Genomic DNA, 112,053 nt, shown 5'->3' on the forward strand with positions numbered 1-112,053 from the left:
GTGAAAACAACTTTATCGTCAGTGCGTAGGCAGGGTTGTTGTTGTTGTTCCTGCAGCTGCCTTTAACTTTCTGGGCTGCATCTAAGTCATATTGCGTAGAAGGCAGGAAGGTGGAAATGCTTGTTGAACCTCAACCGCCCTGCAGGATTATGTGTGAATTCAGAAACGGGGCTCAAAAACATGGAAGACTTCTTCTCGGTGCTTATGGGTCAGAAAATGCTTGAATTTTTAACTACCTTATATATATAGTCTTATATATCTAAAGTGGTGGCATGGCTAAGGTGGGTAAAAACAAAACAACCATGATCGCGTGCGAATTGCGAAAACAACGTATTGTCAATGCATAGGCATCGATCGCTGTGGCTTTGAGCCTAGAGTAGCATTCCTGGGGGTTTGGGAGTCGAGCCTGGGAAGAGCGAGGTTTTAAAGTTGTTTTGACTGCATGGCAAAACAGTCAGTGTGGGACAGTAGCTAGAAAGTCAGGCTATATGAGTAAGAGACCCAGCTTCAAGTTCTGGTTGACAAACTGACCACGTGTTTGTCATTCTTTTTCCAGCCTACCCTGCTTCATGGGATTCTTCACAGGATAGATGGGGGGAGGGGGCACGGGACAGGGCTATGCATGCTGCTCTGAGTTCCTTGCAGAAAGGGTGGGAAAAATGTAATTAAAAAGGAATAAAGATGTGGCAATCACACAGCAGAAATGTAATTAGAAAGGAATAAAGATGTAGTAATCCCACAGCAGAAGTGTTAACACTGCATTGCATGTCCGCCCTACAAGCTTAAACAGACTTCATGATCAGTCTCTGTTCCCAGTATTCTTTGCAGGAAGCCGTGACAGAGGGATGTGCAACCTATAGAACCCTGCATTGAAGAAGGGGTTGAAGATACAAACTGTGTTTTAACTGCACTATGAAATGGTTGTCTGGAGAGGCTGAGGGAATGACATTTTTATCCCAGATAGCTTGAACATTGCTTTGTGGAATGTGCTTCTGTGAAAGTCATGGAGAATGTTACTTTAATGTTAGTTACTGCTTGTGTTGTGAACAGTGAAGGACAATTAAAGGGCCTATGGAAGGAAGAACAAACAGCATTCTTTTTGTCAATATTATTCAGGCCTAACTATTGTGCATCAGAGAGAGGGAGTTTTTTGTTCTTTTATTGGCTTTCCTATGTAATTAATTTTTGGGTGGAGTCTGCTAGAGCCAAAGGAAATTTGCAAATAGTAGAATGGGAAATACAGTTATAGTAGACCGTAAAATAGAAACCTACCTTTTTGCTGCAGATTATGAATATGGAAAACCAAGTGACTGATACTTCTGAAGAGCGTACATTTCAGTATCAGAGAACTCTTCCTTCACTTCCAGTGCCTTCTCTTGATGAATCTTTAAAGAAATACCTTGATTCAGGTATGTTGATTTTTAAAAATTGCATAACAAGCTGCTGTTCTGGGTGGAAGCTATTAGAAAAATACTTGGTGGTTTGTTGGTTGTCTTAATCTGATAGCCTTCTATAAATCTGAAGGCGTTAGGAACTTTGAAGTATGCTAATACATAATTTGTGAAGAGAGCTAGTAAGAAACGCTCATTGACCTTCCCTCTGTATTTAAGCCAAATAAAGTTGCAGTAAAATATGTGCTTTTGGACTGCAGATAGTCTTACCCAAGACAATGGGAGTAGCTTGAAACCATGAAATATCTGTGCTAAAACAACTAACATTGACTTCCAGATGATCCCCTCTCTTGTTTCAACTTCAATTCTAGTTAGAGTTGCCAGCAGGCCTGTACACATGAATGCATGAAATTGCCTCATACTGAATCATACTGTAGAAAAATTTCCCTTTAATAGAGGCTTGATATGTGAGAATGAGCAGCTGAAGTTTTCGTGTTTGGGAGTTAGATAACATCCCATTAAGCCCTTGTTCACAAGAAAGACTTTTTCCTCCCTTTCAGGTAGTTGGCAACTGTAGTTCCAGGCCTGACATTGCTTTGGAAACATCAAGGCATGTGACAGGATGACAAAGCATATCTCTGCTTTCTGAAGTGGTTAATGAAAGCATTCTTGCAACTCAGCGATCACCTTTCAGATATTTGTGAAGCAGCAGTGATACAGAGCCATTTTTTTCTCCATTAGAGCAGGCAGAATTTTTAGTTGCTTAATAATCTGCATTTGACAGATGTATTTTGGTAGTCATTTCAAAGAAAAAGGTGCTGAGCTCCCTAGCACAACTCTTTTGCATGTGCCACACAACCCTGACATCACCGGAAGGTGAACTAAATTATATCATCTCAGCATCTACCTTAAAATACTTCTTGAATTATAATTGTCATAATAAAACCTTTCTCCCACCATACTTTTAAAATTACTTTCTCCTGTGTGGCCACAGTAAAGATTTCTGCCTGTCTGCTTTATATATTGTAATTATTTTCCCCTTTTTTGTGGGGGAAAGTATTAGAAAGTTTGTCAAATCTTAGCATTCAGCAAAATTCTCACAGGGGGGTTGAACAATGGAGCCCAGAAGCAAGTATTGGGGAGGGGGTGAGTTAAGAAAAAAATAGCACAATACCATTTAGAGGTTCTGGAGCTCTTCTCCTGTGAGCTCCTGTCCAAAATGAGGCCTGGAAGTACAACTGCTGGCAACATACTGGCATATGTACAAGGTTAATGGCTTATTTATTTATTTATATTTGAACTTATATCCCGCCCTTCTCACCGAAGTGTCTCACCGAAGTGGCTTAACTGCAAAACACACTGTGGCTGTGAGTGCATGAAGTGATGCACAGTAGCATACGACTATGCAGCAACCAATAAATATTGGTGGGTTAGGATGGCACGAGGGAAAGCTCCCTCTGCTCTTGCTAAGAAAGGTATTGTGCAATATAAGGGCTTCCCTCATTCCTTGGCACTACAGCTGAGTCATCAGTCTCTGGCTAGTAAGTGTCATCTGATAACTACTGCTATTTTTAGCCATCCTGAATCAAAATGCTTCTAATTTAATATGTATTGCTTAACTTTGTGTTAAGTTACAGTCCTTTCAGTTTAACATGGAACCCTAAATCAGTCCATGCTGGGATTTCTCTAGGGATGCACTGAAGAGCTATAATAGGATAATTCACAGGTTACCCAGTCTATGCTCCTGTGTAAACTGTTTGCAGAGCATGACCTAAGGTTGTAACCCTCTACATAATAACACTTGAAAGAAATTCTGTGAAAAATAAAAAGCCACTTTACTGCCAGAAAAGCTGTATGTAGAATTGGCAACATTTTATTTATTTATTTATTGCAAAAGTGGATGGAAATTAAAATCACAGCATGTTCATTGGCTCAGTCAAGCTCATCCCCCCCCTTCCAAATGAGATAGTCTAAAACTATGCCAGGAAAATAAGCTGTTCATGATGTTTGGCTTGCTTTGGACTTAGCAAAAGGGTAGGTGAATTGTTTGGAATAATTTATAAATGTTACAACCTGGGTTTTTTTGTAGAAAAAGATCCAGGAGGAACTCGTTTGTATATTAGACCACGCCCCCTGATATCACCATCGTTTCACACAGGGGGTTTTATAGGAAAAGCCCAGCAAGAACTAATTTGCATATTAGGCCATACCCCCTAATGCCAAGCCAGCTGGAACTGCGTTCCTGTTCAAAAAAAGCCCAGGTTACAACACAGAAAAATCCTGCTGGGGAATTATAATAAATAAATAATAAATAGATAAATAATAAGTAGATAATAAATAGTCTTGACAAAATCATTGCCAAAAACCCATAGAAGAACATGACCAGGGCTGGCGCGTGGGAGTACCTCACCTGGGGGTGTCACCAGGCGCCCCCTTGCCCCTTCCCCGGCTGGAAGGTGCCACTTGGCCGCTGTGCTCTTTGGAGGCTTCCTTAGAAGCGCTGCCTGGTCGCTTTGAAGCCGAAAGTGGCCATTGCCCATTTTGGAGGCTTCCAAGGAAGTTTCTGAAGAGTGCAGTGTTTTAGCGGCACCCGGCCACTTTTGGGTTGAAAGCAGCGGAGCAGCCATTCTAGCAGGTGCAAGTGGAGGAGTGGGGAATCAAACCCAGTTCTCCCAGATAAGAGTCCGAACACTTAACCACTACACGAAACTTCTTCTCCTCCTCCTCATGAAGGCACCGCTCAACCGCTTTCAACCCGAAAGCAGCTGGGTGCCACTAAAACACAGCACTATTTGAAGGCTTCCAAGGAAGCCTTCAAAGAGCGCACTGGCCACTTTCAGCTTGAAAAGCAGCAGTGCAACAGCACTCTTGTGCGCCATCTGTTGCTCTCTCCTCCCACACTGCCCTGCATGATGACATCACTAGTGATGTTATTGCACTGTGGGCTATGTGCCTGCAAAAAAAATGAAAGGGAGGTGGGAGGGGCACGCCACAGGGGTCTGGCGGGAGCGGCAGAACCCCTAGCGCCGAGCCTAGACATGACCCCAAGGTATTTACTGGGCAGTGAAAATAAACATCTTGATTTTAGTTGCATCTGACAGCAGTTGTAAAACTATTTTTTTTCTGTTTTGGGTTCTTTTTCAGATAAGAAAGTTAAATTTACTTTTTTCATCTGTATAAAGCAAAAAAAAAATAAATTACATAGGAGTAGTGTGATTGTACTAACAGTTCCTAGTTAGGATCCTTTGTACCAGGATCTGAAGCCATAGTTTGAAGTTGGTTTACTAACCACAGTTAATCTTAACTAGATTTCAGATGCTGTATGAATCTGAATATCTGACCTTATTCCTTGATGCTGCCTTGATATTTTCTGGGTACAGAATGAAAAGTGATGTTACCAGTATTTCTTGAAGCAAAGCAAGATTTGAGTGATTATTTGCAAGCCAAAGCCTGGGTTCACAGTGCAAAAAAAGTTTAAAAACTGTTGTTTTGCATTGTATCTGAAATGAACCTACACTGTACTTGTTCAGATGTTTTCAGATGGTCTTTTAAGAATTAGTTCTCTGAAGGGAGTTGTAGCAGTTTAATTTTTTAATACATTGTTGGAGCATAAATGCAACTTGAAGTAAATACATTCAGATTCTTTTAAAAATATTTCCCCCCTGTTTTGCAGTAAAGTCCTTCCTAAACCAAGAAGAATATCAGCGAACTGAGAGCATAGTAAAAGCTTTTGAAAATGGGATTGGAAAGGAGCTGCAGCAAAAATTACTTGAAAGAGCTAAAGTAAAGCGAAATTGGGTACGTTTTCAGGAATCTGTGGACTTTTCCATGTCTTCGAACGTGTGCAGTTTTTCCGAACTTTAATGCTAGGGAAGAACATTATAATGCAAGGATTAAATGTCAGTAACCATCAAGCAGTATACTCAAGGCTTCGTCTTTTACTTGAGTTATTTCCTTTTTGGATTATATAATGCCTAGCATGGCATTTCAGAAGGTAGGTAGAATTTCAGGCAGGGCTGTTTCCATAGCATTTTGTCATCACAAGCATATAATCTGGCCTTCTAACTGTGCTGTTTTGGGGAGCTGAAATAGCTGTGGGAGTGGGGTAGAGCTTATTTGCCTCATTGGGAAGCTGCATGTGAGCTCCTCAGAACATGGGCAGATTGCCTTTATTGATCACTGATTTTTCAGACAGCAGAGGGAAAGGTTGTTTTTCAGACAGCAGAAGGAAATGGCAGAGTGGCCTCAGCTCCTTGCCAGTTGGAGGCAGTCCCACTGAGGTGCAATGCCAAGTATGTGTTCAGAAGTGATATAAACATGAGTTACTACCATTCCAAGGGGCCTGCAAGACAGAGCTATTCCACCAGGCTTTTGGTTGAGGCAGCGGGTATCCTATTTCAGCTATTATTCCATCAATTGGCCTTCCTTGTGGTGGCATCATGTTTTACTATGGTGTTATCTTATTTGTTACTATCATTTTATTTTGGGCTGATAATTGTTTATCCTGTGCAGTGTGCCGTTCTCATCTGTGATGCAATTAACTTGTTTTATTGTTCCTGCCTTGTTTAATTTTAATGTATTGTTTTAATTCTGAATTGTAGGTTTTTATTGTTATTAGTCTATGTTGTGATCCACCCTGAGCCCATTTATGGGAAATGGTGGAATATAAACCTACTAAATAAATAATTGATTGATGGATTGGAAGAGGGCATATATTTTTCATACTATGTATGTGTATGTATATACCCACAAATCATTTCACCTCCTTTTCTTTTATTTTTTTGACTGATATTCTGTGACAAGTATTAACCTCTGTCATCCTGATGTATTCCTCATGTATCCAGGGGTTAGAAAGAGAATTTTGTGGTCATTCCATTAGTGATACTGGAGTGGGAGAAAGTTGAGGGATGGAGAATTCTGCCCCCAGAGCAAACTGGAAAATAAATGATTGCAGTTTTATTGGCATTTGGGGAACAGAATGGAAGGGAGGATGGATGTTCAGGGTTTTGGGAGAAAATCTGTAGAGATATCCTGCCTGCACACTAGGGAAAAGTGTGAAGATGAACTTAGCTTTCCACATTGTCCAGAACATTCTCAACCTTGGTGACTGGTAAGTTCACTTATTGAATTTGGGGCACTCTACCTTGCCAAGTTGTTGTGAAGTTAAATGGAGAGGATGAGAGAACCATGTACACCCACCCTGAGCTTCTTGGAGGAAGGGTCAGACAAGGATGTTAAGATAGAGAAGGCAACTTGAGAGACTGCTTCTGCTGACCTCTTGTCTTTAAGTCATCTTCTTACCAGGGCCGGCAGTTACTTAGGGCACCACCTGGCCTAGGAGTGCCAGGAGGCGCCCCCTCTCCTCCCACACTGCTCCCCGAAGTTGCCCTGCTGCCTTCCGGACATTGCCAAGGCTTCCCGAGGCTCAGGAAGTCTCAGTGAAGTTGGGGGCGTGACAGTGAGTGCGTTCTGCCTTGGGTGGCCGAAACCCTAGCCCTGGGCCTGCTTCTCACTGATTCTTAAAGTAGTCAGCAGCCTGCATGTAATAGTTAAGATGCTGCTCAGGCTGTCAAAAGTAAATGATGCACAGGAAGGAAGGCCAATACTGAGGATTTTTCAGGGACATTTGCAGTGCACTCTGGTGAAATCATCATGCTTAAACTGGAGTAACTGCAGAGGATTGTGCTGTTAATCACACAGGAAGGTCCAGGAACAAAAGCCATGTCATCCTCTTGATTAATACAGTATGCAAGCTTTTGAGTTTTGCAGAACTGTTTGCCAGGATTGAATATAAAGCATTATTTGGACTACTTGAGATCTTCCAAGAGTTGAGACTGCTAGTATTCATAGTCTATACCTGAAAATAGATAACACATTTTCCTCCTGGTATTGGTAGAAGGATAGATAAATTACAGCAAAACCAAAAGCCGCATTGCTAATGATTGAGATGGAGAGCAATGCCTGCTTTTTTATTCTAAATTTATATATATAAAAGACCAATTTACATTAACATGATGGTCACAACAGTGCAAATGCTGGACTTTGTATACATTCACAGTGCAGTTTTGCTGGGTGGTTTTGTTGAACTCTCAATGTCAAGTAGCAGTTAAAGTGTATGTTGCCAAGAGCCCATACTATAAAATGCAAGGATGCTATTATAATGGATGTTATTTTTATTATTTTATTATAATGGGTATTATTATTATGGAGGATGGGAAGATGTTATAAAATGGGAAGGTTAAATAGACCACAGCATTTCAAGATTCTAGATTACACAGTTTTGCTGGGTGGTTTGTTAAACTCCCAACATCAAGTATCAATTAAACTGTATGTTGCTAAGAGCATGTACTATGAAATGCAAGGATGTTATTATAGTGGATGTTAGTTTTATTATTTTAATGGCTATTATATTAATATGGAGGATGGGAAGATGTTAAATAGATCACAGTATTTCAAGGTTCTAGATTACACAGAAATGGCTAAAGTTCACATACTCAATGTTGACTAGTGTTATCCTGTAATCTGTAAACATTAACAAAGGGGTACAGCCAGACCTGAATGTGTTGCCATCTAGTTGACCCAGAACTTTGTGCTTACTACACTGTTTTGGAGCAGATAGTGAACCTCTTATATGAGTAAATAAAGTGAAGCATAATAGGAGAGTGTAGGGCCTGTTATGGGCAGGGATCCAATTATTTACTCCAGCATGCCCAGAAATATTTTTGACTGCTCCCTCCCCTAAACTGACAGACCTCCATGCTTGCAATTGTTTTTAAAAATCTCTTTAGCTTCAGTTGTGCTTTTGCATGGAGCATGAAGCAATGCACGTTGAGTTCTGTTATTCCCAGTCAGGATTCAGTGCTGTTTCTTTTGAGGTTATGGGCAAATGTAAATAAATAACAGTTGTGCTAAAATCTTCTAATCCTAATTTCTTGGGTTTTTTCCCCCCAGCTGGAGGAATGGTGGCTGAATGTGGCCTATCTTGAGGCCCGTATACCAACACAAATTTTTCATAATTTTGGAGGTCCAGGCCCTTACCTTGAACACTACTGGCCAGTGAAGGAAGGGACTCAGATTGAAAGAGGAAGCATAAGTACATGGCATACTTTGAAATTCTGGGAACTATTGAGAACGTAAGACATTTAAAATCATACTGTACAGCTTCTCTGGCTCCTGTATTTTGCCTTTACTTTGGGGGAAATGTCAACTCCAGCTTTTCTTTTTTCTTTTTTTTCGATTTTAATTTTTTTATTAAAAACATGCATAGCACACAGCAAACAAAAAAGCTTTTCTGAAGTAGATAAGAAACTGTGTGGTGGCTGCAGCTGGCTTGTCCCTCTGGATTCTCCCCCTATCACAACTGAGGGGTAGGAGAAGTAAGATCCACATTCTCCCCCTTTTCCAACCCTGTATAAGTCCTTTTGACCATTCCCTGCAGAGGCACGTTGTAACATTACAGCATGGTTCAGTAGGGGAAGGGTGAGTTCTGGGTTGTGGGAGGTCCTGGATAAATTACCATAGTGTTTGTCTTTGCAGAGGAACAACATGAAAAGGGGGAGGGATGGGGAGGAGTGAGCAGCTTGGGAACGGGGGCTGTTGGTGCCTGTTCCTGCACTGTTTGCTGCTGTCATCATGGCAGGGGCACTTTTGGTGTCCTCATGTAGATGCAGCCCCAAACAAAGGACACCTCACCATCATTTTCTGAAAAAAGATAGCTTTAGGTGACTGCAGCAAATAATTCATGTTACAAGTAACAGAGTCAAGCAATAAATCTCCAGAAACACTCTCCAGTTTCATCTGGGAGAAAAAATCTTTCCTAATACCAAAAGTGGCTTTCAGTGAACACTTAGTGTCTCCTATATTTTTGTTTGCTGCAGGGAAAAATTGCGTGTACATAGATCTGGTAATATGCCTCTGGACATGAATCAGTTCCGAATGTTGTTTTGCACGTGCAAGGTTCCAGGAATTACTCAAGACTCCGTTGTCAATTATTTCAGGACAGGTAAACAAGGACATATTCTCTCGATTAACAGAGAACCTTTAAAATATTGTTTCTCTGATGGCAGAATAAATAGTACTTGGACTTTTTCTTTTGATTTAATTGATAGCATTTCTGTAAGGATAATTTGCAGTGTGGGAATCCAGAGAGGTAAATAGAGTGATCTGATGCCTTGTATTGAGACAGCTACTGTGAAAGAAATCATGCCAGGAGTTGAATTTTTAACTTTGATCAGTTTAAGATATGCCTTAAAGAGAACAGAGTACTTCCTCCTGGAGTCCTGGTACATTATCACAGAAATGCACTGTATTTTCAAAAATACTTAAAGATTTTTTATATGATGAACAGTTGGACTTTTGTAGATGAAATTTATTACCATACTATTTAGGTTAAAATCTTTTTTGATATCTATTTATGTTATTGCTAGTATTAGATATTTTGGGTATCTTAAAATAAAAAGCAATTTAAGATTGCGATAAATAGAAAACACCCTGGCAGCTGCTTTTCCCATGGCTGAAATGAACATATTTGTGCTAGAATCATACCCTGCAAATGTCATCTTTAACACTGGCCGTATTAAAGCAAAAATGACACATTAGCAGTTGCAGTAGCCCTTTAAAGGCTCAAAGGAGCTAGTGGGCAGGGCTGCTGGGTCCTCCCCTCAACTTGCTACTCTTGTCCTTGCATTCTGTTTCCTCAGGTACTTGTTGTCTAGTTGGCTTCTAACACCAAAAGTCAGGCAGTTATAAAAAGAATGCGTGAAGGTGGGAGGGAAGGAACAGCTAGCAAGGAAAAGCTTTGCTGGCCATGACACAACTGGAATCTGTGTATCTTTGGGACTGCCTCTTCCCTTGCATCCCTGGATGAGCATTATGCTCTGCTGAGAACAATCTACTGGTGGTCCCTGACCCTAAAGATACCTGGCTGTCCTCAGCTAGAGCCAGTGGAACTCACTGCCAAATAGCACCAGGGCCCTGTGGGATATGATGCAATTCCATAGGGCCATAAGGCAGAGATGTTCCGCCAGGCCTTTGGCTGAGGACAGAGATGGTTTCATCATAGCCAGCACCCTCCTCTTTCCTTCTTTTCTTCCTCCATCTTTGTTTTGGCCCACCTGTCTGAGTTTACGGTGCAGTTCAGAATGGGGTAGTAAATATTTGACGCCATCTTAAAAAATGTAGTTGCTCTCTTGGTTTTGTTTTTAACTGTTTTTATTGATTGTAAATCACCTAGAACAGGGGTGTCAAACATGCATTTCGGGGGCCGAATCAGGCCCCTGGAGAGCTCCTATCAGGCCCCCGAGCAACTGGCTGTCATCTGCTTCCTTCTCCCTCTCTCTCTTGCTACCTTCTGCATCACAGCTTGCTTTGCAAGGCTTGCTTAATCGCTCAGGAGCTACAGAGCAAAACCACTCTTTTCTCCATTGGCTGAGGGTCCTCCCCCCCAGTCCCTTGGGGAAGGAAGCAAAGAGCCAGAGCTTCCTTTGTCCAGTTCTCTGGCTCCTATGGGAGAAATACAAAAAAAGTGCTATACAAATGAGTGCTAAAGCTTTAAGCATGTTTTCAGTTTTTTAAAAATATATATATTTGTGTTTGTCTGTGTTCTTTATAAAATTTATATCTCTGCTACTTAATCTTAAATAGGTACACACATGGCCCAACCCGACATGACTCGGCCCCTCAAGGTCTCATTTATGTCAGATCCAGCCCTCATAACAAATGAGTTCGACACCCTTGGCCTAGAGCCTTGTATCAGTAGGGAATAGGCAATTCATAAACTGAATATATAAAATAAAAATTAATGTTTTAAACATTAAGGTGAAGAGACCTTTGATGTTGTGGTCTATTGTATAGTTGTTTGTAGTAGTTGCATACCAAACTATAATTGTCAGCTTCTTTATTTTGGGACATAAGAGCCCCGTGGCGCAGAGTGGTAAAGCTGCAGTACTGCAGTCGAAGCCCTCTGCTCACGACCTGAGTTCGATCCCAGCGGAACCTGGTTCAGGTAGCTGGCTCAAGGTTGACTCAGCCTTCCATCCTTCTGAGGTCAGTCAAATGATGACCCAGCTTGCTGGGGGGAAGTGTAGATGACTGGGGAAGGCAAGGGCAAACCACCCCATAAAAAGTCTGCCGTGAAAATGTTGTGAAAGCAACGTCACCCCAGAGTCAAAAATGACTGGTGCTTGCACAAGGGACTGCCTTTACCTTTTTTGCTCAAGAAATACAGCCTTACCTTGCATATCCTAAATTTCTCACTATGTATGTATCCAAAGTTCACAAGGCATAATATGGATGCACAGCACTGAATGGTCAATATTTGTGCAATGTTAAAGAAATCCTTCAGATCCTTATGAAAACACTAGTGTGCTGATAAACCTCCATACAAATGCCTTGTTGCCTCTGTATGCACATTCAGAACTTTTGTATAGCTTTGTAATCTTTACAAATGTTGTTTATAGGTGCAAGAAGCTCTTGGCAGGAGAGTTGAATTTGTCTGCACATCTGGGCATTTTGCTTTTCTTTGGAACTTGGTCTGTTGCTTTCTGTATTCCATTGGAATCCATGTGCAAGTGGTTGTGCCTTATGAGAATACCTCCTCTTCCTAAAATTCTTAAAGAGTTATGAACCATCTGCTTTTTCTCTAACCTGTTATTCTCAGCAGTCTGGGGAAGGGAGATCATTGACAGAAATAAAACTTACCTGCAAGGATACAGAACACTCAAGGCTTTTCCATATTCCCTGACAGTCCTCTCAGGAGCCAATTAGGGTAGTCCATATAAACAATTTATTTATTTTAGTATATTTCTATCCCGCCTATTCCCGCAGGGCTCAGGGTGGAGTACAACATATGATAAAACAATAAAATACAATAAAAACATTCTATAAATAGACAACTCAACAGCACTCAGATTACCATGTCATCACATATTGCCCAGACAATGATAAATAATCCATAATTTACAATTCAGCAGCTTGTGAAGATTTCCCTAAGAGAACCTTCTTTAACCTGTGGCAGAAGGTCAGTAATGACCTCAGAGAGTGTTCTAAAGCCAAAATGCTGTTATAGAGAAAGCTCTCGCTCACACAGCCATCCACAGGTTGTGGACATGCAGGAAGGGACCAGCAGTGCCTGAACAAGTGCATATGAAAGGAAGCAGTTCTTGAGGTGTTGTAGCTGCCATGTATCATTTAAACTTTACAGTCAGTTGTTTTGGGTTGGGCTCTGAAACTGACACCCAGGATAGATGGAATAAAATAGGACTTGTGTATTCTCAGTGGCTTGCCTGACCCAACAGTCCGGCAGGCACATTTTTAGCAATCTTTGAAGGCAGCCCATATAAAGGATATTCTAGTACAGGTGCCACAATGGCATAAGTAACTGTAGACATATTCCACCTTACTATAAAGAGATACAGATGGCAGTCCAGTTGGAGTTTGTTAAAGGCATCTCCAGAGTCAGTTGCTTTTTACCATGCAGAAACCACCCAAACTGCTGGCCTGCATCTTCCCAGGAGAATGCAGTCATCATCCAGTGAAGGCACAGTACCCCCTCCCATCAATAACGATCACACTTCCAGCCAAGGGTACTGTTCCATCATGTGTTGAGTGGAGCCATGAGAGGCATTTTCCTGTAGCCCTTGTTGTGTTTGATGGCTGAAATGTGTTTTAGCTGGCATTCCATAACAACTACATGGCCAGCTGTACAAAGGGATCATGTCCCTATGCTTTTTCTTGTCCTTCCAGAGACTGAAGGAGAATGCCCATCTCATCTGGCAGTGCTATGTCGAGGTCGGATTTTTACATTTGATGCTGTGCATGATGGTCACATATTGAGCCCGCCAGAGATTTCCAGGTATATGTGTGTAAATGCTATTAAAATCTGTAACCAAGTTTCATTAGTTTATTTATATGTAAATTACAGCAGGAATTACCCAACTTGTTAGCTCTCTGGTATTCTGAATACATCCTTTAGAGTACAACCCTAAGAACATTTTCCTGGAAGTAAGCCACAATTAATAGGCCTGACTAGGATTCTGCACTCTCAGAAGGTCTTTGTGTCCATTGAAGGAACCTTTGCAAGACAAATGGTAGAGTTGAAACCCACTGAAGTGAATGAAGTCTATACAGCAGCAGTGTTTGAAAGAGGAATGGGATAAAAATATGATTATTGTCATTGTACAAGATATTAAGTCCTTCCGCCTGTGGTCGGAACGTACCTCGTTGCCACACATCTTTGGGAATGGGTTGTCTTTCCAGTATAGTAAATTGAAACCAGCATAGTCTGGATGTAAGGAAGCAAAACTTTCCTTTCACTCTGAATAGTAGTTGACTTAGGTTCTGCACTCAGTTTGCAGAATTATAAGAGCAAAACTAGTGGCAGTCAACGGATCTTTGACACAGCGACAAGGTGCCTTGCACAGATTTGGAAGAATTACTTTCAATATGGTGAAATCAGAGTTTTATTGAGGGGAATAATTAGCCTGCTAAAGCAAGCATGACGATATCTGGCATACAGCAACAGTACTAAATACTAAAATGCCCACATTAAGAGGCATATATCCCAAATGCACATGTGTACACACAAACACACTGTAATATGTATTAAGGAAAAGACAAGAGGCTATAAGTGGTGGCGCAAGAGGGTGAAATATCCCTGTACATTCCAGACAGTTTCAGGCAGGGGTCTCAAATGTGTGGACAGCCTTGCATCCAGAAGGAAGAACAGTGGACAGGCAGAGGCATGTAATGTGCCAAAAATGGGAACATTTTGTCAGCTATGCTCAGGGTGAAACTAGCATAAATGTACATGTTGGGGTTGGTTCTGACTTCAGTTATAGGGCTGTGACTTGAACAAGAGCCAATGATTATTTTTTCCTGAGCTAGAGAAAGGGAAGGAGGATCCAGGTGAGACGCTTTCCTGATTAGCCAAAGGTGACAAGGAGGGAGTTCCTGCATGCTGGGAGGAGTGTGAAATAAGGAAGGGAGAGGAAGTCTTGTAGTGGAAATATAGATGTGCTGAAGGCACTTTTAGTTATATCATCAAGCTGAGATTGTCAGAGGAAATTCCAGCTGGCCCAAACTGAGTCAGTGTGAATGGAGAACCTCAAGAATGCTACTGTGAATCCTAGGCCTTGATTAATTACTGACAGGTCCTGATTAAAGGTCTGGGACCAGGGAAAGGGAGAGGCTTATTTTACTCTGTGTCTGCCTTTGTTTTCATTGAGCGTGATGAGATCAAGGTATATGTTCACCAGACCTGTGTCCCTCTCTGCTGGCTTTTGTACTTTGTCTGGGTCTTGTCTGGCTGGCGGAGAATTGCTGGTCTCAGTTGCTTGAGGGGTGGGGGGAGCCAACTAAATGGTAACAGCAGTCCTGTAGTCAAGCCATCAAGCTATCATATATTCCTGACAGGATTAGCACCTCTGTTCCTGGGGGTTGTATGTGGTAGTAGGATCTGCTTGTTACCTTCAATTTACTGTTTTTTAATCCTTCTTCAAGGCAACTGACTTACATCCAAGAGAGGTGCCAGAATGAACCAGAGGGGCCAGGATTAGCTGCCTTAACCTCTGAGAAGAGAACCCGGTGGGCACAGGTTAGCAGACTTCATGGGGGATAACCTTCATGGGAGATAAAGGTGCATGAGTTTTATAATTTAATTATCCATTGACTTGTCTTCTAGATACGTGATAATCTTATTAGCCTGGATCCAAGAAACCTGTCCCTTTTGGAAAAAATACAGACAAGCTTGTTTACTGTCTGTCTGGATGAAGCAAGTCCTCAGGCTACACCTGAAGATTATTCACAGGTAGTAGAGAAAAGTAGTTACCTTTCTGTTGCCAGTGAGATATCAAATTCAGTGGTATTCTTTGCACCTATTTTAGGTTAAAAAGGTATTTACATTTGGTTGATTTTATTGATACATGCAACTTCAGGCAACTGTACAGGTGGTATAAAGCTATTTAATTGCTTTCACACCATCTATCACTGTGCATTGTATAAGTCTGGTAAAGATCAAACGCTATCAAGCCCAACTCTTAGCTGTAATGCTGGCTCAATACAACATCCTCTTCCCAGTCCTGGGAATGCAAACAGTGTTCAACAAATAGCACGTGAGAAGGAAGGAAGGATTTGGTATCCAGGTGAAAAATACCATTTGTATTTACAGCTATTGCACTTTCCATGTAAAATGTACATCATAGTCGAGGAAGTGTGTTCTGTGTGTCCTCTGATTTTTCAGCTAATGTTTTCCTGAACTTTTTCCTTGCTGTGTGGTGGATTTGTCTTTCATAATTTATAAAGCCATTTCTTCGTTTAGGTCACCAAGTTAGCACTGGGAGGAGATCCAACGAATCGCTGGGGAGACAAATCTTACAACTGCATTGTGTTCTCAAATGGGGTATTGGGCTCTCTCTGTGATGTAAGTGTTTTTGTTATTGTTCTTCTGTAATGCCAGGAAACTTATTTCTATTTCTTAAAAATATTTGCCTAGAGATTTTCAAAATTTGTGGGAAGAGGTGATGAATAGCAATTTCATTTCATAATTCAGATCATTATATAAGTGAACAGTTTTATGCGCTGTTTTATACATCACAGTTTATAAGGCATGTTCTTTAATAGCAAGCTGCAGTTTGAGAACTCATGCTATTTAGGAAGGTAGGGAGAGACAGTTTAATTAAAGAAACTGGCAATGTGGCATCTTCCCAAATAAGATAGTACTGTAACCTAATTATTTCTGTATTGCTTATGTTCCAGCATGCTCCTTTTGATGCCATGGTTGTGGTAGTGCTCTGTTCGTACATTGATCAAAAGGTCATTGAATCAGAAGGAAGATGGAAGGTATGTAAAAATTACACTCCAGTTCTCTTTCAGATAATGCTCCCTGTTCTGTGGAAATAAGTACAGGTGTTTTTTTTCTCTCCTATTTTTAAAAAATGAAAAACAGGGATCAGACAAAGTGCGGAATATTCCTTGGCCAGAGGAACTTGTTTTCAGCTTGGACCAGAAAATACTCAATGACATTGCTTATGCTAAAGGACAGTATTACAAGCAGGTATGCTGTTTGTGTATCTTCCCCATAAACACTGCTAGCTTCTTCATACCTGGCATGTCTGTATTGCCTGTTCTCTGTTATTGTTGTTTCAGTTTAATTGCCCCATCCTGGCCAAGGCTGAGCTCTTGGTGATGTACATCAAGTATATGATGTTTGGGGAGTTGTGTACATTTCATATTTCAGTTGTGCAGAACTCTCTGCCTCTTGTAGCCATTTTAATAAGCTCCTTCCCCCCCTAATTTTATCATGCTGTAAATCAAGCTGAGGAAAAGGTCATGGGGGAAATTACATTAATCATGAAAAATCGAGCACCGACATGTCTCTTCTTTGATTTGTGAGGCAAACAGAATGTCAGGAGGGGCACTCCCCTTTGACCCCGTTGTAGCTGTTGGTGACCAGTTCCAGAGAAAGAAAGTGAGCAGCTGTCTTCCCACACTTATCCCAGCCCTGAAAGAGAGAATACTAAATACCTTTAAAGACACAGTGAAATGCTTTTACCAGACAGTATAGCACAAAGATTTTTGCAAGCAGTGCTATGTTATTTCTAAAGCAGTCTGAAAACTTTCTGAAAGCATGAGTGAATAAGTTGTTAACTGCCTTGCAATCTTTATTTGATTCACCCTTGTCAAATCCAATTATTTTACATAAACTAAAAAAGTAGACTAGCTCCTTGGATGTACTGCTTTGCGTGGAGGTTGTTATAGCCTTTCCCCCTTTTCCTGTGGTAATACCATTTTTTGTTTTTCTCAGATATCTGACATGCAGCTCGTGAATTATGCCTTCACATCCTTTGGCAAATCACTAATCAAAAAGCAGAAGCTTCATCCTGATACATTTGTTCAGCTTGCTCTCCAGCTGGCCTATTATAAACTTCATGGACAGTAAGAAAAAGTTTATTACCTGGGTAAACTGTGAGCAGTACAGTATCAGATACATATGGTCTCAACCAGAACTGCACCCTTCTAAGTCCACTGAGCTCTGACCTAGATAGCTCAGAATAACCCAATCTGGCCAGATCTCAGGAGTTAAGCAGAGTTGGCCCTGGCTGGTATTTGGATGGGAGACTTACAAGGAATACCAGGGTTATGACAAAGAGGCAAGCTAGCCACCTCTGAACATCTTTTGCCTTGAAAACCCTATGGGGTCGCCAGAAGTCAGGTGTGACTTGACAGCAACAAGTCTACCGAAGTCAGTGGGCTTAAAAGGGTCTAACTTTTTAGGACTGCGCTGATAATGGAATAATAGGGTCTTCGTTTCAGATTCCTTCCATCTTTAGGAAGCCTTGTAAGCCAGCCTGAGCCTGCCTCAGCAGGGAGGGCAGGGTATAAATTGTTTTTTTTTCCCACTTAAAATATGCTTTTATTGTGTAACACATATATACAAACAAAAAAGAAAATATAAACTGTCAACAATCGTTACAATCAAGATCTTTCACCCACCCCCCTGAGCTGGAGGGGTAAATTTACAACTCCATTTCAGATTACTCGTGTCAATTCCCAAACTATTAATCCATGAATACAGTGGATCCCAGATCTTTTGACGATCTTGAAGGTTTCCCCCCCTTAATCTCATGGTTAACATATCTAACTCTGCAGCTTCTAAAACCTTAAGTAGAAATTCATTTTTGTCAGGTATTTTGGGGACCTTCCAATATTGAGCATATAATCTAGCTGCTGTGATTATATGTAACAACAATTGTCTTAGACATTTTCCCTTTAACAATGCTCAGTAGATATAATTCGGGGGTATGAGGGAGGCCAGATTTGAAGGTTTTCTGACACCAATCATATATTTGGGCCCAACATTTTTTTGCGTAGCTACACTGCCACCATATGTGGTAAAGGGTGCCTTTAATTCTGCCACATTTCCAGCAGGGCAGGATATAAATTGCAGGGCAGGGTATAAATTGAACAAATAAATAAATATAAAGCCTTACCATATCTTCATAGCTTTGCTGTCCCTCTTTTCATCAGTGGATTCCAACTATAAAATCCTCCAGTGCTAAATACCCCTGTTCATGCATCATGTAATAGTTTCTAGTAGATGGTGACTGTAGTGACCCCTCAAATTGTAAGAACTTTTACCCCTCCCCTGCTTGTGCAACTGTGATTAAATGCTCCTGACCACATGGTGGAGGGTTACATTTGTGACCAGCTTCCCAGGAGTTTATGCACACCTGAGAAGCTGGATTCAGATTCTTTGCTACTGACCTTTCCAGGATTCGCTTAGGCTGTTCCTGTCTCTGAGCCTCAGCTACCTCAAAGGATTGCAGTGAGGTTAAAACAGGCAGTGATAGTGCAACTATGTATACGAAAAGGTGGGGAAGAGCATGGCAAGAGCGTAATGTTCACCCTGTGCTAAGTAGCTGTTTTGTATATATCCAGTCTTCCTGCCCTTGAAAATGAATGGAAAATGCTTACTTTACAATATTAACAAAAACTAAATAGGATTCTTTATTTTGCTGGAAGATTTTACTTTTTTCCTGATGTCTGTGAACAAGGGCCTTCTCAGTAACGGCACCTTATTGGTGGAACCAGCTGCCGGAGGAGGTGCGGGCCCTGCGGGACCTAGGGCAGTTCCGCAGGGCCTGTAAGACAGCCCTCTTCCGGCAGGCCTATAATACTGACTGACAAGGAAATCTTTTGGATGGAACAAAATGCATCTGTAGACCGCCGGTTTTTATCTATCTTGCTTTTATTAATTTATGGTTTTAATTTTACTTGTAAGTGTTTTAAATTGTAGTATTTGAATTATCATGTTGTAAGCCGCCCTGAGACACTTCGGTGCGAAGGGCGGGGTATAAATCCCAATATAAATAAATAAATAATAAATAAGAGTTCTCTACACAGTGATTAAACATAATGCCTTCAAGAGTAGAGCACTGACCTCCTTTTCAGGGGCAAAGAGAGACCTTTCTTTTTATACTTCATTTGTAGCCCAGCATCCTGCTATGAAACTGCTATGACTAGACGCTTCTACCATGGCCGTACAGAGACTATGAGGCCATGCACCATGGAAGCAGTTGAGTGGTGTAAATCCATGCTAGATCCTGACTGTACTGTGAGTATCACTAATGTGTTTGTAGCTAAACAGATTTTAAGACCCCAAATACCTTGCTTTCCTTGGTCATTAATATTGAAGTGCAGGTATCATGCAGGAAACAGAGCTGCCTTCATGTATGGATGTGAGTGACAGGTGTTACATTTTAGTGGAAGATGCAATTACCAAAGGAGTATGGTTTATATCTTCCTTTTTGTATATGCCATCGACTGGCTTTGTAGCAAAGCAGAGAGTACAAGTTCTAAAGCATTACTTCAGTAACATGCACAGCTTGCCAGAATTATCTTTTTAGACAAGAGACAAAGCTTCTTCCTCATAGGATATCTAAAACCCTTTTCTAATAGCACAAATATTTTGTTTCATGTTATCTGAATTCTTCCTTGTTTTTAAGAAAGGCAGTGATAGACATTTGTGTTTTAGTGTCTTGCAGCAGAGATTAGGAATCGGGCTGAAGCAGAGCACTGTATTGTTTCTTCTTTATATTTCCTCACCTGTTCTGTCTTGTAGGCATTTGATCTCTGTATCCACTCACCGTTAATTGAACGGTTAAGGCGGAGATGATGTTATGGGAATCGTATAGCACCCTGCTTGCAATTTCCACACTGCAGCATTGTTGCTGAACAAACTGAGATGGCTAATTAAGTGATGAGCTGCTTGGCCCTTTCAGAGCTAACTTGCAACCTGTAGAGTTCAGCATCTTCAGTTTTGCTGCCTTGTCATTTTTGTAGGTTATCCCCACAGTATCTGTTTTAGTGCATCAAATGTACTGCTGTTGCTGTTACCTAATAACTGCAGATAGTCAGAAGTCTTCTCTTGAGAGAGAAGTTGGTTTTGATTGTTTTAAGAAAGGGGGAAGAATATTTTTTTTCATGCTGTATGAATTGAATTTTGAAGCTGGGGGAAATGGGGTATTTTCATAAGCAATCATTTTGTCCATTGCTGTTGCCCATGTAAAATGCAGTGATGCAAGTGTAATAGGGCCCTTTTAGTTACAGTTAGGCTTTTAAGACCTAAAAGGAGGTACTTTTAACATCTATGGGGATGTACCATCTGCCCCATAGTATCATGACAAATTAATTTGACATAGACAGAACGCCATCTGAGTTGAAATTGAGCTGTATTTTAAATTATTTTAATGTTTTTACAGTGTTTTATTGTCACAATGTGAGTTTATCATTGAATTGTGACTGTTTTTAGCTTCCCTGAGCCCGTTTGAGGAGGTCAGGATATAAGTGCAATAAATAAATAAAAATTAGCATGTTGTGTGAAACAAATTCTCCCATTCATGTACTGTTCTGAACTATTATTTAGGGCATGATCCCAGCAGCATTAAGCCCTTGTAGGTTTTGCTGATTCTGCAGGAAGCATGTGCCCACTTTGGGATGAATCATGCCTTTAATGTTTGAGAGGCTGACTGGCTTCTTCCTGGTATTCTAACAGAGGTTCAGCCTGTTTGTGCTCTGAAAGAAAAGCTGCAAACTTCAGAAAGATACTCTAACTTGCCTTAATGCCAGGGCTCTGACACCTTGTGGCTTTTTATTCTTGCAGGGCTTTATACTTCATTTTACCCACACTGCTATGTGTTTACCTTGAGTTAATTTAATTTAAAATCAACAATAGATGGAGAGCAGTCACAGTGCACATGTCGGATATCAGTCTGTTGTCTTTGATGGGGCCTTGCGGGGCTGTCGTGCAGATATCATTTAGATGTTTTTGGCGACATGACTAAACTCACATAACCACAAAGTGAGAAAAAAATGGAAAGAAACAGCTCTGCTGTTTCCTGTGGATTTTCTTTTCATCTTTGCAGGCCAGGACATGACTATGAAAAACAGTAGTGCAGTTTTTCAGGCTAGAATATTTCTGGCAATGCTATTGTTGTGAATTGTGTTTACTATGAAGTTTTTATTTTGCCTTGATGTGGGAGATCTGAAAATGTCTTTTAAGGAAAGGATAGGGATATATTACGTTAGTTTGGAGGAAAGAATATACAGGTCTGTTCTCCTGGCTATCCTCCGTTGGAATGGTTTTGCTTTTTCTTAATTTATACAGCTTGGTCAGCGACACCAGCTCCTGCTGAAAGCCGTTTCAAAGCACAACAAACTGATGAAAGAGTGTGAGAATGGAAAAGGTACTTTTTTTTATTGCCTGCCAAAGGGTATCTGCTTTGTGTCAAGTCTGTTTTTTTCCTGCGGCCCTTTTTCCTATTGCTAAGCTGAGCTTCAAAGCTTGTGTGATCGCTAAAGGTTTGTGCAGGTGTATGCCATTTTAATGGTGGGCCTGCTGCACTAGCACAGTCGCACAGAATTCATTACCATGTCAAGAACAGAGGAAACCCATTTGTTCTGTTTGAAGCAAAAGTCAGATTTGCCCACTGCTAATAGGCTGACTCTTCTGTCAGTCAGCAGGACATCCCTCCCCATTCTTGGAGAAATTTTTTCAAGAGTAAAAATTGCTTCATGAAAAGAGTTTTAAAAAACACCAAGCATCAAACATTGGTTCAGATAAACATTTAAGGCACTTGAGGGGAGGGGGGGGAGAGAAGAGCTTTCCTCAAGCATGGAGGAAAGGATGAAGAGCAGTTATCAGTGCCAATACTGCATGCGTATCACTTTGAGAAGTGAAGGTGGGGGAAACCAGAATTCTGCCTGCAGCAATGGAAGCTTTGCCATTGCTGTTTGCAGGTAAGATCAGTGTACCTTCCAAGCCAGGGAAGCAGCAGGCCACACCACTTGAGAGTGCGTTTCTACTGTCACTTCTCTTCCAGGCTTCTGACAATCTGGAGCTGACCATTGAGACTAGCCACAAGGCAGAGAACTGGACACCACTTTTAGGCTGCTTTCATGTGGCAGGGACTTTCCTTGCCTCTGCAAACACACACTGGGGATGAAGCTTCTGCACAGGGGAAACTCTACACTTTCTGTCTCTTTTTTCTGAATTGTTCCTTTCACTTGTGCTCCTCAGTGATTTGAAGTTGGCTCCCAGGGTATGGATGTCATAGCTGTTGTGATGCCCAATTTTTTTCTTTCATGCATGCACTATAAGAAATTTAATAATATGTGAAGTAATATTTATAAAGCTACATCAATTACCAGTCTTTTAAAAAGCATTTTAAAAAACCTCTCCAGTGTTGTGGGTGGGAAAAAAAGCCATAAAGAGGTATTCACAATGGGCTGACCATGGGAAGATTTGTGGGTGAGGCCTTTGCAGTGGAAAAAAATGAGCACCAATCTATGCAGACACCATGTACTTGGACTGCATTTTTTCCAGGGTGATGAGAATGTAAGGCAGGTTTGTGAAGGAGTGTTTTGAGGCTGGGGAAGACCTGAAACAAGACTACTACAGCATGGCATTGGATGGAAACTCAAAACAAAAACAAAGACCCTGCAGCCTGAAAGCCAAGGAGGAAAAGGAATGTATGGAGCAGCCTTTAAAACATTGGGGATTTCTATTCTGACAGGATTTGACCGCCATCTCTTGGGCCTCCTACTTGTGGCCAAAGATCAGTGCCTTCCTGTGCCAGAAATTTTCTTGGATCCTGCTTTCAGCAGAAGGTATTTATAGTTTTGTAATATCAAATATATCTTTATGCATTCTGCTGGCTAAAATACATTTATCTCTGGGGGAAAACATGTTTTGTGCTTTATTCTGCTGTAGGACTGAAACAGTTGATTTGTGGTAATGTTTGTGTTTTTTGTTTACACTTGCAGTGGGGGAGGTGGAAACTTCGTGCTCTCCACTAGCCTGGTCGGCTACACAAGAGTGATAGGAGCAGTGGTTCCTATGGTGCACCATGGCTATGGGTGTTTCTATAGAATTAGAGATGACAGGTAAGGCTCAGCATTCTTCCACAGGAAATCTGCTATCAGAGTTTTCTTTGTGGTTGTCAGCATCATGGGGCAGAGGTAAGCCCCTGTAGCATTTCAATGTAAAAACTGGAGATCATAGTTCTTGCAGTCAGCACCTGGCTGACTGCTGTGTAAAACATTCAGAGAGGGTGGCTGCACTGCTGAGAGAGAGAAAATGCTAAAGCGTGAAAATGGCATTCATTGATTAGAAAGATACAGTGCAGTAGGAAAGGGGGAAGGAATTAAAAGAAAACCAATGATTGTCAATCAGCATGCTTGATTAAGGGTGGGAAGGGAGTGCCAAAAACTTTACTAAATTTGGCTGGCAAATGAGGAATGAAAAAAAGGAGAATTAAATGCTACTATACATGTGTGGAAGCAGTTGAGATGGTTTTGTCATCTGAGAGGAGCAAGGAGTCTCTCATTTACAACACAAGGCAGCTGTGTCCGTTCCTGCCCTGGTAAAACAAGCCCACTGTAATGAAATATTACTTTCCTGCTGTGACTTGAGAGCCAGGGTGGTGTAGTGGTCAGAATGTCGGTCTAGGATCGGAGAGTCCCAGGTAAGAGTCCCTACTCATGCCATGGAATCTTGCTGATTGATCTTGGGCCAGTCACATACACTCAACCTGAACGACCTCACAGAGGATAAAATGGAGGAGAGCAGGATGATGTCAGCCGCTTTTGGTCCCCGTTGTGGAGAAAGGTGGGGTATAAATGAAAAGCAAACTTGAAGCCTTTAACAATCCCTGGTATCCCCACGGGGATTTTTCAATGTGGCTATAGCACTGTGTCCTTGGACATGGCTGTGTGATTTGACAGTTGGCTTTCAAATGTGTGCCAGCAGTTAGTGTATTTCACTGAGTTTGAATGTGGAGTATTTGGGTCCGGTTGTGCTTCACAGATTTGCTTGTTTTCAACTGTAATCAACCAGTTCACAGGCATGCCGGTTGCAAAATTAAATTTCTTTTCACTTTAAAGTTATTTTATTGTGTACTTCATATGTTATCTATAAAACCGTGTTACTGAGGAATTCTGTAACACCATTATTCTTACTGACTGGTTTCATTGTCTGAAAAGTTGTGTTCTACCTTTGCACTCACAGGATTGTTGTGGCTTGCAGTTCCTGGATTTCATGCTTGGATACAGATGCAGAAAAACTGTGTAAGAACCTGTTCCAGTCTTTTCAAGACATTATCCAATTAATGGCCACCGCCCAACTGTAGAAAAGATACTGAAATACGTGCCTTTATTCCATACCAAGCACTTGCAAATAGAAAGCCTTGCCAAGAAGAGTGCTTTAACTGAGCACAGTGATAGTTTAGCATAGACTGTAGGCAACAATGTAAAGCCTTTTATGAGATTTACTGCAATAACAATGCAACTTCTTTTGAATAAGTTTGCAACAACAATGCAAAAACTTCACATTAGAAACTATGCAACATTGAGTCTCAGCAATGCAAACATGATTGAATCTGTGGCAGTTTAGAAAACAGTTTAGGCTAACTTGTTTTTATATTCCTAGTGATAAGGGAGTTCCGGAAGGTAATACTGAAAATTACAATAGTTTATATCAGTGCGTGAACGCTGAACCCTTACATACTCATTCCAGAGAGAGTAGGTTGTGGTGCCTTTCTAAATGGTATATCGATCATGGCTTTTATAACTTTTAGCTTCTGAAGTAATCAAGAAAGATATTGGAATCCTTGGGATTTTTGTTTTATGTATAATGTAGCTGCTGTCTTCCACTTTACACAGAAATTGTTTTCCTTCAAGGGCTTCTCTACAGATAGAGGCTTTTGTATAGAAAAGGAGAAAATTCTGTGACTTGAAAAACATTCTTTAAATTTTATTTTTCCAAACAAATAACAGAAAGTGAAATAATACTTGAAAGTTTACAAAGCATAAATGTGGTGATTAAGAACTGCATATGCCACTGCTGCTCTCTATATAGCTTGATAAGATTCTCAGGATTTAAGTCTTCCTTGGTATCTCAAGGGGAAGTGGGATTCTGTTGTATCAACTATGTCATTTCCTCTTTGAAATAAAGCCAGCTCAGACCTGTGAGTGTGACTTGATTAATATAAAGGTACTTTCATTCATTTGCATTTTTAAAAAGTGGGTACATGCTTCGTTAGGCCAGAAGCCACCATCTTCCACCCCTGTGATAACCTTCTATGATACTTTTCATAAAGCAGTTCTTCTACATGTTCAGATTGACCAAGGTAGCTCACTAGCAGCTTGAAACAAAACAGACCCCAGCAAAACAATAACATTCCATTTGAAGTGAAAAAAATCAGTAAAATTAACTCAAAGTTAATGTAATATACCCATAGACAGTTGTGTGAGAATAGTATCTCTGGAATTGCCTTTTTGTTGCATGCAGTAGTGTTTCTCTGAATATTCTTGTGTTCCTTAATCTGAACAATACCAAGTGTATCCCTTGCAGAGTTACTAGTTCCAGAGAGGTAATTGTTGGCTGCAACCAAAACAACAGTCTTGTGACAACTAAAAGATTAACAAATGGATTTTTATGAGTTAGTGCTCACTTTGACAGATATACCTAAAGGTGGGGAGGGGCTTTTTAAAAAAACAGATCATTCCGTGCTGTTAAAAGCGGAAAAATTCAAACTACAAATGGCTGTTTCAACATCTCCAGTAAGAAGCTGCTAAATTGTAAGTTATATGCAAACTTGCTACTCTTAGATTTGGTCCTGGACTCAGGAGAGGCCTGGGGTAGTTAGCTGGCTACCAAAGTAGTTTCTCTACACGAGTACACTCTATAGATTCATCCTACTTCCACAGTTGCATGAAGCATTTAATCTTCTAACCAGATCTTGCTTTCATATGTGTTCTGCAATATAACTTCACACCTTTATCCTGGCAAACTGGGCCTTCTGGTATCTCTTAACTCCCCCCCCCCCTTGCTACTATGCCTTTGGGTATAAATGTATGCCAATTAAAGTGCGAGTTCAGGCATCTGATAAAACCACCTCTGTGTAATGAAAGCGTATGCTGCAATAAATATGTAGAGTTATACATAGTTAATATCAGCAACTATAGTGGATATTTTCTCATCTTCCACCAGTGGCAGAATATTTAACCGTATAAAATAGTCTGAAGGAGGGGTGGGGCATTCGGTATAATCCTTGAACCAAATCTCAAAATTAATAGTGGTTAGTGTAGGAGCCATGTGTGAGTTTGCCAGTATGTAGAGGCTGACCTATATACCCCCATAGTTCTAGATTGGGGAGGATCAAGATCATTTTGTAAGCAAAGTATAATTTCATAAAGCATAAGAAACGCTGTTAGCACCAAGCTTGATGGATTCTCTTTCCCATGATCTTGTCTTACGTTACTATTGAATGTTATTGAAATTGCAGTCTTTTTTCTTCTGACATCACAGCTGACTTATGGCATCCCCCCTGGCGGGGTTTTTATAGGTAAGAGGCACGGAGAGCTGATTTGCCATTCACTGCCTACCTCTGCATTGCAACCCCTAGTACTCCTTGGTGATATCCCATCCAAATACTGACAAAGGCGGAACCTGCTTAGCTTCTGAGATCTGATTGGTTCACGCTAGGCTCAGTTTAGAAAAACATTTAACATTTGGAATGCGCTATTGTGCAACAGGCTTAGGAAACAAAAATAAAAATCATTTATTTACAAGTACATACATGTCTTTGGTTTGTACATAAAAACAAAGGAAAGCTAGTTAGGTCTGTCATCCTAAATACACTTCCACATAAGAAAGTTTCTGCTTTTAAATTAAAATTAGTGGAAATGATCACTAAATTCTGAGATTTTTTCAGGAAATTTGATGATGGACACTGATAAGCAAAACTTTCAAAAGCATCTTTACTGGGAATCCATAATACTGTAACACATAGATATCTATTTGTGAGTCCCATATACATATAAAGTCTCATTCAGTCAGAAGTGCAAGTCATTCAAAGATTGCCAAACTCTAAGCATGGTAATCTTATCTGCATTGGCTTTTGAGTCTCAAAGTTCAGTGTATTTAAGATAGTTGAGAGCAACTAACATTGTGGAGTATGGCTCAGTTCACAGTGTAACAACTGCTTATTTTAACTATGGATTAGTTTATGAAACCAGAATTTGGCTTTCAGACAATCATAAAAATTCTTACTTGCCTTGAAAAATGCTAGTTTCATTGCCTTCACTCTCGCCAGGCACTGCTGGAAACCAAGCCAGTATGTTCGTATTCCTACCTCTCACAAAATTGTAGTTAGGATTAATTGTAGTTCATAAACTAGCTTGAAGTCATGGGTTCCTGTACTGGTTTGATATCCCATAGTTAGAAGTGTTCTCTTAAATCATGGTTTTGTATCACATTTGACTGATAATTTTCATTTTTGAGAATCTTTAGTGGAATTCAGCCCATTATTAGTGCAAGTCCTTAATGGAGGGTGGAGCATAAGCAGTACCTTGTTATGTTCAGAGTCAGCAGTTACAAATTCATCTCTAGCAATATATATTTTTGTCATTTAATTTATGCATTGACTGTCCCTGCTTGAACAGTGACTAGTGAGTAATAGACTCCTTTCTCAGCCAGTAGTTTCTGATGTGTTCCTTGTTCTATGACTTTCCCATTTTGGATCACGGCTATACTGTCAGCATTCTGAACTGTAGATAACCGATGAGCTATAATAATGCAGGTACGACCTTGTCTGGCTTTATCCAGGGCCTCTTGGACTACCTATTGCAAACAAGACAATTAACATTAATGAAAAACTTTGTTCCACAGGACCTTTATTTGTCATTCTGAGGTTCCCCCCCCTCCACTACAGAGTGAGAAATCTCTATGTTCTATGGCTGCTTATTCTTACAAGTGTTCCGCAGTATTATTACATCCCTTTATAGTAGATACAAGCATTCAGAAACCAAATGATGAAACCAAGTCCTTCTTAGAAGCCGTTTTTACATGTATTGATATGATGTGATCATGCTAGATGCATAAAATGGAACCTAAGGAATCTGTCTATTGAGACACACCTCAAATTTCTCACTGCTATAAATGATTTCACAGACATAACAGAACCCTGAAAATGGGCATCCTATGCTTTTGATACTCCTTTAATGTAAACCCTGAAGAATTACCTTTTCACTTTCCGTATCAAGTGCAGAAGTTGCTTCATCTAGTAGAAGAATTTTTGGATAGCGGACTAGGGCTCGAGCAATAGCAATACGTTGTTTCTGGCCCCCAGAGAGTTGAGTCCCTTTGTCACCCACAGGAGTGTTATATTTCTGTGTGCAATAAATATTACTTTAATCAAACCTGAGATGTAACCATTTCATTTGATATATTTGACACATATGAAAAAAATCTAATTATATTAAAGAGTCTTTGATCAGTAACTCTGAAGTATGAACATTTTTTTTAAAAACAGACTTTTTAGTTCCTGATGCATTAACTGTTCAGGGAAAGATGTCATGTGAACTATAACTGCTATAGCAGCTATCTGTATTCTGCCAGCCACTTGGCAAAATGATAGCTTGCCAGTTAAAGGTGCCATGTCCAGTGAACTAGCTCCAAAATCAATACAACTCCCTCTGTGGTTCACAAAAAAAGAGACACCTGTCTAGCACAAAGTAAGGGATTTTTTTGCAAGAAAGTGTGGAAATTAAACACAAAACTTGATAACAGAGAGGCAAAATGTCACTAGCTGATGGAATGCATCCAAAGGAAGGAGCAAATCACATTTGCTTAGCATAGTTTGATTAAAAGCCGAAAGGAACAGTTTAATAGAGGAAAAACAATTCCTGGATGATGATTCCTCAGCACTGGTATAAAAATGGTGGTCAGTGAATATTATGGCTAAAATAACTAGCATTCTTTCAGATGATGGCATTCAACAAGAATCTTTACAGCTACTTGGTATTCAATTTTGGAGTTCTTAGCACAAGAAGAAACACCGAAAGAAATAGATGAACTTTGTTATGGTGCATGAACACTATATGGCATTTATGTTCATCTTTTTATGTGATTTATTTTTCTATTGCAATCTTTATATGCTTATTGTGCATTGTATAACTTCACTATTAAAATAAAAAAATGTTTCTGTGAGATGACTACTAAAAACTGCAGCATTATCTGGTATTCTGAAGTAATGACAAGTTTAGGCAAGTCCCATTGAACCCCTTATAGGCAGCAGCACTATGTGCTAACAGACTAGGTTTGTGCAGAATGTCAATACAAACTGCAAAACAACATCCTTTGAAATGATTTTGGTAATCCATGTCATTTCTTAATGAACTTGCCCAAGGAAAATAAAGGAATAAGATGCATCACTGTCCTGGAGTTATGTCTGAGGTAGCAAATGCTTCTCCAATGGCAGGGAAAATCAGACCAGCAAGTTAATTTAGGGTTTGTTTTTTAAAACCTTTCTCTTCAGCATTTCATACTGCTAAATTCCTCCATGCAATCAAGTACAGAGATACACAACTCTGTATACCAATCTGCATAAATAGCCAGCAGAACAAAATGGAAAAAACACCAGGTGATAATGACTGTTTATTGCACAAAGTCCCTATGTGTTTCAATGTGCAGGCTTTGTCAGGGGGAATCAAAACAGTTACCTAGTGCTGGAACTGTCTACAGCAATTAAATTCAATCATGAGGAGGAATTTAGCGGCACAAGCCAGCCGCTACAAGCTTCTTCTAACATTATGAAGCAGAAATGTGAATTATAATTGCAGCAATTAACAATTCCCATTGCTATAATGATTAAGTTGTTATCAGAAGCATACATTGTGAAGTACTTTTCTTTTGCAGCATTCATGGTATTTAGGTTTTTTTTTAAAAAAAAATAGTTCACCATTACTGTGATGCTCTGTTAGCAATCCTTTTGAATAACATTTTGTTTCATTTTTCACACCACACATACACTGCCTTTTTAGGAAAGGAGAGATCCCCTGTGCAAGCACCAGTCATTTCAGACTCTGAGGTGACATTGCCTTTTTAACACACACCTAATTAGACAATTGATTTTGTTTAAATTTACTTCCAAGGAATAGAACACAAAATCTTAAAGGCTAGATGACACAAAAAAGCAGTAACCTCTGGGTAGAGCATCTTTTCCTAATTTCCTTATTAGGATATCTTATTGTAAACCTGCAAAAATTAATAGCGAGTGTGCAGTTCATTGTAATGAAGGAATCAACGATGTAGTCACAAACAGACATAGGTACGAAGTTTGAAATTTAAGATGTTAAATATAAATATACCCCAACAGAGGTAAGGACTATTATACAGTATGTAACAGATGATACCTTCATGACTATAATGAAAGGGATGCTGGAGATAAATATTTTCTGTTTCATACATTCTGCTAAATATTGTTCTTGCTAATTATACTGTCTAAGTTTGGTGTAGTGGTTAAGTGTGCGGACTCTTATCTGGGAGAACCGGGTTTGATTCCCCACTCCTCCACTTGCACCTGCTAGCATGGCCTTGGGTCAGCCATAGCTCTGGCAGAGGTTGTCCTTGAAAGGGCAGCTCCTGGGAGAGCCCTCTCCAGCCCCACCCACCTCACAGGGTGTCTGTTGTGGGGGAGGAAGGTAAAGGAGATTGTGAGCCTCTCTGAGACTTCGGAGTGGAAGGCGGGATATAAATCCAATATCATCATCATCATCATCTCTATTATTCTGTTGGGGAGGGGGAGTTGGCATATTTTGTATTTGCATGTGCATGCGTGTGTGCATGCCTGGAAGTTATGGTGACTTCTGGCAACCCCTACTGGAGCATGGAGTATGTTCAGAGAAGTGGCTTGATACACCTTGCCCCTGCTTCCCAAGTCCTGGTATTCTCTGGAGATCTCCCTTCCAAGTACTTGTCAGGATCAGCCCGGGTTAGCTTCCAAGATCTGATGGATCAAGCTTGCTTGGGCTATCCAGGTAAAGGTGATTCTGTTTGTTTGCTTTTTTAAAAAAAACAACAAAGCATATTTATAGCAAAAGAGACATAAAGAAGCCACTTACGTCAGGCAGGGATTCAATGAAGGAATGTATGTTGGCCGCTTTAGCTACATCTATAATCTCGTCATGGGACACCACTCGGGTGTTATCACCATAGGCAATGTTCTCAGCTATGCTGCAGTCAAAAAGGACTGGTTCTTGGGAGACGATTCCAATCTGAGATCTCAGCCACTGAATATTTAACTGTTTTGCATTCTGCTTATCTAACAGCTAAGAAGAAGAAAGCTAGTTAACATTTCTGAAGTGCGAAGACATGAGCAAATTTAAAAAAAAAAATTCTATTCTGTACAGTGGCGATGGACAAGTCCTTTAGAACATTATTAGACATTTCCAGTGCTCCTTATCACATAACGCGATGGTGAAATATGTAGGGTCATGAAATGCTAGTGCAACCTGCAAGGCATTCTAAGCAGCATTACACTCTTATACTAAAGTCAGCACGCTTAGAGTGTAACTCTGCTTCAAATTGTGCTGAAAGTGACTAGGGCTAAGCCATGTGTTAAACTGGGAATCCCCATCTGAGAAGAGGGGGAAAACTCTGCCTGCCCCTCCACCACCGCTTCAACCATTTTAGGGAAATATGAGAGATGAAAGTTTGGGCTTTTGTCTCCAAAAAGCAACGGGATGTGTGTTTGTTATCCTGAGAATGAGAGGATAAAGCCCAGCACTTCATTTCCCAGCGCTACAACTCCAATGCACAACATTAAGCACACACTTCCATGTTAAGTTTCTTGAGCCAACATAATGGGTAGTTTGACTTTGTATCACATCTCAGTGCTCAATTCTTTAAGCAGCCCACTCATTCTCAAGGTCAGTTCCATTCTGGCACTATGGGGCAATAGATGAGCAACCTTCCAGGGCTGTAACATAAACAGCCAAGGTGGCATAACAGCCTAGTTTTTACTTAAATAATAAACTTGAATCTGGGCAACAGGTGTGGGCTCCCATACCGAATGCTCCTCCATAAAGAAGTATTCAATTCAGTAGTCCAGCCCAGACCCAAGTCCTCCACTTTAGTGGAAATCAGCAATGCATGTAAAGCATTTTGAATTTTCTAAAGCATTCTGTTCATTTAGGCCTGGGGTGTCAAACATGAGGCCCAGGGGTCAAATCAGGCCCTCGGAAGGCTTCTATCAGGCTTTCTTTGCCCAGTTCCTTGGCTCCCATGGGAGAGATATAAGGAAAGCACCATTAACATCAATGAGTGCTAATGTTTGAAGCATGTTTTAAGGAGTTTTTTAAAAAAACCAAATTAACTGCGTTTGTCTGTGTCCTTTATAAAGTTTATATCTCTGCTACCTAATCTTAAATAGGTATACACATAGCCTGGCCGGACATGGCCCAGCCCAACAAGATCGTCTTTATGTCAGATTTGGCCCTCATAACAAATGAGTTCGACACCCCTGGTTTAGGCCATTTTTATACTGGAAAAGATGCTCAAGGTGGCTCCCCAGGGCTCCAAACCAATTTCATGTCAGACCATGTAGGCTTCTACAGAAAGGCTTCACCCATTAGGTCTAGAAAAGTTCATATGAGACAAAGCAATCCTTCAGATACTTGAGACTCAAACCATTTCATGCTTTAAAGTTTACAAGTCTGAACTAACACCTTGCATTGGACTCAAGTAGCAAACTGGAAGCAAAAGCAACTGAAAGAGTAGTGGTTATATATGATCTACCAGGCCAGTCATGACCTTGGATGCTGTTTTTTACTCCAGCTCACACTTCTAGAGCTTACTACAGCAGTCAACTCTGAATGTTAATAAGCCATTTGCATTAATGGCCAAGCCAATTTTGTGTGAAATGGTTACAGTAGTCACCCCTGTGTAATTTCCACCACTTCATGGACACAGAGGCATCCAAGACTTACCCCTCCCCCCCCCCCCAATATCTGCTTTAGTGGGGGAGTGTAACCATGCTGAAAACAGGCTGTATACCCATTCCTTTATCATTGTCCAAATATTATATTAACTCAAAACTGGTATTAATCCAGGAAGCCTACAGCAGGCCTTACACATTCCAAACATGGATTTATTCAATTAATTTAATGAACATTCTGCAATTTAAAACTGCATTTCTTTGACTGGATTGTAAAAAACTGAACATTTATATTTGGCTGCCAATTCCTGATTGGTCAAGCCTTTGAGATTTGGGGTTGGAACCTGGGGAGGTGAAGGACCTCAGCAGGGCATAATGCCATAGAGTTTATCTTCCAGAGCAGCCATTTTCTCCAGGAGAACTACTCTCTGTTGTTGGAGAGCAGTTGTAATGGTGGAAGATCAGCTGTAACTGTGGAAGATTTCCAAGCCCCTCCAGGAGACTAGCAACCCTATGACCTTAACCATAATATCAGGAAAGAATTCTTAAGTGTATTCTGTTCTTTGGAATGCTTCAGTTCTGGTCATTCACTGCTATCAATAATGACTGAAAATAAAATTGAATAATTCTAAAATTAAACATTAAGTGAAAGATAATAACAAAGAAATGTTTTATTACTAAATTTTGTTTGCTTGTTCCCATATTTTAGTATTGACAGTCTGACTGATTTCGCACTCACCTTACGCTGCTCCCAAGTTCATCTTCTCACTGCGGCATCCTTCCGATTTCCCACTATCTGTGCTGGGGCTGCAGCAAGCATTGGCATTTTCGCGCAGCAAACAGAAACTGGTTTTTGGCAGTTTCCGTTTGTTGCGCCTTTCTGAGAAGACGAACATGAGAGCGGTGCAAGGTGAATGTGAAATCAGTCTCACTTTAGAGAAGGGGTGGCCAAACTTGCTTAATGTAAGAGTCACACAGAATAAATGTTAGATGTCTGAGAGCCACAAGACATGAATGTCAGATATTTGAGGGAGGGAGGGAAGGAAGGAAAGTAAGAAAAATAGATTGGGGAGGAGGAAGGGGAAAGAAAGCAACTTTAACTTCAAATGCATTTTCCAAGATGCTGGCTGGCTTGGCAAAGTCATTTAGAGAGAGAAATGCCTTATCCAAGTTGGTAGATCAGGTGTGGGGGGGGCGGGCTTTGAAAGAGGCACATGTGGCTCCCGAGCCACACTTTGGCCACCCTGCTCTAGAGCAAGGATGCTTCAAGCACTGTGACAAAGGGTTGGATGAATCCTGTGGGGAGATTTCTATTTCTCATTTTTGCTGATTCCCCTCTCCCACTGCAGTACTCTGACACCACCACCCCAATGCTGTTCCTAGGTATCCCCTGTCCCCACAGAACATCTTCAGTAACTATTTTCACTGGGAGAACTACTGCAGAAATGTACAAGGTTCCATTACTCTTGTTAAACACAATACAGACATACCACTTCTCCACTGAAAGGATCATAGAATCTTTCCAGCAACTGGACCACGGTGCTCTTCCCACAGCCGCTGCTTCCCACAAGAGCCAGTGTCTGTCCCTTTTCTATTGCAACACTCAGTCCTTGGAGCACTGAGACATCTGGCCGGGATGGATAATTGAAGGCCACGTCTCTGAGGGCAGTATCACTCCTAAAGCCTTCCTAGAATTAAAGCAACAGCCATGCATGATGTTAGAAAGTGATCAAGCAACAGTAAACATGAAGTGCGTGTTCACCATTAAAATTCAGGATTGGGTAACTCTGAATGATATTGATATGCTTGGAATTTGCAGCTTTTCTTGGTTAAAGTACACAGTGCCATTATAATTACGCATTTGTAAGACCGTAAGAACTAGAAATCTGCCAGTGGAAACTGAGGGCTGGTCCCAGTGGAATCTTCTCCCACAGACACAAGTCTGAACTGCTTTCCCTCTTTTCCTAGGCGCGGCATCTGGATGGCACATCCTTGCCATCAGGGCTTTTTTTCTGGAAAAGGTGCTGAAACTCTCAAGAGAGAAATGAAGGAGAAACACACGGGTGCCCCTAATGAACTTATAAACATTTTTTGATAATTTTGTTTTCACAAAGAGGTCCTGGAACTCTGTTCCACCATGTTCCCCCAGAAAAAAAGCCCTATTTGCCATTAAGCCAGAGGCAAGAGAAGCTGAACAAACTAGGCACTTATTTCTTCAGACTCGGAGGCTTGCGAATTGCATATTCTGGCACTGCAGGTACCACCACTCATGTTCTGGATGGTCTAGGATTTGGATGGCACAGGCAGACTGTATAGATTGCATCTTTCTCCAGATTAGCCCCTTCATATCAAAGCATGCGTATCCCATTAAGGACAAAGTCTTAAACAGGACCAGAGATAAACTGCAAACTAAGATTCAAGTCCTCACTCAGTGGTGAACGTCCTTGGGCATCACTGGACCTGTCATTCTTGCTCAGCCTAACCTACCTCTCAGGGCTGTCGTTTATGAACAAAATGGAGGAAGAGAGAACAATATCCACTGCCCAGAGGTTGTTGGAGGAAAGGGGGCCTTAGAGCAACTCCAACAAGTGTTGGAATCTTTTGCTAGGTTAGGAAAAAACACCCCGTCATCAACTTACAGGCTTCAGTCCTTCCTCACTGTAACTGTCAATTTCAGGTACTCTTTCAAACAACTTGAACATGTGAGCTGCTGACACTTTGGCTTTGGCATAATCTGGTGTAAATGAAGAAGTCTGTCCCAGTGCCATAGCACCAAAGACAATGCAGGAGAATACCCTGAAAATGCAAACAAAAATGAACAAGGTATCTAGCCTGCTGAAAGCAGGATATTTAGACACTCTGCTGTCACTGAATTGATACATGACTTGCAAACCCTATGCAACTCCCCCTAATCCTCAGTGGTGTGAATCCCAGTGCATGATACTAGTTCTTGCACCGGCATGTGACAAGCTGCAGAATCATGATGACAGTTAAGTATGGACCACTTCAAAAGATCTACTACTTCAAAAGGCTACGTGGAGTGAGGAAGCAATGTTGCACCTTCCTGCCCCAACCTGCTGAATGCATCTGTCCTGCTTCTGGGCCCCCAGATGTCCCTGAATTACAGGGATATTTGTATAGGGCCTACACATGCAGAACCCAGTGCATATGGATCCAGACTGCGTGGTTGATTCCTGGATTGTATGTGGGATACTGATTGTTCATTTTGATCTGATACATATTGGGAGCTTAAGTGTGCCAGGTGTATGCTGTTTGGATGGCTACTGAGTCAAGAAGTGGGACAATTGCACTTTGCACAGGAAGACAAGGACTCACCCTGACATAGAATCACAGAGTTGGAAGGGACCTCTAAGATCATCTAGTCCAACTCCCTGACCAATGCAGGAAACTCACAAATACCTCCCCCTAAATTCACAGGATCTTCATTGCTATCAGATGGCCATCCAGTTTCTGTTTAAAAACCTCCAAGGAAGGAGAGCCCACCACCTCCCGAGGAAGCCTGTTCCACTGAGGAATCGCTCTAACTGTCAGGAAGTTCTTCCTAATGTTGAGCTGGAAACGCTTTTGATTTAATTTCAACTCATTGGTTCTGGTCCTACCTTCTGGGGCCACAGAAAACAATTCCACACCATCCTCTATATGACAGCCCTTCAAGTACTTGAGGATGGTGATCATATCATCTCTCAGCCACCTCCTCTCCAGGCTAAACATCCCCAACTCCTTCAACCTTTCCTCATAGGACGGTCTCCAGGCCCCTCACCATCTTCGTTGCCCTCCTCTGGACCCATTCCAGTTTGTCCATATCCTTCTTTAAATGTGGTGCCCAAAACTGAACACAATACTCCAGGTGAGGTCTTACCAGAGCAGAGTGAAGCGATACCATCACATTACGTGATCTGGACACTATACTTCTGTTGACACAGTCAAAAATTGCATTTGCCTCAGGTAACTTCCATCCAAAAGAAAACCATCCAAACTAGTGCCTTAATAAACTGATAAGACAACTTCAGGTGGCTCTGGTGGTGGGTGGACTCTCCTATTTACTATTACTGAATGGATTTTTTTAAAGGCAACAGAGATACTTACAAGAAAACAGATTTAAAATCCATGTAGTTATTTCCCACAAGGAAGGCACCAAATCGAAAACACCCTGCATAGGTAAAGTACATCATTGCTTGGGAAAGAGCATATGTCAACCCATGAATATGTGCTTTCTTCACGGAATTTCTGAAACAAAAAAAATCAAGAGTTTTGTTCATATGTTTATACTTATACACAGAATTATTGTATTAAGTAACATTGTGGTTCCCCAGTGATAACCTTGCATCCCCACAGATCATATCACTGGTATTGCTGACAGGGTGGACAGATACATCAGGTTCCTATAAATCAACTGAGGGGACCCACATACTCCCTTGAGATTTTGGCTCTTTGAAAACAAAGTTTTCTCACAGTTGTTCCTCTCAGTTAAAAGGTACAGTTGGAGTAGCAGGTATGGAGGCTTTGGGTTTGCTGCTATGAGGTAAGTCTTGTGATGAGCAAGGACACTGAGAACACTGAGGCAGAAGTTGCAATAAAAAAAAATGTATTTACATCCGGATTATTTTTGAAGAACAGTTCAACAGCACATGTCTCCAGCCAGTCACAGGAGAAGCATGGCTGGGGCACTTAAAGTTAACCAGCTTATGGCTTTAGTTTGTGATTTAAATGCCCTATAATGTTCGCCAATACAACCATTGTTTCATTGCCTAGCCACCATGTCGGATCCTTTTACATACACACAAAGTTATCCATACCAGCCTGGACTCTATGGCACAGAGCAGTTCCCAAGAGACAAACTTAATGGCACTAGCTCTACTCATCACAAGAGACAGGCCTCATAACTGGCTACTCTATCCTCTCCACCACACTACTAGGTAGGGGTCATTTTGTAGAAAAATAGGTGGTGGAGCTCATTAGCATAACTTATTAGCATATGTCACACACACCCAAGCCAAAAGCAACCTGATGCAAGAAAGGAGAGCCCCAGGTGAGCAAGGCCGGCTTGGGATGGCTAGAGATCCAGCCAGCTCAAGCAGGTCTCACTCTCCTGATCTCCTGCCCGCTCTCCTAATCTAGGGATTGTTATGCAGCTGCACCTACTATTCAATGGACAAAATAGGTGGGGAGGAAGAGGGGGAATCATCAGAAAGGTTCAGGAACTGTGCTCCTATGAGTTCCTGCTGAATCTGAGTCCTGCTACTAGGCAAAACTACTCTTTAAACTCTATGCTTTTGCTAAGGCAGACCCAAATTGCTGTGCTTCCCTTTAGCATTTCATGCCCAGTCTGAAAGGTGATTGGATATTGGACCTGCATGCCCATAGGCTCAGATGAGAAAAGGTTGGTTGGCTGTTTTACCCTCTAGGGGCAGGACAACCTCCTGTCTAGCACAACAAGCAAATTTATGTCACATAAATACATAGGTAAAGTATCCTAGACATTATGGAGCAGGAACATGGAATTAAAAGGATGGTTACCTTTCGTTGGTGACAATCAGGAGTTTAAGGTAAGATCATGTATTTCCAGCCCAGTTCTGCTGACTGGGTCAGATTCAGGACTAAATTAGATACATACAACATTCTGATTATTTCTTCAAAAATTACTTTAAATGGTAAAGGAAAAAGCAATACTGGAGCTGGGTTTTTTTTAATTGTGAAGACTATTTCTGAAGTCCTCAGCTAGATTTCACAAGACTAGTGCTCAGAAAAAAGGCTAATCATTTGAAGGCAAGCCACAAGCATCAAAATTTGACTCTTAGGTCACAGCTTTCCACCGGCAACCCCAATGGATTTGTTGCTGGGAGTTCCACAGACAGTGCTCCCAAGCAATTGTTCTTTTTCAGTGGTACTCACAGGGAATCCCAATTTGGACCAAAACCGTGGTGTAGAAGGAAGAAGGGAGGGTTCAGACTTCCTCTCCTCACATTATTTTCCTTACCTGAAAAAGCCCACAGAGCTGCCCATTGGCCAGACAGACACTGTATGCAAGACTCATATGCGTGCTCCAGTGGGGCAGACACCAACTATGTGGGGCCATTTCAGGTTTGTAAAATAGCCCGAGAAGACAAGCTTTAAAAGCACTCTTCCTCCATACTGCAAACCAAAGCCAAACTGAGTTCCTCTTGGCATGATAAGAAGAACTACTTTGGCCACTATGCTTGGAACTCCCAGTGTCAAGCCTGTTTTGGCCAGAGTCAGGTCAGCCTCTCTTACCTGTATGGCCCATGCAAATTCTCTCTATACATTTGTTCAAATTTTCTCTCCTGAGTGAGGGAAACAACAGTGCGTATATTCCCTATTACTTCAGTTGCAATCTGTAAAAAGAAGGAATGCACAACAAGAACTTACTAGGGCCCCAATTACAATTTGTACCTGGCAATCTGGACCAGGGGAGTCACTTATAAATAGCAATTAATTGGCTTTCACAGTCTAGCACTCCTCTGACTATAAACTGAACTAAATGCTGGCACCAAAACACAAGAGTTGTCAGGCACAGCTTGGCAGTCACACAGCACCAGTTAGTAGCCCTATACTTCTAAAATGGCCCTGATGGGTTGTAAAAGCACCAGCTCCATGTCACTGCAGGGAGGGAGCAAGACACGCAGGAAGGAAAATGCAAGCTTCTCATGTCGTCGCCACCCCCTTTCAAAGGATTGTCAACCTTCAGTTAGTGGCCAGAGATCTCCTGGGATTACAAGTGATTTCCAAGTGACAGAGCTCACCTGGAGAAAAGGCTGCTTTGGAAGGTGGACTCTATGGCATGGAGCAGGAGCATAACCCCACCCCAATGAATTCCCTCCCCTCCCCCAAACCCAACCTCCTCAAGCTCCAAATCTTTAGGTATTTCCCAACCCAGAGCCAGCAACCTTGCCCTTCCATGACGTGCCCGTTGTTCTCAGGCTCATTATAGTTAGAGAGCAGAAGATAGTAATGCAAGAACTGGCTAGATCCTCTTTTTTAACATTATATTGGATGTATTCAGACATCATGACTAATCCCTCTTTGTTCAGAGTGGGCGCATAAATGAAGCTCCTCATGCTGGCTCACTCTCCTCCCCTTCATATTCAGAGCATAACTAAAAATGCCCTGATTTGGAAAGACTTCACATTCCACTGGCCACAATGTTCAAATCTGGACAAACTGGAATTTGCTACATGTCCCAAAATGGGAGATCTAAATTACAGTTTTAACCCAGTTTGTGGGGAAGAAACAGACTCCAATTTACCCAAGAATGGGCACTCAGGAGTAATGGCAAATTGGAGTTTGACTGGAGGCTTCCCAGACCAAAAATCTTTCAATCATGCTATGACAGTAGAAGGAGAAAGTGCAAGTGGGATATCAAGCTGTCAATGCTCATAATGATTAAAAGAACAATTATTGCAAATTCCAGAACACTGCAATTGTCAGCTCAGGAGCTGTTGCAGTGTGGATCCTCCCCTCTACTGAGCTACGAAGTGTCTTCTGTCACAGAGAAACAGTTCCAGAGACTTGGACAATGCTGTTCTGGGCTGGTTTGGGCTCAGAGGTGCCAGAGTTCCTGGGCACTTTGAGGAGAAGTCACTGCCAGAGTAACAGGAAGAAGAAGATATTGGATTTATATCCCGCCCTCCACTCCGAAGAGTCTCAGAGTGGCTCACAATCTCCTCTACCTTCCTTCCCCACAACAGACACCCTGTGAGGTGGGTGGGGCTGGAGAGGGCTCTCAAAGCAGCTGCCCTTTCAAGGACAACCTCTGTCAGAGCTATGGCTGACCCAAGGCCATGCTAGCAGGTGCAAGTGGAGGAGTGGGGAATCAAACCCGGTTCTCCCAGGTAAGAGTCCGCACACTTAACCACTACACCAAACTGGCTCTCCGGACCACAGGGGAGGGGGCGGGGTCTTAGTGGCAGCATATAGTTGTCAATGAAAGAGCTGAAAGATAGATTTGTTTTGGTAGAATTGATTATCGGGAAGAAGAATCTGAAAGGATTTATCTTTACCCATGGGAAGCAATCTGGATCACAGTCACAAGCAAGAATGACTGAGGGAACAGGAGAGGATATCTTCAGTGCACCAGATACTTACTTTTCCTGCACCTTCAAGTTCCTTCTTATCTTTCTTTGCATGACCAGACAACGTTCTCATTTCAATAACCCCTGATACAGCAATGATTGGCACAATAGCCAAGATCAGAAGTGTCAGCTGCCAGCCATATACCAGAGAGATAATAATTCCTGTTCCCAGGTTAGCAATGTTTTGAGTAATCAAACCCAACCTGGCGCCTGTAGCCTGAGGAAGGGGGAAACAAATGAAATATGTTACTACTGCCGCAAATGCTGGGAGAACACTCTTCATTAGGTGGGTAGTTTGTCAACAGTCCAGGACAGTACTTGAAGTATGGTGGGATGAAGTAGAATGTCAGCTTTCTGTGGTATCGTGCTTATGCGATATCTCAGGTCTCAACAAGACTAGCTGTAAACAGGTTCTGCAGAGCTTGGAAGCTTACAGGAAAACACTGTCTCTGGGCAAGGCTAGATGGAAATAGCCTGCATCCCATTCCATCTAGGCTTGCCCAAGCCAAAGCTGTTTATGGAGATGGGGCTGGAAACACACTGCAGAAGCAGGCACCTGGCAAGACAGTTGGCTTTTCTTTCAATAACTGAGGCCCCCTCAAATGTGTCTTCCCAACTGCCTGCCTTCACAGTACCTGCCTGCCTCTGTCTTTGTCCCACTGCCGTCACTTCATTCCTTGCTGCTGCTTTGCTTTCTCTTTTTTGGCAGCTGCTGCTACCTACCATTTTCAATCATTTTTAAAATGGTGGCCAAGTTATTTCTTTTAAAATTTCCTCAGCTTTTTGTTTCCTTTTTGGATTTTTCAGCAAACCTAGATAGTACCTCAGATTTGTAGAATACTCCTCTTGTCCATACATATACCCCATATATGGATTATTTTTGCAGATTTTTCAGTCCATATTCTGGAGTCATGTTAAAAATCTAGGTACACAGATATTGCAGAGACATAATGAGTTTCTAGCAGACTTCCTCATCCAGAAGAAAACCACCCCCAAAGGGTTGTCCCTGAAATTACTTGAGAATGCAAGAAAGTCAAGCCATATCAATGTTCTTAGATCAAGAAAACAAATTATTTTGCTAGAAGCTGTTTTGTCTAGATGATACTTAATATTTCAGAAGTATGATGAAGAATGCTGAAAAACTAGAAGTCAAATTCCCAAGGCTGGAACTGCACATTATATTTAGCTCTATCATTATTTAAAAATATTTTAATTCTTTTTCAAATGCAGCAATACTGAGAAGGAAAATGGCATGGGAAGAAACGGGGTTTTGACTTTTTCCCCACTGAGGAACATCAACACTGACATGCTTTTATCCCACTGGGGAAAAGAGGTACCCATAACAGCTAGAAGCTGTTTTGTCTAGATGATACTTAATATTTCAGAAGTATGATGAAGAATGCTGAAAAACTAGAAGTCAAATTCCCAAGGCTGGAACTGCACATTATATTTAGCTCTATCATTATTTAAAAATATTTTAATTCTTTTTCAAATGCAGCAATACTAAGAAGGAAAATGGCATGGGAAGAAACGGGGTTTTGACTTTTCCCCCACTGAGGAACATCAACACTGACATGCTTTTATCCCACTGGGGAAAAGAGGTACCCATAATTTTTTTTGTATCTTTTGTATGGATGAGAATCCACACCATAACTCTAATTGCAAAGCTCCACGAGAATTTATATCACTTACATGTTGAACCTGGGAAGCGTCATTAGCAAGTCTTGTAGTCAATGCCCCGGTGTTGTTTTTAGGGTCATCAAACCAACCAATGTCCTAGAATACACAAGTATTTTGCGATATAGAAAATAACTTTAGTCAAGGAAAAGGACTTACAAGAAACTTACAAGAAAAGGAATAACCACTGTAACAAAATGTATCCAACTAAGAAGTTCCTCTGATGAAGCTTAATTCTCATCAATATTACAAATTCTGCCAATTCCTCTTGGTGAGTGCTGACCCCCACACTGCTCCCTGTGCTGTTCCTCAGTGTCTGTGAATGTGTATGTTCCTCTGTGAACATTTCAGGGAGCTGCAAGAGTGGAAATGGGAAAGTACTTCTCCATGAAGTTCCTGGATGATTGGGTATGTGCCAACGTTTTTGTTGAGCACGGATTTTATGGTTTTAAAGTCTCAAGAAAGGGCATCCATGTTATTTGTCTAGCAATTGTAGAAGTGTTTTCTTTTATGTTACAGTTCAGTCAACAGAATTCGCCCGCATCAAAGCAGGTAGCAAACCAGGCCCACTGTGCTTTTGTGAGTTCTGAATCCCCCAAAGTTGCTAAACATGTAGGCTGAAAATAATAATAGTTTAGGCACACAAATGGGTCCCTTTTAAATAACATCTCCACAGAGCTTTTTTGTAGCAAGAACTCCTTTGCATATTCTGCTTTGCATATCCTGAGCCTGCTTCGGTGGGGAGGGTGGGATATAAATCAAATAAAATAAATAAATAAATATTAGGCCATACACCCCTGATGTAGCCAATCCTCCAAGAGCTTACAGGGCTCTTAGTACAGGGCCTACTATAAGCTCCAGGAGAATTGGCTACATCAGGAGGGTGTGGCCTAATATGCAAAGGACTTCCTGCAACAGAAAAAGCCCTGGATATCCATACTACATTTACAATTCCCCCTCAGTTTCCTAAATTATTTACCATGTAGCATGATAGGGCGAGGAAGAGATGCTAGATGAGAAAAAAAGCTCTTCTAGATACAAGAAACAAGGCTGCAGCATTTTGCTTATTACATGGTTCTCAGGATCTACAAGTGGTATATAATGCTGCAATCTACTTTTGCCATAGGAAGAGATGGGTAAAAACAGGGGAAAAAATAAACCTCTTTTTAATCAATCATCAATATATGTAATTCTCAGCATGGTTCCACCTTAAATCTGGAGGCTGAAGCTATGAACAAGCAAGACAGATTTTTTTTTTATAAACTTGAGAAAAAAATACAGGATTGTAGAAAAATTGGGGAGGGACGGTGGCTCAGTGGTAGAGCATCTGCTTGGTAAGCAGAAGGTCCCAGGTTCAATCCCTGGCATCTCCAACTAAAAAGAGTCCAGGCAAATAGGCGTGAAAAACCTCAGCTTGAGACCCTGGAGAGCCGCTGCCAGTCTGAGCAGACAATACTGACTTTGATGGACCGAGGGTCTGATTCAGTATAAGGCAGCTTCATATGTTCAACCTTAAAGAGGAGGTGATTAACCCCCCGCCTCAAATAATAAAAGCAGCTCCTGTAGTTTTAAGAAACAAGTGCTAGGCCACTGTAGCAGTATTGCCAGGGCTCAAGCCTTGGTTTCTGTAAGTAAAAGACAGAGGGAGCGGGAAAGGCCTTTTCCAAGGCTGTTTTTGGCATCTGAGAGAGGATTCATTGTGGCCAGGCCAGGGAGCAACCACTGGGCAACTTGCTACCATGTGGCTTGTATGACTTACCTAGGTCCAGCTATTTGTTACAGCAGCTATGCCATGAAAGCCAGTGCAGTGTTGTGGTTATTTTAAAGTAGGATCTCAAAGACCCAGGTTCAAATCCCCACTCTGCCATGGAGGCTCACTTGGTGACTCTGGGCCAGTAACAAAGTCTAAGCCAAACCTACCACACAGGTTTGTTGTAAGGATAAAATGGAGGACTTTAAGCTATCAAATTGTTATTATGGGCTCTTACTTGGGTCCTACAATGTAGGTTCTCATTAGGACTTTCTACAATGTATTTCAAGGTTGTTTTGAATGATTGAAACGCACTGGTTGATGACTGTAATAAACCTGAACTTGAACTTTTAAAAAATGGAAGAGAGGGAAGCAATGCAAGCTGCTTTGGCTCCCAACTGGGGATACGTAAATAAATAACAAATATAGCTGAAGATGGGAGGCGGACAAAAAGTAGGTTTGGAAGGAAAGAAGAAAATGGGGGAAGTTAAGCATATGGAGGCTGCCAGGAAAGAGAAAGAGAAAATAATGTGGGGAAGAGGATATAAGGGGAGAGCGAGGTGTCCCCTACAAGTTCTTGCAGGTTCTCCAATACGCAACTGGGCCCAGTCCATCTGGAACCACACAACCTGGCCCAGGCTGGAAGCCAGCACCATGCAGCTCAGCCAGACTTTTCCCAGGGAAAGGTTGCTGTGGGAGGGAAGGAGGGAAAGCAGTCAAGGTGACAGAAAAGGGTCGGCTAGTTTGTGGGTGGGAAGGACAGAAGGAAGCAGGGAAAGGTAAGAATATGAGGGGAAGAAGGAAAGAAAAAATAGTGTGACATAGGATGCAGGGTTAAGTGAGGTGGCTACTGGAAGTTCTTGTGGGTTCCTTACCATGCAACTGGGCTCAGAGGCTGGCACTGTGCTACTGTGTCACAGTTTCTCCAGGTAAAGACTGCTAGCGGGAGGGAAGGAAGAAAAGCTGAAGAGGGCATGGGTGGCAGATAAAAATAGACTGGCTAGTGGAGGGAAAGGAGAGAAAGAAGCAAAAAAGGGAAGAAGCATGAGGGCTTTCATGGAAGAGCAAGAGGGGGTAATTGAGATGCCCCCCACAAGTCCCCAAAGGACCCCTGCTTGTACCTGTCTAAGCATTGCTTTGAATCCCATGTAGCGGATCTTCAATGTAAGGATCTCTCCAGCCCTGCCAAATGTAAAACCCTGAAAGAGAAGATTTTCTGCATAACTGATTGCAGAAGGTTTGAAAGCAAAGGCGGGTACAAAATGGCTGAACATCACCCTCACTTTCTTGTGACACCATCTGAGAACTGAACAAGGTACTGGAGCCTGGATACAAGACTCTGTGCTTACTTCCCTTCACTTTCTGGCTACCCTCCCCACCTATCTAGAACTGGTGTCCTGAAGTGAATGCAAGTGGGCAGAACCACCACTCTACAAAATTGCCCAAAAGACTAGGTAATACATGGTTCTTCAATCACAGAAGGAGGAAATTACAAAATTGTACCACAAGGGCAAAAGAATGCAAAATAACAAATTGTACCAATACGGCAGCCAAGCAAAACATTTTCAGCAATAAAACAACTATTTTCTTACACCAATTTTCTATTTTGCCATATTGCGCAAGAACATATTTCTAATAATACATTTAATCTCAACCTCAATTCAATACTAGCTTCCATATCTGAAAATAGGGGTGTTATTTTGGGTTCAGAAAATGAGAGATCTAAGAAAAAAATCTGCAAAAAGAGTTCTTCTGCCTGTTCTCGATATATCGTCAAATTGCCAACATCAATGATTCAAGACCCAAAGCTTTCAGTATTTGCCTTCATACAATAAATTTGATAGCAAAGGTAAGTAAATAAAGATGTTATTGTCATGCTGAATATACCTGAACTAAAACTGAATGCTTATACTTTGCCTAATATGTCCCACACATATTTTAACAACAAAGCAAGATTCTCCATGGTCTCTACTTGACACATGCCAATTTATAACTTACTGCACCAAACACCTGATGAAAATAAAAGGTGTCTAATATTATTCAGGTATGTAAGTGTAGCAAGTATCTATGTAAGGTTGAATGCCAATGTGCTGTTAGAGTGGGGTAATGACACAGCCTCATGGAGTAGCACTTCTCATAGCTATGGAGCCTTATTCAAAATTACTCTAAAATTGTTTATATTAAAAGTGTTGTTTCCCCCTTTGTTGTGGGGGGAGTAGCACTTCTCATAGCTATGGAGCCTTATTCAAAATTACTCTAAAATTATTTATATTAAAAGTGTTATTTCCCCCTTTGTTTCCAAAGCAAAAACAAAATAAGTTTTCTTTATCTCTTGACTCCAGCCAAGTACCATAACAGTAAAACATTTAAACTTACCTGAAGAAAAAAGGTGATGAAGGAAATGATCCCAAGGACTAAGAACAACACTGAGTACAGATTGGTCTTTTCACGGACAAATGCTTTATCTTGAATTGCAAAAACCTACAAAGCAGACCTTTGTTTTATTGAGTGAAATAAACTGCATCTAAAACTGTCATTTGTTTTGATATAGAGAGCCCCACTCCCTTAAATAAAGGGTTGGATCCCACCACTGTTGTGAAAAAGGGAAAAGAGACCTCTTAGCCACCCAAAAAAGTGATGTTGAAAATCATAGGATCTGTGCTGACAAAAGAACAGAAACTTTAGTAAGGAGAGACTTGGGTGGGATCAACTGTAAAACCTGACTGAATCCCACTCAAAATGCTAAATAGTTTAGATGGTTAAATAACATAATTACATCTTTTCAGTTCTTAAATAGCCAAGTATGCAAAGAGATGGTTCAAGGGAATGTGAGAAAGCACCCCTGCTGAGCTAAGCAGATAATGGTCAGTTTGGTGTAGAGAGCCAGTTTGGTGTAGTGGTTAAGTGCGTGGACTCTTATCTGGGATTCCCCACTCCTCCACTTGCAGCTACTGGAATGGCCTTGGGTTAGCCATAGCTCTGGCAGAGGTTGTCCTTGAAAGGGCAGCTGCTGTGAGAGCCCTCTCAGCCCCACCCACATCACAGGGTGTCTGTTGTGGGGGGAGAAGACATAGGAGATTGTAAGCCGCTCTGAGTCTCTGATTCAGGGAGAAGGGCAGGGTATAAATCTGCAATTCTTCTTCTTCAGTACCTAGATGGGAGATAGCACTGCCAAGCTGTATCTGGAAACTCCTGGGGAAAATCTCAGGGTAGCTCCTGGGGCACTGGAGTTGTACTGACACACTAAACATTACTTCATATCAGGGCTTTTTTTGTAGCAGGAACTCCTTTGCATATTAGGCCACACTCCTAATCCTCCTTGAGCTTACAGTAGGCCCTGTACTAAGAGCCCTACAAGCCCTTGGAGGATTGGCTACATCAGAGGTGTGTGGCCTAATATACAAAGGAGCTCCTGCTACAAAAAAAGCCCTGCTTCAGATTAAAAATTTTAAAAACAAAATACTAATGTCCTTAGATGTTCTAGCATTTACAAAAGCTATAGGCCCCCAACACTATGTTTAACTAGAATAATGCATCCTGGGTTGATTGTGTTTATCAGCACTTCTTTACATTATGTTGTAATTCCCTCTACTAATCAAAAAGGATATATTGAAAGAGACCTGGACTGGAACTGGTGAAAGATCTCTAGTGATTTGTTTGTCTTACTTGGAATAGCCATATAATGCTGCTAATATGGTTGGAGAAGTGATGGTGGGAAATAATGTTTTTGTGCATGATTTAGTATATCCCAGATATGAGTAAGTAAGTAAAATTTTATTTGTATCCCGCCCTCCCCCGCCGAAGCAGGCTCAGGGCGGCTAACAACACAATGACCAGTGGTACATTAATAAATAGAACAGTAATAAACAACACAATGACCAATGGTACATTAATAAAACAATTACATTAAAACATTAAATTTGAGCATTAATTGAGCATTAATGAAAATTATGTAGGGAGGTAGCATTAATCCTGTATACATAGGGCTCCCTAATGTACCCTCTGGATTGTAACCAATAACAGGAAACCTCTTTTTGGGAATAGTGGTAAAAGTTTCTTTACTGACATCTTGTATTATGGTTAAAAAAGAGAAGAGTATTCCTTAAAAAGTGCAGCTGTCTTCAGATCTCCTACTTTATGCCAATTTTGTCATGGAGATGCTAGCATTAGTGACAACTGAAATATTCTACATTTAGGGTGCTGGGGAGGTCATGAGGGTGCAGCATCATGTGTGACATGACATCACTTCCAGGAAAACCCAGAAGTGACATCATTTAGCTCTAGGAGTCTCCAGAAACTCTGTGGTTTCTATCTGATATTACTTTTGGATTTTCCTGGAAGTGACGTCATGGCTTACACAACACCAACATTTCTTTTAAAAAACAATTCCCAATGCCACGATGCAGGGCAGGCAATGGGGGTGGCTGATGGGACACTTCCCACCGTAGCAGGAGGCCTGACAACCCATATTGTATAAAGTAGTTTTGGAACGGATTTTGAAAACAGAGCTTCCCATATACTCACCCCTATGATTTCAGAGAATATTACAGAAAATGCAGGCTGCAGACCTCCATTGACAATTGCAGCCAATGTTCCCACCAAAAAGTAAGGCCATTCAGATTTATTCAGCTCCATAATCTTCAAAAATGAAACTGAGGGCAAGTTTTCTCCCTAGAATATGATTATTTTAGAAACATAAAATCAATAATAGCTCTTTCAGCATCCCATTCATAAAAAGCTCAAACGTAAATTTTATAAGATGATGATTATGTTACATAAGAACCAGAAAACTTCCAGAATTTTTATGTTTCAGCAGACTTTTGGGGAAAAAGTCATATGTATTGAGCCAGGCCATAGCCAGCAGGGGCGGGGGGAGCACAGGGGCAGTGCACCCTATAGAATATGCAGCCCCCCCACCCAATCTTCAAGGCCTCCCTGCTGGCTACAGCTCTGGCAATGAGGCACAATTAGGTTAAAGAGGTTTTTAAAAATACATTGGGTTGGATTCAGAATAAATTTGCAGTTTCCACTGATTCCCCCTTCTGGATGCAGACCCTCTCCAGCATTTTGTGCAAATCAGTAAGAAGCAGTGTGAAGGGGACAACAGGAAAGTTCCATTCAGTCTTTGGCAAATTTAGTCTGGATCCAAACCTTTGTAAAGGGACTGTACCTTCAACAAGGAGTGAATTAAAGCAGAGAAGAGATTGACTGATTCCCCACTAGCCTTGTCCTGGTCCCACACTCTCCTTCTCTGCAGCGCTTCCATCCAATTTCACACAAGCTGCCACAGGGCTCACTCCATCTCTTTCCCATGGCAAGTTAGATCCTCTGAAAACTAATTTCTGCTTGCCGCGGGAAAGAGGTGGAGCAAGTTGCAGCCCTGGGGCAACTTATGCAAAATCGGGCAGAAGTGCTGTGGAGAAGAGGAGCATGAGACTGGGATAAGGCTAGTGGGGAATCAGTAATAGGCAGATAGTGGCTCCTCGCTTCACACAGCAATAGCATCTGCCAGGGCATCACCACAGTTTCCTAAAGCTCAGAAAGATTCAGATACAGTTGCCCATCCTTAAATATACATGCATAGAGGAGTTCCTTTCCAATCCAGGTCCCCAGACAAGCTTAATTGCTGTGTGAAATATGGAGCTATTCTAACAAAAAGAGGCTGCTCAGGGAACACAAAACAGAAAACTGCTGTAAAAACCTGGAGACAAAGAGCTCCACAACAGAAGAGCTTGTGCAGTAGAGAGAATGCAAGAACAAGAATGGGAAAAAAGAGAGACCAGTTAAAGGAAGAGGTGCAGAATGCTGAACAAGTCATGGCACACATACCACAGAAATGAAATATGATTTACAGTACTGCAATGAAAACATAACACCTATTTAAAAACTGGAATACTTACAGGTTGAACAGTTTGCACCTCAAGGTCTTCGTCCTCTGTCTCTAGCCTTTTGATGCTTTTGCGTGTTGAACGTCTTCTCAAGCCATTCAGTAGAGCAGCTTTTGATATATCTCCTGATGCGTTCTTTGTGCCACTGAGCTCACTTTCATCCATCTCTTCTGACGAAACTTCGGTATCAATTGACTGAACCAGGCACAGAGTATTGGAATGAGATTCCAAAATATTTGCAAATGTCAGATGTTTGCAGAACATGAAGTAGGAGTTTTATGCAACACAATTAAACTTGAATATGACTAAGACTGCACATTCTTATACCACCGGTGCCACTTTTACACAATCAAAGCTGATAACACGATGAATGGCTGAACTTGTCTTCCAGTTTTATTTCATTTTGGTAGATAACAACAGCCTTCCTGAAAGGACTGGTTGTATCCCAAATCTGAGAGATTCAGCCTAGCCCAGAAAGGGAGCAACAGCTCCAGAAGGATGAGAAAGGTCTGAATAACAGCACAGATGAGGTTGATTCAGAAGCCTGCTTCAAATAAGGGAAGTATTCAAAGACTTAGGAAAGAAGAGTTTGTCGTTCCCAAGTCATTTGCAGTTCAAGTGCTTGTGAGCCCTTCTGTGTATCAGCAGGTCTAGCCCTTGAGTTTTCATGCCCTAGGGCAGACAACTTGAGTATCTGCCTCCCCCATGTTCCCCCACCCCGGCCTAGGTGGCTCAGGGGCTCATTGGGCACTGATGCTGATTGTCATGGCAGAAGAAAATGGATGGGTGGGAAATTCTGGCCAAACCTGGAAGTGACATCACTTCCAGGTGACACTCTAAAAATTCTCCAAATTTGGGGGAGGGGGTTCCTTCCAGATTCAGATGCAATTCCTCCCCACTTTCTTCTGCTGAGCCAGCCAGCATCATCAGCCAAGTGAGTTCCAAGATGCCAGCCCAGCCAGCTGGCCAGAGCATGCCACTAGCTGCCAGGAGCCTGGCAATCCAGAGTGGCACTTGGACCAAAGGTTTTTTGGGCTGCTCACTGTCAGGGCCACTGGTGCTGTCACCTTCTAACATCCAAAGGCCACCTAATGGGTAGACCTCCTGAACTTGCAGTGTTAGATACTAGTGGTTTACGTACAAGATATATATATTACATTTAATTTCCCTCCTTACTACAGCCTTCGTCCCTATTGGCTTTTGTGCACAAAGGTCTCATTTTGCTATGATTAAAGGTTTGGAACACTTTCCCTATGAAGAAATGATAAAGCACTTGGGGCTCTTTAGCTTGGAGAAAAGACAACTGAGGAGTGACATGACAGAAGTTTGCAAGATTATGCATGGGATAGAGAAGGCAGAGAAATAAGTACTTTTCTCCCTTTCTCACAATACAAGAACTCATGGGTACTCAATGAACTTGCTGAGCAGTCAGGTTAAAACAGATAAAAGGAAGTACTTCTTCACCCAAAGGGTAATTAACACATGGTAACTGCCACAGGAAGTAATGGCAGCTACAAGTATAGACAGCTTCAAGAGGGGATTGGATAAACATATGGAGCAGAGGTCCATCAATGGCTGTTAGCTACAAGGTATAGATGGAACTCTTTGTCTGGGGCAAATAATGCTCTGTATTCTTGGTGCTTGGAGGGCAACAGTGGGAAGGCTTCTAGTGTCCTATCCCCACTGGTGGATCTCCTGATGGCACTTGGGGGGGAGGTTTTGGCCACTGTGTGGCAGAGTGTTGAACTGGATGGGCCATTGACCTGAGCCAGCATGGCTTCTTTTATGTTCTAGAGTGTAAACACTGTTATTGATGGTTATTATTTTATTTTATTGAGGGTTATTTGTTTATATAAATCCATTATATCAGTGCTAAGTACATTTGGTGTTATTGTCTTCCTTATTAGTGTACTGAAGTGTGAGGCCAGTACAGTTAACCCAGAAGTACCTATATGATTGAAATGTTTTTTATAACCATGGATGCGAATTCTGTCGCTATAACTGACTGAACCCACCCACTCTTCTTGCAGATCCTGGGTTATGCCAGCAGCACCTGACTATATTACTTGCAGAAAGAATAATCTCCTGATTATGTAGGATTATCCTGTTTTAGAGGGGACCGTTAATATGTGTTATTCTACTTTATATATATTCAGAATTTATATATGTATTCAAGTCTGGGAAGGGGCATAACAGTTGCATGACATAAGGAAAGGTCTAAATTTAAGAGAGGTTTATCTTCTAATGTGATAGAGAAAAGAGATATATACCTGCATGTTAACAAGTTTGAAATAAACTCCTTTCTTCTTCATTAGTTCATTATGGGTCCCTTGTTCTGTGATAACACCGTCTTCAAAAGCAGCAATCTGATCTGCATTGCGAACTGTAGACAAACGATGGGCAATGACGATAGTTGTGCGACCTTCTCTAGCCTAAAAACACATATAGATTCAGTGCAAATATCCATGCTTTCGTAAGCTTGTGGCTCAGGTTCTACAGTGTTAGTGCACTTTATAAAACTATCCTATTTGCTTAACACAACGGGATTGCATTTGTCAAAGAAGTGGGGAAATTAGCCCAGTAGAATCTCTGCAGTCAGGCTTTCTGCTCTGTAAATCCTTCAAATGTAGTAAATTAGGAAAGAGTGCTATGCATATGTTCATATGCAGTGTTTCATGTACTATTATTTGATGTCTCACTAAAAACACTTGAACCATGTATGCCAGGATATGAGGTGCTTTGACTCTCAAAAGCTTACACTCCCAAAATATTGTTGCTACTGGACTCAAATCTAAGTGAACAAGAGTATCTCCAACTTTGTGAACATTTTTAAGGTAAGTTTCTTGCCATTATGGAGATTAATGGCTAGAACATTACTTTAAAGAAAGTTCACAAGATTGTCCTCTATTGCTAATTGGAAGTTCTTTTTAGTTACAAGTTTACAGGAGACAGACCTTATCCAGGGCTGCCTGAACCACAGCTTCACTTTCAGTATCCAAAGCAGATGTTGCTTCATCCAGCAGTAGGATCTTCGGATTACGGACAAGAGCTCGAGCAATTGCGATCCTCTGCTTCTGACCTCCGCTTAGCTGGGCCCCTCTTTCTCCAACCACAGTTTCAAATCTCTGCAAGACATAATACATTTTCTTTTACATTTTACATGCTGTGGTTCTCCTGAAGAGTAGGCAGGGTAGACTGAGAGAGAATAGATGGCCCCAGATCACCTAGGGAGCTTCATAGCACAGTGCACTTTTGAACCTTGTTCTCCCTGGTTGTAGTATGACTCTTAGCTCACTACACTACAATTGTGTCATTAAAAACTGGGATGAAAAACATTAACCAGAGTTTCAGGACTACAGGAAATGTATTTTCCTGGCTGGAGGTCACCTTAAGTTTGGGTGGGGGGGGGAGATGTGGGGAAAGCATGACACTCACACATCCCCAGTGTTCAATATTCCCTCCAACTCTACCTATTCCAATGCTACAGTACAAAGAAGGTAAAACCAAATATTAGGGCTTCACTAAACACTACAAATCTATATCCAAATTAAGCCTTAACAACTGCTTCATGGAGGATGAAGGACAAGGAGGGGAGGAAGTGTTCTGCTTCCTAACTATCCTCCCTCCAGCTGTTTCCCTACCCCTCTGGGTTCCAGATATATATCTATGACAGTGATCTTACTGCTGGAACCACAGAAGGGAAAGAAAAAGGGACGTGCTCTTTGGGGAAAATATCTGGCAGGTAAAAGAGTTCCTCTCTCCACTTCTCTCCCCCATTGCTTCTTTCCTCAAAACCACAGCTTGCAGCTCTCTGAAGTTAAATTCAAATCCAAGGGGGGGGGGGGGTTAAATCCCTAAAAGGCTGGATTTAAAGAACCTAAATGTGTACTGTCTGTGGTAATTCACACCTTCCTCTGTAATGTTCTATTGTCAAATTCAGTTTCCCCAGTCTATGCAAAACCATGCTGTCAAAAGCATTCATCTCTCACATGGGTCTGACAATGTAATATAATTCCTTAAATCACTACACTTTCTTCCTGTCTGTCCAGTGTCCTCAGCCTTTCCTTCAAAGCACACCATGCCCTTGTCTGCTCCTTATCTCTGCATGTTTATTTCCCAGTACTTAGTTCTCACTGGGTAGCGTTGCCAGATCCAGGATGGGTTGGATTGCCAGATGGGAAAACTTCTGGAGATTTAGGGCTGGAACCTAGTGAGGACAGGGACCCCAGTGGAATACAGTGCCAGAGTTCACCCTCCAAAGCAATGATCCCTCTGAGCCTCGGGCTCACACATTTTTGCCACAGCTCAGGAAGGATGGCCACAGAGAAAACTGGTTTATACAGTAGCTCACAACTTTAATGCCAGTATTTCAGTATTACAAAGTAGAAATTTTGCTCACAGGACTCCACAGCTTAGAGGGAACATTGCGAACCATCCCTTTTCTCCAGGGAAACTGACCTCTGAAGTCTGGAGATGAGCAGCAATTCCAGGGGATCCCCAGGTCTCACCTGGAGGCTAGCATCCCTAGTCCTCCCTATGACTTTTGTTCTCCCCACTCCCTGCCCCAGGGATCTGAGGATCTCCTTTTTCTTTCAGAAACTCCACCCATTCTCCATTACTTCCTTTTCTGCCTGAAACTCCCCCCCAAAATATCTGAATGATGCTCTTCCACCAGGTTCCAACTCAAAGCTTAAGCTTTGTGGCGAAACACTGGGCTTTCCCTCTTAGTCTTCCTGTTCTGTACAGAGAGAAAGGCAAACTATAAATGAAATAATAATGATAATAATATTGAAAGTGAGGGCTGATTCACATGTTATAAAGCCCATAAAGAATTTTGATGAGATGTGTTTTGGGACCATGACACACAGGCAGCAGGAGTTTAAATATCTCTCCTGTGCTGTTTTCCTATTCTGAAACAACCCTGTGGAGCTGCTGTTTTCCTCATTGGGCAGAATTATGTGTAAGTCATTGTTACACCCAACTTGCCCTGTAGGGCCATAGCAGGTCAAGAAAACAGGCTGGGGAAACGCTTAAGTCTCTTCTCCTCATGTGCCATGGGCCTGATCCAAATCAAGCCCATGAACACCTGATAAGAATGGTACGCCCAGAACATGTCTGACTGAAAGTCCTCATGGACTTTGTAACATACAAATCAACTGTTAGGAATGCCCACTACACATCTAACTGAAACTCCTCATAGTGGCTAGGAGAACTTAGTAGCTTGTGAATCATCCATAAATGGAACTGAATATTCTGTTTGTTATTCTCCATGTGCCCTGACTTAGATGGCCCTGGATAGGCCAATTTCATTCGATCTCAGAACTTAAGCAGAGTCAGCCATGGTTAGTATTTGGATGGGAGACCAACAAGGAAGTCTAGGATTGCTACACAAAAGCAGGCAAACTACCTCTGTTCATTTCTTGGTTAGAAAGATCTTTGGAATTGCCAAGTTAGCTGTGACTTGATGGCACTTTCCACCACCAAAGTTCCATGTAGACTGAGGATGTTGTATAAACTACAATGACTATATCATTTTAGTATTTAGGCTTCAAAAATACCTCATGAACAGTCAAATTTTATGCTAAGCCAAAGTAAATGGTTGGTTTTTCTTGCCATTTTCACATGAGACTTTAAAAAGCCAATTACAATATTAACATATTTCATTCACTTCAGTTTTAATTTGACATTTAGAACATTAGAAGAAGAAAAGCAAGAATATGATGACATTATTAATTTTTCTCACATCAGGCAGTTTCATGATGAAGTCATAGGCATTGGCTTCTTTGACGGCTTTTTCAATCTCTTCCATAGTGACATTTTCACGACCATATCTTATGTTTTCTGCAATTGTGGTAGCAAACAGAACAGGCTCCTGGTTCACTACACCTATAATCTCCCTGAGATACCTTAAATTCAGAGTCTTAATATCCTGCCCATCAATGGTAACCTAAAATGAAACAAAAACAAACAGCAGAGTTTCAATGAATGTTCAAAGAACAAACTGGTAACCTATTGGAATAGGAAACTGGGAACTAGAAGTCAGATCATGAGTATAGAAAACAACTAATTAAAAATTATATAAGACAGGAGGAGCATCTAGGTAGAATGGGGAAGGGGAGAATGGAAAGAGAGGTTGGGGAATAGGATCCAGGCCAGATGTTGACTTATGGCACTGGTGTGTGATGGAATGGATCTTGGGCTCACATGTCCACTCCCTTTTGGGTCTGCTGAATGCAGTATTTCATTCAGTCGAAATCTGCTTTCATCTGTACAAATCCACTATCCACTTGCAATGTCTAAATATCCTTCCACATCAGTTGTGGAAAATATAGGTCTTGAAGAAGCCAGCTTTTATCAGGTTTAGGAATGGACATGAACCAGGAAAATGCAGTTCATTTTGGTTCATAGTCCATGACAAGCCCTGTTCATGGAGGTGCGGGCCCTGCGGAGCCTTGATCAGTTCCGCAGGGCCTGCAAGACCACCCTTTTTAAATTAGCTTTTATGAACAGCTGAATTACAATTCTATAATGAAGAAATATCCGCCATCAGCACTAACTAGAATAGCGTCAATGATAATGTTACGGTTTGTTTTAATTAATGTTCTACTGGTTTTTAAGGTTAAATTAATGTCTAATTTTAATGTTTTTTGCTGTAATTGTTTTAATGCACCATTGGTCACTGTATTGTTTATTACTGTTTCATTTATTAATGTGCCATTGGTCATTATATTGTTAGCCGCCCTGAGCCTGCTTCGGCGGGGGAGGGCGGGATACAAATAAAATTTTACTTACTTACTTACTTCATGAGCCACAAACTTTTAAGAGCTAAAAGTATTGGTTCAGTTCATGAAGTTCAAGATGTGGTAGAATGCTCTCCCCAGTTTACTAAAAAACACCAACTTTGAAGAGGGATCTCCAGCTGACTCTCTTCTACCTGCTGTCCAAATTTGATGAGAAGTGGATTTACGGGGTCTAAGTTATACTCCCCAAACAAGGTACCCCCATCCTCCATTGCTTCCAATGAAGGGAGGAAAGCCCAGCAGAACAAAATCAAAGTTCCAGAGAATCTTTGCAGTTTAAACTGAAAGTGTGTGTGGGAGGGGGGTGTTTTTGCAAATCCAGCAGAACCAGTACAATGTGCCCAACAGAACCAGTGCAAATCCAAGAGGACTAAGGTCAAACCAGAGAATCTCTGCAGTAGAAACTGATGGTGGATTGCATTTTTACAAACCCAGCAGAACCGGTGCAGCATACAAGTACCCAGCAATGCCATTATGGCAAAACCAGCTCAACAGGACTAATGTCTAGCATACAATCACAATCCAAGCAAAGAGGTGGTTAGAAGTCCAGCAAAGCCAGTGCAATGTAGTAGAGCCCAGCAGAACCCATGCCAATGTGGAAACGCCAGCTCAATCACAATCCAAGCAAAGGGGGCATTGTTTGAAAACCCAGCAGAATCAGTACGATGTACAGCGTACCCAGCAGTAACAGTGCAATCACAGAGTGCCCAGCAATACCAGTGCTCACAGAATGCCTAGTAGAACTCAGTGTCATTGGCATTGAAAACTTAAAAGGACTGATATCAAAGCACAGAGTCACAAAATCTAAGCAAGGGGAGTCGTTACTTTCAAGCTCTGTACAAGAAAATGAGAAGTGAACACAAATAGAATCCCTGCAAAGGAGGGAGGGATCCTCTTGAAACTAATTTTGAAACTGACAACAGTGTTTCTAAAGCTGGAGAATTCCACACACACCCTGTTGCTTTGAAGTTTGGTAAACATTTTGTTTGAGTGGAGACAGTCATGAATGGACACAAACCTCCACTAAATGCTTGAAAGTTCATGGAAATTTGTGCCATTTGACCTGCCATAAATTTCAGTTCATGAACCATGAACCAGCAAAAATTCATCAACAACTTTCATTTGTGAGCTGGTTCACGCACTCCCATAGTGAGGTTATCATGCTTTGTCAACTACTGATGTCTTCTGGGAAGATAAGCCTGGCCCATCTCTTATGCTAAGGTATGTCAGCAGATGGCACAGTTGTTCGGTTGGCTACAGTTCTTTTGCTTCCTGCATTCTGTAGTTCACCTGTTTAGAGTTTAGACATCCCTATTTGTGTTCAGTTCAGTTCAATTTTATTGCATAGGGCCAATAGCCATTACAAGAAGTTAACACTAAAAGAAAATTGTATACAATAAAATGCAGTACAGTGAGACTAAGTTAAAATACTATAAAAGTTAAATTTTAAAACTTGTTTCATAAGAGAAAGGAACAATTCCTATAAGCAACCAACCTATACTGATGCTAGCTTGGCCTGAACTTTCTTGGCCACTAGAGCAAAAAGGGCAACCTTAAATGAGACCTCTAATTCCACATCTGCAAGTAAAAATATGACTTGTTCTATCACAGTGCTAGGGCCTGAATTGGCCAAAGTTGTATCTAAGAATTTCTTCCTTGGAACTGAATAACGGAGACTGGCTAGCAGACACATGTCTTCAGGATTTGGACATCCACATAACAGAGGCACTGGGCAACTGGTGTTTGAGTATAGTGACCTTCAAGCATGGCTGTTTGCATCATTTGAAAATGCATAGATGTGAAAGCTGAACGTAATTTTTAAAAGGAGATCTTGGACAGATACTGTGCACTGAAATGATGTAGATTAATAAATTTATACCATGGTGAAAATTTGGTTCCCAATATAGCTTGCATGTCTAAAGCTGCATCATGTAAATATATTTGAGCCCTACCATTAAAATCAGCTGGGAAGCTCCTTGAACAACATCTGGCAAATTATATATTCAGAGAATTTTGTTACAGTGGGATTGCCATTTTGCCTCTTTTAGCCTAATGGAAAAACAGATGCTTGAGAGAAGACCTGCTAGAGCTCTCTTTCATTTATGCCAGAAATAAAATAAGACTTTATGTGCACGTGTCCAAAGAGAGGGGAGGCAAAATTCATTAGAAGCAGGAAACCAGCCAAGGAGGCAGTGGGGCCCTTGGATGACCAAGAGGTAAAAGGATTACTGAAGGAGGATAGGGAAATGGCTGAGAAGCTGAATGCATTTTTTGCCTCCATCTTCACTGTGGAAGATGAGAAGTGTTTGCCTGCTCCAGAACCACTAATTTTGGAAGGGGTGTTGAAAGGCCTGAGTCAGATTGAGGTGACAAGAGAAGAGGTCCTACAACTGATAGACGAATTAAAAACTAATAAGTCACCGGGTCCGGATGGCATACATCTGAGAGTTCTGAAAGTTGAACTTGTGGATCTTCTGACAAAAATCTGTAATCTTTCATTGAAATCTGCCTCCGTTCCTGAGGGCTGGAAGGTAGCGAATGTCACCCCCATCTTTAAAAAGGGTTCCAGAGGAGATCCTGGAAATTACAGGCCAGTCAGTCTGACTTCAATACCGAGAAAGTTGGTAGAAACTATTATCAAGGACAGAATGAGTAGGCACATTGATGAACACGGGTTATTGAGGAACGTCACCCCCATCTTTAAAAAGGGTTCCAGAGGAGATCCAGGAAATTACAGGCCAGTCAGTCTGACTTCAATACCGGGAAAGTTGGTAGAAACTATTATCAAGGACAGAATGAGTAGGCACATTGATGAACACGGGTCATTGAGGAAGACTCAGCATTGGTTCTGTAAGGGAAGATCTTGCCTCACTAACCTGTTACATTTCTTTGAGGGGGTGAACAAACATGTGGACAAAGGAGACCCAATAGATGTTGTTTACCTTGACTTCCAGAAAGCTTTTGATAAAGTTCCTCATCAAAGGCTCCTTAGAAAGCTCAAGAGTCATGGAGTAAAAGGACAGGTCCTCTTGTGGATCAAAAATTGGCTGATTAATAGGAAGCAGAGAGTGAATATAAATGGGCAGACTTCGCAGTGGAGGATGGTAAGCAGTGGGGTGCCACAGGGCTCAGTACTGGGCCCCATGCTCTTTAACTTGTTCATAAATGATTTGGAGTTGGGAGTGAGCAGTGAAGTGGCCAAGTTTGCAGATGACACTAAATTGTTCAGGGTGGTGAGAACCAGAGAGGATTGTGAGGCACTCCAAAGGGATCAGTTGAGGCTGGGTGAGTGGGCATCAACGTGGCAGATGAGGTTTAAAGTAATGCACATTGGGGCCAAGAAAACCAGCTACAAATACAAGTTGATGTGGTGTGAACTGGCAGAGACTGACCAAGATCTTGGGGTCGTGGTAGATAACTCACTGAAAATGTCAAGACAGTGTGCGATTGCAATAAAAAAGGCCAACGCCATGCTGGAAATTATTAGGAAGGGAATTGATAACAAATCAGCCAGTATCATAATGCCCCTGTATAAATCGATGGTGCGGTCTCATTTGGAGTATTGTGTGCAGTTCTGGTCGCTGCACCTCAAAAAGGATATTATAGCATTAAAGAAAGTCCAGAAAATGGCAACTAGAATGATTAAAGGGTTGGAACACTTTCCCTATGAAGAAAGATTGAAATGCTTGGGGCTCTTTAGCTTGGAGAAACGTCGACTGCGGGGTGACATGATAGAGGTTTACAAGATAATGCATGGGATGAAGTAGAGAAAGAAGTCCTTTTCTCCCTTTCTCACAATACAAGAACTTGTGGGCATTTGATGAAATTGCTGAGCAGTCAAGTTAAAATGGATAAAAGGAAGTACTTCTTCACGCAAAGGGTGATTAACATGTGGAATTCACTCCCACTGGAGGTGGTGGCGGCTACAAGCATAGCCAGCTTCAAGAGGGGATTGGATAAAAACATGGAGCAGAGGTCCATCAGTGGCTATTAGCCACAGTATGTGTGTGTATATATAAATAAAAATATTATTTGGCCTCTGTATGACACAGAGTGTTGGACTGGATGGGCCATTGGCCTGATCCAACATGGCTTCTCTTATGTTCTTATAATTTGGCTCTCAGCAGAGCAGCTGGAGTGTTAGGAGGTAGTACTAAAATCATTTTCAGAAAAGAATTTTGGATTCTCTCCAGATCTGCAATTAAGGCATCATTCCATCCCCACACCACACCATAGAGGAATTGGGCAATTACCTTACTGTGGAATAGCTATAAAGCCGGGTCTATCTGAAAGCCCTTCAGAACAGTAAAATTTAAGAACTGCCCCCATTAACCAGAGGGCTGTTGATTTTGCAGTTTCTAGATGTGCCTTCCAACAAAGTGTGTCATTAAAGGTTTGGCATTGCTCAACTGGAGACCCATCTACTAACCACTGGGAAATACAAAGCCATTGTCCAAAAACCATCACCTTGGTCTTTGAGTAATTTATTTGTAGAAGCTCTTCTTTCCAAAAGTCAGTGAGACTGGACAGCAATGTTCTTAAACCGATGCAAGTTACAGACAACAGAACCATGTCATTGGCCCTATTTATGTCTGTGTAAAATATACAGCAAAACCAGAGAGCTGTAATGACTTTGAGAAAGATATATATGAAGGACAGAGAAGCCAGAACAGATTAGAGGCAGGACATTCTCTACTTAATCAGAAATGAGGGGAACTCAGCAAGTAGTGCTTGAAAGTCCTGTATAGTAGACTGGATTGGTGCACTGAAGTGGGTCTTGCAAATGAATCAAGCAGGAAGGAGGGCTTCCTGATGTCCTGTCAGTCTCATGCTTGGAGCATGAATATATCTTTGCAAGCCTTTACAAGAATTTCATTAAGGCCAACTAACACTCAGGAGCAATTCCAAAAGAAAAAAAATATTCTCAGGGTAATGTACACTGAGTATTTAATGGCTATAAGAAGATATATGCATTTTACAGCTCTGTTTTTAGTAATTTACCCATAGTCTTACATTTCAAGTTACAGCTGTCATACCAATGCCAAACGATGAAGAATTTCCATGAGCATACAAACTGAATCAAGTAGCTTACCATGCCTTCGAGAGGATCATAAAATCTCTGTATCAGTTGGACAGTTGTACTTTTCCCACAACCACTGCTGCCTACCAGAGCTACTGTCTGGCCACTATTAACATTCAGATTCAAGTATTTTAATACCTGAGTGAGAAAATGGAAAAACACAATTATTAACTATACTTATGGTAGACTACTTTGCAAATGCGTTATGCCTTTATATTTTAGAAGAGTTCCTGGTTTAGGAAATCTTCCAATTTGTTGTGTTGTCTGAATTGGGGCACCTTAGAAAACTGGAGTTCATTTCTTTCTCAGTTACTGAGATACTACATTTTAGAAGAATCCAAGTTAACATTTCAGATCCCAGTTCCAGGAAAACAGGGGGGAAATAATTGAAGACACCCCACCCCAAAAAAGAGTAGTTGTTTACTGTCTAAGAAAAATGTTGTCCTGTCCTGTTAACAGAAGTTTTATGACATGTTATTTACCTCTATGACACAAAAGCTGCCTTTTCCACACATTAAACATCCATTAAGTGGACAGGACATTTTTCTCCAGGCCTGTTGACAAGCCTTCAAACAAAGAGGCTTTCAGTTTTGGCTCCTTTGGAGAAGGAGGAAGAGAGCACTCAAGTCTGAGGATTTGAGGCTTATCCCTCTCAAAAGCAAAATTGCCTTTTGTTCATGATGTCAGATGCAGCCAATATGACCAGGCGAACAGGTCAACTCTTTCAGTAGCCATATAAATATAAAGTTCAATTAACATTTCCAGTTTTAATGTTATTGATAAGTGATAACCATATATTCTTCTGTTATGAATTTAAAATGATGATCATGAAAGAAAAGTTAGTTACAATGATAGTAAATACAAACTCATCTACAACAATTGTATTGGCAAACACACACAAACCAGCCCATAGCTACGGGGGGCCCAGGGGGCCTGGCCGCTCTATCAAAAAACCCCTCTGTAGGCCCCTTCATTGGAGGGCCTCCAGGACCTGAGGAGATGGGAGGGGGAGATAAGCTCCATGGCATTCTGGCATGCCTGATGTAACTGACAGGAAGCATCAAAAAGGCTTCCCCTTTAACTGCTCCTTCCTAGCTGGCTGGGTGTCTCACATAAGCCCCTCTTGGAATTCTGGCGTGCACACAACTGACAGGAAGAATCAAAAAGGCTTCCCCTTCAATTGTTGCTTCCCAGCTGGCTGGGTGTCTTGCACGCCAAAATGCCAAGGATCATAAGTCCTATTGCATTCTGGTGACCAAGACCACCTCACTGACAGGATACATGAAAAAGAGGCTTCCCCTTCAATTGCTCTTTCCCAGCCGGCTGGGGCTTGGCATTATGGCTTGTGAAGCATCAAAAAGGCTTCCTCTTTAATTGTTCATCCCCATCCCATTTCAACCCCTGGAGCTGCTGTGGCTACTGCTTCCCTCCCGGCAGCACATTTTGTGCTCAGGTCTCTGTGGCACACTGCCCTGGGCATGCTCCAGTGCTGCCATCAGCTCCCCGGCGACTGCACTAAGAAAGCGAGTGGGGGTGGGGGCGGAGAACAGCAGCGAGAGAGAGAGTGACAGGGAGAGAGAGCGAGTGCGAGAGAAAGCTGGAGCCAGGCGAGCTGGCCACTGAAGGAGAAAAGCAGCCAAGCCCCATGCCCCCCCTTTTTTTCTTCCAGGGCCCTGCCACCCAAATTTTCTGGATACAGGGCTGACACAAACCCCAACAACCCTCCTTGAGTTGCCCTGAGACAGCTTTCATTGTATCAAATTAAACTGGAGCATCTATTCCTCCAAAGGATTTCGGTCTACCTGTTGCTGTTTTTAAAAATAAAAACACACTCAAATGTGGAAACCAGCGTTCATTGTGGAATGTAAAAAATGCAGAAATAAAATTAAATACATCTTATGGCATGTGTCAAAAGTTTAATTCTAGAACTATTGCTCACATTGGTTCATCAGAATTAAAACCTCTAATTTTCTACATCATAAGGATAAATAGTCAGGGGTGGAATTCTAGCAGGAGCTCCTTTGCATATTAGGCCACAAACCCCTGATGTAGCCAATCATCCAAGAGCTTACAAGGCTCATCAGGGTGTGTGTGTGACCTAATATGCAAAGGAGCTCCTGTGAGAATTCCACCCCTGAATACTGTACAGTCACAACATCATAACCCTCCAAACTGGATTACTCTTTACTGGCACAAAGAGTACCCTGCTTGTACTTCTGCAAATTAATCTTGCATCTTTTGCTTACTACCCTTGTGCATCAAATATCCCTTGGGGACTTTTAACAGAGAGTTACAAATAGTTTTATAGGGGTGGGCACAAACCAGAAAAATGCAGTTTGTGTTGGTTTGTGGCAGAACCACAAAACCAAATCACAAACCAAATTGAACTGGAAGGTTCATTCATGAACTGAACCGGTTCATGGTTCATGGCCCCAGAAACCCCATTGAAAGGGACCACAGTCACTTAAACAGGGTTTGCAGAAAGCCCAAAAAACAGCTGAGTGGCAAGGAGCAGGCTGCCCCCCAGCGCTCAGCTGTTTCTGTGGCTTTCATGGGTAACAGAAAATTTGACTCCCTTTAAAGTCCTGCTTTCTGCTCTATCCACAAACTGCCATGAGCTACCAAGAACTGCTTTAAAAGTTTGTCCATCACGAAAGTAGACCCATCACGAACTTTGGTTCAGAAACCACGAACATGGCAAAATTCGTGACATATTTTGTTTCATGGTTTGGTTCATGCCTATCCCTATAGTTTTAATCAAACAATGAACATAAAAACAAACAGCTGTTCATCTTGTACAGACTCACAATGCCATAAATTGCCACACAAGGATGATCCCGTCATCTCCTTCCTTACTTGCCATGCAGCAATATTGTATAAGGGCCCCTACCCAGTATGCAGGGACCTCAGAGGACTTCTGAAGAAGCAGTATCAACAGCATCTGCAGTCCTGCAGTTGAACTCTTTATCCCAGAGTAAGAATCATGATGAATCTAATGAGCTGTACCACAGCTCAAGGTCTCACCAGGCCAGCCAGTTTGATGGAGCCTAAATGGTATAAATGCCCTTCCCTACAAGATGTCCAGCATTTACACACTGGATCTCAATTATAGTTCTGCTCCTATAGGATATACTCACAAGGTTACTTACAGTTGATCTTTATTGCATACCTTAAATATAGTCAGAACTGTGAACTGATTCTCTTTAATATTTGGGGGAAAATGGGTAAACAGCAACAAAGCAGGAAACCATATTAATTTTTCTTACTGTACCTCGACATCTGGCCTTGATGGATAATTGAAACGAACATTTTGGAAACTCAGGTCCCCTTTAATCTTGTCTGGTTTGTAGCCAGTTTCTGAAAAACTGTCAATTTGAGGTTCCTATATAAAAGAAAAATGATACACAAATCCAACCTGGTCAGTTCACATATGCTGCAATTTGAAAGCAAAGCAAAATCTCACTTGCAAAATTCCACTGAAATGATTTCTCTGTTCCACAGATGGAATACAACATAGACACACTCACGCCAGCAGCACTGTCATGTCCTGGTCTCTTCCACGCACATATGCAGTGCTGGAAATTCCATCAGTTTGAGCAGGAATGGAAGTGCTCATTCCCCCTCCCTCCAGCTTTAAAAAGAAACAAACCCAGGGGTCCCCAACCTTTCTGTGCCTGTGGGACCTTTGGAATTCTGACAAAGAAAGGTGGCCACAATCATCAAATGACTTCCACAAAATGTCAGGTTATATACAACTCTAACTCATTAACATTTCAGGTAGAAGCTCTGTTTAATAGGATTCCTTTTAATCTACAAAGCCAATTAGAAACCCTGCTGGGGAAAAGCCCCACCTAGCCTTGCCCACTTTCTAAAAGCACTAAGGCACCAGGAAAAGGGTTGGCAGGTGCCATAGCTCTCACAGGCACCCCACTGGGAACCCCAGAATTAAGATTACCTTACTCTTCTGAGTGTCCTGTTGCACACACCTATGCACCCCCTTCATTGTTGGTATAGAGAAGATGAAATTCAGTCAGAAAGAAGATTGGGTAGGCAACCAAAGGGCCCTCTCACCTCCACACAGGAATGAAGGAGGCAAAGCACAAGGGAGCAAATGCCAGGTCTGTTTAATCCAACTGTTTCTCACCTCTCATCTTCCACTCACCCCCCTTCCAGGAGGCTGAAGTTGGTAGATAGTTCCCAGTTTGCACTCACAGGTTTCTTATTCTCCATTCCAATGACAAATATTGATGATAAACAGCTCTGTACCAACAAACCATCCTTAATTGCCCCAAATCACAACATACATTGGTGCCAGGTTTATGCTCAAAGAGGTCCCAAGTGAATGGTCCCCAGGAATCCTATTGTCTTGCTTGGAAATGCAAACTAATGGGATCTCTGGGGCACACCCATACATTGAACCAGGAATCAGTTTATCAGTGCAATCCTAAACAGAGTAATTCTGAGCTTAAGACTGCACTGTATGCCACCTTGCAGGGCACAGTCTCCACCATCTAAAAATGTATAATTTCGAGGTGTCCAGTTCTTATTTGGGGATGTAGAGCAGTTTAAATATCATCAATATCTGTGGTTGAATAAGGAACCACAATCTGCAAACAGGGAACTAGGAAGCATGAGCAACCTTAGCCACCCATTCATTCTTCCACACAACTCCCACTCTTAGCACAGATACACAGGATCCCGCCCACTACATTACCTTTAAAAGTGTACTGTTTATAAAGTGGATTGATCATCAGAGAAGGAAAGCTTGAGTTTAGCCTGTTAGCCAGTTGGTATTGACTGTGCTGTTATTGTGCTGTTATTTTTGTGCATTAAACAACTACTGACTGCAAATTAGATTGAAGCCATTAACAACAAACATAATGCATGGGATCCAAACTATTATTTTACTGTGGGCATGCCCAGTAGGATTTGTGCCTCCTTTGCTTAAAGCTGTGTTATGAGACACTGCCCATGAAAGACTTATTCATTTCAAACATTACTAACCATGCAGCATGGCATGGAGGGCAGCTGCCATCTGAGAAGAAAGCCCAGTGCCACCTGGGATATGCAGAACCAGTAGTAATGGTCTTTGGATCCCAGCCAACGGTGATTATAACTTATTATAGCTCTCAGACTTTGTGGCTCTCTGTAATTTCAAGCCATTGCTCTAAAATGGATACTTACATGATCTATAATGTTAAAAACTGCATAAGCTGCTCCTCTTGCATTAGCAAATGCCTCTATGTTTGGGGTAGCCTGGCCAATACTAAATGCTCCAATTAGCACAGCAAAAAAGACCTAAAATGGAAATCATGTTCAAGACAAAAACAAATACGTAGTTATGAATGTTAGCAAAGACTGAGGTCCTATATCAGGCAACTGCCAGGGGACCGAATTTCAAGAAACAAAAATGGGCCTATCAAAGCTCAGAACAAAATCTCAGATCAAAGAAAAAGACTTTGGTAATCATAAAATACTCTTATTTCAATTATTTTAAGGTAGCTCTTACAATGGTGGGAATATATATAACATGTGGTTTAATCATGTGGTTTTAAAGCTGATATTATCAGTAACTAGTGTTATTGTTTGCTGAGATGTCCCTGTTCATAATATGAATGAGTTCCAACCAAATTAGGTAGTTTTTTTCTTAAGAAGGTAAATGTAAATTCTTGAGAACACAGTTTTTCCATTTTGTCCTTTCTTTTTAGAAGGGTGCACAGTGTGAAATCCCTCACTGTAGAGCAATTTCCCCCATTTTCACTTATTCCAATAATAAAAAGAAAAGGAACAAATTCAATTAGTAACAGAACCTGGATCTCTGGGTTTGCATTTTTTATTCTTCATACAGGGTGATGCAGTTGGCAGATTCTTCAGAAGGTCATATGGTCTGTCACCTACACCCCACACACACTGCGGCTTGCTCAGTGTGGAGTCCTGGGCAAGCTGCAACATTTCATTCCTCTCTCCCAGACAGGCAAAAGGTGGCATTTCCCCAGTTAACAGCCATGTCCCATCACTGGACAGAGCCAGATGCCATTAAGCAAAATAAACTCCAGTAAAGATCCTTTTGGTATTCCTGCAATATTTGCACTGGAAGATCTTCTCTGCAAATAAACTGACCCCCACCCCCTTTTTCTGCTTGCATTTTTAAAGTTTTGTCTCCTGATTTTTTTTTGTCACTATCCGATAACCTTTTGTGGTCTTAGATCAGTAAGAAATCTAAGCCTCCACAATCAGATCCTATTTAAAGTACCCCCCCCACACACACACCTCATACATTCAGTGGAGATTTTCCCAAATAAATGTGGACAAGATTTGCAGCTTGGAAGTCATGGGGATTTCCAAAAATACATAGGATCATGCTGCATGTTCCAGCATGCAGACTGAGAATCATTGGAATCAGCAGGGCTTAAGTGCTGGATTGTGCTTCAAAATCCAGTTAAGTTACATGGGTTTTTACAGCTTCTAGAATTCTCCAGATTGCAGTTTTTATACCTGGACAGTAGATAAAGTTGTATTTGGTCTATTTTTTTCATTTTTAATACTGAGCTCTGTTTTTTTAAAAAATGTTTAAATACCTATTCTTCAGGCTATTTAGAAAGAAAAGGCAGATGCTAGAAATACTAGATATGAATGTTAAGTTCCAATATTTAATAACTTAATAAGCAAAAATCTCTTTTTCAAAACCACATTTTGTGCTACTTTCAATTAAAAGTGCCCAGCAACTCTGTGTCACTTTCCCATGAAAACCTTGAAAGAAGCTTGTTCTGGCAATCACACAGATGAAAGCTGTGCCAGTGCATGGGCTCCACAGCTGCCCACAATCACCAGTCCTCCTGACCCTTGGATCTGATAGGCTTGTGCAATGGCTCATCATATTAGGGTAATGAAAATGAACAAGGGTACCAAGGCAGGAACCTATCAACACCTTTTGCTAGCTTTCTTAAGCCACAGCTAACTTTCTTATTGAGCCAACCCACCTACTTCTAAAAATCCTGTGATGCTAACAGTGCAATCCAAAGCAATGTCACTGCAGAGTCAATGTATTTAGAAGGGTGTGGCTCTGCTTAGAGAAGCTTTGTGTGTGTTAATCTTTTCTTATATTTTAGTTTCAATATTGACAGGGAAAAAATTGTAAAATCAGAGTCCAAACTTTTTTGGAAATCATAACCTTTCATGCTATGCCAGTATGCAGGCAGGAGTCCTGCGGAGCCTCCCCATACCACAACATCCAGCTGCTTTTCTGGCATGCATAACAACTTGAGTGAATGTGGACATTGGCACAAGGACCCAATTAACACAATACTAGGCTGAACAATGGAAGGAAACTAAGGCATGGGCCAAGGCAGGAGGCGAGCTGGGATGTACTTGGCAATAGCTAGGCTGAAGAAGTAAGTTCAGACAAGGTAAGAAAAACTGAGGATAAGCAGACTAAGCAGCTACAGAGGCAGAAAGAATCAAGCAGGTTCAAAGGTACACCCTGTGCCTGTTTCAGAGTAGCAGATGTTGGGAGCCAACAAGGATGACATAGTAAGATGCATGCAGATCTGGGGAATGGGAATAATAGTGCTCTTCCCCAGCATCTGCTCATTCTAATGAGGCTTGCTGAGAACTATATCAACATTCTACCCCAGTTACTTATAAGGAGATGCCAACCGGATTTTTTTTCTTTTAACCACAGATTGGTTAGCTGGGCTAAAGTGGAACTGCTGGCCAGATTACTAGTAGTATGAGTTTTCATCTTTGCACAGAGTGTGCTGATAGGCTGCCTGTAACCAAAGAGAGTAGGCAAGATGGTATGATCAAAGGAAAGACAATGCAGCTTTAGACTGAAGCGTGATTCCTGATGGCATGGTACTTTACAGATCCACCTAGGCTCAGCCTAGATGTGAACCATAAATGTCTCATCCCACCATCCCTGCAAAAAGGAGAGTAGGAATACTTGATTTATAACCAAAAGCAGAACATCTGGGGGGAGAGGAATTAAACCTTGCTCTGTTGCCCCCATCTCATACACTCCGTTGCTATTTCTGCTGACACATTTTGAGTGTCAAAACCAAACAGGGAACTTAAAAGCAATAGATTAGAAGGAGGGGTTTTTTGCTCCTTCCCCACACATGCTCCATCCTAGGTTAGAAATACACACATGTACACATGCACCAGATTTATACATTGTGAACAGGACATGTAAATAAATACATAAAGAAAATTTTCTTGTTTACATAAAACACATAGTAAATCTCATGACTTTTTGCAGTTGGCATAAGCTAAGAATTCAGATTTACAAACTGGTCAACTCCTTTAAAGGAAAACATCTACAGTTTTTGAAATTTCTATCACAGATGCCAATTTCAATTATTTTGCTAAGCATCAGCACAAAAATTGTCTTCTTTGTTGAACAAAAAAACTATGCAGCTCATCCCTAATACTTACTGTAAGGACTATCCCAATTTGATATCCTTCATATAGTATCAAAGATGTCCCATACCAGAAAGCCAGGGCATAAGACGCATATATTAAAAAGAAAGCAAATCCCATGGAAATGTTGGCCGTAATAGCCTTCTTGATTCCTAAATTTTTAGCATCTTCTAAATTTTTGTGATACCTGAAAGGAGAAGATTACATTAATTTAATATAAATAAGCACTACTGGACAGCAAAATGCACTTCTTTTCTATTTTTTATTTGATTTTTGTTAATACTTTTTAAAAATTATACACACACACATAGTGTGTGTGTGTGTGTGTGTGTGTATTCCCACTTCATATGGACTACTTTTGTCTGCATATCCAGTATGTCATTTAGTTGGCCATTCTAGGCATGAGAAGCCCAAATGCCATCCAAAAAGGATTTTCAGCCCCCACCCCACCCCCAAAAAAGTTTCTTTTCTTTATTCTTTTTAGCATGTGAAAAGATTATGTCTAGCTGTATATCCCTGATGGTTAATAAACGTTATTTCTGATTTCACTTGGATTTTCAGTATTCCTTTTGCAGCACTGCTTTGCCATTTCATCACCTCACCCTTTAATATTGTTATGTGGTGATTTCCTTAAGCCAGGCAAGGAACCTAAGCCAGTAGGAGTGAAAGGCCCTGCTAGGAGAATTTTTGTCCTTGTGCTCACACTGGTTTCCTTGTGCACAGGATAGGGGCAGTTTTAATGTAGACTTTGTAGAAAGTGTGAGCACATTCATAATGCTCATATGTGTCTAGTGTGCATGGTTGTTATTTTTCCCACCACACATGGTGAAAGGGGCATCAGGATTTGTACTCTAGTCTGCCCACTGTTTGTGGACCAGAGAATCACACCAGGGAATTCTGTTTCAAGGATCAACAAGGAACATAAGAATAAAAATGCTACTGACATATTGCCTTACTAACCTTGTTGGCATAGCATGTGGATAGGTCCAACTAAGACAGTGTGTTTGATTTGAAAAGGGCCAAATATAGATCACTGAATAACCTAGACACATACAACAAACCTAGAATGGCTGTTTAAAATTAATAACACAAAACATTTCTTAACCTCTGGATTTCTTTCTTCTGTCCTCCAAAAGCTACAACTGTCCTAATTGCTCCCAGAACCTCCTCAGCTACTGATCCAGCTTTTGCATAGGCAGCAAGCTCCTTGCTGGTGAATGAAGAAAGGACCTATAGGAAAAACAGTATTTCAGTCCCATTAGTCAAATTCTATATGGCACAATACCTCTTGCCAAAACTGTGGTCTCTTGCTGAACTGTCAGGACCCAACCACGTTAAGCAATTCTACAAATGTTATACTAACCGGTATAGTCTTAGAACAAGGCTAATTAAGCTGGCTGATTAATAGGAAGCAGAGAGTGAGTATAAATGGGCAGTCTTCGCAGTGGAGGATGGTAAGCAGTGGAGTGCCACAGGGCTCAGTACTGGGTCCCATGCTCTTTAACTTGTTCATAAATGATTTGGAATTGAGAGTAAGCAGTGAAGTGGCCACGTTTGTGGATAACACTAAATTGTTCAGGGTGGTAAAAACCAGAGAGGATTGTGAGGAACTCCAAAGGGATCTGTTGAGGCTGGGTGAGTGGGCGTCAATGTGGCAGATGAGGTTCAATGTGGCCAAGTGCAAAGTAATGCACATTGGGGCCAAAAATCCCAGCTGCAAATACAAGTTGATGGGGTGTGAACTGGCAGAGACTGACCAAGAGAGAGATCTTGGGGTCGTGGTAGATAACTCACTGAAAATGACAAGACAGTGTGCGATTGCAATAAAAAAGGCCAACGCCATGCTGGGTATTATTAGGAAGGGAACTGAAAACAAATCAGCCAGTATCATAATGCCCCTATATAAATCAATGGTGCGGTCTCATTTGGAATACTGTGTGCAATTCTGGTCACCACACCTCAAAAAGGCTATTATAGCATTGGAAAAAGTGCAGAAAAGGGCAACTAGAATGATTACAGGTTTGGAACACTTTCCCTATGAAGAAAGGTTAAAACGCTTGGGGCTCTTTAGCTTGGAGAAACATCGACTGCAGGGTGACATGATAGAGGTTTACAAGATTATGCATGGGATGGAGAAGGTAGAGAAAGAAGTACTTTTCTCCCTTTCTCACAATACAAGAACCCATGGGCATTCAATGAAATTGCTGAACAGTCAGGTTAGAACGGATAAAAGGAGGTACTTCTTCACCCAATGGGTGATTAACATGTGGAATTCACTGCCACAGGAGGTGGCGGCAGCTAGAGGCATAGCCAGCTTCAAGAGGGGGTTAGATAAAAATATGGAGCAGAGGTCCATCAGTGGCTATTAGCCACAGTGTGTGTGTGTGTGTGTGTATATATATATATTATATATATACACACACACATGTAAATTTTTGGCCACTGTGTGATACAGAGTGTTGGACTGGATGGGCCGTTGGCCTGATCCAACATGGCTTCTCTTATGTTCTTATGTTAACAAAGTTTGAGTCCAATGGCACCTTTAAGACCAAGATCGATTTTGCACGAGGCTTGTTCTGGGTGGAGACCCCTTTTCCTCCTGGGGCTTCTCTCCATTCTCGCACAAATTGCCCCAGAGCTGCAAGCTGGCACAGCACTCTTCCGCAGCAAGCAAGATCCTCTTCCAAGCAGTTTCTGCTTGCTGCAGGAGAATACAAATGAAACAAAAAATATTATGCATATCACGCTATTAAATATCTTGTACAATTTATATTATATTGTTTAAAAACATACAAAAATTTCAATATATACAAAACATTTTAGTAACACAAAGTCTCAAATGTATTATTTCAAGGAGGACCCCACAAAGTCTCTTATTTTCACAAAGAGAGTGCTACGACTCAGAAATAAAGTTCCAAAGGAGCCCCTCCATTGTTTGTCGACTATCGAAGGAAAAATGCTTGCCTTCACGCAACCACCGTTTTTTAATTGCGTTCCATTGCTTCTGCAGCTTCCTCATAAGCCAACTGAAATTCCCAGCCAAATTCCTTTCATACGCCCATTTCAATTTCTCAATTGACGGTGGCTTATGAGGAAGCTACAGGAGCAGCGGAACACTATTAAAAAACGGTGGTTGCGTGAAGGCAAGCATTTTTCCTTCGGAAGCCGACAAACAATGGAGGGACTCCTTCGGAACTTTATTTCTGAGTCATAGCACTCTCTTTGTGAAAATAAGAGACTTTGTGGGGTCCTCCTTGAAATAATACATTTGAGACTTTGTGTTACTAAAGTATTTTGTATATATTGAAATTTTTGTATGTTTTTACACAATATAATATAAATTGTACAAGATATTTAATAGTGTGATTTGCATAATATTTTTTGTTTCATTTGTATTTTGTATATTGTGCTGCCATTGTCCTTTGCATTTGCTGCAGGAGAATGGCACACCAACTCTCAGCTCCAGGGCAACTTGTGCAAAAACAGAGAGAAGTGTCGGGATCAAAAGGGCTCTCCACTCAAAACAAGCCCTATGAGATATTTTTGCCCCAGTATATATCTGAATCTCCATGTGCTAGGGATGTGGTGGTGCTGAATAGTTCTCAGGGCGCACATTGCCTATCACTGTTATAAACTAGCAAAACACAGAATGAAAAACTCTTTTGAGACAATTGCAATGACATTTTCATAACCAAAAATACTGGTTGTGTATTTCACCTTTCAGCAAAAACATACATTACCTTTGCCCATATTGCAGCAGAGAGTCCCAGAACAGGACTGACTGCCAGTATTACAAGAGTTAGTTTCCATCCTCGAATGAACCCAACTATAATTCCTGACAGAAATGTAGCAATTCCTTGGATTAGGATTGAAATTTTGTCTCCAATTCCTTCATTGATTTTGGAGACATCACTAAGGAAAAGCAAATTTAAGGTGAATTGGTTAGTGCATCCACATACATGATACAAATATACTTCCTAGATGTCCCATTTGTATCATTATATTTTGCAGTCACCTCCCATATGTATGACTAAATGTTTATATAGATACAGTCAGATTTGAGGATACCACAATAACTTGTTTTACTGAAGCAAACAGATTTTTTTAAACACATACACACATTCCTGCATACAAAAAATAATCATTTCAGATCATAGAAGACATATTAATGCATCAGCAAATGGACCTCTCATCTTTGCAGTCCAGCCCTATCTCCTTTACTGAGAGATGTACTTTATTACCTCTCCTAATTTTAAGACAAAACACACACTACAGGGAGCTTACTTTAAAGCCCCAGAATCTCATCAATACACCAGAAGCTCTGCTTTAAGAAAAATAAACCAAAGTAGCAATCAAAATTAAAATTAATAACTTCTGAAGCAAACATGATAGCCAAGCATAAAATGTATACTCACTCTATAAGTCGAGTATTTAGTTCCCCAGCATCATTTACATCGAACCATCCAATTTCCTGACGCATAATGGAGTGGAAGAAATGTTGCCTAATTTTCTTGATTTGACGGCCCGCTGCCAGTGTCCAAAATGCAATCTGACAGTAGGCAACAATAAGAACCCCAGCCCCTATTCCTGAATAGTAGTATGCATATCTACAAACACAAAATTGAAGAGACGAAGTCAAGAGCAATGTGATAGCTCATACCACCAGAGTCACAAATTGATTTTAGGAATAATTTGCTCTGTGAACTTCAAATTACAAAAGCAAACAGGATCTTTAACATAGATATAATCAACCCTCATCACAATGAAATGGCACCATCTGATACAGCACACAAAGCTGCAAGCAAAAAAACAAAAAAAAAAAATCCAGGGGCATGATAACAGGCTACAATCCTACACACTTGGAAATAGTACCCTTTGGGGTAGTTATGCATAGGAGCAGTTGACAAAAGCACTTGTCTAGTGCTGAGGACTGGCTCACTGCCTGAAAATCCTTTATTGACTTCGGCAGTACAGTTAATTCAACAATATAAAGAATAACAGACCAAAGCTTTCAGATGTGAACCTTCAGACCTCAAGCAGAGGGAGTTCGGAATATGACTAGGGACAGCATTAACTCTGCCATTCTGTGCTATTCATCCAGTCCAACTATTGTTAGCGACTCCCTTCTTTGCTCTTGCCTGCTTTGTGGCTTTCTTTTCCTGTAAAATTCAATTTATTTCGAGATTGCCTTTCAAATGAAAGGTCCGAAGGCAGTTTACTGTGCAGTAAAATACAATACACTAACAAATGGCCAATAGTTCTACAGCAGACTGCTTCCTAAACTTTTAAAGAGCAAGCGGCTATCAGACTTCAAAAAGACTAGGCCACAATGTATGGGTGAAAAAAGATTGAGACTGAGCCGCTGCAAATTTAATGAGTCTGTGAGAAAGGGTAGACACAGGGCTTCTTCTGTAGAAAAAGCCCAGCAGGAACTCATTTGCATAATAGGACACACCTCCTGACATGCCCATTGTTTCAGGGACTCATTTGCATATTAGGCAACACCCACTGATGCCACACCAGCTGGAACTGCGTTCCTGTGTGTTCCTGCTAAAAAAAAAAAGCCCTTGGTAGAGATAAGGCCCTGGTCAGAGGCCTGGATTTGCTGCACAGGTTTATATCAGTAGAGATGCTCCTTCAGGGATGGGGATGGGGAGGAAGAAAAAAGAATTCTCCCACCTTGGAGAAGCAGTAACAAAAGTGTCTCCGTAAAAATAATGGAACTACCAAAAGGAAAATATGGGAATGCAATGGTTTGGGAGAAATGTCCTCAAGAGTCTCAGGAATAAATTAGCATATGGTTAAAGCCACTTGTGGGAAGGGCGGGATATAAATTCTAAATAAATTTAAAAAAAAATAAAGAAATAAAGAAAACAGTTATTGTGGAAGTACCTTATAATGAGAACAAATTTACTCTGTACTGTAATCCACAAATCTGAAGATTTTTTATTATACATGCCATTAGGTTTTATTCTATGCATGTAACAGTGGCATGTGAACATTTTACAGTGATAATCTTACACCTCTTTATTGTTTAAATTGCTCTTTGTACTCCATAGACCTTTTTTTTTAAATCACAGGAAACTGACATCATTACATTTGTAATTATTAACTGATTTCATGGACAAGTTTGGACATGCCTTTCATTCAAGGTGCTCATTCCTCTGTCATGTGCAAGCATGATGTAGTTCTTAAAAAAAGAACAAAGGACAAACTATCCATCACATTTCTCTATAACAAATATCGATCATACCCTTTTCACCAGACATTCCAGGCAGCATGCCCAGTTCTCTCTTCCACCATTCTACCTTTACAGCAGCCTGGTGAAGTAGATTAATAGAGACCGATTTAGCGCTATGCTTGTTCCGGGATGGAGAGCCCTTTTGTGTCATGAGCCCTGACGAGGAGCTGGAAGGGTTAACAGACCTGGAAGAGTTGCCAGCCAATTCCTCAGATGAACAAACAGCAGCTGATCCATCAATCACTCTCCAGACACCAGTGTCAGCTGTTGACAATCAATCTCCTCCAAGCTCTCCTCCTCCCATCTCAAGAGTTTGAAGTAGGCTCCAGAAAGAACTTTCAGAGCGAAGACATGAGGCACGCCGATGCTTCAGATCTCTCAGCCCCAAGTTCTAGCAGAGTCACTGCCACCCAGGGAGCAGGCTGACTGAGACTCCCATATTGCTCCCAACCAGGACCTGGTAACCTTGTGGAAGCAACAAGTCTATTCTCTGGCTTGCATCCACGCTCCTTCCTGATGCTGACCTGCTTGATTTCCTTGGCACCCTGACCTTTTGGCTTTTGGACATTGACTTCTGATTCCGGTTTGTGATTCTGCATTGGTAACTTGGCTCTTGCTTGACTTCCTAGATTTTGACGTTGGACTGGCTTTGGACTTCTGCCTGCCTGCACCCTGAGAACGTGACATTTTGCTACCGAAGCTTCACTCCATTTTTGCACAAATTGCCCCGGAGCTGTGAGTTGCCACACCACTGTTCCGCAGTAAGCAGGATATGCTGACAAGCGGTTTCCACTTGCTGCAGAATAGCGGCATGCCAAATTGCAGCTCCGGGGCAACTTGTGCAAAAACAGAGTGAAGCCCCAGTAGCAAAAGGGTTCTCCACCCTGGAACAAGCGTAGTGCGAAATCGGTCAGTGACTGGGCCAAGTTCACTCAGTGGCTTTCAGACAACAGTAAGGATTTGAACCAGGGTCTTCCTAGTCCTAATCTGGCACTCTAAACCATTTACAGTGCTGGCTCTCAACTGTATGACTGGATCTGGGTGGCACAAATATAGTTCACTATATTGCCATCCTCTTTACACCAAAGTCATGAAGAACCCAGAGAAGAAGGGAGAAAGTAATAGTTCAGAAGGGCATATGAGTGAGTTTGGAGATGGTCTCATGACAAAACTTCAAGAGTATCTTATAAGATGCTTATGAAATCCTATGAGATAGAGATGAAAAATGCTGAGGGAATTCTATGGAGCCTGCATTGCATCCCGTGGTTCTCACCCAGCACAATTGTTTAGGGTGATTAGATCATTACCTTCTCTCACGGGGAGACCTAAAACATTTAGTAATTTGACTTTAAATTGTGACGCATTTGCAAGCTTTTTCGCAAATAAAGTCTTGATGATCCACTGCAATCTGCCTACCAATTTTGATAGAATGTGAACTAGAGGCCCCTTGGCCACCTTTAAATTCAATATTTGACAACTTCCACTGCATCTCAGTGGCCAATGTTGACAGGATTCTGGGTGCTGCAAGGGCAACCACTTGCCTCCTAGACCCATGTCCCTTGCGGCTGGTACAAGCTGACAGTGAGGGTACACCAGGCCTTCTGATGACATCAAACTGTCCCGCATTCAGGGGTCTATTCAGAGGGTGAAAGCATCTGTATATATATACAAACTGTAAACTTTCATTTCAATTATCTGAGGAAGTGTGCATGCTCACTTGAATAAAACTTTGTTGGTCTTAAAGGTGCCACTGGAATGAAACTTTGTTATATTTATAGCTGGTTATAGGTTAACTCTTGGGGAAGGCAATGGCAAACCATTCCATAAAAAGTCTGTTGTGAAAACATGAAAGCAACGTCACCCCAGAGTCGAAAACAACTGGTGCTTGCACAGGGGACTATCTTTACTTATATAGGTTAATTCTGCCACTTGGAAACACATCCCAAGGCAGCAGTTTTACCCAGGAGACACAACATAGAGAAATGATTATCACATTGTTCCTCAGGATCAGGAATGTTCTTTCCATGCCAGCCTGAATTGTTCATGGCTAACACTAGCCCAGACCTGGAAAGACTCTATTTGGTTTGGTGGAATGACAGGGCAGTTCTATGTTATAGCCCCTGTGAGCAGCTGCAGTCTACCATTAATTTTCAATTAGTTGGACTAATGTGCTAGTATTGAGAATAGTACAAGTAATACAACACATCGACTTTTGAAGTATTTGTTCCAGTACATTTTGCCACTGCAAGATATGCTCTACCCTTTGCTAAGTAGCCTTCGGCTTCCTTAGCTGGATAGGAAAAAAGAAGAGAACTTTGGGACATCCTCCTTACAGTCTAACTAGATCTCTCCGTGACTTGTTTGGGGACTAGGTTTTTCTCACCAATCAAGGTGCTGTTTCAAATCACCAAATATTATCTCTATAAAACAAGGCAGTCAAAAGGGTCCAAAGTACCTTACGAAATCTAGATTGCTAAAAATGCATAAATAATGATGTAGTGATGCCAGTGAGAAAGTAGCCTTGTGTCATTTCTAGTAAGTTAATAAAATGGAAATATGAAATAAACAGCCTGTAAGATTCATTTCTGCATAGTTTTTCCACACACGAAAGCTTTCCCCCTGGTAGGCAACCCTGCCAGCATCGGTTTAAATACTGTAAAACAGCAGCAGCAACAAAAAAGATTAAAATGTCAAAAAAAAAACCCAATAAACAACCCAGGTACCTGGTCATTTGTTCTTCTAGTGTCTCATTTGAGATCTTGACAGAACCGTTTCCTAAACAGAAAAAAGGGGAAATGAAACAATTAAACCCGACAAGAAAATATAACTAACTCATTCTGATAGTGTCTAGATACTGTAGGTATGCATCCGTAGCATTCTAGGATTAAGGAGCGCAAAGGCCTGAATCCTTCAGAAAGAAGATAAAGAAATTGCCTCAAAGAAACAAAGAGGAACAGTAAAGCTCTAAAATGTCTGCTCTTCACAGTGGCAAAAACAAAAGTGAGAGACTGAAGCATGAAACCTCCTCTTCATGTGACTCAAAAGTTGGGGAATCTGACTCCTATGAGCTCTAGAATTTTCTGCAGTTGGCTTGTGCAAGCACAGTTCCCATGTGTGACTGTACATACATCACAATAATTTATACATTCATTTGCCCCATATATCCTGAAGATTCCATATGCTAATTCATCAGTCGTAATTCTCTAACACTGCACAACTCTAGCAGTTTTCCAGTCCAATGCCCTCTTTTTCTGAAATCAAGGTGTCGGAGCTTCAGAAGAAAGAGTCTAATTTAAAGGCCTTCTGGATAAAGAGACATGCTGCCCTCATCACAGGAAATGCTTCATGAACAAGTATATAAAGGAAGACAGTGTGGGTAAGTATTTCTGCATTCTTCTAGTGCCTGGAATGGCAATATAATGCCTTAAAACTTCAATGGTTATAATTCTCTATTACACATTCTATATCATCATTTACATTATGACCTCTTCCAATATATATAACTATTCTTCATTCACAAAATTTCTTATAACATACAATATAATAAAAGCAAAAAACCCCAAAACCAGGTAACATACAATGAAGGTGAAATAAGCAGTTACTCTCTTTAGGAAAAGAAAGGTCCCCTGTGCAAGCACCAGTTGTTTCCGACTATGGGATGACGTTGCTTTCACAATGTTTTCACGGCAGACTTTTTACGGGGTGGTTTGCCATTGCCTTCCCCAGTCATCTACACTTTCCCCCCCAGCAAGCTGGGTACTCATTTTACCGACCTTGGAAGGAGAGAAGGCTGAGTCAACCTCGAGCCAGCTACCTGAAAACTCAGCTTCCACCAGGAATCAAACTCAGGTCGTGAGCAGAGCTTAGGACTGCAGTACTGCAGTTTTAACACTCTGTGCCACGGGGCTCTTTTTTACTCTCTTTAACGTCTATCTATAAGCAACGCTTTATTCTCTCTTATTTTTTCCTTCTTGTCTAGCCCTCTCTTATTACGCCTTCTACCCTTCCCATTCAGTGTTATTTACATACTCTATTTACATTTACATAACCAGTCATAGAACTTTGACCAGTCTTGTACTTTACTCTTACAAGTTTGAGTGCTAAGCTTATAATTCAATTAATCTATTTCTGCTATATCCATTATTTTTACTACCAGATCATCTATGGTCGGAGTCTCCTTTTTCTTCCAGTATTGCGCAAGCATATTTCTTGCAGCAGTTATTATATGAATTGTCATATACTTTGTCATTTTATCTGTCTTGGTTGGGAACATACTTAACAGAAATAGCTCTGGCTTAAATGGTATAGACAGTTTCAGTACCATTTGGATCTGCTCATGTACCTTAATCCAATATCCCTTAGTGACCTTGCAGGTCCACCACATATGGTAGTAGGTACCAACCTGTTCCTCACATTTCCAGCATTTCTTTGATGACCCTTGGGTACATTTTTGCTAGTTTTTCTGGTGTTATATGCCATCTGTACACCATATTAAAAATATTTTCCTTATATGATGCCGATTTTGTCATTTTGGTATTTAACATCCAGACCTGGGCCCACTTTTCTAGTTCCAGATTCTGGCTAACTATTTTTAGAAGCGTATTTAGCATAATTAAATGTTTAATTATGTGCTATAATCCCATTAACTTCAATGAGAAACAGATTCTTAGGGTTGTATTCATCATTATGTTTACTATAATGGATTGGAATCTGCCTTGCATTGATCTGTGTACTTAGTTCAATGGGACATATTCCCAAATGAGTGTGTATAAAATTGCCTCACTAAGAGTTTATTACTTTTAGCTACAGTTATGATAACTGTGTTTGATTCTCTTTTCCAGTTCACCTTTCTCTGTGTCAGGTGCACCACCCAGTCTTGGGCAATAGCAGAGACAATGATTAAACTTACCAACAAGGTCAAGGCAAGAGCAAATGCTGACTCAAAGCATTGTGTCTCTAAGAATAACCTGAGTATATACCATTGTGAAGTATGAAATCCATCTATAATGTGAAGGTGAGACACACAGGCAAAAAATAAGATATTTCTGAGACTGGGAATCAAAGAAGCATAGACAGGGAAGGTGGTTTGGCCAGAAGGAGAGCAAGATGGCAAACTCAGGCTACTGATTAGAAATGTTGGCAAGGCAAGGCCTATCTAGAAGGACCTGTTGAAGGGGAACCTGAGTGTTCTTTAGCAGAATGCTTTTGAAGAAGTCAGAGCCAGTCCTCTGTGAGTGACAAAAATTATTGTAAAAAACATGAGTCACAGCCACAGTTGCCAGAGCTTGAGTGTGAATTACCTTCTTTTTAATCATCTCCATCATATTTATTGTTGATGTTAAATATTCATCTTTACTTTTCTTCCAATTTTCCTCTTACGCAACATTCCCATTGTACTACAGGAAACACATGAGCTTCTATGGAAGCTTTTGTCAAAATAAGATTGCAAAGACAGGACTCCTTGGGGCAAGATGCAGTCTTCTGCTCTGGTCAATGCAGCCTATGTACTTGCAACTTTTGGTAGTTTCCACAAGGGTGATTTATCCATAGGGCATACCTTAATCATTTTCTTCTTTGCATTATAATATGGTAAATCTCTTAATCCATTAGGGCAGCTCTTACCTGCAGGAATTCCTGAAGCAACAAAACTATCTGTCATGTCTCCAAAAATAATCATCATGACTGGAAGGGCAGCTCCATGAACAGCCGCAAATAAAGTGCCTACTACCATCAATAACTTATCCAGCCAGTCTGAGTAACGAAACTGAAAACAAAAAAATCCACATGTGAAAAGAAGTTTCTCCACGATGGTACATTTAACTATAGCAATTTACAATCATTACCATATTCCTTTTGGTGATTACTGCACAAATGCCAACACCAAAAAAATTAAAAGAAAAATCTGCAATTGTTTCCTGTTCCATAACAATGACATTAAGCACTAGTATTGCTAACCTACAGGTAGAACCTGAAGATCTTCTGGAATTAGAACTGATCGCCAGACTAGAGAGATCAGTTCCTCTGGAGAGAATGGCTGCTGCAGAAGATGGACTGTATGGCTTTATACTTCATGTCCCTCCCTTCTTTTAACTGCCCCCCAATATCCAGAAATTTCCTAATCAGGATTTGGCAACCCTATAAAGCACAGATTTATGACACTAGATGTAGCTTCTATTGTGACCACTGTCAGAGCAGGACCTCAGGTTAGTGGACCTGCAGGACTCACTAGGGAGAGTATGGTGGGCGGCAGTAGGCTGGCAGTGACCACCACTTCTTGAGGCCCAGGGCAACCAGAAAGCACACATAACTCAACAGCAGTAATTTTTTCATTTGTTCTTGAGAATAGTATCATCTAACATTCAGCCTTTCTCCTCATGATGGTGGGAGTCATTTCCTCATTCTCCCTCTGCCTGCTTTAAACTGTGCTGCACTGCCTTGTTAAGTCCTGCACGTGTGGTCCCCTGCACCAGGCTGGATTTACTCATCATCATCATCCCAGTTGCTGGCCCTTTAACCTGCCCAAGAAATAAACCTTCCTGTGTACTCCCCAGACCAGCCAGCCTCTTCCCAGTTTACTGGTACAGGGCAAAGAATTATTTTGAACTGACAACACGCACATAACACACCATAATTTTAAAGCTCTGATGTTCTGCTTGGGGAATTAGCATTCCTTAATACTGAAAGTGAGAAGATGCCTGCAGTATGGGTTCCATTGTACACAGGGAATTAATTGCATGTATACTTCAAGAAAAAAAAACCCTGTGCTTTTGGTGCTGGCAGAGACCAACACTGATTCCTCACTAGCAGTTGCTCTGCCCCCGGGCTTCTGCTTTGCACAGATCAAGCGATCAATTCCCCACCAGTTGCTGCACAGGCATATTTTGATCCACAGCTCCTTCCAAGTTCCCTTGCAGTTTTTTGTTCTCCAAAAAATAAGAGCAAAAAACTGTGAAGGAAATTGGAGGGAGCTGCAGATCAAAATGTGCCTACACAGCAACTGGTGGGGAACAGATTGCTTGAGTAAGGGAAAGCAGAAGTCCGGGGGCAGGGCGAGTGCTAGTGAGGAATCAGTATAGCTATCTGGGTTGCAGAATTTTAGTTGCTGGTTTGTATTACTAAATCAAATTGAGATCAGAAGACAAGATAAAATAAAAAGACAACAAATATAAGAAAGATTTGTGGAATTAACATAATTAATTAACATTTGAGTCCAATGGCACCATTAAGACCAACAAAGTTTTATTCAAGATATGAACTTTCGTGTGCACACGTTTCCTCAGATACACAGAAATGGAAGATAAACGTTCAAACTTGTAAGAGTCTGAACAGTTATCTTCCTTTTTTTTCTATGTATCTGAGGAATTGTGTGTGTGTGTGCATAAAAGCTCATAGCTTGAATATAACTTTATTGGTCTTAAAGGTGCCACTGGACTCTAACTTTATTTATTTATTTTTCACATTTATATCCCGCCCTCCCTGCCGAGGCAGGCTCAGGGCGGCTAACAACATTTCAACATCAACAATAAAACAGTAAAAACAATTACAATAACCCATTATCAATTAAACAGAACAGTTTAAAACCGTTTTAAATTATTAATACAATTTAAAACAACAATTTTTGGTGTTAAAAATTAATACAATGCATTCGGTGGTGTTGGGCATCTATATACTTTGGCTGAAGACCATTCGAAATAATGTTGTTTTGCAGGCCTTGCGGAACTGGACAAGGTCCTGCAAAGCTCTGACATCTTCTGGGAGTTGGTTCCACCAGTGGGGGACCACAATTGAGAAGGCTCTTTCTCTGGTAACCTTCAATCTCGCCTCCCTCGATCCAGGGATTGATAATAGGTTTTGTGATCCAGATCCGAGTACCCTCTGGGGAACATGTGGAGAGAGACGGTCCCTAAGGTAGGCAGGTCCTCGGCCATATAGGGCTTTAAAGGTGATAACCAGTACCTTGTAGCGAATCCGGAATATTATTGGCAGCCAGTACAGTCTCCGCAGCCCCGGTTGTATATGGTCCCGCATGGGGAGACCCAATAGCAGCCTGGCTGCCGCATTCTGCACCAGCTGCAGTTTCCAGATTCAGGACATGGGCAGCCCCATGTAGAGGGCATTGCAGTAGTCTAGTCTCAAGGTGATCATTGCATGAATCACTGTTGCTAAGTCGCTGTGCTCTAGGAAAGGGACCAGCTGTCGTGCCCGCCTAAGGTGGAAAAAGGCAGATCTCGCAGTGGCTGCTATCTGGGCCTCCATAGCCAAAGTGGGCTCCAGTAGCACCCCCAAGGATTTCCCTTCCCAGGCCACCACGGCTCAGACAAAGGACCTCTGTCTTCATCGGATTCAGCTTCAGATGACTCAGCCTAAGCCACCCTGCCATGGCTTGTAGCGCCAGGGCTAGAATTTCTGGGGGAGAGGCAGGCCAGCCATCCATCAACAGATTGAGCTGGGTGTCATCAGCGTACTGATGGCAACCCAGTCCAAATCTCTAGACAATCTGGGCAAGGGGGCGCATATAGATATTAAACAACATTGGGGAGAGCACAGCCCCCTGAGGCACCCACAATTAAGCGGATGTCTCTGGGACGATTGTCCCCCAATCGCCACCCTTTGTCCCCGACCACAGAGGAAAGAGGAGAGCCATTGCAAGGCCAATCCCTGAATCCCCGCGTCGGTGAGGTGGTGAACCAGCAACTGAGGGTCAACCATGTTGAACGCCGCCGACAGGTCAAACCACAACAGTACTGTTGACCCGCCTTGATCCAGTTGTCACTGAAGATCATCCACTAAGGCGACCAGCACTGTCTCTATCCCATGGCCTGGGCAAAAGCCAGACTGGTGTGGGTCTAGAACAGAAGCGTCCTCCAGAAAGCTCTGTAACTGCAGCGCAACTGCCCTCTCAATAATTTTACCCCAAAAGGGTAAATTTGAGACCGGCCGATAGTGTGCCAATTCTGCCAGATCTAATGTTGGTTTTTTCAAGAGGGGATGGACTATCACCTCTTTGAGGGGCCTTGGAAAGAGCCCCTCCGAGAGGGACCTATTTACAATATCCTGAACAGGATATTGAAGCTCCATCCAGCATGCTTTAATCAGCCAGGATGGGCAAGGGTCCAAATCACATGTTGTTGGGCGTGTAGTTGCAAGGATTCTGTCAGCTTCCTCCAAGCTGAGTGTTGTAAAGCTGTCTAGAGCTGATCCAGAAAACAGGCACGGAGCCTCGAGCTCACATACTGTTTCAACTGTGGCAGGGAGGTCGCGGCGGAGCAACGAGACTTTATCCACGAAAAATGTTGCAAAAGCCTCACAGCCAATCTCCAATTCCCTATGATTTGGTCTGCCTTGTGGCAGAGTTGTAAGAGCCCAAATGATACTAAATAATTGAACCGGGCGTGAATTCGCGGATTCAGTCTTGGCCACAAAGTAAGCTTTCTTTGTGGCTTTGACTGCCATCTCATAGGATCTCATATACTCTCTATAAGATGTTCTGGTTGCTTCTTTGTAAGTCCGCCACCACTGCCTCTCCAGTTGTCTGAGCCTCCGTTTCATCAATCGCAAATCCGTGTTGTACCACGGTGCCATCTTTGAACAGGGGCACAGAGGGCACTGAGGAGCGATCTCATCAATGGCCATGGTGAGCCGATTTTGCCATAACTTGACCATGTCATTGAGCAAGTCGCCAGGGGCCCAGGGATCCCGCAGTTCCCTCTGGAACCGTATTGGGTCCATTAGGTTCCGCAGGCGAGCTAAAATATGCTCATTGCCTAAACGGGTTTGGGGTGGCACATCCACAGGGGCCTTCAGGACATAGTGGTCCGACTATGGCCCTGCATTGGCAGTAATTTGGGTCACTGTAACCTCCGACGCAAAGATCAAATCCAGCATGTGCCCGGGCGGATGTGTGGATATAGTTACAAATTGAGAGAGTCCTAGCGTCGCCATGGATGACACTAGGTCCGTCGCCTGATTAGAGTTCGTGTCATTGGCATGGACGTTGAAATCGCCCAGGATTAAAAAGCCTTGGGTGTTCCAACGCCGAGCCTGTTGCGGCCTCCATCAGGGACGGTAAGGCGCTGGTTGGTGTGTTAGGCGATTGGTACACCAGTCAGATCGCCAAACCCTCTCCTACATCCCACTTCAGACCCACACATTCAATGCCCTGAGTCCGCTTGCGGAGAGGGCGGGATATAAATGCAAAGTAATAAATAATAAATAAATAAATAAATGCCGTCAATCTCTAGAGCCAAGAGAGCCCAGAAGGAGTAAGCCTCCAAAATGAATAGTGCCACTCCTCCCCCCTGACTGCTAGTCAGCGGCTGGTGAAAGACTGAGTACCCTGGGGGGGCCACCTGGGAGAGGGCCACCATCTCCCCGTCACGTACCCAGGTCTCAGTCACGCATGCCAGGTCTATATCCTGTTCATTCAGGAAATCCCAAAGGATTGAGGTCTTATTGTTTATGGACCTGGCATTGCATAACACCAGTGACGGAAGCAAGTAATTCAACCTGGCCCCACACCCTGTTACCATTGGAATGGGACACAGACTGGAAGGGGACCGAGCACCCACACGTCTCTGCCGCCTTCCGTTACATTTATATCTGTTTCCACTGTCATATCTTCCCCTCCCCAGGAGTACTGGAATCCCCAGGCCGGTCATCCCTCCCCCTGGTCTCCACAGTCACCTCAGACCAATATAGGATGCTCTATTATAATCCTGTGTTCCAGTTTTAGTCTCAGCCGCTACTGCCCTTGCTATCTATGAGCCCCCCCCCCATCCCTCTAACAACCCTGCCAATTAACCTCCCCTAAATGACTGATTAATTCTAAAACCCCTCACTCTAATCTATTAATTAATTAGCTAATCAAATTATCCCTTAAAGCTAATTAACAGAACTTTGTTCTGTTGCTTCAGACCAACATGGCTGCTCACCTAAAATTATCATGAGTTAAGGAACATAGACTCATATATACACTCTTGATGCAAGATAAGGCCATACTCATTGAGATTCTGTAGTGTCTTTGCTTTCAGCATCAATGGTCTTGATGCTAAAGTGCCATGATGACAACCATCTGTCATGTTTGCATCCTTATTTATATACAGTATTTAAATGTTTAACACAATGGCCCAGTGCAGAAATAATGTGACCAACGTTTAGGACTGCAGGCTCTAGGCTGGTAAAGTCCTGAAGAACTGGGGATGGAACCTAGGGAAGTCAGAGTTTGAGGAAAGGAGGGGACTCAGCAGGGGTATGACACCAAAAAGTCCACCTTCTGCAGCTGCCATTTCCCCTGGGAAACTAATCTAGGCATGCCATTCCCCAGTTGGACGCAGGGGAATCCCCTGGTTTTCTAGGTGCTTGCCTGCTGCTGGCCAGTTGGCCAGTGGGAGGAAATCCACTCCCAACAGCAATGTTGCACAGTGTGCCTACATCACTTGAAAGTGATGTGGGCATGCCGAGGGTGACACTTTGGTTCTGGGGCAAAACTCTATAGTTTGAGGACAATTTTACCAAAGTTTTGCCCAAAACCTAGACCATTGCCTCTGACATGCCTACATCACTTCCGGGTGACATGGACACAGCTCACAGCATCACTTCCAGTGACACTGGCACATTGGGGGCAATGCTTCCAGCTACTGGAACATACCTCCCGTGCTCGCATCCCAAATGGACCCGGCAGCCCTACAATAATCTGTGTACCTGTGGTAATTCTGGGAGAATTCCAGGCTCTACCTGGAGGTTGGCAATCCTATTTTTCAAATTGTGGTTAGGAGATCAAAAAGACGCTCTCATAAAAAAGAGAGAAGAGGGGGAAGGAGTATAGAAACCCTAAGCCAATCTCTTAACCATGGTTAAGAAATAATCAGCAACCCGTCTGCATTTGGGCTTATATTTGTGTGCATTGATTAAAGTTCAATATGTAGACAACGTACCATTGTAAGTGGGCTGACCATATTAGGTTTTTCTTTGTTTTTCTCTTTTTTGCTGCTGAAAAGCAAATGAACAGATTTTATTCAGATTTTGAATGAGGATATTAAAAATAAACAGCAAAACTTTCTTACACAAGGAAAAAATAATGAAAGATGACAATAAATTGCAGGCCATTCTTAATGTATTTGGGTGGATTATTTATAGAAATTGTATTTTTAAAGAAGTCAACTCAACAATGTGTGTTTTTCAAAAGTCTCCCTCCCACAGATTCTCAAAAAATGATGTGTGTGTTGGACAGATCTTTTCTGCCGTCCAGAATTTATAGCTGATGTAATGTGGAACCAGGAGAGCACATAAGATGGGCCCCAACTCCACCATTCACATTCTTCCTACAAATGAGAGGGACATAAGCCTAGACAAAGGAAGAACTCATATATACCCTAGCCTAAAAGCATTCCGCCCCCACCCTTACATCTAGGAAACATCTCTTCATCACCAAAAAGAAACCTGCCCAACTCCACACAGGGTTTCTCTCTCTTGCCATGTTTTCCTTGCTATTCATTTCCTCCTAATGCAGATTCTGCTGATATGCTTTTCTTTCTCCTCCATTCTGGTTCCCAGATCTTTCTTCAACTTATTTTATGGCTGTGTCTCTTTACATTATACTGAGTGGACCTTAGGGCAGTTAGTTTCTCTCAGCCTAGCCTGCCTCATGGGGTTGCTGTGAGGATAAAACGAGGGAGGGGAAAGTTATTTATGTGGTGGTTAAAGTACTGAATTAGGATCTGGCAAAATTATGTTCAAATCCTCACATGCCATAGAAGCTGGCTGGGTGACCTTGGGCCAGTCACTCATCTCAGCTTAACCTTCCTCACAGGGTTGATGTAAGAATAAAATGGAAAAGAGAATAATATAAGTCACTTTGGGTCCCCATTGAGGAGAAAGATGGGATATAGATGAAGTAAAGAAATAAGTTTTAAAAATTAATAAACTAAAAAAGACCATTATGTGTCTCTTTAAATGCATAGGTTATTTCCTTTACTTTGTTTATTTGGTAGAAATCTGGAACTTCAAACATGTTCAGAATGAAAGTATGGTATACACTCAGAGGTAATGGCAATATCTTCCATATTTCATAGAGTGTATAAAATTTAGTCTAAAATGCAGGATATCATTTGATTTGCATGGATTTATTTATGTATTAATTTATACTTCACTCTTTTTCCCTAGTGGAGATCACCATGTTTGCCTTCATTTTAGCCTAACAATGCTTTGCAGTGGGTTAGGGTGAAAATGGGTGACTGGCTCAGGTCACTCAGTGAGATTCCATGGCAGAGTGAAAATTTGAACTTGGATCTCCCAGATCCTAGTTTGATGCCACACTGGATTACTGTCATTCAGGGCTTTTCCTCTGGAAAAAGAGGTTCTGGAACAAAGTGTAGGAGGTGCCCTTCATGAACTTTTAAAACATTTTTTGAGAATTTGGTTCTACTAAGAAGTTCTAGAACTCAGTTCTACTGTGTTCCCCCCCCCCCCAGGAAAAAAAAAGCCTGGCTGTCATTCTTGATTTTATGGCTCCCACAAAACTTCACAAAAATACCAAGAGATTAGAAAACAGGGTACATCCTAAAATTCAAAGTAAAGGAAGTGATTTTTCAGACCAGATGAAGAATAAAGTTTCCCAGATTTCAGTAGTTTATGGAACATGCAATCTCACTCACGCGATGTCTATTTCGGTCCCTGCTAGTGTAAACATAAAGACTTGCATCATCTGGTTATTATGGTATACAGGATCCACCAGACAAATGAACAGAAGGAGCCCTTTTGTAACACAATTTGCCTAATGCTAAAAAAAGTATTAAAGTAAAAGCAGTAGTGCTTTCCTTAATTTAGGACAAAGATGGCCTGAATATCTGGTATTCATTCATTAGAACCAATATAATATTCCAGGCAGAGATGACTGCCAAAGCTGGCTACTTTCCACATACACATCCAAAATAATTGTTATGAGTTTAGGACAGTCAAAAATCAAACAGGTACAGTTTTCCCATAGCATACAGAGGTGGCAATGGGAACAATTGCAACTGCTGAAGTCTCAGCTGTCACACAATTACAATATCTTCATTTAAAAATTAGCTACAAAACTGATCATGACAAAGATGAGAAAAACAAGCATCTCTCTATTCTCTCTCTCTCTAGCCAAAGCAACACAAAATATACCATAACAGGACAAAATATCCAGAAATCTGGATGTCTCTGTAATAGCCCTAAAGACTTAACAAGAAGTGGTCAAGAATATAATAAAGTAGCTGCTGTATTGACAACACAAGGCATTATGGATTGAGGCTGAAGCTATCAAGAAATTAGCATATAGTATTATGTATCTTTACAATATAAATGAATGCAAAGAGAGTCTGCAAGCTTTTAATCAGGAGCCAGCAAATCAGACAGATACATACAAGAAAAGATGAAGTTATCTGTTGATAATGGAAAAGACAGGAAAAAATATTTACCTTTTGCTTTCAGACTGGGAAACATTATCCGTTACAACCATCTCGCTGATCTTTCCGTTCATGTGCTTCTCTGTGTTGCTTTCATATGCCATTTTATATCTAGCAAGATAATTGAATCTCTTAGGGAAATTAAATTACAAACCAACATGGGGTTTAAAGAAACATACTGTTATTACTCCCAAGGACAGTAAACCCTCAACAAGGGAATGTTGATTCTGAAACATTCTACAGCAACCCAACAGTAAAACTTGTGGATTTTAAAAAAGCAAGGGAAAAAAGTTATACGAGAAAGTCCTCACAAAGAGTTATGCAGTGTGTGGTGGAATATCTAGGACACTACAGTAGTGCATTTTTATTTTCCAAGTGTTTCTTAAATCTGAATATAGCTGTATATAGCATTAAATTAGTTTTGTAGAAAATCATAGTTGAAGAAAAATTAAAACCCTCTTCTGTTCAGAGTCTGCCTTTACTTTGATTTTACACTCTAGGAAAGGAAAGGTCCCCTGTGCAAGCACCAGTCGTTTCCGACTCTGGGGTGACTAACAATGCACTTAAATGTAGAGTACAGCTAACGGGAAAAATGATCAAGACTTACTGGGAGGAGAGGCTGGTTCTCTTGTCTCTTCTTTTTTCTGAAATAGTAACGGAGTGCAGCAGCAATGTGGCTGGTGAGTGCTGAGGTGGCCAACACTTACTGTGATAGATGTTTGTCAGGAGCCCCCTTACCCTTGGACCTTGCCTAGGCCCCTGCCGGTTATGTTCATGCCTGCTGAACTCCACCTCCTGGAAAGCTAATATTTAACAAAGCCAGATCTGTCACGAACTTTCTCTTGGTAACCCCACCCTAAGAAAAAGTCCTTGCTGTTGCATGGAGGCACTTAAGGTCAGGATTATCCTCACAAAATAAAACAAAATAGAGTTGCCCTTTTACTTTTTTGTTATTTTTAAACAGTCTCATATAGTATAAAGAATATAATAACAAAATATTGTTTGAAAAAGCAGCCATAAAGAATAGCACAGGAGATAAGGGGACAGGAAAGAATCTAAATGGCAGGAAGGTAGAGATAATGCACTAAGAAGAACAGGGTCAAAATGTTTTTTTGTTCCTATGAAGTCTTTCAAAATGCCCCTCCAAATTATTTGAATGGTCTTTACCACAGAAGTAGAACACATTGCTAGGCAGGCGTTCATTCTTTCAATACACTCACAAATTGCTTCTAATCATTGCTCATCTAAGAAGTGCTTTATATTTCCAATTAATTATCCCTCTTTCTAATGCAAACAAATTTGCATGTTCAGTCCAATTTATTTTTCCCTTATCAGGGGCCTAAATATCAACATACATTTAAAATGCATTAAATAAAAAATAGAACCTAGAAACATTGCAGATTTGCTTCTGATAATGAGAATAAACTAGCTTTTGTTCTGAACTCAAGCCCAAACTTTTATGGTGCACAGCTTTTGACACATGATAAAGAATTCTGCTCACTGGCTCTCCAATGAGAGTTCATCAGAAGGCTTCATGTGAGACTACAAAAACAGGAAACTTGTCAACCACTTAGTAAGCTATAATTAGCAAGTGGGCTACAAAGTCTGGGTATGCATTGAGATAATACCTGATGCATTGGTTTAGTTGCCTTAGTAAATACATTTTGTAGTTTTTACCATGCATTTGTATACCTTTTAAAGACACAAGAATTGCCTGGCCAATCCAATTAATTAGTACGGTATTCCATCTTCAGCCATTACAAGTCAAGTACTTCTGGGCAGTCACTAGCATAGCATAAAGATGACATCCAACTCTGTGACCCCTGCATCTAGCATTCACAAAAAGGCATACGAGACTGTCTTTATACCTCATGGCTAAATTTGGCTCCTGTATCTACACAACATCTCTCCAGGTTTGAAGAAAAATACCAAAGCAAAGTTTGCCTTTTGTGCTTGCCCACTTCCCCTCCCACTTTGCCTCAATGGACAGGAATAGAAAGGCAAGCAAGGATCTGGCCACAGCTTTGCCTTTTTGCCTGCTTGTAATCAGCTGCCAAAGGTTTTTGTGTAGCTTCTGGGGTTGCTAAGGCAACCCAATTTGCCACCCAAGCTCAGAATCTGCCCCACCAATGCCTGTCATGCTCAGACATTGCACTTAATTTTGGAGGGAAGTTTCTGTAATGTCTCCCTTTCACTGTGTGTTCCCAGGTTAGAGTACTTACTCAGGCACCCATTCCTAGTTCCATTCAGCTGCAACAAGCTGGCTCAAAACATCAACCCTTATTTGTAAGGGGACAACTCCTACAACCAACAACTACAGCTAACATACAAAACTGGAAGCTGAAGCAAGAGCTCCACCCAAAAGGGCCAAACTAAATCATACAGATATCAGGGGGGTGCAGACTGTTACATTACATATATAGATGTAGACAATAAATATAGCACAGGTTCAGCCTCCAAACATGTTTTGTAACAAATTGTATTTTTCTTCAAACAAGGGGTAAAAATACACACAGTGCAGGAAGAAGGGTCAGTGGAGTGGGAAAATGAAAGACCAAGCAAGTAAGGGGGAAAGAGAAGAAGACAAGGTAGGTGAGATGGAAAAATGGAGCTAGAAGAAGCAGACAAGGGGCAAGTGTGGGTACTGGATTTCTCCACCCCCCCAAGTCCATCATTACCTTCCTCCCCCTTACATGAACCAGCTTTATTATTTCTTTCTTTCTTTTTTAGTTTATTAAGACGGACAGTAGGGAATACTAACTACAGCATGAAAGGTTAAAGCATGACTACATACAGATATCAGGTAATGAGGAAAAAAAGAGCATTACATACAACATATAAAAATTGGCTTAGTAGGCAAGTGCAATTAAAACAAGTCTGAATGGCAACTACTGGATTGTATTAATTGTATCAAGAGTGGAATGTAAATCATCATTATTGGCTACATAGTCTAGAAAAGGAAACCAAATGGAAGCAAATTTGCAATTGTATGGGTCTGCTTCCCCGTGGGAAAGAGATTCTGAGAGTTTATCCATAATGCAATATTATTGAGCTTTTAGCAGCCAATCATGAATTTTTAAAGTTTTTTCACTGTTCCAGAATTTAGCCAGAACCGCACAGGGAGCTGCAATCAAATTTTCTGTAAGGTTCAAATGAGTGATGTGGACAGCATGAGGATGCCACTGATTTAATACAAAGGTTTCCATTTGCAAAGGGTTCCTGTTGCCTGTAATGAGAAATATCTGAAAACGAATAAGTTTCCAAAATTCTTACACAAATGGACAAGAACACCAACAATGCTTATATGTTCCCACATCTCCACATCCTCTCCAACAATGGGGTGATAAATCATTTTGGCTAAAATGCAGACCGATTTCTCACTCACCCTACGCCCCTTGGACATTCCTCTTTTCAACGCAGCGTCCTTCCGATAACTAGTTTCTCTTTGCCGCACAAAAATGGCGACGCAGGCTGAAACCCCGGGGCAGATGGTGGGAAATCGGAAGGACACCACGCTGAAAAGAGGAACATCAGAGCAGCATAGGGTGAGTAGGAAATTAGTCGCAGTTTCAGGGGAGTTAGGCACCAACATGTCAAGACTTTTAAAAATGTTTATGCTTTTAGCTCTGAAGGTGTTCAGAGTTCCAGATGAAATGCCATTCCTTAAGGGAGGTGGTTTGATGCAATCCTTTTGCCAAGCAGTGCTATAGGAAGGTAAGTCACCATCATATAAAGAAAGAAGGATTTTATATAGCAAACAAATGAATTTTTTGTAAGTAGGATAAGAATTTTTAATCAATAATTCAAAAATAATTCTATATGCGCCCCCTTGCCCAGATTGCCCGAAGGTATGGGCTGGGCTGTCATCAGTATGCTGATGACACCCAGCTCTATCTACTTATGGACGGCCGGCCTGCCTGCGCCCCAGAAAATCTGGACCGGGCGTTACAGGCAGTGGCTAGGTGGCTTAGGCTGAGCGGGCTGAAGCTGAATCCGGCGAAGACAGAGGTCCTTTGCTTGGGTCGTTGTGGCCCGGGAGGGGAAATCCCCCTGCCAGCTTTTGACGGTGCGCCGTTGATAACGGCGCACAGGGTCAAAAGCCTGGGGGTACTATTGGAGCCTTCATTGACAATGGAGGCTCAGATAGCAGCCACTGCCAAGTCCGCATTCTTTCATCTTAGGCTGGCGAGGCAATTGGCCCCTTTCCTGGAACGCGACGACCTAGCAACGGTGATTCATGCCACGGTCACCTCGAGGTTGGACTACTGTAATGCCCTCTACATGGGGCTACCCTTGTGCCGGACCCGGAAACTGCAGTTAGTGCAGAATGCTGCTGCCCGGCTGCTATTAGGGCTCCCAAGATGGGAGCACATTCGGTCGGGGCTTCGGGATCTGCACTGGCTGCCAATAACATTCCGAGTCTGGTACAAGGTGTTGGTCATTACCTTTAAAGCCCTATATGGCCTAGGACCTGCCTACCTTAGGGACCATCTCTCCCCACACGTTCCCCAGAGAGTACTACGATCGGGTTCACAAAACCTGTTAGTAATCCCCGGGCCAAAGGAGGCCCGTCTGACATCCACCAGGGATCGGGCCTTCTCGGTAACGGCGCCTTACTGGTGGAACCAGCTGCCGGAAGAGGTGAGGGCCCTGCGGGACCTAGGGCAGTTCCGCAGGGCCTGTAAGACAGCCCTCTTCCAGCACTCTTCCAGCACTGAGAAATTTTTAGATGGAACTAAAATGCATTTAATAGACCGCTGGTTTTTATGTTTTTATGTCTTATTAATTTATTGTTTTAATCTTCTTATGTAAATGTTTTATGCTAAATTTATGTAAGTTTATTATGTTGTAAGCCGCCCTGAGCCACTTCGGTGGGAAGGGCGGGATATAAGTCTAAATATAAATAAATAAATAATAAATATAAATAAATAAATAAAGGTTGTAAGAATCATTATCTTTCATGGTCATAAACTGTATAAGGTTATATGAGAAGGGGTTTTTTTCTTTAGTAAAAATTAATAGGTGCATATTATACAACTCCTTTGAGGGAAATTTTTTAGTGCTCAATGCAGGGCTTTTTTGAGCTGGAACACACCGGAACACATTCTGGCTGGCCCAGGCAGCGTTCTGGCTCGGTCGATCGGCATTCAAGCACAGCCTGGGTGGCTTCCCCCGCTGTTGGGCAGGCCTCAGGGAGGCCAGCCGAGCTTGCACGAGGCCTCCAGACATCCGGGTGCTGGTGCAGGGTTCAGGGAGGCCAGCCGCGTTTGTGCAGGGCCTCCAGACATCCAGGTGTCAGGTGGGGCTTAGGGAGGCCAGCCGCAGTTGCGCGGGGGACTCCCAATGTCCCACTGTCTGGCAGGGTTTAGGGAGGCCAGCCGCACTTGCGCAGGGCATCCCAACTTCCAGCTGGCCGGCGGGGCTTGGGGGTCAAGCTGCAGAGTCCGGGGTTCTTGGGAGTCAGCAGTTTTACAGGTGAGTTGCTTTCTTCCAATTTCTTTATTTCTTTATTTCTTTCTTTCTTTCTTTCTTTCTTTCTTTCTTTCTTTCTTTCTTTCTTTCTTTCTTTCTTTTTCCCTGTTTGCCTTATTTCCCCCTCCCCCCTCTCTTTTTCTTTCTTTCTTTCCAACTTTCACCCCCTTTAATTCATTCATTTTTTCTTTCTATCAGTCTTTTCCCCCTCTATTTGCTTTATTTTCCACTCCACCACTCTTTCTTTCTGTAAGTCTTTCTGTCAATATTTCTTTTTCCATGTTTGCCTTTTCCCACTCCTTCCTTCCTTCCTTCCTTCCTTCCTTCCTTCCTTCCTTCCTTCCTTCCTTCCTTCCTTCCTTCCTTCCTTCCTTCCTTCCTTCCTTCCTTCCTCTCTCCCCCCCCCCTCTCTCTCACTCTCTCTCTGTCAGTCAATCAGTCAGTCTTTTCCCCTGTCTATTTGCTTTATTTCTCTTTCTTTCTTAAGCACTACACCATGCTGGCTCTTGTGATCGAGTGTGTTGGAATTTGATTTTTTTTTCTGGAATGGCTCTATATTTGTGGCTTTGTATATGTATATGGCTATATATTTCTGGACTTTTCCAATGCTAGAATATCTTTTTTGAGGTGTGATGACCAGAATTGTTACCACACCTCAAAAAAGACATCATGGCACTTCCGGTGATGTCAGAGGTGTGGCCTAGTATGCAAATGATGGTGATGTCAGAGGTGTGGCCTAGTATGCAAATATTGATTATGTCAGAGGTGTGGCCTCGCATACTAATGAGTTCCTGCTGGGCTTTTTCTACAAAAAAAGCCCTAGCTCAATGTAATTTATACCCACAGTTGTGACTTTAAATGTTATCAGCTGCTGGGTGTTTGTTAAGACAATCATTAAACAATTGAACTTTCACATGTCAAAAACAGGAAGCTGAGTAATTCATACAACCTGATGATATCATTAAAGGTGGATGGCGTAATTATCTGTAATTATGTGTAAAGCCTTCAAGCTGTAGCTGTTTTATGGCAACTTCATAGGGTTTTCAAGGCAAGAGACATTCAGAGGTGATTTGCCATTGCTTTGTCTGCACAGTGACCCTGGACTTTTTTGTTGGTCTCCATTTCAAATACTAACCAGGGTCAACCCTACTAAGGTTGCCAATCTCCAGTTAGAGCAGGGGATCCCCCAGTTGGGAGGCCCTCCCCCTGCTTCAGGGTCATCAGAAAGCTGGGGGATGTGGGAGGGAAATGTCTGCTGGGCACTCCATTATACCTATAGGGTATAATGCAGAATCAATCTGTGGGTATCTGGGGGGCTGTTTTTTGAGGTAGAAGCACCAACTTTTCAGCATAACATCTGGTGCCTCCCCTAAAAAAGCTCTCCAAGTTTCAAAAGGATTGGACTGGGGGTCCAGTTTTATAAGCCCCAAAAGAAGGTGCCCCTATCCTTCATTATTTCCAAATATAGTGAAAGCATTTAAAAGGCATGTGATCCCTTTAAATGTGACTGCCAGAACTTCCTTTGGAGTTCAATCACGCTTGTCACACCCTTACTCCTGGCTCCACCCCCAGAGCCCCCAGATATTTCTTGAGTCAGACCTGGCAACCCTATTAACTTCCACCTGGGTTCTCGGTCCTTCACCAATTACGGACTAGCGGGTGGAGGGGAGGGGTGTCCACATACATTCGGGAGGCTTACTCCTTCAGGGCGCTTCCATCTCCAGAGGTCATCGGCATTGAATGTGTTGGCATGGTGTGTGATGTGGGAGAGAGTTTGGCTGTCTGGCTGGTGTACTGACCACCCAATGCAGTGACCAGCGCCATACCGTCCCTTTTGGAGGCTGTAGCAGGCTGGGCGTTGGAACATGCTCCACTCAGGTGACAGACCTGGTGTCATCCATGGAGGCACTGGGACTCTCTCAATATGTAACAACCCACACACACCAGGCTGGGCACATGCTGGACTTGGTCTTTGCAGCGGGAGTGACAGTGGACCAAATTACTGCTGATGCAGTGCCATGGTCACACCACTATGCCTTGAAGGCCCATGTAAAGGCCCTGTTTGGGTGGCGAGCATATTTTAGCTCACTCGTGGAGCCAAATGGACCCCATGCGGCTTCAGATGGCTCTGCGAGATCCTTGGCCCCCTGGCGGTTCTCTAGATGAGCTCGTGGAGATCTGGCATAACAGGCTGTCCGTGGCCATTGATGAGATTGCTCCCAGGCGCCCTCTCTGCCCCCGTTCAAAGCTGGCTCCGTGGTATACCCTGGAGCTATGGCTGATGAAACAGGGGCCGAGACGATTAGAGAGGCAGTGGCCACATCCCCTCAACAAAGTGACAAGAACATCCTTTAGGTTGTTTATGAGACCCTATGAGATGGCAGTCAGGACTGCTAAGAGAACCTATCTTACGGCCAGAATTGCATCTGCGAGCTCACGCCCAGCAAAATTGTTTAGATCAATTTGGTAACTGACTACCCTACCACAGAGTAAATTAAATGTTAGGGAACTGGATATAAGCTGTGAAGTTTTTGTGAGCTTTTTCACAGATAAGGTCTTGTCACTCCGCTGCGACCTCCCGGCCACACTTGAGACAGTAAAGGAACTTGAGGCTCCGCCCACGTCTTCTAGTTAGATTTTTTATTACTTTACTCCACTCAGCCTGGAGGAAGTTGACAGAACGCTCTCTACTGTATGCCCAACTACTTGTAGCCTGAACCCATGACCATCCTGGCTTATAAAGGCTGGCCGAGATAAACCACTGGTCCCCCTGAGGAAAATTGTCAACTGGTCCCTATCTGAAGGGATCTTCCCACAGCCTCTTAAAGAGGCAGTAGTCTCCCCCTTCTAAAGAAACTGGTGTCAAACTTGCCTTTCTTGGGCAAGATTATCAAAAGGGCGGTTGCGGTGCAGTTACAGAGCTTTCTGGATGACGCTTCCATGCTAAGACCACATGAGAACGGGCCTTTTCATTGGTAGCTCCAGACTGGTGGAATCAACTTCCGGAGGAAATGCGGGCCCTGCAGAGTCTTGATCAATTCCGCAGAGCCTGCAAGACCACTCTTTTTATGATTGCCTTCGCCTAAATATGGAGTTAAGTTAGATCGGGGACAAAGGGTGGCAACAGGGAAGGAACTGTCTCATTGGCACCCACTTGTGTGTGGTGTTCTACAAGGGGCAGTCCTCTCCCCGATGTTATTTAACATCTACATGCGCCCCCTTGCCCAGATTGCACAGAGGTTTGGGCTGGGATGTCATCAGTATGCAGATGACACCCAGCTATATCTGTTGATGGGCGGCCAATCCGACTCCTCCCCAGAAGACCTGACCATGGCGCTTCAAGCTGTAGCAGGGTGGCTCAGACTGAGTTGATTGAAATTGAATCCGACAAAGATGGAGGTCCTGTACATAAATCTTCGCAGTCTAGGGATGGAGGTTTCATTACCAACCTTTGACGGGGCGCTACTTACACCAGAGCCAAGGTTAAAAGCTTAGGGGTGCTCCTGGGTCCCACCTTAAATATGGAGGCCCAGGTGACGGCCACCGCCAGATCAGCCTTCTATCATCTTCAGCTGATAAGACAGTTGGTCCCTGTCGCGCCGTGGGCACCCCTCCCAGTCTCCCGGCGCCGCCGTCGCCCCTCCCGGGCTCTCTGGGGCGTTCCCCGGAGGTCTCAGAAACAGGGATGGGAGCCGGGTTACTTCACCACAGGCCCCCGTTCCCCTCCTGGCTCTGCTGCGGCTCCTGTCCCTCTCTCTCGCGAGGCAGCCTCAATAAGCACCGGCCAGCTTCCTCCCCGACCTCCTTTTTCCCTTCCTTTATCTCCCCGGACCAGTCCTTCCCCTTCCTGGGTTCTGCCCCTCTCTGGCTCCTCCCCCCCTTCAAAGCCCCAGATGCCCGGGAGAGGCGAGCCGGGGTTGGGCTGCCTGGGCGTGCCTCGGGCGTTCCGGACCTCTGCAGCATGCTGGGGTGCGGCGTCTCTCGCCGCCACGGGTCAGGCGGCTCTCCTCCTCTCTGCCCAGCGCTGGGCTCAGCTTCTCCCTCCTGCTCCCCAACGTCTTGCTCTGGCCAGGCTCCTCGGAGACGAGCTCGTTGGCTGAGAGGCGTCGTTCGGGCGGCTGTTGGCACCCCCTCAGCCCAGGTGAGGGGTGGGGCCGCCGCGGGGGCTTGGGGCGGCGGTGGGGGCCGGGAGCAGCTGGCAGGCACCAGGGGGTCCCCCTTGCGTAGTCCTCGCCCGGGCTGGGCGGGACAGTCCCCTACCTCGAACGCCACAACTTGGCAACAGTGATCCACGCTACAGTCACCTCAAAACTGGATTACTGCAATGCCCTCTACATGGGGCTGCCCTTCTCTCAAACCCGGAAGCTTCAACCAGTGCAGAATGCAGCAGCCAGGTTGCTATTGGGTCTTCCCTTATGGGAGCACATTCAGCCTGGGCTGAAAGCACTGCACTGGTTGCCTATTGCATACAGGGTTTGTTTCAAGGTGCTAGTCCTTACCTTTAAGGCCCTATATGGGCAGGGACCTGCATACCTTAGGGATCGCCTTTCCCCATATGTTCCCCAGAGAGCACTTCGGTCTGGATCACAAAATCTGCTTTCAATCCTTGGCCCTAAGGAGGCCAGGCTCATGACAACTAGAGCCAGAGCCTTCTCTGTAGTGGCCCCCCACTGGTGGAATGAGTTGCCTGAAGAAGTTAGGGCCCTGTGAGAGCACTCTTCCAATAGGCATTTGCAAACTAGATTGTTGGCCACTCCAGTCCTCAGGTAATATCTGGACCACCTCTTGCAAGCTGCCCTGAAGCAGCAGCACAATGGAACATCTAAGATCTGTTAACAGAGAACATAACTTTGAATTTTAGACCATAGCATCAAAAGGTTAACTTTTATGTTTTATGGTTTTTATGTCTTTTATATGTTTTATACTCATGCATACGCATGAGCATGTAAGCCGTCCTGAGCCCGCCTCGGTGGGGAGGGTGGGATATAAATGTAATTAAATAAATAAATAAAATATCTGATGAGACAGGGTAGCCTAAGGTACCCGGGTCAAGGTATCAACTATATTAAGGAATACAAAAAGGAGAAAACATCTGGTTTCCTTTCCACACTTCTTCTTCTGTCACAATTGCCCATCAGGGCTATAAGATTTGTATAGCTTTAGTGGACAGATTAGGCTTGCCAGCTTCCAGGTGGGGCCTGGAGACCTCCAGCTCTTACAACTGATCTCCAGGTGGCAGAGAACAGCTTCCCTGGGGGGAACAGCTGCTTTGTAGGGTGGACTCTATGGCATTGTATCATGCTGGACTCCTCCCCTTCTGGATCCACCCCCAAAGTCTCCAGGTATTTTCCAGCACAGACCTGGCAACCCTAGTACTGACTGAGAAATTCTGCTGGATCTTGGTTTCCATCATAAACAGTTCTTTGGGACTGATGATTGTCCAGTGTTCATGGCACTTTTGAGACTGATGATTGCTTAGTGTTCATGGCACTTTTGAGACTGATGATTGCCCAGTGTTCATGGCACTTTTGAGGCTTAAATTAATTGTGTGGGCAGGGAAGACTTGCTAGAGTTCATATATGATTCTGCATCTATGTATTTATGCTAATAAAGATATTTGGATTGGATTGGATCTATGTATTTCTACCTCCAAAAAAGTGATGATCAAGATCACAGGCAGTACCTGTGGTTACCAGCTTTAAGATGGGGCTTGGTCTTCTCCAGATATCTCGGGAGATCAGTTCCCTGGAGGAACTGGCTGCTTTAGAGAGCAGACTCAATAGTTTCATATCCCCACTGAGAAACTCTTCACAAGCTTTGCCCTTTCCAGGCCCCATCCCCAAATTTCTAGGAAGTGGCCACCCAGCAGTGCATACGTAACCTTCCAACACCATAAGGCCTGCTGCTAGAAGATGAAATAGTAGCTTAGAGCCAAGGAAGTTGGCAGGTCCAACAATAGGGGCACTCTCAATAATATTTGTGGCTTTTTGTCCATTTGAACACGTCACATATCGCACACACTGCCACTTTCTGATAATCCTGAAGCAGGGGGAGGGTCTCCAAACTGGGGGATCCCCTGCCGCCACCTGGGGATTAAGGCAACCAAATGGAGTAACATGGAAAAAACAGTGCAGGGGGAAAAGGCACACAGGCCTCCGTGAAAAACCAGCCTCAATCAATACAAAATACTTGTCAACAATTTATGAAATTTATAGCAAATATACAAACTCATAGTGAAATTAATCACATACAAAGAATGAGAACGCTGACCATGCCCTCAACCAAAGTCTTACAAACAGCAATCAATACCGATCACTCCAAAAATTGACGGTCCAGGCTTCAAAATGCTATTAAACAATTTTCATACGAGAACTAAGCTTCAAAATTCTTCACAATAAACTTTGAAAAGAAGCTTAGTTCTCGTATGAAAATTGTATAGTGGCATTTTGAAGCTTGTAGAAGCTTAGAGTGAAACAGGGCAACCCTGTCGAGTATGGATTGTGCTTTGCTGCATCAGATATCTCACCTATCACGTTTGGAAGGAAGATTTGGAGTGTTGGACTCCTTATAAGAAATGACTTCTATACCACAGCCTGGACCTTCAATTTTTGGCATTGAGTGATTGGCATTGATTGCTGTTTGTAAGACTTTGGTTGAGGATGTGGTCAACGTTCTAATTCTTTGCATGTGATTAATTTCAATATGAGTTTGTATATTTGCTGTAACTTTTATAAATTGTTGATGAGTATTTTGTATTGATTGAGGCTGGTTTTTCACAGAGGCCTGCATGCCTTTTTTCCCTACCCCACCTGGGGATTGGCAACCCTAGTTTGGGGAAGGGGAGGCTTCAGCATGGGACAATGCCATATAGTCCATCCTTCAAAGCAGCCATTTTCTCCAGAGAAGCTGAACCCTGCCAGGTGGAGATCAGCTATAAAAGCAGGAGATTTCCAGGCCCCACCTGGAGGCTGGCAACCCTATTATTTGAGCTTATCAGAGGAAAAACAAACTCTACAAGATGTCCACTTTAGAAAGATGAGTTTCAGGTGTAGCATTCTCAAGAGTCAACAAAAGGAAAGCAAAAAAAAAAAAAAAGACAAATTCTATCACATTACTTTTTATTCTTCTGCTTTAACAAAGCAGGCCTGGTAGTTATTCAGTAACATTGTTATCACTAAAAATGAACTTCAATGTACTTAGTTCACCTCAAAGAAATTATGATGGCACTATATCATGTCAACCTTTGACCAGGATGGCAATAAATAGAATCCCATATTCATCTCAGGCTTTGTAAATTACAAATACATTTATGAAGCTTGGCACATATACTTTACTTTATAGGGGGAGGGACAGTGGCTCAGTGGTAGAGCATCTGCTTGGGAAGCAGAAGGTCCCAGGTTCAATCCCCAGCATCTCCAAAAAAGGGTCCAGGCAAATAGGTGTGAAAAACCTCCGCTTGAGACCCTGGAGAGCCGCTGTCAGTCTGAGTAGACAATACTGACTTTGATGGACCAAGGGTCTGATTCAGTATAAGGCAGCTTCATATGTTCATGTTATGGCCCTTCTTCACTCACACAGAGTTCCTACCACCCTCTACACTGCACTGCTCTCTCTCAGATTTAGGGCTAAAAGTAGATCAGGTCATCTTTGCTACCCTTCTTGTCTCTTTTAAAATCTCTAGATTTTAACATGTCCAGTCATAGGAGGGCAATGAAGATGGCGAGGGGTCTAAGTCCTACAAGGAAGACTGAGGGAGCTGGGTATGTTTAGCCTGGAGAGGAGACAACTTAGAGGTGATATGATAACCATCTACTCATAGGGCTGTCATATTATAGAGGATGGGTTGTTTTTTGGTGCCCCTGAAGGTCAGAACAGACCAATGGGTTGAAATTAAATCAGAAGAGTTTTTGACTAAACATTAGGAAGAACTTCCTGACTGTTACAGTGGTTCCTCAGTGGAACAGGCTTCCTTGGGAGGTGGTGGGTTCTCCTTCTTTGGAGATTTTTAAACAGAGGCTAGATGACCATCTGACAGCAATGCTTACTCTTAGGCAGATCATGAGAAGGAGGGAAGGGTGGGTTGCATTAGTGCTTAGTTCTTGAGGTCCCTGTTGCCAGGGGAATGCTGTTTGTCACTTTGGAGTCAGGCAGCAATTTTTCTCCAGGCCAGTTTCCAGGGATTCTGGAGGGGGTTTTTTGTTTTTGTTTTGCCATCTTCTGAGTGTGAAGTGTGAAGTAGCTGTCAATGGTGTGTGAGGGGAGAGGTATTTGTGAATTTCCTGCATTGTGCCAGGGGTTGGACTAGATGACCCTGGAGGACCCTTCCAACCGTATGATTATATGATTCTAGAGAGCCATTGCCACTTAACCTCTCAGGTCATCTCTCTCACCTATCAGCAGAGAGGGTATCCCAGCCCCATATTTAATAACAGGTCCTCACTCAAGCACTTTACAGAGTTATTGGGATTGGGAGCTTAAACACTGTTCCATTCACATGCTGCCTTATTTATTCATACCCTATTTTTATGTGTGTGTGTGAGGCTTCGCCTACTCACCCTGCATGGATGGTGCTCTGCCATCTTGCTTGTCATTCAGAGGGAGGTTCCTCAGGCCTCAGAATAGGAGGGGAGGGGGGTGCATCACCTGGTTCCTCCTCCTCCCAACTGGACACTACTTTCTTGCAGCTTTGGGTTGCCAGTTGAGACATCATCATTGTAATTGTAATTCACTTACTATCAATTATACCAAATCTAAAGTAGTTGTCTTTTCAAACTGCTGGCGCCCACAGAGATGGTTTATTGGCAATTCAACAATCGAGCAAACAAAATTTTTTAAATACTTGGGGATCACTTTTAACCACAAGTTAAGCTGGGTTTCACATCGTAACAACACCGTCAACTTGGCTAAATGTTCAGCTGCTCAAATTAAACAGTTTTTCTTTGCAAGGGGCAACCAATTAGTTCCAGCAGCTATTAAAGTGTTCAAAGCCAAAACGCTTGCCCAAATCCTCTATGGTATCCCTATTTGGATCTCAGCTTTTACCAGGAAAGTGGAGGGCATTCAAGCCTCATTCTTTAGACAAATTCTTGGTTTGCCAAAATGTGTGCCCTACTTTGCTCTCTGCTCTGAAGTGGGTCAGTCTTTGGTGGAGACAAAAGCCTGGATCGCAGTGTTTAAATTCTGGCTCAAAATTCATTTTAGAACAGATCCCAACAGCCTTCTTGATTGTATGAAAAGAGACCCATATATTTCATCCTGGACAGCAGTGCTTCTGTCTAAACTCAATCAACTGGGGTTAGAGGTAGATGATTTTTCTACCGCTGATGAGTCATATATCTTCAGATGTATTAAACTGAGACTATGGGAATCGGAGGAAACGAAATTACGGCCAACTGACCTTTATATTTGCTCTCCAGCTTCCTTAGGTCTTTATGCTTTTTGTGGCAAAATGCCCAATTATCTATCAGACCTAACCACTCCAAGTCATCGCAGGGCATTTATGTTGGCTAGACTAAACGCGTTTCCCTCCAAAGTTTTACAAGGGAGATATCAGCGAGTCCCTTTAGCCGACAGACTTTGCTCCTGTGGAGCGAATACCCCTGACTCAATCCAGCATATATTGCTTGATTGTTCTTTTTACCATAACCTCCGTAAAGATTTATTTGGCAAGCTTTCTTTTTCTCCAGATTTGTCTATTCTGCCACCCTGTTATTATTTATTGAGTGAGGGGGTGGTTAGTGAGGCTGTGGCAAAATTTCTGGCTGACATCCTTAAATTTAATTCTGACCATGTTTGAATGCATCTGTAAGCTCGGTTTTATTTTGATTTTATCTCCAATGTTTAAATTTTTATATTCTGTGTATTTTTATCTGAATCTATTATGCCATTAAAGGTTTGGTATGGTATGGTATGGTTGCCAGTTGTAGTTTCCTCCTCAACCTGTTGCATGGAATCTCCATTTATATCCCTGCTGGGGGTGGCTGTGGGGTGTGTGTGGAGGAGGCCCTGCCAGTCCTTCAGGTGTTCCAGCCTCCCACCTGCTGCAGCAGTAGGGCTGGAGGTTGGGCTGGAGTCTGCCCGAGACACACACAACCCTCAGCAAGTGGGATGATGTTGGCATCGGGTCCTTGGATATCCAAGACATATAATCAGCGTTGATGTGCTGCTTGGTGGGGCAATGCCACACTGTGTATGCTAAAAGGGTGGAGACAAAGATATCATGTTAAAACCTAAGAGTTGTGATCGTTCATCCTCCTCATCCATAGTAATGGTGTGTTTTCAGTCACCAATATTAAGGGGTTACTCACCAGGCAATACTGTAATGCCCCAACAGCATATTTGACAGCTGTGGACAGCAATCTGTCATGTTTGTCCTTATTTATATACAGTATTTAAATGTTTGACATATGTTCTTTCTCTACCATGGCATACTTCTGTTCTCCCAGCTGCAGCTTACAACTCAGAAACAAGACCAGGTGGTCATTGACAGCTTGGGAGAGGACAGCTCCCAGTCCCAAGTCAGAGGCATCAGTTTGGAAAAAGAAAGGGTGGTTGAAGTCAGAATTACACAGCAAGGGTGAACAGGAGAGGGCTGTCTGGAGGGTGTCAAAAGTTTCTTGAAGATCCAGCATTCAGTGTACTTTGGAAGGCTTTTCTTTCTTGAGGTAATTGCATAATGAGCTGGCCAGCCTGGTGTGGTGAGGTATAAACTTGCTATAGTAGCCCAACAGGCCTACGAAATGACAAATCTGTTCCTTTGTGGTGGGCTTGGAGCTTTGTTCCAGAGCGATCCACCAGGATTTACTTTTCTGCCCTCTCTAGTGTTGCCAGTTGTGAGTTGGGATATAACTGGAGATTTGGGGGATGGAGCCTAAGGATGGCGGGGTTTAGGGAGGGGACAGATTTCAATGGAGTATAAGGCCATAGAGTTCACCTTCCAAAGCAGCTATTTTCTCCAGGTATACTGATTTCTGTTGTCTGGAGATCAGCTGTAAAATCTTGAGCCACCACTTTGAGGATGGCAACCCTTGCCCACTCTATTCAGTGGCTAGTTGGTTCAAATCAAGATGTGAATTTAGTGATGCTCTCAATGGCTTTCAGCTCATAGGCTTCCAAGTCTTCCAGAATTTCTGATAAGCTTTTTACCTTTCCATTGGTTTCAGGGAAGGAGTATATTTTATTTCTACTAAATAGAAACATCTCATCTGGCAGAATTTCCTATCTGTCAGACTTGTGCTCTTTTGGTTCACTTATCTAGAGTCCTCTAGCTTCCCCTGACTATCTTATTTGCCTTCTTCCATCAGGTGACAGGACCTCCTTTCCTTGACAATATTCAAAACATTTCCTAAAAGAAGTTCATCATCATCTGAGGTGGTCCTCCATGTGTGTTATTTCTGCCTAAAGGCTCCTGACCTAAACTAGTCTCAATGGCTGTTCCTTCCTGCAAACAGCATTCCAGCTCTTGCATTAGGAGTAGGGCTGCCAGCCCCAGGTAGGCCTGAAGATCTCCTGCTTTTAGTATTGATCTCCAACTGGCAGAGATCAGCTCCCCTGGAGAAAATGGCTGTGTAAAGTTCACTCTATGGCATTGTACCATGCTGAGGCTCCTCCCCTCTCCAAATCTCACCCTCTTCTGGGTCCACCCCCAAAGTCTCCAGGTATTCTCCAGCACAAACCTGGCAACCCTAATTAGGAGGGAGCTTTTTAGTAGCCACCCTCTCATTCACTTTGCTTTTCCTAAACCTCCTCACTCTTCTGTCCTAGTTTTCTTAGACCTCAGACCTACCCTTCCCTCAGGCTCCTTCCCCCCCACCCCAACTACATTTTCAGCTCTGTTGCCTCTTCCTTCAACCACCCTGGCTTGGGACTACCTGCCTTTAGTTATCCTATATCCTTTCTATACCTTGGCCACCCAGGTTCTCAAGTCTCTAAGGCTGCAATCACACACACTAAATAACACACTTTCATTCCACTTATAATGCATTTTCCAACTGAATTTTACTATGTGAACTGGCAAAATCCAGTTGGGAAGTGCATTGAATGTGCATTATTGTGTGATTGCAGCCTAAGTCTTTTTGTGATGGACCTTTACTGAAGCTGACAAAGATAGACTGATATAAACATCTCATGCCTCACAATTTCCCTCAGAAAGAACAGAGAATGTTTGCATGAGTTCAAGCAATAGGAGGAAGGAGCTTTATCCCTACCACTGCTACAATCTCCTTAACATCCCTGTATTGTAATCCATTACAATTCAGAGAGCTTTTCCTATTTATATTTTGCAGCACCAATGTTTGGATTATTGTAAACCAATAAATTTCTCTCAACAAATATTTTTCAAGGTGGATTTTCACCATGGTACCACTAAGCAAGTGATATGAATAACTAGTGGACTATGCCAGAATTTACTCACATCAGTAACCCTGATCAAGTGGAAAGGCAGCCTAAAAACGTTTAAAAAAATAAACAAAAGATTGGAAACAGGAATAGAAGATACTTTTAACAAACTAGTAATGTTATTACTTAATTAGAAAATTGTTCATTAAGTAATAAATTACTAGTTTGTTAAAATTCCGATTAGGAATGAAAATGTGAAAATGTTCACTTACTATTTCACATTAAACTGAAAATGGTACCCCCAGTGAGATAACTAAAATATGGCTTATGATACTGTCATTCAGTGGTAAAGCCATGGCATGAGTGACTTGTGACTGTGGATTCACTAAGTGCATTTCCCACCTACTATCCAAAGATGAAAAATCAGCATCTCCCCTATGGAGAGATCAAGGAACTCAATGTGATGTTCATACAAGTCAAAAGAAAAAAGGGGAGCAACTTTCCTCAGGGAAGTATTTGGACACCCCATTGCCAAAATAGATCATAGCATCAAAAGCCATCCTCTTAAGACATGAAGCCTGGTTTTTGAAGGAGTTCACTGAACTCTGTGGGTTTGAACCTGTTTAAATTCAAGCGGTTCAGTTAAACTGGGTGTTTATGCATCTTTTATACAGCACAACCATTTTCCCAACCTTGTTCCATCTTATAATAAAATACAGGACATCCCATTCCATACAGGATGTCTGGAAATTCTTTGTACAGCTATCAAAAATCAAGTTCCTGCAACTGAAGAAATCTTATGACATCCTAAGCTTTGAACTCCTACCTAAAGAAATGAACCATTGTTATCTAAAAACACTATGCACACCAGCCTGTCTGTGTAACCTGCTGGGATTAGGAAGTCTTATGTATACTTCAATGCAACTTGTGGAACACTTGCTGATAAGCATTTAGTAGGTCTGTTATGGAAAGTAACAGTAAACATGACTGCAGTCACTGGAAACGATTGAGAAGAATATAATTTTGAGACTGTGGTTGATTGCAACATCTCTGGGAGTCAGTAATGTGATGAAATTTCTTGCAATTTATAAACAAATTGGGCTGCAAAGGAACAGATGCAGGCCTCAAACTGTGACTGCCTGGTTTTTATGTATTTTTTATTTGCTTATTTATATGTTGTTTTATTTGTTTGTATTTTTGCCCTTTTTTCCAGCCATGACTGGTTTCCAATACAATTATTTAAAATTGTATATAGAGATACAATATATGTACTCTGCACATTTGGACTCTGCCTCATCAGAAATCTGCTCAACGTGTAAAAAAAACCCCCAATATTTCAATAAAACAGTAAAAGTTCAAGAAAATAGGGAATTCAAGCTAATATAATAAAAGGTCAACTAACATTTGGGATGAAACTTTAGTAAAGCCGACAAGCAGATTTATTTATTTTTTTAGCCTGGTACTGGAATGCTAACAATGTAGGCATCAGACAGGCTGCAAGGGGCAGGCCATTCTACAGTCAGGGTTCCAGCACTGAGGAAACCCTGTCACCACTTGCTTCACCTCTACAGCTGGGGTGGCAGTGCAAGGCTTCAGATGAAGATCTTAGCTGGCAAGCTGGAAAGTACAGGAAAAGATGGTTGTTAGGTGATCTACTCCCACACAGTTTATGGCTCCAAAGGTGAACTACAGCACTTTGAATTGCGCTCTGTAACAAATAGGCAGCCAACATTGAGTTTTCAACACAGTGATGATACGATACTTACATCTAGCTCCCAAGAGCAACCTGGCCACCACAATTTGGACCAACTGAACTTTCCAGCGTTAAGAGGATGCACCCACATAACACACATTGCAGAAATCTAACCTGAACATGTTCAGAACATGCATCACCATAGCCAGGTAATATTTTCAAGCTATGGCCCTAGTTGATGTACCAGCTAAAGCTGATTAAATGCTATGTGCCAGGAAATGTAGTCATTTGTTTATTTAGATATGTGTGGGGCTCAGGGCAGTTCACAACAATTTACTTCAGTGCAATATACAATAAATAACAAGTTCAAATAATAAAAACATAATATTTAAACATTCAGAAAAAGTAAACATTTTAAGAAACAAGATAGCAATATTAGCATTCAGTCTTGGGGGTGGGATGTTAGGCAGATGTAAAAAACTGTCACTGCACTCAACCAAATGCCTGATGGAACATCTCTGTCTTACATGTCCTGAAAAATTTTAATAGGTCAGACATGGATCAGGCATGGATATCACTTGGCAGAGAGTTCCATCAGGCTGGAGCCAAGACAGAGAAGGCCCTGTGTCTGGTTGAGGCCAGCTGGGTATCTTCTGGGCTGGGGGCCACCAGAAGGTTCTTATCTGCTGATCTTAATGCCTTTTGGGGGGCATACCAGGGGAGGTGGTCCTGAAGATACATGGGTCTCAGTTAAGGGCTATAAAGGTAAGCACCAAAACCTTGCATCTGATCTGGTGCTCCACCGGCAACCAATGCAGTTTGTGCAGTACTGGCCATATGTGTGCCCTCTGTGGGGTCCCCATAAGCACCCACAGTGCCTCATTTTGTACCAGTTGGAGTTTCCAGGTCAGTTTCAAGGACAGTTCTATGCAAATCAAGTTACAGTAATTCATCCTGGGGGTGACCATTGCTTTCCTTTTATTTATTATCTT

The 112,053-nt window shown here is 42.1% G+C and overlaps 2 protein-coding genes across 2 annotated transcripts; one reads left to right on the forward strand and one right to left on the reverse strand.

Annotated features, from left to right (window-relative positions):
• The first annotated feature begins 1,241 nt into the window (after nt 1–1,241).
• On the forward strand, nt 1,242–25,415 carry CROT (carnitine O-octanoyltransferase). The gene is made up of 16 exons (XM_060248443.1): nt 1,242–1,409; nt 5,065–5,189; nt 8,343–8,524; nt 9,269–9,393; nt 13,134–13,242; nt 14,889–14,982; nt 15,070–15,195; nt 15,706–15,807; nt 16,143–16,226; nt 16,333–16,440; nt 17,191–17,321; nt 19,377–19,500; nt 21,553–21,631; nt 22,961–23,054; nt 23,211–23,330; nt 24,454–25,415. The coding sequence occupies exons 1-16, from the start codon at nt 1,289–1,291 to the stop codon at nt 24,572–24,574; spliced, it is 1,845 nt and encodes a 614-aa protein (XP_060104426.1). The 5' UTR covers nt 1,242–1,288; the 3' UTR covers nt 24,575–25,415.
• Nucleotides 25,416–26,983: 1,568 nt separating this feature from the next.
• ABCB1 (ATP binding cassette subfamily B member 1) lies at nt 26,984–92,358 on the reverse strand. Its single transcript, XM_060248442.1, has 28 exons — nt 92,168–92,358; nt 91,573–91,671; nt 89,062–89,116; nt 82,751–82,892; nt 79,852–79,903; nt 75,303–75,494; nt 74,628–74,799; nt 71,993–72,117; nt 70,903–71,074; nt 67,654–67,767; nt 65,741–65,851; nt 62,482–62,607; nt 56,333–56,536; nt 53,544–53,714; nt 52,860–53,021; nt 50,602–50,784; nt 49,226–49,372; nt 47,078–47,182; nt 45,823–45,900; nt 42,967–43,050; nt 41,288–41,491; nt 39,437–39,537; nt 37,271–37,411; nt 35,803–35,959; nt 34,654–34,851; nt 31,350–31,556; nt 28,470–28,616; nt 26,984–28,068 (listed from the first exon to the last, which is right to left on the reverse strand). The coding sequence occupies exons 2-28, from the start codon at nt 91,662–91,664 to the stop codon at nt 27,862–27,864; spliced, it is 3,849 nt and encodes a 1,282-aa protein (XP_060104425.1). The 5' UTR covers nt 91,665–91,671; nt 92,168–92,358; the 3' UTR covers nt 26,984–27,861.
• Nucleotides 92,359–112,053: the final 19,695 nt, after the last annotated feature.

This window comes from Heteronotia binoei, chromosome 10, assembly GCF_032191835.1.
Source record: "Heteronotia binoei isolate CCM8104 ecotype False Entrance Well chromosome 10, APGP_CSIRO_Hbin_v1, whole genome shotgun sequence".
Taxonomy (NCBI): Eukaryota; Metazoa; Chordata; class Lepidosauria; order Squamata; family Gekkonidae; genus Heteronotia; species Heteronotia binoei.

Excerpts from the sequence above, each read along its gene's own strand:
- CROT (XM_060248443.1), top strand. The coding sequence starts at position 1,289 with ATGAATATGGAAAACCAAGTGACTGATACTTCTGAAGAGCGTACATTT. Across the intron at positions 13,243-14,888 it reads AGCCCGCCAGAGATTTCCAG|GCAACTGACTTACATCCAAG; the intron begins GTATATGTGTGT and ends TCCTTCTTCAAG. Across the intron at positions 21,632-22,960 it reads AGAGTGTGAGAATGGAAAAG|GATTTGACCGCCATCTCTTG; the intron begins GTACTTTTTTTT and ends CTATTCTGACAG.
- ABCB1 (XM_060248442.1), bottom strand. The coding sequence starts at position 91,664 with ATGGCATATGAAAGCAACACAGAGAAGCACATGAACGGAAAGATCAGC. Across the intron at positions 82,893-89,061 it reads TGGTCAGCCCACTTACAATG|TTTCGTTACTCAGACTGGCT; the intron begins GTACGTTGTCTA and ends TTTTGTTTTCAG. Across the intron at positions 35,960-37,270 it reads GATTTTAAATCTGTTTTCTT|GGTATTCTCCTGCATTGTCT; the intron begins GTAAGTATCTCT and ends TTGCATTTTCAG.